The sequence below is a fragment of the Chenopodium album genome, chromosome 6 (assembly GCF_948465745.1).
Source record: "Chenopodium album chromosome 6, dcCheAlbu1.1, whole genome shotgun sequence".
NCBI lineage: Eukaryota > Viridiplantae > Streptophyta > Magnoliopsida > Caryophyllales > Amaranthaceae > Chenopodium > Chenopodium album.
This window is the reverse complement of record NC_137839.1, coordinates 75,702,488-75,846,189: the sequence shown is the minus strand read 5'-3', so window position 1 is coordinate 75,846,189 and position 143,702 is coordinate 75,702,488. Positions and strand designations below refer to the sequence as shown.

Sequence of the window (143,702 nt, the reverse complement as noted above, 5' to 3'; positions counted from 1 at the left end):
GACACGTTTCTCTTTATCACATTTGTGATTTGTTAATGTAAAAGTTCAATTAAAAACATTTGGGAAATTCTTAATGGTACTCATCAATTTTTTATTATTCTCCATGGTAAACATCAAAAAATCCAATTATCTTTGGTAATCATAAATTTTTAATATATATTAACTATAATATTAATGATGTATTTTGGTAAAAATCTTTAACTAGGGTTAGTTTTATTATTTTTTTAATAAATAAATTATTTAAAAAAAAAAACACCACCCATCCCCCACCCGCCCAGCCAGGTAGCCACCCCACGCGCCATCCCTTCACTGCTCCACGCACGCTCAAACAGCCCCCCGGCGCCGGTGCGCCCAAATCCCTCCACCACGACGCCGGCGCCGCACTGAACCCTCTCCCCTGTCGCGTAATCTTTCCCCCGATCGACCCAATTCCTTCCCCGAAACCCTCTTTTTCCCCGACACATCCCCTAAAACCTAAAACCCCCTCCCCTGTCGCATAATCTTTTCCCCGATTGACCCAATTCGAGGGTTGGAGATGGTTTTAGGAGTGTTTCGTGGGGATAGGAGGTTGCGCTGGTGGGCTTCAAGGGAAAGGAGACGCCGCATCAGGGGAGGGGGATCGCCGGATCGATGATGGGCATAGGTAGAGGCAGCGGGTTGGAGCGATTGGGGTAAGGATTTCGGTGAGAGAGGGAGGAGGTTTCGGGGATGGGTGGTGGTTTAGGGGGGGGACGACGGCTGGGAATGTCAGCACGCCGGCGAGGGTGGGGTCTTGTCTGGGCCCGAAGGATGTGGCAGTAGTGGTGGGCTGGTGGCAGAGAAAAGGGTGGTAGGGATGAAGGTTGGCTGTTGGTGGTGGCTGACTTCATTGAATTGTTAAAAAATTAAAATTAACCTAACCATAGTTAACTTTTAATGAAAAGTTATCATTAATGTTATAAATAACTGTATATAATAATTCATGATTACAAAAGATAATTTGTTTTTTTGCCGTTTACCATTGAGAATAAAAAAAAACCTCAAGAGTACCATTGAGAATTACCCAAAACATTTTTTAATTTTATTATATACAAAAAATTGATTTCACATTGAAACGAATCTAACAAGATCACAAATTACTATACATAATTCTATCTAGAAATCACAAGTGTTAATCAAAACAAAGTTTATAAATAGTGTCAAAATTCAAAATGCGTTATCTAATTTGGAACGAAAGAAGTATGGAAATCAAAATGATTATTGCATTCCCAGTTTTTGTACTCCCTTCATTTCAAAATAAAAGCTTAATTTTGACTTTTTGCACTATTCACATAAGCCAAATGTTAATGATCTATAAATTAGAATAATACATAGTCATCTGGGTACTTGTTAGAATCGTTTCAATGTATATTTTTCAAATATCGACTTTTTATAACATATACTTATTGATAACTAAAGACAGTATTAGTCAATCGTTTAAATCGACACACATGTCTAGTTTGATAAGAGATTTATTTTAAAACATTGGAAATGTATTATTGGGATATAATTGAAAGTTTGTGGTTTTGAAAACAAAATAAATCCCTCTTGGATTAGATTTTTGGGAGGGATGGTGGTTGGTTTTTTGGGTATATTGTGGGATTACTTGGATATGGGTTTGGGTTGCTTTGATCTAGTTTGGCGGTGGGTAAGCTAAGTTAGAGTTTATTTTCTCTAAAATACCATGACTAAGGCCTATGGTCTATTTACTTGATTTTCAGTTGACTAACTTATTTTTACTAAACTTAATTTTTAATAAATTTAATTGATTTTGCGAAACATAAAATATTTTTACTAAAATTATATTATTTTAAGAAATTATCTTTGGTAAGACTCGAGTTCTTATTTTTCTTTTTGGTGAATTGAAAAAAAAATTATTATCATTGGTAATATTATATTATTAACTATCAAAGATAATAATTATATAATTAAAACCCTTAATTTATTATTAATTTTTTAACAATAAAATTATTTTAATTTTTTATTAGAAGGACCACCTCCTCCCCCACCCACCCACCCACCCCTTCCCTTGCCCAGCTGTCCATTACCCCCTAGCCTAGTCACCCATGCTGCCATGCTGGTGAACCCCTCCCTCTTCCCCCACCCCACCACGTACGACACCCTCCCTCTCCCTTACCCTCTCTCTCCCTTACTCAAAATGACCCTTCCTCTATCCCCAATCCCAAATCAACCCACCATCCCCTTCCCCACCCCGAAACGCCCCCAATTCAAACTCTTTCCATGAAACCACCCTAAATTGGCTTAGGATTTTGTTTATTACGATTCTTAGTTTTGGGGTAGGGTTTTAGGGTTTGGGGTGCCTTTTCGGGGTGGGGGCATGTCGTTTTAGGGTCGGGCAAAGGAGGAGAGGTGGTGTTGCCGACAAGGAGTAATTGAGGGGATTTTATTTTATTATTTTTATAACCATGAATTTATTTTTCAAAGATTGGATATTTTGAATATCCTAGACTTTTAATTACATGGCAATTCAAATCCGGTTCAAAATTTTTCGAATATTCAATATAATATACTTGTACAAAAAAAAAAAGGTTATATTGGATTGATCAAATTTTCTAAATTTTTACTTGAATTGAATGGGCCATATGAGTTTAGTAACAAGATCATATTTTTCCCCATCCCTATTTAGACTAATCTCAAACCTAGATCTAAGACGAATTGATGAATAAATTACTATGGTGGACAATTTGTCAAGCTGATAAATTAAAGATACATATTCTTTTGAAATTTGAAACACGAAGCCAATATTTAAAAGAGTATACATATATATATTTACAAAAACTTAAAATATAAAAAAGAAACAAATTATATCTCATATATAATCTATAATTACCAAAATCAACAACTACATAGTTTGAAATGCGCGAAGATGTAATTATGACCAAGAAAAAACCTTACCAAATAAACTGGAGATCCAATGAGGCGCTAGCACAGTATGAATTGACAAGGGAATTGATGAATCTAATAAAGAGTTCATTCAACTGGGAATTAGAAACCACTTGGCCTTCAGCCGGGATAAGGGATCGGATCACCAACAAAATCGACGGGATCAAAATAATCAAGATCGATGCTATAAATCAAAGATCTTTTGTGAAAGACAGCACAGACAAACCAGAGTGAAATCCAATTATTGGGCAAAAACACCAAATTGATTTTGATGGAAAAGCAATGAAATGAAAGATTATTAAGGCTCAAATGTAAAATAGATAAAAAAAATTCATAATTTAAACCATCGAATTTTTCATCCTTCAAACCTAATTCTGTAAAAAGGCTTAGTTGCTGATTGAAATTTTTGGCTAACAAAAGGCTAGAGGAAGCTTGAGGTTAGTGGTAGAGAGAAATTGACACAACTTTAGATCAGTTAGGAGCATTTTAGAGAAAACTAGAGTTTGCGGCTGGTGATTTATTTTTTATTCTTAGGGTTATCCAATTTATAGTTGTAAGCTCCTCTAAAAAGGAAATTTTTTGCGGCGCTAGCCAATACCCTAATTAATTTGGCTCATACACCATTCGATTTGAAATTCACTTTTAACAATCTAACGGTTTAAATTAAAGCTAGCTAGTTTTAATTACTTAATGTTTAGCCATTTGAAATATTGATTTTATTGGTAGATCTTTCCAATTTTAAGATATAAAATGTGAGACAAAATAAAATATTAAATTATAAAAATGAATTGAATAATTATCATATATATGTGAAAATAATATGAATCTATAAGTATATAAGATATTATCAAGTAAATTTTAAATGGTATACGTAAAACAAGATTCAAATCAAGATTATAGTTTAATTAATTGTCTAATTCTAATTTTTGATGCATGCTATTTATCAAAGTAGCATGTTGTTTTCAATTTATATGCAGAAAATTAGTATTGGGGTTTTCTAAGCTATGTCCCTAAAATTCTTCGGTTTCTAAACTGTGCTCATGCTTTTTCAAACGTAATCTTTGTTCTTTTCACTTTATTCTTAATTTTTTTTGTTACAAATGAGAGTAGAACTAAAAATATATGACTAGACTAGAATGATTCAAATCAAACCAGATTGAATTATAAATGTATGTACTCGTAACAATTTAAAGCATAAAAAGCGACTAGGTCAAATTAGATAGGAAGATTTTATGCAAACTTGGATTTTCATATGGAACTTGGTATTGTTATTCAGTTGCCATCAAAGACCTAGTTTAGAGTAGATAGACTTGCAACCCGGACTCTAATGAGTCTAGCAACCAAATAAGGTGAAGAATTTAGTCCGCTAACAAGGGTCATGAGGTCACAGGAAAATTTATGTCAAAGTTCAAATTATTGTATCAACATGATATAACAGGTTACCTAAGACACATAATGGTGGCACACATGATTGATCCAAAAGTAAAATAAATAGAAAAAATAAAAAGAAAACCTACGACAACTACTCTTCCATGCTCCACCACTATCGGCACCCCCTCCCCAAGTCGTACCCTTCGTAATTAATTATCGCCCTCCTTAGCCTACCACCCCGAAACAGCCAGCCTATCCTCTACCACCTCTGACATGTGGCATCTCTCCAACCTTTGGCATCTTTCCAACCTTTGGCATCATATCCTTAACCCCCAAAAACGGGCACTCCTCCTTACCCTAACCCAGAAACCACGCCCTCCGATCCTTAGCCCACCACCCGAAAACTGCCACCTCCCCTAATCCACCACCAAAAATCCCTAACTCTTCCCTTCCCAACCTCGGAAACCCACCCCATTCCCTTCAACAATCTTGAAAACCTACCCTCGAAAAGAGGCGAGGGGTGGGGAAAAGAGGAAAGTGGTGGTTTTCATGGTCGTGTTTTTTGATGTTTCGTCGATGGGGGAACGGAGGGGGATGGTTTTAGGGATAAGGGGAAGGTATTAGGTGGTTTCAAGGTTAAGGTGTAGTGGGTCAGCCGACCGTTTTCGGAGAATGGGAGGGGTCAGTGGCAGTTTTCAGGAGTTAGGGGGCCCGCCGACAGGTTGCCAATGGGGTTTGGTCTAGGGTGTACGTTAGAGCTGGAGTAGGGGTGATGGATGGTGGTTGATTTTATTTTATTATTTTAGATCAACCACGTGTTGACATGTGTTTAGGTGACGTGTTATTATAAGTGTGACTGATTGGGAGATGGGAAGAAAAACCGTATCAAAGTTTAGATTATTACAAAAGAAAAAATAGTAGGGATTACTAAGAGTTAATCAAGGAAAGTTCGAATTATTAAAATAAATTTTCCCTACGTTTCATTATACTTTTGTAAAAATTATTAAATGTTGATATTTGAAAAGTTATAAAATGTTAAATTGTTAACTATACACACTATTTTTATAATTTGTAATATTTTTAACAATTTAACATTTATTATAATTGTTAATTATGCACACTATTTTATAAATTTTAAAAATATTGTGTTTAATAAATTGTTAAATATACACAATATTTTTAATTACACACATTTTTTTAATAATACTTTAATTAAACTGGGATTATTATTCCTCATAATATATGATTACATGCAAATGTATGGTGATCCAAAGGGGTTTTTTTCTTGCTAATTTATTTGACGATCAAAGTATCAATTATAAATCATCAAAATAAGCAAATAATATCCTTAGGTTGGTGCACCGTCCATAGGGGTGAACATGGTCTGGTTTGGTGCGGTTTGAGTCTAAACCAAACCAAACCGCAAAATACGGTTTGGTCAATTTTCCAAACCAAACCAAACCATATTAGTAATGAAACCAAACAAAACCAAACCGTAATAATGCGGTTTGGTGCGGTTTGGTTTGCGGTTTATGATGAGACGACATTTTTTTCCTAAAAATTGTCAAATATTAATAAACTTATAATAAAGTTCAAATAATTAGCCCAAAGGAATTGAATTATACTACAAATTTTTAATAAAAATAACAACCAACTAATTAAATGCTAAGTGCTAACACATAATAAAAATAATACATAACAAATTAGCAGTGGAAAAAACATAATACGTTTGTCCAAAAAAATAATTCATACTACATTATAGTTATATGACCTATTGAATTTTAAGTATTGATATTTGAGATTGAATATAGAGTATAGTAGTATACTGACCTTATAGTCTTCTAATGATTTTTCATATTTTTTTCGTTTTTTATTTTTTTTATAATATATAATAACTATTTTAATTTATTTAAAAATTATATAAATATTAAAATGCGGTTTACTGGTTTACGGTTTGGTTTGGTTTATGATTTTTGAAAAACCAAACCAAACCGCGAACCGTATTTCCCAAAAAATCGAAACCAAACCGTATTTTTCCAAACCGTAAACCAAACCAAACCGCTAAAATGCAGTTTCGTCTGATTTGGTTACGGTCTAGACCAAACTGTGTACAGCCCTAACCGTCCACCCGTATAAGAATCTTTCTATTCATTGGGTACAATACATAATTTCAAAATGCTTTTTATCATTGTATTTTTTAAATACTCATATTGTCTAAGATGTAGTTTTAATATACTCATTTATCTAATCCTCTCTTTCTTTATATTTTTTTTTTCCTTTTTGTTTTATAATATATATTTTATTATAATTGTATTTTGTCCATGTTATTTTATAATAAAAAAAGTTCTTTTTTTTTTTATTAAATATATTAAAATTACTGTGTAAGACCCGCGATCTAATCTAGTAAGACATAATTTGAAGACCGTAAAGCCATCCTTAAGTAACAAAGGGAGGTACATATATATTTCGTGTTTGCAACAACACGAGGATTGTCAAGTGCCAAGTCTATAACTAGTTTACAACCGAAACATGTGAATGTATGTAACTTGTGCACAAGAAGAGAGAAAAACGTGTAGTCTCTAATTGGCTATGTTAAAGAAGAAGGTCAGAAGCTAAACGTTTTCTCTGTTTTGCAAAAGAGCCAGTGATGGAAAAGAATCATATTGGATATAGAAACAAATCACATTGGATGATTCTAGGCTAACTTTTTCAATTTTCTATAAGCCAATTATATTTCCTCTATAATGTGAAAGAAATCACAGTGATTATAAGTTAATTAATGCATTTTTGAAATAATGTTAAGGATCCTAGTCATTCTATTACGTCACCACAATGAGGAAACTCATGCTATTATATGATTATGTAACGGTAGCTTCACAAGGATCATACATAATATGACTAGGCAAGAAAGTTTTCATTGAATATTGGTAGTAATTGCTTGGTTTAAAAGGCTATTTTCATTAAATGTTTTTCTTTAGTCATTAAAATTTGGCTTTTGCAATTGCTTGTCACACTTTTTGTAAGTTAGAATGTTATATAATACAGTGAATATCGAGCTATATCGATTGATAACTTAATATCTTCTTAAAGATTGTAACATTTGTCACACTTTCAGTAAGTTTTAAGTTAGTACAATGAATATTGAGTTGTATTGATTGGAAACGAATCATCTCTGTAAGGATTGTAACATTTGTCACATTTTTCTTAAGCTATAGGTTTATACAATAAATATCAAGTTGAACCAATTAATGATTTAAATTTAACATCTTTCTAAGGATTGTACTTCATTACATTTGTCACATTAGCTCTCAGTAAGCTATAAGTTAGTATAATGAAAAATATTTAAGTATATAAATTGATAAAGACACATCATTGGATTATATTATAACATTTGTCACACATTCAGTAATTTGTACTTAAGTTAGTACAATGAATATCGAGTTGTACTATTGATAACGTGACATCTTCTTAAGGATTGTAAGATTTGTAACATTTGTCACACACTCAATAAGATGTAAGTTAGTACGGTGAATATTAAGTTGTACCGATTAATAAGTGTAACATTTTTGAAGGATATATAGTAACATCCATACAGTGGTTGCTTATGATCAATATTGATAGCGAAGGCAAATTTTCTTCAATTTAATTTCCATGCGTGATTTATAAAGAAATGAACTTATAATAACATATCTTTAAAATTTTAAATCTCATTGATATATATTAAACCCTATGTGATAAGCTTAATGAATCAAAGACATCCATGAGTGGACTGGATTGGGAAGTAGATTTGCACACAAATTGATAAGGGCTTTTTGAACCGACAGTTTAACCTTAATTGGCTAATAAATCCAAACCTAAATGAATTAGTTTAGCAAGTATTACCTCAATTTTCAACACATTTCACAGCCACATACAATCATACATTATTTATTTAATTAATTAATTATTTACTTTATTTATTTTGACAGTTAAGGAAAACTAACTTCCTCTTGGTTATAAAAATCTTACTCTAGCTAATCTAATTGAGATTAGTGAACAAGACACCTTGATGAGAGTGAAGCTAATAGAAAGAAAAGGGAATTCCTAATTCCCCACCCCATATAGAGCTACTTAGAGGATTTGATCTAACATTTCATCCACATTATTAGGGTTACATTGATAATAATTTAAATGCAAGCATTTCCACTCAATCAATCCTAATTTGATTAATCGATCACTTACATACATAATAATCACATAATACTTGATACAAGACAAATGTAAAACCATTGTAGATATTCAAGCTTTGGTGACATCGACAATTTATATTTCATCACAAATTAAGGATAAGGAAAGTTGATCCATAATTTCTTTAGTTAATTAAAGCTTCAATGACAATATTTTTTGTTTATTACTAATTATGAATATTTACACTACACATTTGGAATATGATCGATCAATTTGCATTATTGCTTGGTATTTAATTTGGTCATAAACATAATAATTTGATTTAGCCACACATTAGACCAAAACAAGGCCAAATCCATTCTTGCACATGTAAAAATAGTTTAGGGTTGGTCCACTAATTACAAAGTTCTATCATTTGCCAGCTTCATCAATGTTCCACACTTAGCTTAATGACAAAATAAGACAGATAAATTGAATTAAAATACAAGAAAATTGAAGAATTATGTTTTTAAATGGTCCAAAAAAAATCTCTTTCAAATCTATTTTTTGCACATGGCTTGTGTTGAATATGACGTTATTGGAATATACTTGCTTGTTTTAATTTGTATTATTATTGTTTATATAATGAAACCTTAATTAATCTAGATTAAGCTCAACTAATTAATATGGTCCCTTAATCCATTTTCTTGTTTTAATTTGTATAATTGAATTATATAATGAACCTTAAATAATCTAGATTAAGCTCAACCAATTAATATGGACCCTATCCATATGCTATATTATGCGTGTGATTGCTATTATTAATTAGTACATAAACCTTTAATTTGTCTTAATTTGTCATTAGCTTGCAAGTTGCATTCCTACAATTAGCAAATTCTTCCTATATTTATTGGTAATTTACTTGTGATTAGGCAACCAATATTAATTGTAGCCGTCAAATTATGACCTAGTCATCAATTGTGGCCAAACATTGGATCTATCAACAAATCATGATGCAAAATGTTGTGTTTTTGTGTTGAAAAGACTATCGTTTGCTTGAACAAATTAAATTGTCATGCAAATTAAAAATTGACCCTACATGAGCTTGGCTTAGCAAGATAAATCATATGAATCTACTTGAAATCGATCAAAATCAACGCATATGAAATTTGGACAAAAGAGTTTAAATTTTCTATTTTTTTCACTTAAGTATTTTGGCTGATTGTTTGTCATGAAAATAGTATAGTGCACCCGGGTGCACCATGTGGAAAGAACATTAGACATATTTTAAAGAACATGGGCAAAAAAAAAAAAGAACATGCTAGTCTTTGAAAAAAAACATACATGTGTTTGACAAAAGAACATGTTTGTGTTTGACAAGAACATGACATTACAAAGAATATAAAGTCTTTACAAAAAGAACATGTTATTTTTCATGGTTATTTGGGTGGTTAAACGTGTTTGAAAAGAACATTATATTTGACAAAAAAGAACATGTTCGTGTTTGACAAAGATATAGGTGATCATTGGGCGGACCGGGCCAAGGTTAAAAAATCAGCTCACTTCTCGAGTCGGGCCAAGTTTTGGGCTGAAGTTTTTGTGCCCAAACCTGTCCAAAATGGTCCGGCCGTGCAGGCTTTTCGTGTTGAGTATAAAAAATCAACTAAAATGCATAATAACGCAATCCCAAACCCGCCCAAAAATTCAAATTTACGGGCCGGGTCCGACCGAATTTGGGGTGAAATTTTTTTGCCCAAAACCCGTCCAAAATCAAGTCGGCCGGTCTAACTTTGATCACCTCTAACCAAATAACATAAAGTCTTTACAAACAGAACATGATAATACAGCAAAGAACATGTTCTTTTTTCTAGTTACTCGGGTGATTTTTTTTTTTTTTTTTTTTTTTTTAAATGTACATACATTAAAGAACATATAGTTCAAACTCAAAGAACATATTAATCAAATTTAAAGAACAAATTATGCTCACGTTCTTTATAAATATCTATAATGTTCTTTTTTTCGCCCATGTTCTTTTAAATATACCTAATGTTCTTTCCGGGTGCACCATGCGCATGGTGCACCCGGGTGTTCCAACCATACATTATGTTTGTCATGGACACATGCATCCTTTCATTGTAAACAAATGAAATTCATACTATCAAATAGAATGAAAATATATGTTGCGAAAAATTTAGCAAATATCTATCCAAGTTGGTGACTATGGACTCTAAAATTTTTTAATAGTACTAAAAAATAGATGGAGTATTAGGGTTCCATTTATTTTAGTTTTTTTAAAGGACTCTAACTAGAACTCAACCGTTGCTGTTATGTTTATCCAGTATTTGGGAGTAGAGGGTCGGGGAGGGTAAAGGAATTCTTATGACCATATCTTTAAGAATTCTCACCTGGTATGATTTGAACCTCATACCTCTAGGATATGAATTTGAGATAAGAGTCTTACCAAATGAGCCAACATTCAGTCGGTACATAGGTAGGGAGTACCTCTAAGGCTCCAGTTGCGAAAAATGCTTATGATGCATTGATGATTTGATGCTACAAGTTATGCCCATGCCACATTTTGCCAATAAAAATCATCTAAACAATACAAATTTGCATTTGGAGCAAAAACTTATTGTTGATGTTCGGTGGATATAGTAGTAATTTGAGATGTTGAATTATGACTCAAACAAGCATGAAAGACGTGTTGGGCTGTGCCCAACTCTACATATTCAAGCCCAACCAAACTAGACGGCTGATCCAATAATTTGGAAGCTGATTATAATTGTACTGGCCTCATTTATGTCATACACCAATATGTTTTAATAATTGATTCGTGTGTTTGTAGACCACAACTTGTGCTTATTTGCCTCAAGCTCTACCGATTTCTGTCGGTTAGTCTTGGCTTAGCCAATAAGGCGAGATTAATCACCCTTTAAGGCCATTTAGAAACTGGTAAATTATGATTTACTGAGGAAATAAGAATGAATTTGTAAGAATAAAACAATTTTAACTTGGAGGGTAGTAATGGATGTTAGTAGACATTTATGAAGAAAAACATCTAGTAATAAGTTTGAAGATGAATATTGCATGTATACAAATGGACATTTGCATATTACTTTGTTAAATTATGCTTTAATATATCTTAGTTCTACTATTGATCTTGGCTATATGTCTATATCGCGATAGAATCATTAATTACTTCCACGTACTCTATAAGAACAATTTTAGTAGTTGATCGTTATGGTTACGAGATAGTTATAGATCATTCTTGACTATGGTCTGCTACTCTGCTGAATAGAACTAATGCAACTATAATGAGGAACAACTAAAGGGCTCAATCATATGTTAAGAAGAAGCAAATAATTCAAAGATAGTACTGCTAAATTGTTAACTAATTGTTTTATTAACAGCTAAATTACTGATTAAACAAATTTAATGCATCTTTCTTGCTCAGATTCGGCAAAAATATTGCATTCAGCAGATGATACTAGGGCATTGTGCACAAGAATTGCAAATTTAAGCCTTAAATTTAAATTTACTATAACAATTATGCATAATTTGAATCTGAAAGTTCACACAGACATAAACTAGGCAACAGAAAATTTGTTTATTACTACTATACTAAGCATCAAGCTCCTCATTTCATACATTCGACGATTAAGTATAGTTTTCATCAAAAGGGTTGTCTGTTACACCCCTTATTTCACATTATCACATATGCCTACTATGATGATTAGCATACGAAAATAACTAGCATAACGATCAAGATAAACAATACGGAGTAGTTAATCACTGAGATATGTGAATAATGCAAACGCGAACCCCAAATATCCCCCATATTTCATTCTGATCCAATAGAAATTGCACAATGTAACACTAACACACAACATTATTCACAAATCTCAGTGATTAACTTATCATCCCTCGTATTAGAACATTTGTTCGATTTTTACTAGTACTAACCGTAATAATACCTTGAATTATGCACCCAAGAAGAATTTCCTTCATGATATTGAACTTGTTCAGTAAGAGGTTGCTGAGGGAAATGCCTGTGATAGCTATAGACAGGATCACCATAACTTCCTTTCTCCGGCATGGTTCCGCCGTAAGGATTCGGATTCCCAAACAGATACTCAGCAGTTTCTTTCCAACAATAATCATAATCATTCATATTATCATTGCCATCTCTTTGATGATTATAAATCCTCTGATTTCTCTTCCACAAACAGGGGAAATAACCACCAAATACTCCTTCACATAGGTCTATTGCTTCCATACCATAACCCGGTGGAATCTGACGCCTTATTTGATCACCATACTCCTCTTTACTTCCCTCATCACCTACAACACCGCCCTCGATTTCTTCTTCTACCTCCTCCTCGAAACCCTCCTCGAAATCTAAGGCCTTTTCTTCTTGGATTGCCTCACTAACAATGCTTCCATCTTTTGGCTTTGCATCACTTTCAACATCTTGAGCTTCTTTTGCATGACTTGCATCAATTAAAGGTACAATTAGATCAATATTAGATGGTTCTTTACTCACTTCATCTAGCTTTTCTCCTCCTTTTCCTTTCTCTTCTTCGAAAACCGGGGTTTTTTCTTCTTGGATCACCTTGCTAGGAATGATCACATCACTCTGTTTCGGTTCTGCTTCATTGACACCTTCCTTAGCAACCAAAACATCTTGCTTTTCTCCTAATCCTTCTTCCTCCTCCTCATCTTCTTCATCAAATTCATCTTCATCTTCATCTTCATCGTCGAATTCTTCATCTTCATCCTCAAAATCCGAGGCATTTTCCTCTTGGATCACCTTATTATCAACAACCCCATTACTTTTCTTTGCCTCACCTTCACCCCCAACATCATTTTTAACCCCATTAACATAAGGAGAAGGAACAGCCCCATAAGAAAAATCACCCAAAGTTTGAGCATTATTCGAATCCGGTTTACTAGATGGATAACAAATTTCTTCTGAAGCAGGTAAAGGCTTCCCATACTTCTCATTAATATCATAACCTCCATGAAATGGTTTCGGGTTCCAATCTTTTTCGTCGAAACTTACAGCATCAGTACCTTCTTCAGCTTCAGCAGCAGTGTTATTATTATAGAAAACAGCATATTGAGTTGTAACATGATCATAATATTCACCACTTTCACTCAAACTTGCATCTTTAGTTAAAACAGATTCAGGCTGATTGTAATTAGAGTAATAATAACCTACTAAAGATGGAGTTAAAGCTTGCTGATATGCATTTCCATAATATTCAGAATCAGAATATTGATGATGAACATACCTTTGCTCTTGATTATTGTAATCAAGATTGTAATTATTGTAGTAATACTGATCATAATACTGATAATTACCAAGATTATCAGGATAATTTGAAGGGTAGTTGAAGTATGCCATTGATAGTTTTAGATGAAATCTTAGTGTTTAGATGAAAACTCTAGAAAAAGAAGTTTGTTTCCACCAAACTTAGACATGTATGTAACTTTTAGTAGTGTGGTTCACTAAGGTTACATCCCCTCAATTCTTATCTACTTGTCTTTTATGGACTATATAGAGTATTTTTGGCATTTCCTTTTGAAAAGTAGAGAAGTTTTTGTCTACCTTTAGGATTGAATTCGAGAAACTCCGAATTTTTACACTAAATGGTAAAGTTTACATCTCACAACCATAAAAACTCGAAAATTCACCGATTAGGCCTTGAGATCCTTGAATCTAGCCCCATAAAGTTTTCGAAGAGTTTCAAGAATATCCTTATGATGATACAGATTTAATATTTATGATATTATAATTGTAATTATTATAAAAAAGCCTCCCTTTTCAATGAGTTTCTAGTTTATTAAATAATAAAAGTGGAATCATTTGATAGGAATTAAAGGATTTTTCTGATAAAGTTTATTATTTATACTTGTATTAATTTTGGCATCATTTATTAGGGAAAGCAAATTTTATGGGCATTGAAAAAGATAATGCATCTATAATGATCATGGTTGAGAAGTCAATATCAATATAATGAGCTTTGGTCCTACACTCCTTGCAAAGAATATGGGGTGTTTTGGTTTCTTTTGCTTTCATATAACAAATTATGGTTTGCAAATTTGCAATTCATTCTAGAATCATCCGGACCTCATCTTTTTTTTTTTCATCCTAAAATAAAAGTCTAATTTTCACTTCCTTAGAGCTCTTATTCCTAAATAAAAATCTCATTTTTTTTTTCCATGTACTTATTTATTCACTTGTAATCAATTAAACCCCATTATTATTCACCTTTATTCACTATTAACCAATCAAAACCCATTATTTAATTTTGATTTTCCCTTGCAATCAACCAAACTCCACAATCTTATTATAATTCGCCTTCTTATAAAATCTCATGCAAAAGACAAATGATATTTTTATTTGAAATCAAGTAGTTTAAATTGTGATAATTCAAGTTATTCCTTTATTGTTAAGGTGTACTAATTAGATTTGTTATCAGTGTGAACTCACAATTTTCATTAGACCAAAAACAAGTTTTCAAATATTTTCTCCACCTTTTATTTATTTTATTAGACAAAACATGTTTTTCACACTTCTCAATCCATAATTATTGAGGTTTGTGCAGTATAAGTATTTTGAAAATTGAAAAAAAAAAAAAAAACTTGATTTTTTATAGTCAAATCTAAAAATGGCTTAATGTGTAGCTAATATTTTGAGTATGGGCTATAATTTAGCCCAACCCAATACTACCAAAGGTGGAATGAATTTTTACCCAGCCCAGTCTATGATCAGCTATACTACCTGCCTAGCATGAGACTAAAACAACAAGATCAGAGCTAAGTATACAGAGCGAGGACAGATATTGCATACATCCTCCCTCGTGTTTGTCAAAGGCTCAATGCCATAAGACTGCGTGGGAGACGGTAACTAAAGTGGTCATATGCCTGATGTACAACCACAAATGACTAATGATGAAAACATGCTTTAGTCTATAACAAAATGTACAGTCTATTTGACAGCAAACAAGTGCAAAGAGCTATCACAAAATTCTTGTAGCACCGTCAAAGAGACTCCTACATGTCATACTCTTACATCAATGGCTCTGATTCTATAAATGGACTACTTTGCAAGCTTTATGGCCTTACAATAAAAGGCTGTTCATGTTGCAATACACCCTCACCATATAAGCAGTGTAAAGCTATACTTGACCATGCACGCATGACTGCTCATCGACATTCAGCAAGATGCAACCAATCTCTCCATAAGCTATGTCATTTCACATTATAGCCAACCTAGATCAAAGATTATATTTGAACCATTAAACAACAGTTGTCAATCATACTAGAAGTAGTTCATAAACAGGAGGTAGGATTAAGACTATAATTGTCAATCAAACACATATTCAAGTGATTCTTTCCCACATGCATAAAAACTTCTTCAAAATTCATAGACAGATAGGATCATAGACAATTTCACTTCCTAACCTTATCAGGAGGCTGATTCAGAGGGTGCACTTTCTTGTTTTGATTTTCTAGGAGCAGTTCCAGGGGGACCATCTCGCCGTCTTTCATACCTTCTACTCTCATATTTAGAAGTATTGCGTTGTTTAGGTTGATATGTGGGATACTTGCAAGGAATAATCTCACCATTGATATACTTGTCCCCTGAGACAAACATTTCAAGGAAGTGAGAAAACTTGTCACTGTATAGACACAAACAAAAAATTCCTCATAAATCAGAATAGGGTGTGTACCTCCATAATCCTTGTTTTTAACATCTATGTAAGAATCAGGCAACACCCACAGAACTCCTGGCAATCCTGCAGATCATGAAGGGTTGAATACTTAGCTAATTAACAATAGCTTCAAAGTTTCTCATGCACTACAGGGGAACATAAAATTTTCAATATTGCAACATTTACCCTTGAATTTTTCAGATGTTTCTTCATCTACTGTACATTGGAAACCAGTGTAGGTTGTGGTACTAAAAGCATACATGTTCTTCTTTGCCTCTTCCATGCTGGAACGTCATAAAGGAAACAGTCAATCAACAGTCTTATCAGACTAGTAAAATCATATATGTATGTAAAGCAAAAACTTCAGAAATCTTATTTGTTGCATTTGAAAACCCCACTACCAAATTCGCAATAGGCAGGGCCCTAGTTAGACTTATTCTTGTATTTTGGCTTATTTGAAACCCCCCACTAGCAAGCCAATCCTTCTTAAATGTATTCAACATTTCGGCTAAAACGGTACAGGCAATTGTTTCATAATTCCTTTAACAATAAGAAAGCCTTATGCTCACAACATAAATTCACTACAAAAGACATCACCACTAGTCCACAGTTTGGCAACATAAAAGGGTAACACCTCTCAAGCTCTCATATAATTTTTCCATCCACCATTCGAAACAAAGAGAACAAGCAAACTACATTATACTCACCAGCAGCAACTTCTTCACCAAACTGAATTTAAAACCACATGATTACTTAACTATCAATTGTCTTCTCTACAAAGTCTTTGGTTAGTTAACCAAAGCTAACCTCCTCCCACTCTTCCATATTACACATCATTCCCCATCACAAGTCTCACAACCATAAAATGGCAACCAATTCATTCTTATAATGCATGATTATTACATACTACTCTTGTCTTATATTACTCGCCTCATTTTCCTTTTTTGGGTGTCCTAATTTACTTGCTTAATTTCCTTTATAGGAATTTTCTCCTCAACTTTTTCACTTGCATAAGTAATTTTTTCTCTTTATGAGTAGAAAGCAACTACAATTCAATTGAATTTCACTTAAATTGAACCTGACATCCAAAGGCACATAGTTTCTCCTCAAAATAAACATCTAGGCCCAAAATGAGCAGAACATTCATGGTCTAGCAACTCCAACTCTATTAAATTCCATAAGCATATCAACCAAATCCGAACTGAAAAAAGGCACATGATTTTTCCAAACAATCAACATAAAGGTCTAATTTCAGCTAAAAGAACAAAGCTTACACAAGATATTTACCATTATATCTTCTCAAAACCATTAGAACAATCATGGTCTAGCAACTCCATATTTATTGAATACCATAAACATTCAATCAAACCCAAAACCCAAAAAGTATAATAATTTCTGCTAATAACCTACACAAATGAGATATTGAACTTTTCCCAAACAACAATTATACTGTATTACCCACTACAACTTTCCCCAAACAACAATTAGATTACCAACTCAAATTTCAATTAAAACCCAGAAATTCAATCAAATTAAACAATAAATGAAAGAAACAAACCTCCCCAAAACAGTAGCAAGAGTATTGAGATAAGTATCAATCATTTGTTCCCTAGTAGGAGCAGGGTCTTTAGGAAACTCCATAACAATCAACCAATGGTTATAGTCACAGCCAGGTAACATTATCGTTTCCCTCTGCTCACCATTGTTGCTGTTGCTTCTCTTAGAAGAGTAATCCCCATCAACAGCAGCCCTAATTGCGAAGCTTCTGGAATGTGGGGTGGTTTGATTTGGGTTCCATGATTGTGGGCGAAGAGAGAGGAGAGAGATTGAGGGGTGATGAGGAGAAGTAATAGAGGGTTTAAGGGGTTGTGATGAAGGGATAATTGGAAGGGTTTTGGGGAGGAGAGAGAATGAGAGTGTTGCCATTGTTGAAGGTTGTAGGAAGTATGAAGTGATAAGGTGAAACTTGCAATGAAACTATCAAAGGGGGTTTTGTGGGATTTTTGTAAGTGTGGGGGTAAAGTTGTCCAAATGGGGAAGTTTTTAACCATAATTTTGTTTTCGGGTCTAAATAAGACATTGGATGGACAAGAGCATTACAAATTACAAATGCAGGAAGAAACGATATTACGAAGTATAAGAGTATAAGACTAAGGGCCTATTCATCTTAGCTTAATTTCAATTCAGTTGTTTCTCTCATAAAATATTCATTTTAATTTAGTTCAATTCAGTTCAATTTAGCTCGATCAGTAAATTAGAACAAACCCTAAGATCCTATGCTTTGTCTAGAGTTCAAACTCATTACGTTTATGGATTATTGTGTTATTTTTTTCTATGACATAAATTAGTTGTTTTTACTAAATGTTGTTTTTATATTTTTTTATTTTTAAAACTCGAATACGATAATAGTTTATTTGTTGTTTATGGAAGCTCACTTAGGAAAAATAAATGTTACAGAGTACTTAAATTTACATCTAAATAATGTTATATAAAATTATTAAATAACTCATTGTGTATAATGGTAATGAACATTTTGGGCTTGTGTTTGATAAATGGCTTTTCATTGGTTTTTTGATTGGCTTTTGGCTTTTTTATTTGGTCAAACATCTAAAATTTGTGTTTGGTAAATGGCTTTTCCAGCCAGCTGAAAAGCTGGCTTTTAAGCCAAAATGAAAAAGCTACTTGGAGTAGCTTTTGGCTTTTGACTTTTGGCTAAGTTACTAATAATATCCTATAGCCAATTTTACCAAGCATGTATTTAGACTAATAAAAAGTCAAACAGTCAACAAATAAGCCAATACAAACAGCTAGTCAAACCAGCCAATCAAACCAGCCGACAGCCAACAGTCAGCAGCGCCAAACAAGGCCTTTGTCATACACAAATTATTAGATGTGGCTGGCCACATCGCGTGGCCAACCATTATATGGATTACTTCGTTAGTTTATTAGGAGTTACTTAATCAGTTAAAGGAGTTGCTATGTCAGTGTTATAGGGTTACTTAATTCGATTTTAGGGTTATTCGATCATTATTGCAAGGATTTTTTTGATCAGTGCTATAAAGTTATTTTGTTCTTTTATAAGTGACCACACGATATGGTCACGCCTGACCCAACAACAACATTACCCGCCCCGTGACCTAAAGTCCCGACTCGTCTGGCTAAACTGGCTGAACCAAATTGCAAAACACTCAGAAATTAATTTTCCAGTTTTCTGGGTCGAATAACATTTTCACCCTTCTACACTAGAGAGTAGACTGAAGATACATTACCCGAAAAAGGGAGCTGGGAAAACATCAAATTACTCCTTCATCACCCATAATTATTTTCTACGGTATGTTTCTCTTCTAGTACTACCCAGTAAAATCTGTTATGCTTTAATTAGTTTGATCTTTGATGTGTGTAAAATTTATAGACTTTGTTCATGGATTATCTTCAATTGGGTTAATTTTTTGAAATTTGATTAAATTGTGCATATTTTTGGTGTGATTCTCCTTCAATTTGATATTGTAAAAATCTAAATTTGCTTAAATTCGAAACTTTGAATTGGGGTGGAATTCATTGACTTGGGTAATTTCATGCTGATTTGGGGACGAATTTCATGAATATTCAGTTTCTTTGAAGTTTATAGTTATTGAACTAATGCCAATAGACAGGCATTAAAGTTTATTTAAATTTACAAACATTTACATAGAATATTTGTATTTTTGAATTGAAGATTTTATAAATGATTAGTTGAATCCCAAGATGCAGTTATGTGCTATACTGTCGTTTTTCAAAGTTTCAATCTTTTCATAGTCCAATGATTTGAAGATTTTGAGCCACTACCTAGTACCTGGTTGATATTCCAATCCATAGATATGACAGATAATGTAAAAGAAATCATTTGTCAATGTTGTATGGAAGAGATGATCAGGATGAGAGTGACTATTTGAAAACAACTATATACATTCCGTTTCTAAATAATAGGCTACATTTGATTTGAGGACATCGTTTAGAGTCATAGCTAAAACGCCATTACGAGTACTATCTTTCGCCGTTTATCATCATTACGATGTTCTTTTGCCATTTATCATCATTACGATGTGAGTGTAGTCTTTATTACAATTCTTAGTCACAGTTATCAATGGTAGTGTACTAGTGTGTGAAAGTTCAAATTGTAACATACTAATTTATAGGTGGCCTGTAATTTGGGATAGACTAAAATAGAAACATTGTATATTACCTAGGAACAAAGGAAGTAACAATGTGCACTAAAGGTGTTGCTGATTTATTTTGGTGAAAGATCAGTATTTTGTTTGCAAACAAGCTTAGATGATAGATCCTACTCTTGAGAGTAATTTATAAAAGCTGAAAAGAGGCGAATAAAAGGTGCCGCAGTGCTCCTCTGAACTGTCTGAAGCCACTGTCAAAATTTTATGTTGAGATGTTATTAGTCATTGCCAACTTTTGAGTGCCAATTGTGTCAATTTTTTTAGGTTATTTTTTTGAAATATTGTTTTCAGGTTTTAATTACTCAAGCTCCACTTTTTCTGTAAGATGCTTGTTTTTCATATGTATGCTCTGGACTTCATCAACTTGAATTTCAAATCAAGATCCTTATGCGATGAGAGGGATGGAAGTTGCTAATTGAAGCACACTCAGTCCCTGCCTCTTTCAGGCTCTCAGCTAATGATTCTCCCTTCTGGTTCTGAAGATTATGCAGGTTAATGCCTTCTCAGCATAGCTCTTTGCTTAGTTTTCAAATAAAACATTTCTTCCTTTGTAGGTTTTTTAAATGTGCATCGTTTTGGTTGATTTAAATGCAATTTATAAAAAGTATATTTATAGAAATTTAGAACCTTCCTCAAGTAATAGTTATTATTGTCATGTTGTTTTCAGAGGCTGCACCTTGATGGGTTGCTGATATATCATTATGGTCGTGATGGTTTCTGTTTTCCGCCATAGGGTTCTTACTATCACTAATATCTTTCTTTCAATTGGCAAACCCACCAAGCGCCTATTCAGCCATCAGTTAGTGGTCGATGACCCGAATCGTAAAGTGGCAAGTTCTCTCTGTGATTCTCTCCGTGAAGGCTTGAATTGGGATTCCTTGAGCAGAAAATATGATTCAGCGAGTTTGGATGATCCTATTATTGAGAAAGTACTTCTTGAATTCAAGGAACCCATTGAGGCAAAACGAGCTCTGAACTTTTTTCATTGGGTTGCACATAACAACAAGATTGGCCATGGACTTAAGCATTACTGCATCACCATTCATATTTTAGCTCGTGCACGTTTAGTAAATGACGCCCGCAGTTTGTTAGAATCCATTTTGCTGAGATATGATGAGATTGAGGTGAATAGTTCTTTGAGATTTCATATAGTTGATATGCTACTGGATACTTACAAGATAACCAACTCATGCCCATTTGTGTTTGACTTGTTGGTGCAATCTTATAGCAAGTTAAGGATGTATAATGCTGCCTTTGATGTTTGTTGTTACTTGGACGAGTGCGGATTCTCTTTGAGTCTCGTCACCTTCAACACTTTGCTTCATGTCATACAAAAATCACCAGATGGCAGCAATCTGATATGGGAGGTTTATGGCCATATGATTCAGAAAAGAACAAACCCAAATGATGCAACATTAAGAATAATGATCAATGCTTTGTGTAAGGCAGGAGAGCTGCAGAAATATATGGACATAGTATTTAGAATTCATGGCAAAGGGTGCTCTCCTATGGTGGCTGTGAACACTAGTTTGGTTTTCAGGATGTTAGGGGAGGGGAGAATTGAGAAAGGACTTGTTTTACTGAAAAGGCTGTTACAGAATAAGCTGCTGCTTGATGATGTTTCTTACTCATTGGTTGTTTATGCTAGACTAAGAAGCGGAGAACTAGACTTGGCACGAGAAGTGTATGAACAAATGCTGAGTAGCGGTTTTCTTCCCAATTCATTTATTTATACTCTTTTTGTTGGAGGCTATTGTGAGGAGGGAATGGTTGAAGAGGCGCTGAAATTGATGGATGAAATGGTAAACTTGGGGCTAAAGCCATATGATGATACTTATAATTCTCTTATAATGGCTTGTGCTAATGTAGGGGCCTTAGGGGACAGTTATCGACTTTGTGAAGAAATGTCCGAAAAAGGTTTTCTCCCTAGTACTACAGCTTTTAATGAGATGGTAGGAAAGCTATGTCAATCAGGAAATATGAAGCAGGCCAATGATATACTAACTGTTTTGATGGAGAAAGGGTATTTGCCCGATGAAACAACATTCCTTCATCTGATTGATGGCTATGGAAGAGAGAGCAACTTTCAGGAGGTTCTGAAATTATACTATGAAATGGAATTTAGGTCATTGTCTCCTGGATTACCAGTCTTCACATCACTGATCAAGACTTTGTGTAAATGCAGAAAGCTGGAAAAAGCAGATAAGTATTTGACCATCATGAAAAAACAGTCGCTTAACCCAACCATATGCATATATGAATCACTGATATCTGCTCACCTTGAAAATGGCAATACAGAAAGGGCTCATCATCTTTACCACGAGATGATTCAGATTGAGGCTTAATCAACTATTGGCCTTCAGTTTGCTGAATTATTTTTCAGTTTTTCATGTCTTGCCCACTTGGAGGTTGCTAAAAACTTACAAACCCATCAACATCTTTTGTTTTCCTCTGCTTATTTATGCATTACTGGAAGCAAAAAATATTGACAGGAGAGGCTTTTTCCATGTGCAAATGTCAAATGATATGACTGAGACCTGAGTTTTCAGATGGGTCGGCTGGCCCTTAGTGCTTGTCAAGGACGTTAACAGATGGTATCTGTGTTTTTTCCCCTCATCTTTTCACGAGTCGAATTGTATGTCATATACTAGTATGAACAGTAAAGATTGCGGTTAGTGTTTGTGATCACAGAATTGCTCATTGGGCCCGGATAGTGAAGTTTATTAGAGCCTTAGAGGTATTCACTTGCATAATTTGAGATAATCTCAATATTTGTCATTGTCATAGCATTAACTATTTTCTTTTGCATGTTGCTAGTCAACATGATTGATTCATGCCTATTACGTCATTTGGCAAATCATAGTTTATGTTACAATACATTCGTGGCAATAATCTTTGGTGTAGGTGCTTTTTTATTGGATATGACGGTTTTACTTAGATGATCAAAGGAAAGGATATGATAGTGAAAGTGACACCAAACTGGCAATCACATCAGTTTGACACCGAGGAACTATATGTTGAGGTGATATCCTGGACTCCAGGTCTGGCATTTTGTTCTAACTGGTTTCAAACAACTGTACACATATACTAATATTTGAAAAGAATTGTTTTCATTTACAGATGTGCTTGGATGACACTCAATGTGAGCTTTGTACATGTTTGTCATTGTGCTTTCCTTCAACGTTGCTGTAATCGTGGTTTGAATAATGAAACTTGTTCTGCCCTTCTGCTCTTAAGTCTTAAGTGCCCTTCAGATTTTCTCTTTTCCTTTTCCCCCTCTTTTACACCAAATGATGATGCGTTTTAAACTTTTGTGCCTTTTGCTATGTGAAAAGGTAGAATTCGCAAAAATACATCTCTGTGAGTTTACATTTGTTTTCGGTCATTCCAAGCATTTTCTCCGTACCTTAAAACTTATGTTGCAAAGGATGGAAAAATTCATGATAATCAGTATCTATGATAGGTAATTGTTACCATCATTCCTTTGTTTTTGTCAGTGATATCCATTTCTATCTCCTTTTATATTTAGCTCGTGGACTTAATCTTAACTAACGTAGAGAAATGTGTTGTTTTGCATGTGTATTACACCATTCGAAGCATAACCTCATATTATATATCCTGAAATACTATGCTGTAGTGAAAGTCAAGGTTCATGATGAATAGTATCCAAGTTATGTTGTTTGCTTGCTTGTTCAGTTACCTAATATACTTTTGCAATCACACTTCACTAGCAATAATCCAATTCTAATTTTTGTTGTGCAGCAGGGGAGGTCGGAATTAAAATAATACCCTGTAAAGTATTGTTGCTGCGCCAACCCGGAGCAAAAGACATTATACTGGTCAGCATTAGTGGGCTTTCAGGTTCTAGGTAAAATTTTTAAATCTTGGTTTTCATCCTTATTTTCCATTTATCTGTGCCCTTGTTGTTTATATTTGACCTTAAGCATGATTTGCTTTTTGGCTATGCATCTGTGTTTTTGAGCTGAAACTATTTTTACCCTTTTATTGATTTAAACAATTTAATTAATAACTTTGTTAAGTCTCATAATTTTTATTTTCTATTCCACCGTCCAGCTTGACTTACGATCTAAATGATTACATGCATCAAATCTGAGGCACCGATTTTATCTCTGTTCTGCTTTTGCGCTTGCTTTCTCTTTAGATTATTTTGATGGAAATTTATCAACCACCATAGAATTCTTATTTAGTATATATCAGACAAGTAATCATTCTCTTTGAAGCTTTTTTTAAAACATTTCAGTAAATTTAGAATATACAGAGAATTTAGCTGTGGGACAAAATCTAATAATATGTTGTGTTTTTGTTGAATATCCTCTTAAAGTAATTAAGATCACATGTACATGTTCCAACAGTTGACCACTTCAATTCGAGTAGCCACCGAGTAGTAAACAATGTTGCATGCAACTACGAAATTAGATCCGGCTGTATAGTCCGAAGATGTAGACCGGGGAAAATAGTACACTTTTGAGTTAGTTTATATCAATAAGAAAAGAGAAGCATGTTTTCATTTTTTTTTTTTACAACTTTTTTATAAATACAATTTCATTTTACTGGCGTTTTTATTTCCTTGATTTATTTTTGCATTAGTTCTCAACTTCTCATCACTGACTTTATCATTGCAATTATCTTTCATATTTGGACTTGATGTATCATAAAATATGAGATCTACTCACATAATTTGAATGGATTGAGAGTGAGGAATAGTTGGTTAGAGCTTTCCTCCTGAATTTAGGAGTTCCGTCCTTGAACACCCTACCTAAGTCTTTACATACGCGGAGTATAATCTTTATAAGTCTGTTTCACAAGAGTTTAGATATTTCCATCGTAAGATGGAGATTTTGCTTGTAGATTTCTATAAGAAGCTGGTTCATAATCTTGATAAATGCAAATTAATTTCATGTCAGATAGAAAGAATTTTCGATTGATATTAACATTTCTTTGAGGTTTTCTCCTTCCATTATATTATGATAAATGTTTAGAACTAACCAACTTGCTTAATTCTCTTACTGTATAAGTTCATTATTGGATGCCAGATTAACCTTGTATTCTTCTTGCTCTCATCCGAATGTTACGCCTTGTTAGCAGGATTTAGAACTGATGTTAACTTTTATCGGTGTTGCAGTCAATAAAGAGTCAAGATGAAAGAGAAGTACTAGTTAAGGGGTTCAACTGCTGCCCTTACAATATTCATTTTGCTAGTGGCAACGTTAAACAAAACTTGCAAAGTACAATTCTTCAGCCATCATAATCGACTGAGTCCTTTGTGCATCATGTGGTCATGTTGTGTGTTTTTTTGCGAAGGGGACCATTTGAATAATTGAATATGATATACTCGTAGAAGTTTGCGAGGAGGTAATTGATCTTTCGCTAGTTAAGGTTTCTTATAGTATGAAGCTGTTTGACTTCTGCGTAAACAATACCGGAGTACTATGCCTTTTATCGAAATAAAAGAGTCACTATGGACATAAATGTAGACGGGATTCAATCTCATGTGTTTGGCTCCAACTTCTTGATACAACAAACTATCTAATGCTCTATCAAGAATGCCAACTACATCGAGTAAGGTGAAACTCCTATCAACTATACCAAATATTACTCGTATGGAGTCCGGTTCTTTATGTATATTCACATATTGTATTCTTTTAATGCTGGTAGTCATTGAGCGGTTAGAATGCCAGTTTACAGGTAATAATTTATAATTGACCAAATTGAATACGTTACACGGTTATAGTGCTCTACTTCTCTTGCAGCTAAGCCATTAATGTAATACTAAATTAAAGGTCAATTGTCAACTTTTCTCACTTAATGCAACCGTGTGGACGCATAAATTTGATCACCTCTAGGCATCCACCCTGCCATAGGCAATTGTACACTGGCAAAAACCCGAAAATTTTAGGGTCTTGAACACAACCTCTCAACCCAAAAACTAACATAAATCAAAAACTAACTTGAACTAAAACTCGACCCTATTTGAAACCGATCCATTTAGCATGTCTCAGCACGAGCCATATAGAAATATTGAGAAGTTGTTAAAATACTAGTTCTAATTCATCAAATTTTGTCTCCTAAATCCAAACAAGCTTAGATTGATTGTGATTTAATTATATAAAATGACTACATAGGATATAATAATATACGTACAAATACTACATAGGATACGAAATTCTCAAATTCCAATTGCTAATTTGCGTCACCAAATCTTACGTTACAAAGTAGCCAGTTAAACAAATTTTTCATCATAGGATTAGATTTTAAAATTAGTTTAGGGTGTTTTAGTTTGCCAACCTGGAAAATAAGACTAAAAGTTAGTCAATTGTAACGGCTTATTTAATTTTCATATCATATTCTAGATGTACCTGTTTAACAACACTTGGTTTTCATTCTTTATGTCCTGTTTTAGGTCTTACGCATGTTTTTGACCACAATTTTAATTTCTTGTCCTAAAATTAATTGGCTAGGGTCCAAGCCATCCTCAATTATCCAATTTTTGCTGGATTTTAGCTGTGATTTATTTATAATAATCTATCATAAATTAGTCAATATCGTTCAATAGTCCACCTATTTTAGTTTCAGGAAAAAGATGGTTACAAGTTTTAAACCGATGGTCATATGTGTTAGTGAACCATTACTCCATCTAAGACATATCAAGCTTTCATGTGTTATAGTTTATGTTAAAGCTCCGTAATCAAATTATGTTACCTGTTGTTTTAATTGGATATTATTTCAATTTTCAATATATAACACGTATGTAATTAAGGAGTCAAGTATTGATCTTTGGGTATGCAATATATAACACGTATGTAATTAAGTATTCAAGAATTGATCTTTGGGAATAATGTGACATGCTTAATATTGTTTAGGAATCTAATTGCTAGAATTACAAAAAAATGAAGAAATTAATATGAAATCAAGCACAAAAAGTTCATTTTTGTGAATTTTTTATTGACAAAGAATGGTATATCTATATATAGTATTATCTTCCAATTGTGTATTTTGTACATTGGCATTTGCAAATGTATGCTAAAAATCACTAATTAATCTGCTGTACAGCAAAATTAAAGAGACTAAACACCCTATTAATTAACTGCAAAAAGAATGTGGTATGAACTATATATATGATCATCTTAAAATGGCCTTTTAAGATCCTTAAAATCCATTGATTCAATGCACTCTAACTTATCTCTAAAAAGATTTAGGAGCTTCAATAATTTAGTAACCTTCTCCTTAACCCTCTCATTGATATTCCAACCAACTTGTAAAATCAGCAAAAGCTTTTGAAATGCACCAACTTGTAGAGCTTCAACAATAACACCTCCATCTTCCCTATCCTCATTCTCACACAACCTATAAAGGATGGAGACCGAGAACTCGGTCGCTAACTCGGAGATCCTTAGTATCTTCTTTACCACCACCGGAATAGCTAGTGCTTGAGTGTAGGCCGCCTCACGGCCTTTGTCACTTCGACAAAGGCCGTCGAGGACCCCGAGTGCCTTCTCACAAACGCTCTTCTCAGCATCTACTAGAGTGTCTAGGACTAATGAGACTAAACCCATGTCTATGAACCTTTCTATGATCACATTCTTGCTTGAAAAATCATGACTTGATATGATCATATGGTATATTACAACTAGTGAAGCTTTGGTAGAAGCTGGACAAATTGGCTCTTTGATTAGCTTGACCAACCCTTCCATAGCTCCTTCCATTGTAACCAATGACTCAATCACCTTCTCGTGATCTTTCGAGCTCGAAACGAGTTCTTTAAGGATCATAACCGCGTTTCTTATCCCGGATAAACCTCCGCGTCTTAAAAACCACACCAAACGCCCTAGGGAGTTTGGTGACTTTAGACTCACCAGAGCTTGTGAGTCTAAGGGGATTATAGATGTTAGAATACTCATAATTTCTTCCAAGAGTGAAATGACGGTTTCGCCCTCGCTATCGGCGAAAGCTTGGAATGCAAGGGACAAGGCCTTACTAGCCCCATTCCCTACAATGCACCTCTTATTCCTCTCACTCTCCTTCAAAGCCTTACTTACTTTCCCCACTAGATCTTTACACTCTTGTGGGGTCCGCGACATCGAGATCCTCTCCAAGATGGTCCCCACCTCATCCGAACTAATCGGAATTCGAGGTGTGGGGATCCGTTCTATCCCTTGGGATCGATTCTCAACACACCAGTCTTGAATCATCCTTCGAATAGTATGGTTTGGGATAGGCTCAAGTGTCCTTAAGACTTGATTAGTCATAGGACATGTTACATTACCTGCCTCAATCCATTTCTCTATATTTTCGCGGTCATACGATATTCCCGTCGATAAAGTCACCGGATCCTTCATCAAATCTAGAGATATCGGACACCGGAAATGATTCGGAACGATCAACTCCGTCGGCTTCCTCTTCCCCCCACCTTGATCACCCCCGGCCGCCCCTCGGCTCGCTCTCTTCCTTCTCCATGAAGAAATCATTTTTGTACTAGTAAATATGTTTTAAGAATATGATCAAATTAAAGTTATGTAAGTAAGTGTTTAATATTATTGGTATGTTTTTGGTGAATATAAGATGAGAAAATATGTTTTGAATGAATGAAGTTTGTTGCAAAGACAAAGTATATATATGGGGTAGGTTTAATATAAAGTTTATGTTATACAATTATACGCGGTACAAAAGGTCAAAAACCATATTATAAAAATAATAATAACGACCGAAGACCCAACAAAATAGGTTGTACAGTATAATAAAAACGTTGTAATAAGTTCAAACAAAGGAGGAGGGGAAGAAGAGAAGTATTGAAGTTTGACCGTTGAAAGTTTGAAAAGATAAGAAAGAGAGAAAAGGTCAAAGAAGCCGTTGATTTGGTTTAAAATTAAAAGTAGGGACATATATATATTTTGATTAATATTAAATAATTATGAATAGATTTTGTAGAATTAGAATAAATCAACGTCAATAGCTGCAGCGTAGGGGGGGTCGGTGCATGGAATGGATTTTTATGTCAAAAGTCTCGTCTAAACATCATACGGTTTGTATCACATTATCATATATATATCCTTCTTTTGTACCCGATTTAACCGTCTTAATTGAAAACCTTGACCTTAAAATTAAATTGATTAATGTTGACAAACTTGTATACAAAGTTATTAAAATTGGGATTCTACTTTGAATCGGAAGGGGCTATCAGAATCGAATCGTAGAATCGTAAGATTCTACTGTCATGAATAATCAAGACGTCAAATATAAATTAAATTAAATATATTGAAATTATGAGTTTGAAAACTAATTATTGATTGATAATAGTTATGTAACCATTAAGCAATCAATACTTGACAATTTATATTTATAAAAACCTATATAAACATGTTTTATTACTTGTAAGGATTTCGCTAGTTCAGAAAAAATATGTAAAATCGAACAGAATCATAAATCGAATCGTATGATATACATGAATCGTAAAATCGTAAGATTCTAAGAGTTAAATCGAGATTTTAATAACAATTCTTGTATATTCGTTCGTTGTTTACTCATTAACTATAGATACACGGATTAGTAAAATTTTGAGACAGTTAGGGTGTGTTCACTTCTGCTTAATTTCAGTTCAGTTCAGCTCATTATTGTCAAAATCGCGATCCAGATCGTGGATCGTGCGATCCTACGATCCCATTTTAGCTAAACGATTCGGATCGGATGCAGAATCACACAGCAAGCAGGATCATTGTAGGATCGGTTAGGAACACACAACATCGAGTAGGATCGATGGGATCGAACGATCCTGTTTTACACTTAAATTATTATTGGATTGTACAGGATAGATTAGAATCGAGTAAGATCGATCGGAATCGATCGGATCCTACTTTTTACTTATTAAAATGAACCTAAAGCAATTAAACTTTTCTCTAAGCTAAGAAAATTGCTATCCAACTACTAAAAGTATAAATTTTATAATTTTTATGGCTTATGGGCTGTAATCCAGTTATGTAGCAACCTTTTTATTACGCCTTTTATCAATTTTGTAGGATCTTACGATTCTACTATATGATTTTATCGATTCGATCCTACTCCTCTCACCGATCCAAAGTAGAATCCCGATCTTGACAACCTTGGTTCAGCTCCAATCAATTCAGTTCAATTCATCTCCTAATTCTCTTCTCTCATAAAATATTCATTTTAGCTCAATTCAGTTCAGATCCAATCAGTTTAGTTCAATAAATGTGAATAAGCACTTAATGATTGTACAAGTAAAATTTGAATTAAGTAGGTGTAAGTGAACAAAAATAAGATGATTAATATAGAAAATAGAGTTTGCAAAATATGGAATAAAGTAGGAATAAAAGAGTAAACAAAAAGTGTGTTAAACAAAAATATGGTAGGAAGATTGTTTCAAATTATGCCTAACATGCTTAGTTGTGAACCTCTAAAACTTGAGTTGAAAAATCATTATTGATGGTGGATAAATTTTTGTGGTTACAACTTTGACTAAATTGACTCGTGTTTGAATTGGTATGTAATACTTGTATAATACGAAGGACGTCATATATGAATTAGCTTAATTAGGTCCATTGGCCTTTATTGTATACGAGTATTAAATTAAGGACTTATCTTAGTTGTAAATGCCTTTTTTTTTTTTTTTTTTTTTTTTTTCTAACAAAGTTGCTAAATGAACTTGATAGTTCTTACATGATCTTTATATTTAGTTGTTGATTCATGTAAATTAAAATAAATATTCATGGTAGTCAAAGGCTGGGTAATTATTAAGGGCTTGTTCACATTTACTGAAATGAGTTGAGCTGAATTGAACTGAAGTGAACTGAACTGAACTGAACTGATTGGAGCTGAACTGAACTGATTGGAGTTGAAATGAATTGAACTGAGCTGAAATAAATATTTTATGAGAGAGAGAAATTAGGAGCTGAACTGAACTGAACTGAAATTAAGTAAATCTGAACAGGCCCTAAGTGAGCCAAATTCTGCACGGTGATAACATATTTTTATAATAATGAATCTACATAAAATTTTTGTTTCGTTCTTATTTTCAAATTATCTTTCTCACACTAAAAACTTATGTGTGGTAAAATGCATTAAGACTAGTATTAGTAGATTTAGTACGCAATTATACATCATCAAGAGTAATAGTCCAAAAGCTAATTATGGAAAATCTTTAAAATGTAGAATGCAAGCAAGCTAAAGTATGCAACGAGAAATCGCATCAAAAAAAAAAGTATGCAACGAGAAAGAGTGTATACATTTCATTTCTTTGATTTGAGTACATTATACGTAGTACTAAAAATATAATTCACTAGTAATAGAAAATTCAAATTAGACATCAAAACCAAATCATCATCGAATAAGAAAAAAGAATAAAGCACTACTAAATTAAATGCTATGTATGTGCATGGCAGGCGTAATAACTTATAAGTGGGGGTATTACGTGCAATTCTCGCCTCATTACTTTATATTTCATTTGATTTTTGTAATACCCATTCTATCACGCTAGAAATACATTTAACATAAATCAATACCTTTTCGTATTGTATTAGTTTTATAAAAATATAAAATATAAAATACAAAAAATGAAACACGTCACTTTGGGCTTGTTTGGCATCATTTTTTATTTTCTATTTTTTTTTTTAACAAAAAACAAAAAACAGGAAATACGAATAGAATATTTTCACTTTTCTATTATCAGTGTTCACAATTATCATAATTATTGATTCAAAAAAAAATATATATCATAATTACAATCAGTTTGCCTAATTTTTTATTCATTAAATGACGTATATATTATTATGAGACTGAAAATCAAAACACCTAAAAATAGAAAACCATAGCTATACCAAATAAACCCTAATTTAGAGTTTAGGGTCGTGCTTTTACAAACTTTATGTTATTTTATTAATTTATGTATTTGTTTTTTCTGCCATTGTTATTACGATTGTCACTTTCTCTTATGAAACAACTATGTAAAGGACCCTAAAATTGAGAATTTATAGGATTAATGAACAATTTGATTAATAATCACTACACAGTGTATCCTCATTTTTCTTTTCTTCATATACAGAGTATGAATCTTACCCTCTTAAATTACAAATATACTTTTAACAATGTCATTTGATGATACTCTCATTGAGGAAGAGGGTATAGTTTGAAAGAGATGATCCTAATCTTTGCCCAATTGTCGTACAATATTAGACAAAAACCACATGCCAAGCAAAGAATTTAATAAATGTCAAAAGGTTATTCAATAATATAGACTTGTGTGACATTCATGTTAATATTATCAAATCTATATGTAATGATATGACAATTTTATGCGTCTATCATCTTATCCTTTTTAAATTGTTTTATTATATACTACAAAATATATACTTTCTCCGTTCTTTTATTATTGCACCACTTTTTAAGAAGTTTCACAAATATTGCACCATTTTCTTATTAGGAAAAAAAATTATTTGTGTTCACACTACAAATACCCAACATACTCTTGTTTTTTCACACTTACTTTTTAGTTTATCAATATGTCACATGAGCAATTTTGTATTTTTACTTTTTTCTTTCTTACTTTTTTCCACTACCAAAATATTTACTGCCAACCTCTATAGTGCAATAATAAAAAAACGGAGGAAGTATGTTTTCACCGTTTTTTTAGTAGCAATATATCTTAAAATTGTCCACTTATAAGTTAAATTGAATAAGCATAAAGTAAACAAATAACTTTATTAAAAAAAAAAACAAAAAAGAAAAAAAAAAGGAAGGGTAGATATAAACGAACTATGTTATATAATCTTGATTAATCTATCTGTTTACATTGTCTAATTACTTTATTTCTCAAAGTTCGTTCCATAATAAGACTTTATTTCAAAGGAAGAACTCGTAAAAACTATGTGCAATGGGAAAGAACATTACAAGCCAAGTACACATTAAATCTTAAGATTGTACGTAAATTTCTAAAATAAAATGATGATGATGTTGACAAATAAAATTCTAAAGCTACAAAACTTGAGTTAGCACTCTTAGCAGTAGAAGAATATTATATTAGTCCGATAATATTTGTCGTTTCTTTCGGCGTGACGCGCATGGAACACGCAAGCAAGCAATCTTACACGAACACTTTGCTTTTGTTGCTCATCTCTTACTAATTCTTTGTATTTTTAAATTGTACTATATAATAAAGACAATTTATTCATTCAATTAATTATTTAAATTAACACGTTATCAGTCAATTTAATCAGATTAATTCAAATTACTATTCCGTGTGGAGAAGGGGGTTTAGAATTTGTTGATTTCATTCACACAATTTGCTTTGATTTTTTTTTTTTTATTTGGAAATGAAATTCAACCAATTCATATGGGAAGTACAAATGACATTTTGTCATGAACAAAAGCCTTGTATCTGTTCAACTTATTGTGAATTAATTAATATGCATGGAAATTTTCACTATAATTCTCATATTAAACACTCATGATAAGAAAGTACTAAAATATAAGGGCTTGTTCACTTCACCTAATTTTTGCTGAACTGAAATTAATTATAGTGAATTGAAATTATTTTTACTGAATTTAAATTATTTTAACTAAACTGAAATTAATTTTACGGAACTGAAATTATTTTTGCTGAACTGAAATTATTTTTACTGGTTCTCTATTATTTTTCTTCTTTGAAGTTACTACTTTTCACTGAAATGAAATGATTTTTGCTGAATTGAGCTTATTTTTACTGAACTGAGATTATTTTTGCTTAACTGAATTATTTTTATGAATAATTTTTTTAAAAGTGAAGTGAACAGGGCCTAAGTGGATGTGAGGTACTTGTATAAACAATAATAAGGTCTTTTTCAAATAAATAATATTCAAATTTAATTCGAGAATGATATGAAAAAAGAAAGTGTTTAAATTATTCTAAGATACAAGAAATAACATTTCATTTTAATAAAAAAAAAAAGGCTCTATGTTTAATTTGAATAACAATAGTAGTGCAATGCGCTCAACGTGCATACTTTGCTCTTCGCTTTTTAGTACTACCGGTTTTATGTGCACCTTAATTTTTGAAATCTTTATAGATAACTACTCTTAGATCTGTCAATTCGGATAAACGGGTCGGGTTTGGGTCAGTAAGAGTGGGTCGGGTCAATTCAAATTAATTCCATAACCTATGCGGGTCGAGTTCGGGTTGGGTCATGCTTGAGTCAGGTCACGTCGGGTCATACTTTTTATCGGGTTTGGGTCGGGTTAATAACAGATACGGTTACATTCCGGTCGGGTGAACAATAGGTCGGGTTTAATTCGGTTTTAACGGGTTAAAACGGGTTAGGGTAATTCTCGGGTTCGAGTCGGGTTCGATTCAAGTCAATAATTTGCGAGTTAGAATCAGGTTGGATCATTCTCGGGTTTGAGTCGGGTTCGGTTCAAGTCAATAATTTGCGAATTATAATCAGGTCGGGTCATTTTCAAGTCGGGTCATTCTTGGGTTCAAGTTGGGTTCGGTTCAAGTTAATAATTGCGAGTTATAATCAGGTTAGGTCATTTCATGTTCATTCTCAGATTCAAGTCAGGTTATGTTCAAGTCAATAATTTGCAAGTTACAATCAGGTCATTTCCAAGTCAGGTCATATTCAGGTTTAACTAACTATAAATAGATTATTATCATTTTTATCAAACTAATTATTTCCTTTGACTATAATATATAAGACAATATACTAGAGAACTATAGTATATAATTTAGGAAGATAATTATCTCCTTTGACCATACAACAAAAATATACTATATTTAACACTTAAATTTGAGGATGATGCTCCTTTCTTTTGCTGGCCTGGACCGACTTGGTATCCCAAGACAAAATGCTTTAAACAACAATAATAAGGTGGTCTAAATTGCATTTAAGGTGATTTGAAATCGGGTCAGGAACAATTTGGGTTGAATTTAGGTCGGGTCAATAATAAGTCGTGTTAATTTTGAGTAAAGTAAGTAACAGATCGGGTTGAATTTTTTGGTTGGGTAAGTAATATGTATGGTAGAATTCGGGTCGAGTCAATAACAAGTCGGGTTAAATTTGGGTCAGGTCAATAACAAGTCGGCCGGGTTGATTTCGGGTCGGGTTTGTAATAGGTTGAGTTAAATTCGGGTCGGGTAAGGAACAGGTCTTGTTGAATTCAGGGTCAGGTTAGTAACAAGTCAGGTTAAATTCGGGTTTTGACGGGTTAAAACGGGTTTAGGACAATTTCGGTTAAGTCGGGTTCGATGCAAGTTAATTAAATTGGCCGTTGTAAACCGGTAAATTAGTGCAAGTTGTAAACCGATAAATTGACCGTTTAAAAGCAAACTGAATGGTTCCACACACCCAATTGAACTCCCAAAGGGTATTAGGGATCATGGTAAACATTTCGGCAATTTTTATTTTCGGGCGAAAAAGTCAAAAAATTCTAAAATTGAAGGCTAATATCCATGCTTTTTGAGAAATTTTGGAGGTTTTGGGGCCTGGTGTCGAAAAGTATTGAAATTCTATGGGATACATCTTGGGGTCATATAATAATGACGTTTAAAACCATATATGATCATTATTTGTTGTCATAAATGTTCGTGGTTGGCTTGAATAAATAAAATTGGTGCAAATTGTAAACCGGTAAATTGGTCATTTAGAGGCAAGTTGGATGGTTCCACCGACCCAATTGGACTCCCGGAGGGTATTAGGGACCATGATAAATATTTCGGCATTTTTGGGCGGAAAAAAATTAAAAAATTTCAAAATTGAAGGCTAATAACCACTCTTTTTTAGAAATTTTGGAGGTTTCAGGGCTGGTGTAGAAAAGTATTAATATTTTAGGGGATAAATCTCGGGGGTCATATAATGTCGTATGGAACCATATATGATCATTATATGTTGTCATAAATGTTCGTAGTAGGTATGAGTTAATGAAATCCATGCAAGTTGTAAACCGGTTTTAAAATTGGCCGTTTAAAGGCAAATTGGATGGTTCCACAAACCCAATTGGACTCCTGGAGGGTATTAGGGACCATTGTAAACATTTCGGCAATTTTTATTTCCGGACGAAAAAAAGTCAAAAAATTCCAAAATTGAAGACTTATCCATGCTTTTTGAGAAATTTTGGAGGTTTCGAGGCATGGTGTCGAAAAGTCTTTTTTTTTTTTTTTTTTTTTTTAGGGAATACCATTGAGGGTCATATAATGCTATTTGGAACCATATATGATCATAATTTGTTGTCATAAATGTTCGTGGTAGGCTTGAGTTAATGAAATCGTTGCAAGTTATAAGCCGGTAAATTGGTCGTTTAAAGGCAAATTTGATGGTTCCACCCACCCAATGGGACTTTCGGACGTTATTAGGGACCATGAAATTTCGTCAATTTTTTTTTGGGCGGAAAAAAATAAAAAAAAATTCAAAATTGAAGGCTAATATCCACGCTTTTTTGAGAAATTTTGGAGAATTCGGGGCCAGGTGTCGAAAAGCCTTGTAATTCTAGGCGATACATCTTGGGGTCGTTTAATGTCGTTTGGAACCATATATGATCATTATTTGTTGTCATAAATGTTTGTGGTAGGCTTGAGTTAATGAAATCGGTGCAAGTTATAAACCGTTAAATAGGCCGTTTAAAATCAAATTGGATGGTTCCAGCCACCCAATTGGACTCCTAAAAGGTATTAGGGACTATGGTAAACATTTCGGCAATTATTACTTTCGGGCGGAAAAAGTCTAAAAATTCAAAAATTAAAGGCTAATATCCACGCTTTTTGAGAAATTTTAGAGGTTTCGGGGCCCGATATCGAAAAGCCTTGAGATTCTAGGAAATATATCTCGGGGTCATATAATGTCGTTTGGAACCATATGTTATCACTATTTGTTGTCATAAATGTTCGTGGTAGATAGGCTTGAGTTAATGAAATTGGTGCAACTTGTAAACCGGTAAATTAAGCGTTTAAAGGCAAAATGGATGGTTCCACCCACCCAATTGGACTACCGGAAGGTATTAGGGACCATGGTAAACATTTTCGGCAATTTTTTGTTTTCTGGTAAAAAAAGTCCAAAATTTTCCAAAATTAAAGGCTAATGTCCACGCTTTTTGAGAAATTTTGGAGGTTTCGGGTCTCGATGTCGCAATGTCTTGAGAATTTAGAGAATACATCTGGGGGGTCATATAATGCCGCTTGGAACCATATATGATCATTATATGTTGTCATATATGTGTCATGGTAGGCTTGAGTTAATGAAATGGTGCAAGTTGTAAACCGATAAATTCGTCATTTAAAGGCAAATTGGATGGTTTCACCTACCTAATTGGACTCCTGAATTGTATTAGGGACAATGGTAAACATTTCGATAATTTTTAATTACAGGCGAAAAAAAGTCAAAAAGTTCCAAAATTTAAGATATCCACGCTTTTTGAGAAATTTTGGAGGTTTCGAAACCCAATATCGAAAATCCCTGAGAATTTGGAGGATATATCTCGGGGTCATATAATGCCAGTTGAAATCATATATGATCATTATATGTAGTCACAAATGTTCGTGGTAAGCTTGAGTTAATGAAATCGGTTCAAGTTGTAAACCGGTAAATTGGTCGTTGAAAAGCAAATTGAATGGTTCCACCCAGCCAATTGGACTCCCGGAGGGTATTAGGGACCATGGTAAAAATTTCGGCAATTTTTAGTTACGAGCGAAAAAAAAGTCAAAAAATTCCAAAATTGAAGGCTAATATCCACTTTTTTTGAGAAAATTTTGGAAGTTTTGGGACCCGGTGTCGAAAAAACTTGAGAGTTTAGGGAATATATCTCAGGGGCCATATAATGTCGTTTGGAACCATTTATGATCATTATATGTTGTCATAAATGTTCATGGTAGGCTTGAGTTAATGAATCGGTGCAAGTTGTAAACTGGTAAATTGGTCGTTTAAAGGCAAATTGAATGGTTCCACCCATCCAATTGGACTCCCGGAGGGTATTAGGGACCATGGTAAGCATTTTGGCAATTAATATTTCCGAGCGAAAAAAGTCAAAAAATTCCAAAATTGAAGGCTAATATCTACGCATTTTGCGAAATTTTGAAGGTTTCGGGACTCGGTGTCGAAAAGTCTTTAAATTCCAGGGAATACATCTTGGTATCATATAATGCCGTTTTGGACCATATATGATTATTATATGTTGTCATAAATGTTCGTGGTAGGCTGGAGTTGATGAAATCGGCGCAAGTTGTAAATCGATAAATTTGTCATTTAAAGGCAAATTGGATGGTTCCACCCACCCAATGGGACCCCCGGAGGGTATTAGGGACCATGGTAAATATTTCGTCAATTTTTATTTCCGGCGAAAAAAGTAAAAAATTTCCAAAATTGAAGGCTAATATCCATGCATTTTAGATATTTCGAAGTTTTCAGGGTTCGATGTCGAAAACAAATGAGATTTTAGGGGATACATTCGGGTGAACAATAGGTCGGGTTTAATTCGGGTTTTCACGGGTTAAAACGGGTTAGGGTAGTTCTCGGGTTCGAATCGGGTTCGGTTCAAGTCAATAATTTACGGGTTAGAATCAAGTCGGGTCATTTTTGGGTTTGAGTCGGGTTCGGTTCAAGTCAATAATTTGCGGATTATAATCAGGTCAGGTCATTTTCAAGTCGGGTCATTCTCGGGTTCAAGTCGGGTTCGGTTCAAGTCAACAATTTGTGGGTTATAATCAGGTTGGGTCATTTTCAAGTCCGGTCATTCTCGGAGTCAAGACGGGTTATGTTTAAGTCTATGATTTGCAGGTTACAATCAGGTCGAGTCATTTCCAAGTCAGGTCATATTCGGGTTCAACTAACTATAAATAGATAATTGTCATTTTTATCAAACTAATTATTTCCTTTGAATATAATATATATGGCAATATACTAGGAAGTTATAGTTTATAATTTAGGAAGATAATTATCTCCTTTGACCATACAACAAATATATACTATATTTAACTCTAAAATTTTAGGATGATCTTGCTTTCTTTTGCTGGCCTGGACCGACTTAGTCTTCCTAGACAAAATGCTTTGATCAACAATAATAAGGTGGTCTATATTACATTTAAGGTGATTTGAAACCGGGTAAGGAACAATTTGGGTTGAATTTAGGTCGGGTCAATAACAAGTTGTATTGATTTCGAGTTAGGTTACTAACAGATCGGGTTGAACTTTTGGGTCAGGTTAGTAATAGGTCTGGTAAAATTCGGATCAGGTCAATAACAAGTCGGGTTGAATTTGGGTCAGGTCAATAACAAGTTGGGTTGATTTCAGATCGGGTTTGTAATAGGTTGTGTTAAATTCAGGTCGGGTTAGGAACAGGTCGGTCAGGTCAGGTTAGTAACAAGTCAGGTTAAATTCGGGTTTTGACGGGTTAAAATGAGTTTAGGTCAATTTCGATTCAAGTCGGGTTCGGTTCAGGTCAATAATTGGGTTACATTCGGGTCGGGTAATCTCCAAGTCATTTCATGTTCGGGTTTGGGTCTCACATACTCGGGTCAACTCGGATCTAGGGTTAATTTCAGGTCGGGTTTGGGTCACCATTTTTTCGGGTTTAGATGGGTCGGTTAATAATCGGGTTTGAGTCGATATTTCGGGACGGGTCAACTTTTGATAGCTCTAACTAGACCTTAAAGTTTGTATTTAACATTTATCAGAGGTTTTTCAGTGCGGCAGGCCACATGGTGCGGCAGGGGTTACTTGTAGGGTGTTACTTGTATTTTCGGGTTACTTGTATGAGTTACTTGTATTTTGGGGTTACTTGTATGTGTCACTTGTAAGGTGTTACTTGTATTATGAGGTTACTTGTATGAATTACTTGTATCGTGAGGTTACTTGTATCTCCTACAAGTAACACTCTAGACCAAAACCCTATACCAAACCACTAAACCAGTAACACCCTACAAGCAATTAGCCCATGACCAAAACCAGTAACACCCATATAAGTAACCCCAGAATACAAGTAACACCTACAAGTAACCCATGACAAAACCAGTAACACCCTACAAACAAGTAGCCCATGACCAAAACCAGTAAGACCCATACAAGTAACCCCAGAATGCAAGTAACACCTACAAGTAACTCCTGACAAAACCAGTAACACCCTATAAATAACTCCTGACAAAACCAGTAACACCTTACAAATAACACTGTCGCACCATGTCGCCAGCCACATACAAAAGTTTGTAAATATTTATAGCCTAGTGCAGCTGTGAATTGGGGATATGTAATCACGATATGATTGTAAAAATTATGAAATAAAGGCCATGTTTGGTAATTGGCTTTTTAATGGCTTTTTGGTTAGCTTTTGGCTTTTGGCTTTTTTAGATGGTCAAACAGCTAAAAAATGTGTTTGGTAATTGGCTTTTTAGTCAGCGAAAAAGTTGGCTTTTAAGCCAAAATGAAAAAGCTGCTTTGAGTAGCTTTTTTGTTGGCTTTTGGCTTGTTGGCCCACAAATTATCTAATAAACAGCCAACAACCAACAATTAATTTACCAAACACTTTTATAAACAGCCAGCTTAAACAGCTAATTTCAAAAGCCATTATAAACAGCCAAACATTCCAGCTGGTCAAACAAGCCAAGTGAACCACCCAACAGCCAACCGCCAACAGCCATTTGCCAAACAAGGCCAAAATCTCCAAATATTATAGTATATGTGAGATTTCTGTAATCACGTTATGATTGTTATAATTATGAAATAAAATCTCCAGATATTATAGTATATGTGAGATTTCTGTAATCACGTTATAATTGGTATAATTATGAAATAAAATCATCCAAATATTATAGTATATGTGAGATTTTTGTAATCATGATATAATAGTTAAAATTTTAATATAAAATCATCCAGATATTATAGACTTATAGTACATGTAAAAGAGAACCATGTAAAAGAAAACCGATCAAAAATTGCAAACTGAGAGTGAGGGATAGCTCAAGTGGTTAGAGCTCCCTTCCCGATTTAAAGAGATCTTGGGATCGATTCTCATTCCCCGCCCTTGTGGCTCTCTAAAAACCAAAAAAAGAAAAAATCAAAAATTGAAAACCAATCAAAAATTATAAGAGACAGCAAACATACTGTGAATATCATACACGTACATACATGATGTGGTGCTTCCATGTAAAAAGATATAATTTGTGGTTAACATTCTTTTTTAACTAAGGGTTTGTTTGGCCAAGCTTTTGAAAGACAACTTCTGTTTCCCAGAAGTAGTTTTCCAGAAACTATTCCTAGAGAAACAGTTGTAAGAAATAGATTTGTTTGGCCCATCACAAATCAGAAGTGATTCTTAGATTGAGAAACTATTTTACCCTGTTTGGCCCATATTAGTTTTTTTTTTTAAAAAAATTATTTGGGAGAATAAATTAGTATTAATTTCTTGTACATTGTTGTTAATAATAGGTTTTTTTTTGTTAATAATAGTTTTTTTTTGTTTTTTAATAGCAAATTGTTTATAATAGCTTGTAAGATTAAATTTAATTTAAAATATTGAACAATTCATAAGTCTAAATACTTAGATTTTTTTGTCAAAATATAAAAAATTCATATCCAAAATGTCTGCTATTATTATTCCTAATAAAAGATCCAATAATGTTACAATCCACGACTCATTAGAGAAGTTGCAATATTGTAGCGAATAGACTCCATACTAAAATCATCCATTGATCCATCATGTTCTTCAAGAGTAGTTACCGGGTTGCCTCCAATATCCTCATCCCCTTCAACTTCAGGTATGTAATAAGGATCTGCATCACATTTATCAAATTCCAAATCTTCAAGTGCGTGTCTTCTTATATAGTTATGCATAGCCATAGTAGCTGCAACAAGTTTCTTTTGAGTTTCCAACGAAAAGCTGGGCATAATTGATAATATCCTCCATCTTTTTTTCCAGACACCAAATGTTCTCTCTATAACGTTTCTCAATGACGAATGTGAATAATTAAAGACCTCGTAGAAACCATTTGGAGGTTGTGTTGAACGACGAAAATCAGGAACATGGTATCGTTCGCCTTTAAAAGGAGCCATAAATCCTTTCATATTCGGATAACCCGCGTCAACAACATAATATTTTCCTGTACATTGTACAATATTAGATAATGACAACATAGTATAATAATGGTAAAGAAGATAGTATAATATATAATTCATAAATATATACCTTCGGGTGGATAAGGGAAATATTTCTTGCGGTCTTCCATTGCATCTTTTAAGATTCGATTATCATGAACAGATCCCGGCCACCCAGCAACAAAATATGTAAATAACATGTCGAAGTCACAAATTCCTAAAACATTTTGAGTAGGGTTACCTTTGCGCCCAATGTAAGGGATTTTATCCTCCTCCGAAACAACACATGGAATATGAGTTCCGTCAATGGCACCAATACAATCCTTGAAATGTGGCCAATATTTATAATTATTTCGTATCTTAGTTGGAACCTCCTTGAAGTTTGGATCAGAAGATCTTACAATATCTTTAGAAAATCTTGTCATTGCTTCAAGAACTTCATTGAATTTTCTACTTATTGTTTCACAAGAATGTTTAAAGCGATTTTGCATATTACGATTAGATTGAAATTGTGCACATAAATATACGAATATTCCGAGTGCTTCTTCAGCAGGCATGGTCCTAGTTGACTTTAATCCATATTTATCCATTAATAATTTAGCAAGACTATAAAACACATGGGGTTCCATTCTTAATATCCTATAACTTTCACCCGATGTAGATAAAACCTCTTGCAACCATTGCCATCCAGAACATAACGAAATCCTAGTAGGCTGTTTAATTAAATATTTAAGATAGTATTTGGTAAGTATCGTTACCCCTGTGGCGGCATATAACATCATTTGTTTACCCCTCAGTTGTTCTTGAAGTAATAAATCTTCATCGTCTTCTTCTTCTTCGGAGGATTCATCAATTACATCATCATAAGCACTTCCATTTGAACTAACCTGATTAAAAAAAACAAGGAACCAATTAAAATTGTATACTTTAAAGTAAACCTTATATAACGAAGCAACAATAAAAAGCTAATATTATATGAGAAAGTATAATGATAATAATATATAACAAATACTAAGAAAATTAAAATAACTGACATAAATAAGAAAGTTGGTCTGTTACAACAAGGTAATTAAAAAAAGTAGCAATCAAAGCATAAATACAATGTTTCATAACAAATAAAAAAATAATTAACGTTGAGAAGCTTTTTTCTCCCTTTTCAATTCTTGCTCAAGCCAACAACTCCGTATATTTTCATCAGGAATACCAACAAACATCTCTCTATATTCTCGTTTGACAAATAAACGAGTTCCTAACATATAAAGTTCACTTCCTATTTCAACCCCTGGTGTTGTAGCTAGCAATGTTAGACACTCTCCAATGCTACAACCAGGAAGATCAGTTCTTTTTGAAGTTACAGTAGCACTAGATTGAGAGAAATTCTCCATCGCACCAACAATACGTTTTAGCTCATTTTGCATGAGCTTAGCTGTGCTAACTTTAGATTTATTTCCTTTTTGTGTTTTTTTTCCTTTTTCTTCCGATGTTGTATTGACTTTGGTCTTGTCAATGCTTTCACTTTCAAGCTGTTGAGATACTGTTTCATTGATACTACCATCCATAGTAATGTCAACTTGTTCCTCATCTTCTATCTCTTCGTTTCCTATGGTAGTCAAGTCTTCTATTTCAATATCATCTTGTGAATAAGGGTTCCATGAAGTTGTAGCAGAAACAATTATTTTAGCAAACATGATCTCTAACTCTGTTAAATTTTGGATTCCAGCTTCACGAAATTTAGCAACACTCGGATTGGCCTATACAAATAAATAAATGTAATTAGTTAAAACTAACTACTTGAAAAAAGGCAATGTACAAATCAGATTATTGTTATGCTCACCTGTTCTTGGAGTGCCCACCACTGATTGGATGCAACAATTGTATTTTTCTCATGATCCCATCCTAACCCTGTCTCCTTTTCTACGAGATTCTTCCATGTAGCGTACTCCGTTTTTAACTTATCCCACTTGTTTTTTAATTGCTTCTGGTCATACTTTTTACCAGACCTTTGTTGGAACTTTATAACCACATTATTCCAACCAATTTTGCTAAAATGAGTGTGTGGTCTATTCCCTGCATGGACCTCTTCAGCATAAACCTCACAAAAAATCTTAGTTGTTTCATCAGACCAAGTTGCTTTTGACCTCTTTACTTGTTCGTTAATCTAAAGACAAACAAAGCCATGAAACGTTGTGCATTACGCATAAGCTTCACCAACCATACACACAACATAATAATGTAATCTGCCTCCCAAGGTCACGCTTTATAAATTCTACCAGCATTATATTGACAAACCTTACAACATACAAGCCGAGTACTCTTTAAATCCAACATGCATTTCATTCCCTAATATATATATATATATATATATATATATATATATATATATATATATATATATATATATATATATATATATATATATATATATATATATATATATATATATATATATATATATATATATATATATATATATAGCCCATTCATAACATGTTCATTAATTTGTTGATGCATAATGTATAGCCAAACTTTATTACTCACCTTTAAGAAAGGTTAGGTAATGGTTCCCTGTCTATAAGTTCTTACAAAGAATATGATACTATGACATCATAACCTCAATACCTCAAAAATATATTTCAACCATTCCACTATCACCTTGTCCGGATATAAGCAAGTAAATTTGATACCAACACAAGCAATGAATATACTAAATAAACATCCAACTACGTACATATACTACACCATTGTCAACATAGATCAGAAATACCCATGACTATAGCCCTTAAATATAACTTTCAATTAGAACGAGATAAACGTCCAATTATATGGCCAAGTGGCCAACTGTCCAAAATTTGCACTGCACAGCTATCAGTGGCATATAATAAACCACATCCATATATGTAGAGGTATAACAGGTACTGCATAGCTTGTAATGGTTAAAAGAGAAAGAAATCGATAATTCATCTTAACAACTTATAATATCAAAGTCAAGACTCTCAAGGAGGCCTTATTTATTTATTTACTCTGATATAGCAACAAGGCACACAATATCGAGGTACTCAGCAATCCCTTTGTCAAAAAACAATAGTCAATTATAATACAATATTAGGAATTTAGGATGTTCTAAAAAAGTAGACACATTTCCTAACTTTACCAATTAATAAAGACCATAGTTCTAATATTGTCCCCAACTGTCAATCTGACACCCCCTTATGCCCCAGAACAAGCAGCCTAGCAAACAACTTCCTATCTCTAGCTTAATGACTTTGCATATTTCTGGGCTCTAATGCTGTACTAGACAACAACTATATCGAACCCACTACGATTACAAATAACTTCAATGTAACATATATGAAAGAAAAGCTTCCGAGTTCTAATTTTTCATTACTGCGTATGAGATTAACAAGCTCAGCCCTTACAGATGACATTGTTTTTAGTTTCGACTGCTATTCCGCCTAAACCACATTAAACTTATAACCATACTATATTTAACATTAATTTCATGGCATTGTCCTAACACAGGTATCATTTACCCAGTCTTTAAATTCTAAGAATACCCAGAAATTGAATTTGTGTAAACGGTTAGTATTTTGCTAAATTGAATCAAAAATGAAATTTTCAAGATCTATATTCTGGACCAATTCACTAACCTCATTGGCAGAACTTCTTGTTCGTGAAGTATTGGGATGATTTGGATGAGGAGAACCACTGAGATCTATAGCTTTCTCCTATTTCAAAATCAATGCAAAGAAATTAGGGTTCTACCCACAAAAGAGAAAATTTTAATAAGTAAAAAAACATTACCTTATTATTGCTTGGTTGTGTCCTCTTGGGTGGACGAAATGGTGGCGCCGGTGGTCTAGGAGGACCGGATTGCATGTCGTCGGACGCCGTCTTCGTTTGGCCTTGAGGGTTGAGCGTTTCGTGTTTTTGGAGAGAGAAAGAGCTGCTCAGTGTTTATGAGAGGTGAAGAGAGAGAGAAGGGGGGTTTCTTTTTTATAATGGGATATTAGAGGTCTTTTTGTAAAATGTTAAGGATATTTTTGTCCAAAAAAAAGTTTCATTAAATGGGAAATCAGCTCCCCGAGAAACTGATATAGAGAAGCTCAAAATTGGTGCTTCTTATTTTTCCCACTCTAGAAGTTATTTTGGGCTTCTTGAGAAAGTGTTTTTGTTTCTTAAAAAACCCTTGTTTGGCCCAGTTTCTATTTCTTAGATAAAGAAACACTTGTAGAAACTAGGCCAAACAGTTACTAATTAACATTCATCACCACAATTTTCCAAGACTGGTCTATTACATAAATTGGACATTCAAGATCAACTGATCCTTTGTACGGAATCTAAAGTCTAAAGGCATGTACCACCTTGAATCAAAGACATGCATTACTAAATAAGCATCATAATTTCTAGGCCACCTATTTTAAAATCCATTTTAGTCTCTGGCGTCCCTCTCATAAGTGTCTCATATTGAAGACAGGGGAGAGATGGTTCCATTTTTGAAGAAGAGGAATAGCTCCTACTATCATCAATTAGTTTTAGTATGCAACCTCGTTGGACCTTGTATCTGACTCGAATAATTCTCCTCCTCCTTATTTAGATTGCCCAATTTAATACGGTAAACCAGCCATGGAACCTTTTTAGGTACACTATTGTTTATGGATCAATAAATACTCCTTCATTAGGTGCGTGGATTAAATACCCTACCCTCCTTTTTTTTTTCCAAAAATAAATAAATTAAGTACAATTAATAAGACTGCTAATTATCCTTACTGCTCTCCTTATTCAGACCGGTAAATGGTAGAGTTGTTATAAACAGTTTAGTCCTATCCATTGCTAATTCAGTTTACTCAAAAGCCCATTACTACAAAAAAAAAAAAAAATCAATATAGCATCAACCAAAATTTGTTGCTATTCACCAAAAATCCGTTGCCAACTCTATTTAGCAACGGGTTGGAAACAAAAATTTGTTGTTGCTAAAAGGCTTGTTGCCATGGGATTTTGGATACAAGTTGCAAAGCAATTTGTTGCAATATTGCATCAATTTAAATATAGTTTCCATGATTGTTGCTGTTTTTGGTGCATTCGTTGCCAACTTTGGCAACAGATTACCATTGGTCGTTGCTAAAATTAGCAACAAATGATTAATGTTAGTTCCTAAAATAGCAACAAATTATTAATATTGGTTCCTAAAAATAGCAACAAATTATTAAAATTGGTTCATAAAAATAGCAACAAATCATAAATATTGGTTGCTATCAACACTACGAGACAAAAACCCAATCCCTATTAGCAATTCGGTTCAACCCGATCTTGGCCTTTACCAATCTGAAATCTCACTTAGGTTAGGTCAACTCGGCTCGACTTTGCATGTAAGGCTATTTGAATCCCCAGTCTCAAGAATCGCATTTGGTAGGAGTCGAACTTGTGACCTCAAAGTCACATGGTGAATCTCTTACCAACTATACCAAGTACTATTTGTTTACTTCTATGCATATAATTTATAATAAGTGAACGAAATATTAGAGACGAAATTGAAAATTTTGTCTCTAAATTAGGGACAAAATCAAAAATCTGTCTCTAAATTAGAGACGAAATTGAAATCCGTCTCTATTTGATGTCATTATAGCAAAAAATTATTTTATACATTATATCAAAAAGTGGCCTACATATAAATTAACAACAATATGTATCACAACTCGTTTCCAATGGCAACAAATAAAATAATACGTTATCAATTAGCAACAATAATTTAGAATACTTGTTTCTAATGGAAACAATTCAAAAATTCATTGCCTTTGTTTGTTTCTAAATAAATACAAATAAAATATTTGTTGTCATAGTTTGTTACTATTTGGCAACAAGAGAAAAATATGATGTCATCTAGTAACAACTAGAGAGACAATTTGTTTTAAAAAGCAACAAATCAAAAACATGTAGCCATTGTTTATTAAAAAACTAAAGCATAAAATGTCGCTTTTAATTAGGCAATGAAAAAATTTAGATTTGTTGCTATTTAGCAACGTACTAAAAATCTGTTGCCAAACTTAGTTGCTAAAAAGCTTTTATTTTTGTAGTGCATTGAACTACTTCTTCTTCATCTTCTTCGGCTGTGAAATCATTCTTAATGTTGAAATCAGCAACACACTGACAAGTTAAATCCAACAAACTCTTGATATCCATGTAATTTGCATCCTGCATTCACACACATATATAATTAATATAGTTGTACGTGATAAATCAATCATGAATATGTATTTAAAAAATAAAAAATAGGAACACATTCACTAAAATGTACATATATAGCAGTCTACACAGCTCCACTGCGCCCTCTTTGTTAAGCCTAACATCGTGTATAGCATACGGGCTTATGTTTAAGACTTTAATCCCTAATCTCTACTCTTAGATTGTACAACACAAAGAAAATCATTCACTCTATAGAGAAAACTTAATAACTTTGTGGGATATAATAGAGTACCTGATTTAGAGAAATTCGGGCACACTCAAATGAAGAAGCAATTTAAAGAAATGAAGTAATTTTCAGGTAATATACTGATTTGATGCATAATCGATACTAAGAGCATCAGATACAAGGTTTTTCCTTCTTTCTCTTCTTCATCCATTGCTCTCACCTCACTTTACTCAAACATTTGGTAGCAAAAACCCTTAAAATAAATATTGTGTGATGCATGGTATAGAAAAAACAAAAAACCTTGTATTTATTATGTATTTATAGCTAAGTAAACTTGTGAGGTGGATGTAATCACGATATTCTTAATTGTTACATTTGCGATATGGAATCATCATGATATTGTAGTATGTGTGAACCAAATCATAAATTTGTGTAAAAATTATTTCCTTCCACATAATTTCAAGATTTTGATTTGCTCACATATGTCCTAGTCATATCACATCTTGTGATGACTTCTCAACAAATTCTTAGTTTTTTTTTTTTTTTTTTTTTTTGTTTGTTTGTTTGTTTGTTTGTTTTTGAAACATCATATTCTTATATTTAGAGGTGGCAAATTTGTGTAAAAATTTGGGCTTGGATCGGGCTGGATCCATTATCCGAGTTGGATCTAATTAAGGTTAGGGTTATTTCGTTTGTGTAACTTTGATTTGTAGCTACGATAGATCTATAGGTCAACTTGGTAAAGGATTAAGAGTTTCATGGTCCTTTGCCTTTGGATTAGTCAGTTCGATTTTTTGTTGTGTATTATAAACTATTTCTACATAAGGCGGCAGGATGATGTATGTCTAAAACTTTTACAGGTATATATTTCCACTTTCATTATATTTAAAATGTAACTCAAAATGTAACTACCATGACTGTAATATAATTATCACTATCCTTGACCAATTTGAAAGATCATTTGATGTAGTTGAAATAACAGAATTTTTGGTTAGGCGAAAGCCTAACAGAGCAATGTCGCGTGGAGGAATACGAAAATAAAGAGAGAAACAAAGACAAAGAATATTACTACTATGGAATTTTGTTTACTCACTTTTAATTTAGTTGTTTTCTCCCTCCGTCCCTAAATTTTCCTACTTCTCTCTATTATGTGAGAAATAAATGTTATAAGTAGAAATGTGGTCTTCGCCAATATCAATTTTTCGGTTACAGATTTTTTGGGATTTAGCCCAAGATCTTGTAATCATTTAGAAATTTGAGTTTTCGATCATAAATTTAAAATAAAAACGAACTACCTCTTTTGAATCTAGCTTGTATGTCAAATTCTTTATTATGAGCTGCTGTATTACTTTTTATGTATATTCTCCATTATCTCTCGCTCTTTAAGTAGTTGCAACAAGTATGTTTGTCAACCCCGAAGTTTGGTCATTGGTGATACTTTAATACTCTTATCATGTTACATAATAATATACTTTCTCCGTATACCTCATTTTAAAGTGTATTATATAATGTGAACCCTACACTTCTTAAATACCGTAAAGAAGTGTGTGTTGCAACTATTAAAAAACGAAGATTAACCACAACACAATAGTCAATACGAATCTGCAATTTCGCAAGAAAAGAGGAAATGCATAGCAATTAGCAAGCAATTCAACTAAATAAACAACAACTTACTAGTATCAAAACTTGTAGGACAATTTAAGCATAACTATATCTGATCTGATCATATCAAAGGAAAGCAAATTACGTAGTATTTCTAATAATAGAGTAAGTAAAGATCAAATCTTTAGGGGGGGGGGGGGATTGATACATCAAAAGATAAGATCTTTAATTTGTAAATATATATGATCTCATATCAAAGAAAGTAGCTTATCAGGAATGTTTCCAGATTTAATATTTTTCTTCGGCATCAAATCAAGCCTGCATAAAAAATAAATTCAATTTCTTCATATTTCAACACAAGTAATTTGGAAAAATAAATAAATAGACAAGCTAGGAAGACAAAGAACTTTCACAAACCTTTGTTTAAAGTGCTTGGAAAGGAAACTCGACTAAAGACCAACAACGACTAGTGATATCTCATACACATTTAGATGAAAAGAAGAAAAAAAAAAGGTACATAATGGATAAAGCAAGTACACATGCATAGTGAAGAGAAGATAAATAAAATCAGCAATTGTGAAAAGAAACAAACACATCAAGATTTAGGATCTTACTTCTACCCTTCTTTCTCTGATAATACTTTCCACAAATTGCTTGCTGATCCATCTCAAGAATTTCAGACTTTCTCAGACGAATTTGGCAGGCCAGCAATGTTAACACTCCTTAGTTGCTCTCTCCCTTTACTACATATTGCAAAAACAAGATATTGAATGAAGCACCAAAAAAATTCAGAATCTTGAAAATTTAACAGGATTAAAAGATATGACTTGTACGAATATGTTATGCCGAGAAAGAAAAGGCAGCAAAGTTAGAAAAGTATGCATTAAAGAAATGGTATCACCTTACTATTTCCTCCGTTTCTTTTTAGTTGACACATTTCTTAATCACATTTAACAATGAACAAATTCAACCATTAATATCGTTGATTACCGATAAGCAAAAATTATGAAAAGTTGATATTTTGAATTTATATACTATGACGAATCTAACAAAATCCTACATGTTAATATTTTTCATTATGTATAGAGCACAAAACATGATAAAGGGGAGTGTATGAATAGTGCTAAAGTCAAAACGTGTCAACTAAAAAAAACGAAGGTAGTGAGTATTTCCCGGAGAATTCACAAAAACAAAAAGTAGGTGTTCAACACACACAATACTTTCATAATTTCACACTTCCTATGTCATTGAGGAAAAAAAAAAAAAAACCAGAATAGGTGATATATATGTTCTTGCCTTCTTGGTGTGCAGAGGGCACCATGAAAAATTTGTTAAAGCATAAAAAAATTCTTCCAAGAATTGCATAAAAGAGTTTGCAATGAAAACATAGAGTAAGAAATTTATGTGGATGAACTTATTGGTTATGTAACTTAGCTAAAGCATAAGAAAAGTTCCTGCTTAGACTACTTGCTTAATTAAAGGAATTTTACAAGGAACAATTAATAAGAAATGTTTTCATGATCAAATTTCTACACAAACGAGACTTGGGTGAATAAATTAAGCCTCAACTGAATGTTTCATTACTATTACCTTATTAATAAGGAGGAAAAAAACCATGCCCCTAAGGACTTGAAGACTATAGGACTGTCCATCTAACAAAACATGGTTTCAAAAGATCACCTACCTCAAGCTTGAAATTTTATTCGTTTTATTGAAATGAAACATCTTGATACTACTAATATTACATGCTAATAGGATAGAATTAAAGACATTTAATGGCACCTTGATAGAAAACTAACACATATATTGGAATAACCTACAACTAACATATATTCAACAGAAGAGAATATATGTGCCCACACCGGGCCTCATACACACACATTCAATAGAAACAGGACTCTAAACAACATACATGCAAGCAAAAGAAAAAGGAGAGTAATATCTATACCGCTTTTTCATGTGTGTCTTACGACTACCAAGTACAAGGCTTTCAACCAACATTGTTGCTCCTGGATGTGATGGCATACCAGGGATTTTCACATCTGCAGCACTTTGCCTTTCCACATCATACCAAATAAACTTTTGTAGGTCTTGTTCAAGGAGCACTTTAGAACTGTCCTTTGAGTAAGCAATAGGCCTCACATATTCAAAAGGTCCAATACTATCTGGCTGTGAAACTGTGAACAACTTAGACCAAGATTCCACTACACCATACTCTTTCAAGACCCACACTTCACTCCGAATGGAAGGATAATTGACTAGGAGACATAAGCACTGACCCAAGACTTCGACAGTCAAATGAACTTCACCAGCTGAAATCTTAGGAAGTAACACATCCTTACAAACTTCCGAACTTAGATCAAATGCAACAATCAATTTGGACCCATTTGAGTCAGGCTTCAAGGTTACCATCCAATGTAAACAGCCACTGACATAAACCCCCCATCCCCTTTTGTAAGAAAGGTAATATTCCCGAGGAAAGTCCTGAATCCTTCTCCAAGAGTTTGCCTTCAAACTAAAAACCTTGACTTCACTATCATAAAAGTCAGGATGCTCCGTAGAATACTGAATAACCCTAACCACCTTATAATCATCATTAACAAGGTCATAACCAAAGCCATATATCACGTACTCATATCCATAGGGGATTTTAAGTTTCGAAGCAGGCACTTCCCGGGACTTTCTGGTTACTGGATTATAGATAATTGTACCATTTTTACCATGTCTTTCCCCATTTGACAAACACAGTAGCCCATTGCAAGAACCCAAAACCTCAGTTCCAATATCTCCACATTTCAAAGGATGGTCTATCACAATAGCCTCATTGAGTCCAGGGAAGTGTGCCGAGTAAAGATAACCGGCTCTTATGATCAAGGCAAGATTAGTGGTATTTTCCAAGGAGTACTGCAGATGGAGCTTGATGAAATAAGGGTCGTCGATTAAATACTTCCATGATTTAGATACACAACGATAGCATAAAAGAGACTTGACTGGAAGTCTAGACAGTATATCCATGATCAATATCAATGGAAGATCCATAATTTTCAGTTAACTTCACCCACCAAAGCAAGAGCTTAACTGAAAAATAAGCAAATACAGCCTAAGATAATATAATGTTAAATTTCTAAACAATCAGATGGCAATTAAAACCCGAAAATGCAGAGCTTCACCCAGCAAAGCAAAAGCTTAACTGGAAGAATAAGCATTACATCAAATTGTAAAATTTCCAATCAATCTGATAACATCATACATAACCAAACATCTCAAAAACCCGAAAATGCGGAAATCCAAAAACTCGAAAACCCTAGTCAATATTGCATTGAGTAATAACATAGTAAATGCACCAAACATCTCTAAAACCCTAACACTCGAATTTCAATTCATCCCACCATTCATTCTTTGAAGGCAAACATTCAAAATTTAAACGAAAACAAAACAGTCAATAAGAATCCATAATTCTGCAAGAAAAGAGGAAATGCATAGCAATTATCTAGCAATTCAACTAAATAAACAATAACTTTAAGCACAATTATATCTGATCATATCAAAGTAAAACAAATTATTTCTGATACTGTAATAGATTAAGTAAAGATCAACTCTTTAAGGGGGGAAAATCTTGGTTAAATGGGTTGATACATCAAAAGATAAGATCTTTAATTAGTAAATAAATATGGTCTAATTACTCACCACATTTCTGCTAATTAGAGGAAACAATAAAACAAAATCAAGAATTAGGTTTTAAAAAAAAAATCAAGAATAATGGAAATAAATAATCAAAAGGGGAGAGATTATTAGATTAATACCAGATATAGTACGGAGTGGTTAATTGGTAACTTGATGAGTGAGGAAGACGGTGCAAATGTGGGCGATTCTAGCTAGGGTAAATGTGCAAATGTGACTTGACTGAGCCTTCATTTCTCATTTTAACTTCTCATGAATGGTTTGGAATGGTTGGGTTAAAGTTTGGTTTAATTTTGGTTCTATTTTTGTGAGTCAAGCTCGACTGCTCAAGTTTAATATTATACGGAGTATTACGTAGGGCTTGTTCTCATTTACTGAACTCAGCTGAACTGAATATTTTATAAGAGAAAGAAATTAGGAGCTGAACTGAACTGAACTGAATTTCAACGTATGAGAACAAGCCCGTAGTAGTTCAAATAATTTTATACTCACATAATTTTTAAATTGTAAATTTTAGAAAATTATACGGAGTACTCTTTACATATTTCCTAAATGCCTAAAATTATCAATTGAATGACGAATATAAGAGTTCCGAAGTATTCATCATCAAGTCGAGAGCTTGATTTGGGGTTATATGAAGAACTTACGAATCTGATCTTAGAATTGTAATATTTAAGTTCAAGAATGAGATTTGTGAACATCTAACCAATAAGAGCAATGTTAGAATTGAGTTCAATGCAAATGTTGGACAAAGTTTACAACTCGGTTTTAACTTTTAAGTCATTCTAGAGTTACGTTATACTATCATTTAATTAGTACAAAGTATTAGTCATTATAATTTTTATTTTGAAGTTGGTGGAGAACTCACCTTGTGACTTTGAGGTCACACCAAGACACCAACTACAAAATGTTTGAGAGTAGGGGAATCCCCTTACCTAGTTACCTCTCACCTCTATTCTCAAGCGATGACTTGCGGAGCTGGGCTGGCTAAATCATTTCATCTTAATTGTGCGATAATAGAACAAAACAAAAAAAAAAAAAAAAAAAAAAAAAAAAAAAAAGACTATTTTAAGAAAACTGTCCTTGTCTAAAGTAAATCATGATCCAATTAAACCCATATATAGTTAGTCATCCAAAAAGGATCTATAAAATTATCCAATCATAACATCATATGATTTGAGACAAGAGTATTTGAGATACTTTGTTTAGAATAAAACCCAATCTAACATGCAATTGACTCAGCTCATTTACAGTAATTACAAAACCAAAATTCAACTAATGAGGTAATTGAGTTGACCTAAATCAACCAAATTCATTATGGACTTGATACTAATAAACGAATTTCATATTTACACAGTGTTACGACTTATAATCAATTAGAAGATGTAGTCAATATGACATAAATCAAATTTTGATCCACTCTTAAGTCTTAACTCTTAACTCAACCTAAACCTAGAACGGCTCAATCTGAACTTGTCTACAATTCATCAGATACCATACAGAACTTCACCCGACTAACTCATCACAATATTTTTATTTTTATTTTTTTAATTTTTTTATTTTTTACATACATACAAACCAACTCATCCAATCCCAATACCCTTTTAACTTTTATAAGCTTCTTTTTATTTATGGAAAATGTTATACATAGCCCTTAGGGCTACATATAAGCATTAAATTTACACTTAAAAATCGTAAAAAGTTAAGAAATCATCAAAATATAAACACTAATAACACTGATTTACGCGTGTTTTTGTCATGAATTTCTAATTTTATACAATTTTTAAGAGTATATTTAATGCTTATATATAGCCCTTAGGGCTACATATAGACATTTGTGCCTTTCATTCAAACAAACAGGTGCAGCAATTTAGCAAGGCAGCAAGACACGATGCAAATTTGTTTTTTAAAATCAGAAAATTAATCAACCAAAGAACGAGAAATCACATGAGCATAAGACATAATAACCTAAATTACTCTTAAGAATCAATAAAAAGCAAGTGTTTAACTAGCCATCAAGCAAAACAAAAGATGACATAGCACATACACATCACAGATGAAAAGTTCAATGCAACCTAGTTTGGAAGTCTACTTATTTAACAAAGTTCTTGTTCAAAACCTAAAAAGTAAAAAGATTGGATTAGTTTTATTTTTCAGAGAACATATTGTTCATTCCTTCCAATTCTTCAGAAAACTTTTTGAATTGAGCAGCAATCCTGCAGAACAACAGAAAACAGAATCATGCACAAGGCGCGATTAACTGGACATCAAGGAATGTAATATCAAAGACATAACAGAAGCAAGATTGGATAACAGTAATTTGAGACGATGAAGAGCAAAGTAAAACTTATTTTCTTTAATAGAGGACCGAAATAAAACTCTAACCTTAGTATCCCCTTTTTTCAAAGCTTCAACTTGAATCCCTTGGATAAAAATCCATCCACATTTTTCCTGAAAAAAACCAACATAATCATATTTCAATGAAAAGGGGTACAGGAGGATTTACATTTGATTATAAGATGGACGCATAAATTCAGAGTTTCTAAAGCAGGGAGATGATTGAATTGTACCTCACTTTACCCTTGCCATTCTGAGATTTGCTCAGTGCTTGCTCATGCTTCTCATGGAAAATTCTAGGAGGGTTGCCAATCTGAACAAGACTTCCAGAGCACATCACTGTCTCAAAAGACTTTGGTAGACCTCGGACATTGAGGTATCTGACTTTCTTTTTCACCAAGTTGAACCAGAGAAGCTTTTCATTATCTTGTTCCAACAGAACTTCAGCCCCGTTGTTTGAATATCCCAACGGCTTCAGGTACTTAAAGTGTTTGATTATTTTTGGCTGTGAGATGGTGAAAAGTTTTGTCCATGACTCTGTTCCATATTCAGTAATTACCCAGATGTCTACACTTTGTCGAGGGTAATGACATAGCAAGCTAAGACACCCTTTTAATGATCCCAAACTCATGTGAAAATCTGTATCAACATAACTTGGCTGTGTCACCACCCTGCATTTCTCAGACCCAATATCAAAAGCTATAAGCAATTTTGAGCTGCTGAACAATTCAGGATTTTCATGTGCCACCCAGTGCAACGCGCCACTAGCAAGAACACCTGAGCATGGATGACAAATGATGTATGGAAACTGTTTAATCTTTCCCCAACACTTGGTTCTCAGGCTATAAGCTTGAATTTCAGAGTGAACACTACCACCACTCAAACTATTGTGCAGCTGCAAAATACAGACTACTTTGTAGTCATCGCTACTGGGATCATAGCCAAATCCATGAATCAACCAACACTGTGAGGTGCTAGAAGCATGGAACTGAAAGTTAGAAGAAGGTAAGCTCTCATATTTTCCAGTCCATGGATTCACTAAACCAATATCTCCATCCTTATATAAGCAGATCAATCCATTCGAAGAGCCAACAACATCAGTTGATTTCCCAACACTTGGGTGATTAATCTCAACAGCTTTATCAAACAGTTGATAATCTAAAGAAAGAAGCTTTTCCCCACTAAGAATGAGCAACGAGCTACTGTTGGAATTGCTAGACACTTCAAGCTGCATCTTAATAAACTCTGGGTCATTAATGATCTTGTACCATGTTTTGCTGACATATTGAGCCTGCAGAAGGGTCTTAACAGGGAGGTAGCAAAGGATATGAGAAACCAACTTCTTAGAAAAGGTTGCAAAGGAACAGCTGGATTGACCTAATTGTTTTGATTGCCTTGGAATCAGGTTGTTAGGATCAATAAGACTTGTAATAAAAACCTCTGAATCAAATGACTCCGGCAGGCCACTGATATTGACATGCCTGATTGTCTTTTTTTTTCATGTTATACCAAACAAGCTTTTTATAGTCAAGATCTAGTAGAACTTCAGTACAATTCTTTGAATACGCCAATGGCTTGATATACTCAAAGGACTTTATAGGTTTTGGCTGAGTAATGGAAATAAGCTTGCTCCAAGTATTCATCTCATAATCCTTCATCACCCATATATCAACACCACGTCTAGGGTATTGGCAGATGATGCAAAGAGAGCCTCCTAATACCCATAAAGTCCTTTTGAAATATATGTCATCATAATTAGGTTGTGGCACTACTCTGCATTCTTCTAAACCAAGATCAAAGGACAGAATACTTTCATAAACACTATCCGTATCCTGATTTTTATTTGCAACCCAATGTAATGCTCCATTTGCAAGGACCCCTGAACAAGGATAACATAGGCTCAAAGGGAAAGATTTGATACTTTTCCAGCATTTGGCTTTCAAACTGTAAACTTGGACTTCAGAGGCAGGACAAGTATCAGCTTCAGAATCAGAAATATAATCGTCAAAATAGTCATGAAACTCATGATGCCGATTATTGTATGAGTAAAACTCCAAGATCCTAACAACCTTGTAATCATCATTAATAGAATCATAGCCAAATCCGTGGATGAAAGTGGTGAAGACATTGGAACCCTTTGTAGACTGGTGCTTCGTAATGGGTATTTTGTGACACCTTCCAGTTAATGGATTCCAGATAGCAAGCTCTTCATCTTCATTATATAAACAGAGCAAACCATTACATGACCCTAAGACATCAGTCCATCCTTTAGCGCACACTACAGGATGATTTATCTGTACCGCTCTATTTAGCAGGTGAAAATTAATCAGATATAGCTTCTCCCTTCTAAGAATGAAGTACAAGTTGTCATTTCTTTTTCCAGAATCTTTAAGATGCATTTTAGCAAACTCGGGGTCATTAATAAGATTATTCCATTCCTTGCAAACATATGTAAGCAGCAAAAGAGTCTCCGCAGGAAGACGAGAGAATATATCAAGTAGCAAAGTTAATGGTAGTGATGATAACTGACTATTGGCCTGCCCCGATTGCTCATTTCTGCAACACATCAACATAGTAATAGACATAGGTCACAAATCAATTAAATAATTGATAAAACCAAAGCTTCAGCATCATTACTGAGGTATATATAGCTAAGAAAATAAACTGAAATAAGAAAAAGAAGAAAAAAAAAAAAAAGATGGTTGAATTTTTTTTTTTTTAACACAGGTCGATTAATCACTTTTATTTCTCCAATAAACTAGAAACAGGATTGTTCATTTGACATTAAAATGAACATGTGGTCAGGATGAGCTTCCAAAGAATAGCACTACCAAACAGAAAATAGTAGTTTTCCAAAACAAAAAACAAAACAAAACAAAAACTAAAAAAAAACGGAAAGAAGACACTTTTCTTTTGTCTACTGAATCTATAAATGCTTAAGGAATTTAATTAACTTCCCGTCAAACATCAAGAAAACAACTTGTATAGCAAGCATGGCCTCTAATATATCAACAATGGATATGTCTACACCAATTAGCTAAGAATGATAGAAAGTATGTCCCTTGACTCATATTTCCTGTTTATTATTATGTCCCTTAACTAATATTTCCTGTTTTTTTTTATTAATATCCTTAACCGATAATACACTACCATAGTGCAGCCTAATGTATCTGAAAACATTCATTCATGAAAAACAAAAACCTTTTATCAGCAATGTGTTGGCAAACTTTAAATGACGCCTAAAATAAAATAGAAAGCTGGATATAGCCCAGAGTAGACAGCTGTGAAGGGCTAACTTCAAGAAGATGAACACTTAATATGCAAAGCCACATATAATTCCCTACTTCCAACTATCCTACTATACCAACCTTTGTATCAGAGTCAACATAAATTTTATGGGTCTGCTGTAGATTAATCAATAATAACATAATAACTTTTCAATATAAACTCCTACGACCTAAGTTATTACACAAATAGAAAGAATTCGGAACAATTGAAATTGTGGAAATTCATCTAATCTCTTACTTAATATTGCTAAATTTGAAACCAATCTCAATGACAATTAGTTATCAACAATACACCATGACTAAGTCAGTTAGTCAGCTGACAATTAAACATAAATATAAAATTATAAACGTGCATTAAACATAAAAAGCAATTAATAAATCTCAAGCAACATATATTATTCAAACTAAACATAAAAGGCTACACAAAACATCAATGTGGCTACATATACCTCTTCAGAGGAACAAGGCTTTCCACTATCAATTGCGCCTCGATTGAATCTGGCATATCAATAACATTCACTCTCTTGGCTCTTTTAGTCTCAAATTGTACCAAAACAAGCTAGTCATGTCTTTATCAAGCAACACACTCGAACCATCCTTCGAGCAAGCTATAGGCCTCACATACTCAAACGAACCCAAAACACTCCCCTGCTGATCAATCGAAAACAACTTTGTCCAAGAACTCTGCACTCCATACTGCTCCATAATCCAAAAATCACTCCTAATAGAAAAATGATTGCACAACAAACCCAAGCACCCGCGGAAAACTTCCACATTAATATGACACTCTAACTCACCACACAATGCCTTAGGCTTCGGCACAAACCTAACCTTCTCCGAACCCAAATCGAACGCCACGATGAATTTAGAGCCATTCGATTCGGGGTTCTTGGTCACCACCCAATGTAAACACCCATTAACATAAACCCCCCAAACCCTTTTGTATGAAAGATAATATTCCTTAGGAAAATCCTTAATCCTTCTCCAAGAATTATCCTTTAAGCTATAAACCTTCATTTCACTATCAAAAAAATCTGGGTTTCCACAATAGAATTGAATAACCCTAACCAATTTATAATCATCATGAACATGATCATACCCTAATCCATATACTAAACGATCAACAAAAGGAAGGATATCATCGGGGAATTCGATAGGCGAAACGGGCAATTGCCGGTGTTCCTTTGTTGCCGGGTTGTATATAATTGTACCATCTAAACCATCTTCTTCACCATTCGACAAACAAAGCAATCCATTACAAGAACCCACAATTTCAGTACCATAATGATCACATTTCAATGGGTGGTTGATGACAATGGCTCGATTAAGCGCAGGAAATTTAACAGAATAGAGATAACAACGTCGGAATATGATTGAATGATTGGTGGTGTTTTTCTGGGAATTTTGGAGATGGATTTTGATGAAATATGGACTGTCGATTAGGGTTTTCCATGATTTTGATACGCAACGGAAGCGTAGAAGGGATTTGACTGGTAATCTTGAGAGAATTTTGGATATCAATGGCGTCGGAAAATCCGACATTTTTGCAATTTTGTGGATAAACCCTAAGCTCTGATTTTTTTTTCATTTAAAAAGTTGAACTCACTCTATGGAAGTTTGGTCAAATGATCCTTTTCCCGGTTTATATAATTAGGCCGTGACAAAATCAGAAATGATAGGTCCCAATTTTTTTTTTCTTTTTTTTTTTTTTTTTTTTTTAAATAAGAACATCTTTCAATATAGCTAGATGTTACAAATGGTATATTCTTCCTACCTTCTTTCATATCAATATTACAAATCGTATATTCTTCCTACCTTCTTTCAGTATGATTTACCGCCGTTTTCGACAAGGAGTCCATCGAATGATTAATCTTTTTTTTCGATCCCGCACAAATATTAACCCATAAAACAAATAATTGTACTATAATACACTTAAAAAAAAAAACTAAAACTAAAAAAATGGTCGAAAATAATAGATTTTAAGAAATTGGGGGTAGGATTTATACGCTGGCATAGACACCTAGAAATATGTTTTATACTATATCACCTTTCACATAGATTTCACAAAAAAAAAAAAAAAAAAAAAAAAAAAAAAAAAAAAACATAGATAAATTTCTATAGAATCAGACTTCTAAGGGATGGTCTATTGCAAGTTTGCAACAGCCTCATCAAGTGCAAGAAACTAAAGAACCCATATCATAAAATTAATTTATTGAGAGTGAGGGATAGCTCAAGTGGTTATAGCTTCTCTCCCGATTTCAAGAGATTTTGGGATTGATTCTCACCTCTGCCCTTGTGGCTCTCTAAACACCAAAAAAATTTAATAAATAAAATTAATTTATTAACACACTCATTAACTATGATATTTATTTTTTTCCTTAAAAAAAAAAAAAAATGATATCCTCCAGCAACTTTCTCATGATGTGTTACATGAATATTACATATGTTGGAGTAAGCTAAGTTATGTGCATAATAGTGCAATTACCAATTATTTCTCATGATGTGTTACCTGAATATTACATATGTTGGTGGTTACACTTACACAAATGGAAATAATGTAGTGCTAGCTATATTTCAATGCTTTGGAGCGTCTTCAAGTTGAAATGTGTGCAAATCTAACTTTTATCTCGAAGAATATAGTATACTGATAATAATACGTAATGGTTTTTACATCAAAAGAAGTCATTTAATTAAATGACCAAATTAAAAGGCCTAATTTGACCCCAAAGCTTCAAGTATGTATTGTAGCATAAGTAGTCATTACTTAGGTTATAATGTGATATGCCATAGTGCAACAAACACAATTTACTTAGGTTTAGGCAGAGTCATAATCGCCTCGAATACGGGTTTTGAAGTGTTGCCAATGGAGCCACTTATGTATCCCCCTTGTTCGCAGGCCTTATTCACCAATCTCCCATTACTCAGCTTGTTGTCAAGAGCTTGCCATATTCCTACCCTCTCTGCCTGATCATAGTGCCCTGCTTCGCGTATTTCAGTATACACCTATAATAAAATCTTCAACGTTACAAGAGGATTTTATTTCCATCGTAAAATCACTACCCAAATTAGTCATCAATTGGTGTAAACTATACATAATCCGTTATGCAAGCCAAAAAGCAAGAAAAATAAGGCTAAAGATTTTAAGATTATGCTCTGAGTACCCGTACTTATATTTATAAATTAGCTTGTATTTCGTACGTTTTAGCTGAGCATGTGAATTGTTATTCTTTAATATTACACTTAGGCCTTTTTCACTCCACCTTATAAAAATAATACTTGTATTATTTTAGTAAAAATAATTTCAGTCTAGTAAAAATAATTTCAGGTTAGTAAACTTAAAGAAAAATATAATAGAAAATCAAAAAATAATTTAAGTTGAGCAAAAATAATTTAAGGTGTAGTAAACAGGCCTTAGACAAATTATGTCAATAATATGAAGTAAATACTACTACTTCCGGTCCAAATTACTCGCAACTTTAAAATATTTTATATCTCACAAATAATACCCAAAGTTGCGAGTAATTTGGACCGGAGGTAATATATATGATTGTAAAAAATATATACCTGATTGGTGGGGCCTGAAAAAGTGTTAGAAAATCCCATGAACCAGTGTTTCTCCTTGCCTTGATTGTTGTAGGCAGAGTATACAATGCCGGCTCTTGAACTCTTTTCCTGGTTATAGTATTGACCGTGCAAGAACGCACCCCATTGCCCGTCGCAATGATCACCGGGTACGCAGACTCGCAAACACGTCCCTTCCAGTCACGAGCAACCACGAATATAATAGTGTCACCAGTCGCATTGTAAATTAGGGCCTGTTCATATTTACTTATTTTCAGTTCAGTTCAGTTCAGCTCCAATCAGTTCAGTTCAGTTCATTTCAGTTCAGCTCCAATCAGTTCAGTTCAGTTCAGTTCAACTCTTAATTTCCCTCTCTCATAAAATATTCATTTCAGCTTAGTTCAGTTCAGTTCAGTTCCAATCAGTTCAGTTAAGTTCAGTTCAGCTCCAATCAGTTCAGTTCAGTTCAGCTCAATTCAGTAAATATGAACAGGCCCTTAAACACATTGTGCTCACAACATCGTCCCCAAATCGACACTGTAGCTTCTCCACGTAGTTTCGAGCATCCACGGCCTTGCTCTCGGCGTTCGCCTTCTCTAGTGCAACCTTGGCTCGGTCTTGCTGTGTGATCGAGTTCTTGCCTTGATATTCAGGCATCGCTCTTAGGGTTGCCACGGTAACTGGAGTTCCAAACACGTTTGAACCCATCTTGGTTAATTTTCTACCTACAAGATGTGTTGCATGTTACAACAATATATTGAGTACATACATAAATAATAATCCTTTTTTAATGGCTCAATAGCTATAAACGTAAATTGTATATGATATTATTCTATCAATATTAGATATTATTAAAAATACTAGTATTAAGAGATAGTATAAAACAAAAAGATATTATTTTGATATTATAGTGATAAAATTCTAGAGACTATCTTGTGACAGATATACGAAGTATGTGATAGTTTAAGGATATTAAGATATTTAGGAATATTAGGACTTGACATTCTTATTCTCTATAACATAAACATTTGAAAATAGCGTAAAGAAAAATGTAATTTTTACACGTGACCAGCTAAATCGATCATTACGTAATCAACCAACTAGAATTCTATATTAGTCAAAGACTCAAAGTGTAACGCTTAAAAGAAATATTGGGAAGGGAAGACTATAGTTTTCTCATCGGATTGAGTGGTATATGACACTTACAAAACTATATTGGGGAGGAAAGGTATATGACAAATGTTTTCTCATCAGATCTAGTGGGATGTGCTTTTATTAGAAAGGAACACATGGAAATTAAAAAATACTTAATACTTATAAGAGTGTCATATTGCTATGTGTAACTTTTCATTATGTTATTTGGACACGTCAAATTTCAAACTTAGCTTGGCACATAATCAAATTGTAATATTGTTTAGCCTTCTTGAAAAATTCTTTGTTAGTCTAAATTATTCCATGTATTAATGTTTAGTTATATTGAAAGACTCTTCATCATATGTATACCCACATTATTATATAAATTTTTCTTAATCTTTAGTAATTGCACAATAATAGTATAATTTGTTCAAAAATAATCATGACTCCATTTTTTTGTGCATCGATTTATAGGTTGTAGCTGAGAGTAATATTTAGTAGTATATATTGAGAAGAAATAAAATTACATATATTTGATTTATCATTTATCTTATATACGGAGTATATATACTAATGCAAAAATTATTCTTATAGTCAAACTAGTTCACACAAACAACTAACTACTAAAGTTCTCATTTTTAAACAAAAATAAATAAAAGTTAGCTTCTCTCCCGATTCTAGGAGATCTTAAGATCAATTCTCACCTCTGCCCTTGTGCCTCTCTAAACAAAAAAAAAATGACCTTCTTTAATATTAAATTTGATCAACCCGACCCAAATTCAGTCAAACCAAAATCACACTGAATCAAACTTAATCTAACAGATAAAATTATCCAAATCAGAATCAACTCAGCCCAAAGTCATCCAAACCAAAATTAACTAGATCAAACTCGTTTTTAAACCCAATACAAAATATCCGGAACCGAATATAACCCGATTTCAAGTTGACCCGACCTTGACTTAAGAGATCTTGATCCAAAATTGGCTTGACCTAAACTCAAGTATGTTAAATGGGTAATCTAGCCTTGACCCAAACAGACCTAATCTAAACTCAAATATCGTGTAGGTCAATCCAAACAGACCCAACCCGTCGTGGTTAATCCAAACTTCATCTGATTACCTAAATTAACAACCTTATATAGTTATATTTAAATTTATTTACATGCAAATTGCACTACTACATTTTGGGGCCTATTGTAACAAATTTTTTCTTTTTTTTTTTTTCATGGAAGCAAATTTCTAAATTCTAACTACTTAATTAACAGAAAATAAACTTTTAATTTTATTGATACTGAATAGAAAACAATTTTGCAGTACATAATTGGGAGTTCAACGGTTGAAGTGTTGAACAAACATAAATAAATAAAATCCCAAGCAGTTTAACCGAGAGCTTACAAAGAAATTGGGCACAAAGCTTATCACATCACACACTCAACTCTTGCAAATCCAGAGTCAAATTAGTAGGCCTTGAATGCTCAATCAAGGATTCAGGCAGTGTTAAAATGGCTTCGAATACGGGTTTTGCAGTATTACCAATGGAGCTACTAATGAATCCTCCTTGCTCATTGGCCTTGTGCACCAATTTCCCATCACTCAAAAAGTTGTTGACAGCATACCAAACTCCACTGTTCTTCAAATCATAGTGCCCTGCCTCTCGAATTTCTACATACACCTGCAATGGAAAACAATCAAAGATATCAATGGTCTTCTTTACTGTATAGTCCATACTCCCTCCGTCCCATAATTACTAACACGTTTAAATTTTTTTCAGTATTCATACGAAAGTTTCAAATAATGTGTAACGGAGGTAGTATATGTTCACTATTTTGTTTGGAAGGAGCTCATATATTTAAAGCGGTCAAAAGACCTTATAATTTTATTTTGTTGTTTAAGGGGACCTTGAGATCGGAATCCGGTAATAACTGACTTTTTTATCTGACGTTGACCTCTCATATTGTTTTTTTTTTTTTTAAGGTAAGGGAAATTCCCTTACAAGTTGGGGGGAAATAAGGGATCCAACTTGCTTGGGGTGAGAATCGAACCCCTCTCACAGGGATGGAAGGAGGGCCTCTAACCACTTGGTCAACCTTAATTCTCACATTGACCTCTCATATGACCTTAAGAAATGACCCTTTTTTTTTTTCATATAGTTTTAATATTTTACAAAAAAAATTGGCAATAGATGTACAATATAGTGATATGGAATGGAGGATACATACCTTGTTATAGGAACCCAAGGTACTATCAAAACCCAGGAACCAATGTCGTTCTTCCCCTTGATTGTTGAGAGCAGAGTAAACAATTCCAGCTCTAGATTCTCTATCATCGTTACCATAGTATTGTCCATGGAGGAATGCACCCCATTGTCCATTCGCAATGATCACTGGGTATGCAGATTCGCAAAGACGTCCATGCCAGTCAAGAGTGACAACGTAAGTCATAGTATCACCAGTTGCATTGTACATCAGACACATTGTGCTCACGTAATCGGCCCGAAATCGAGACTGCAGCTTCTCCACGAAGTTACGAGCAGCCTCGGCCTTGCCTTCCGCGTTCACCCTCTCGAGTGCAACCTTTGCCAAGTCTTTCTGGCCGATTGAGTTAATGCTTTTGTATTCAGGCATCTCCCTCAACATTGCCATTGTCACTGCACTTCCAAATACGGCAGACCCCATTTTATTCGTTACTTTTTGAACCTGCATGTATTATTACATGTGAAAGTTAAATTTGCATAAATATTGTTGCAAATTAGAGGGTTTGGTAAAAAAATTAATACTCGTATTAATGAATGTTGGGAAAAAAAATAAATGGGACTATCATTTTGGGACTAAAATTTAGTCAAAAAAGAAAATCAATAAGAGATTGATGGAGTAAAAGTTAGATATTAATAATGTACTCACCGAAACGAATCAAATTAGATCCTACATGACTATATTTGTTCTTACAGATTGAGAAAATTTTTAGAAGATTCTTATTTTTTAAAAGTCAAAAATTCAACACAGGAATATCATTGTAAAACGGAAAGAGTAACTAATTGAGATAACAGTACACCCAATACTTTGAGAGATGATAAAAATTAAAAAGTGAAAAGTACTTTGAGACAATATATACATGTAGGAAGGGCCACAAAGGATAAATAATGTAGACGATAATCTTACTAAATATCTAAGGGAGGCGTATCTAAGGTGGGATTCTTACCTGAAGAGTGACTAGCTAAGAAAATATGAGAAAGAAAGAATGATTTGATTAAGCTAATTGAGAACGAGCTTATATGATGAGTGCATTGAGGGTGTGGCTTTCAGTCCCTATTTATAGATGAATTTGGAACTCAACCTCTCTTTCTTGTGAACATTATATTAATGTCAAATTGTCAACTGACTTTCCTTAAATGGAAAGTTGTTAAGAAAGTAGACAGAAATGGAAACTTAAATATTCTAATAGCGTGATTAATCATCCAAGTTAGGTGGTTACTAACTACTAAACTACGAAAGAAGTTGCAAATAAGCTACTCACCTTTCACAAGTTGCCAAAAGAGTACTCAACTATGGCAGAGTACCAGTCGGAGGGAATATTCCGATTTGTTTACTTGTAATAACCGGTTTTGCTTGGAAAAAAAAAAACAAAAAACAAAAGATACTTTCGAATATCATAGCAATGATGGCATTGCCCTTGGTTAAAGAACGCCTCTTACAAGATTGCCAAAAAAACTGTGAAAATCCATCAAAAGAATCTCTACTACTGAATTTGCAGCTTCTCCCATTATTTGATAAGCACTATTATTTTGGAAATTACAAGAAGATAATGGACAAGGCACCAAGCTGATATGGTGCATCCGTGCATACTTGTTGAAACCCATTGTAACCCACTTATGAGTATCCCACATTGGAGAAAGAGGAGAAGTGGTTCCACTTTATTAGGTAAAGGAGTTACTCTTACTATTGTCAATTGGTTTTAGTATGGAAGCTCCAAAGCCTTGTTTGTGGACCAAACTCTCCTCCTCCTTATTCGAGTTGTCCAGGCGCTCTCTATTACCGGCTACAACAAAGTTAAAAAGGTAGTGTACAAAGTTACTAGTGTTGTATTTCACCCCAAGTTAGGTTCTTTCCCTATCTCTATTACGCCTTCCGTCCTTTATTGATAGTCCATTATGGCCAATTTTAAGTTCCAAAATGATAGTCTCAATTGCTTTTTTCAAATATCATTAATATCTTCTTCTTTTTTTTTACCAAAATACCCTCCAATTTACAACAGTATTTGTGCAAATTTAACTTTCCCTCAATCCGCTAATCTTGGTTCTCACACCTCTGATACAAATGATGTTACTCTAAAGCAAATTTAGTTGGTAAATCTCAAACTTAATGGTAACTTCAAAGTTATAAGATGAATTCTCCACCAATCATACTTGGTTAAAGATACATATATATGTTACTGAATATTTCATATAAGAACGGAGGAAGTGTTAACGTCAACAAATATAATACAAAGCATATATATAACAAATTCTAATTTTATTTTTTTTTTTTTTTTTTTTTTTTGAGGAAACAAATTTCTAAATTTTAACTGGACTTAATTAACAGAAAATAAACTTTTAATTTTATTCATACTGAATATAAAACAAATTTGCAGTACATTGCTGAGAGTTCAACGGTTGAACAAAACATATATAAAAACCAACAACACAAAATAAATTTAAAGGGGCCTTATTTCATCCCAAGCTAGCCTTTAGGATGTGTACACAGAAATTGGGCCAAATCCAGAGTCAAATTAGTAGGCCTAGAATGCTCAATCAAGGATTCAGGCAGGTCAAAACGGCTTCGAATATGGGTTTTGCAGTATTACCAATGGAGCCACTAATGAATCCTCCTTCTTCGTAGGCCTTGTGCACCAATTTCCCATCACCCAAAAGGTTGTTGAGAGCATACCAAGCTCCAGTGTTCTCCAAATCATAGTGCCCTGCCTCCCGAATTTCTACGTACACCTGCAATGGCAAACAATCAAAGAAATCAATGGTATAATAATTACATACACTGGCAAATTTTGGACCAAAATGTATACTTTCTTACAGTATAGTCCATACTCCTTCCGTCCCAGAATAACTGATACGTTGAATTTTTTTTCACTATTCACATGTTAATTTCGAAAATTTGTGTGGAAGGGAATATATGCGTTCACTATTTTGTCTGGACCTTATATATTTTAAGTGGTGTAAAAAAACCTTAAAAGTTTATTTTGTTGTTTGGGGGACTTTGAGATCAGAATCCGACAATAATTGACTTTTTTCTCTAACCTCTCATATGACTTTAAAAAATGACCCCCTTTTCTATTTTTTCCATGATTTCCCTTAAATTTCCTTATTTTGATTTGTGCCATTTGGGGATTACAAGAGAGAAGGAGGAATTGGAGGGAAATCGTGGAAAAAAAGAAAAGGGTCGTTTTTATGGTCATGTGAGAGGGCAACGTCGAAAAAAAAAATCAATTATTGTCGTATTCCGACCTCAAGGTCTCCCCAAACAACAAAATAAACTTATAAGGTCTTTTTAGATCACTTTAAAGTTTAAACATATAAGATCCTTCCAAACAAAATAATGAACATATATATCTCTATCAAACAAACTTTTCCGTTAACTTTGACTAATGTATAGTTTTCATATTTTACAAAAAAATTGGCAATAGATGTACAATATAGTGATATAAAATGGAGGATATATACCTTGTTATAGGCACCTTGGGTTGTACTATCAAAACCCAGGAACCAATGTCGTTCTTCCCCTTGATTGTTAAGAGCAGAGTAAACAATTCCAGCTCTAGATTCTCTATCATCGTTACCATAGTATTGTCCATGGAGGAATGCACCCCATTGTCCATTCGCGATGATCACTGGGTAAGCAGATTCGCAAAGACGTCCATGCCAGTCATGAGTGACAACGTAAGTCATATTATCACCGGTTGCGTTGTACACCAGACACATTGTGCTCACATAATCGGCCCCAAATCGAGACTGCAACTTCTCCACAAAGTTACGAGCATTCGCAGCCTTGCCTTCCGCGTTCACCTTCTCGAGTGCAACCTTTGCCAAGTCTTTCTGGCCGATTGAGTTACTGCCTTTGTATTCAGGCATCTCCCTCAACATTGCCATTGTCACTGGACTTCCAAATACGGCAGACCCCATTATATTCGTTACTTTTCAAACCTGCAGGTATTATTATAGTAATAAGTTAGGTCCCGTGCCAGGTAATTTTCAATAACTGAATTTAAAACATGACAAAATCAAGAAATGACTAAAATTTCTTTGTTGATTTAATATTCACATTTCATTATAACGTATTATATAATCATTTTGTAATAAACCTATGTAGTACATAATATGTCTTTTCAAAAAAATAGTCCATATGTCACAAAAATATGTTAAGAATATTATTTTTATTTTTTCTTGCTTAACTTAATAGTTCCTTCGGTTCTATTTAGTTGATGCGTTTGATTTAGGCACATATATATATTAAGGAGAGGAGAGAGTCAGAGAGAATAAAAAAGCAAGTGGGATAGCTTGTAAATGCAAGGTAAACTGAGGTAGTAGTTGTCAATATGTTGGTTTCGGAAAACTTTCTACGTATGACATGTTCTCATTAACTGAACACAGCTGAAATGAACTGACTGAGCTGAACTAAGCTGAACTGAACTGAACTGAATTGAACTGAAATGGATATTTTATAAGAGAAGGAAATTAGGAGCTGAACTGAATTGAACTGAATTGAATTGAACTGAACTGAACTGAACTAAACTGAGCTGAGCTGAACTGAACTGAGCTGAGCTGAGCTAAACTGAACTGAACTGAACTGAATTGAGCTGAACTCAACTGAACTGAACTGAATTAAGCTGAATTCAACTGAATTGAATTTCAACGTATGAGAATAGGCCCGTAGTATTATATTTTATATGTAATTATTACTTATATGTAGAAAGATTTCTTCGTTATATATAATAATTTAATTTTTTTTTAAAAAAAATCAGGAGATGACATGTGTAATTGCTAGTGTGTCTTTTAGTATATAGTTATTGATTGATTGATTGACGATGTAGATCATAATCAGAGGGGTTAAACTTACTCTATATAATTACTTTACTAATCAATGTAGGAACTCATTTTTATGTTTCTTATTAAGGATATGAATGCAATACTTTCCTCTTTTATATATATATATATATATATATATATATATATATATATATATATATATATATATATAATATAATGTATACTCTATATATACTTTTCAAATGATTAATTTGTACTTTTCATTCTTATAAATTAGATTCACCTCAAATTATAACTATAGCCGCCAAAAGATGACCCGACCCGAAACCAATTATTAACCGGTCCATCTGAACCCGAAAAAATGGTGACCCAAACCCGACTTGAAACCAACCCTAGACCCGAGTTGACCCAAGTATGTGAGACCCAAATTCGAACATGAACTGACCTAGAGATGACCCGACCCGGATGTAACCCGTAAATTATTGACCTAAACCGAATCCAACTTAAACCGAAATTGACCCAAACCCGTCTTAACCCGTCAAAACCCAAATTTAACCCGACTTGTTACTAAACCGACTCGTTCCTAACCCTACCCGAATTTAACCCGACCTGTTACAAACCCGACCCAAAATCAACCAGACTTTTTATTGACCCGACCCAAATTCAACCCGACTTGTTATTGACCCGACCCGAATTTTACCCGACTTATAACTAATACGACCCAAAAAATCTAACCTGATCTGTTACGAACCCGACTCGAAATTAACACGACTTATTATTGACCCGACCTAAATTCATCCTAAATTGTTCCTGACCCGATTTCAAATCACTTTAAATGTAATTTAGACTACCTTATTATTGTTGATCAAAACATTTTGTCTAGGGAGACCAAGTCGGTCCAACCAGCAAAAAAAAGGAGCATCATCCCCCAAATTTAAGAGTTAAATATAGTACATATTTGTTGTATGGTCAAAGAAGATAATTATATACCTAAATTATAGACTATAGTTCCCTATTATGTGCCATATATATTATATACTACCTCCGGTCCAAATTACTCGCAACTTTGGGGTATTATTTGTGAGATATAAAATATTCCAAAGTTGCAAGTAATTTGGACCAGAGGTAGTACAAAGGAAATAATTAGCTTGATAAAAATGATAGTTACCTATTTATAATTAGTTGAACCCGAATATGACCCGACTTAGAAATGAATCGACCTGATTGTAACCCGCAAATTATTGATTTGAACATAACCCGACTTGAACCCGAGAATGACCCGACTTGGAAGTGACCCAACCTGATTATAACCCGCAAATTATTGACTTGAACCGAACCTGACTTGAACCCGAGAATGACACGACTTGAAAATGACCCGACCTGATTATAACCCGCAAATTATTGACTTGAACTGAACCCGACTCAAACCCGAGAATGACCCGACCTGATTCCAACTCGCAAATTATTGACTTGAACCGAATCCGACTCTAACTCGAGAATTATCCTAACCTTTTTTACCCGACCTATTGTTTACTCGATCCAAATGTAACCCGACCTGTTATTAACCCGACCTGTTATTAACCCGACCTAAACTCGACCCAAACCCGATAAGATGTATAACCCGACGTGACCCGACTCAAGCATGACCCAACCCGAACCCGACCCGCATAGGTTACGGCATTAACCCAAATTGACCTAACCCACTCTTATTCGACCCAAACCCAACTCGTTTAACCGAATTAACAACTCTAATTATAACCATTTGAATAATAACAATCCTGAAGGAGTAAACTAGTTTTAGGAGTAAAAATAAAAAAAATAAAAACCTCGTATAATTAACATGTTCCGTTACTGAATAACTAATTGAAATAGCAGCACAACCAAATGACCAATACTTTGAGAGATGATAAAAACTAAAGGGTTTTTCTAAGCTATACCCCCTAAGTTTTTCGCCACGCATTTTCAAAGTTATAAGTTGTGCCCTCCGGCTCACGATATTTTATCAATAATACTATATATACCCTTTGAAAGTCATATCCGTTAACGAAAGTTAAGTTATTTTATCAACAATGGTGTCGTGGCGTTATTAATTTAACACGTGTCCCGTTCTAATTGGTTTCATACTTTTAAAAAAAATTAAAATCAGAAAATAAAATAATAATAAAAAAAGGTTATTGTTAACGTCAAAAGGTATTGTTAATAAAAATTAGTGAGGTTGAGGGTATAGCTTAGACGTTTGAAAAGACATGGACATAGCTTAGAAACCGAAAAAGTTTGGGGGCAATAACTTAGAAAAACCCAAAACTAAAAAGTGAAAAGTACTTTGAGACAATATATGCATATAGGAAGGCTCACAAAGGATAAATAATGTAGACGATAATCTTACTAAATATTTAAGGTAGGATTCTTACCTGAAGAGTGACTAGCTAAGAGAAATTGATGAAGAAAATATGAGAAAGAAAGAATGATTTGATTAAGCTAATTGAGAAAGAGCTTATATGACAGAGTGCATTGAGGGTGTGGCTTTCGGTTCTATTTATAGATGAATTTGGATCTGACCCTCTCTTTCTTTTGAACATTATTGTAATGTCAAATTGTCAACTGACCATTCTTAAAAATAACAAAAATTGTGACCTCGACATTTGTTCAGAAAGCAAGTAAAGAAATTTTGTCACAAAAAAATGGAGATTAAAATATTCTAATAGCGTGAGTCATCATCCAAGCTATGTTCTTTTCCTTTCTAATTAATTTTTTATTTATATAAATATATCACTGGTAGCTTTAATAATAATAATAATTTTAGTTCAGTAAAAATAATTTCAGTTTAGTTAAAATCAGTAATTTTAAAGAAGAAATATAATAGAGAATCAGTAAATATAATTTCACTTTTGTAAAAGTAATTTAAGTTCAGCAAAATAATTTCAATTAAGTAAAATTAATTTCAATTTAGCAAAAATAAGTTGAAGTGAATGAAATCTAAAAGTTTTTTTTTTTATATATATAAATCTCCAATAATTGATCATATAATATTACTCCTTAAACTTATTTTTTTTTAGTCAATGTTGTAATATTTTTTTAAAAATTAACACTTAGCGGCCATTCAGGTATATACATCCCAAAAAATCATTATTGTAATAAAATAGAGTGGGTGGTTTATTTAATTAATCCATTTAACTTGATGCCATCAGCTGAAATCGTCATTAAATAGTTATTGTATGACGTTTACTTAACAAAGCACTAAATTAGTCACCGACTTGTTTGCAAACGAACAAATCTAGCCATTTTATATTCTGTCAAGGACTCAAGGTGAAAGGTTCACAACTTCACATTAATGCTTTTCATGACAAACAACTAACGCATTCACATTTGGATTTTTTTTTTTTTTTTTAATTTTTTTTTTACGAGGTCAACTTAATTACTTAGGCCCCATGAGGCCATGAACTAGGCTAAAAACAATACCAATACATACGTTGTCACTTGTCAAGGGGCACTATCAAAGCCTATGTTACTCGGACTATTTCATTTACCTCACATGTCGTATGTCGACATGACACATGTCGTATGTCGACATGACACATGTCGGACACCGACACCGACACTTGGACACTTCATTAACTAAAAACACAACTTTTTTCAAGAAAATGGGCGAGTCCGATGCTTGGACACCCGTGTCTAATTTGACACTTCATCCGAGTCCAAGTAACATAGACCAAAGCTACCAGTCCATTAGAGTTGCACATAAAAGCATAAGGTATTAGAATTACTAATGCTCCACAATGCACACATTCATATATATTAGATAAGTAGTAAATTTAGCCACATCCAAGAGTTTAACTATATCGAAAGGGGAAACTCGAACAGATGCTCCACAATGCACACAGTCATATATATTCAGGGGCGGATCTATTAAGGTGCACAGTGAGTCACGTGACTCACCAGCACAAAAAAAAAAAAAAAAAAAAAAAAAAAAAAACTAAGAGACCGCATATTACAGATAGGCGGTCTTTGTTGCTTCTACTTGAGATTATCCGTCTGTCAGTTTTTAAAATATCAAAGAGACCGCCTATTCAAATATCAGATAAGTGGTCTCTTTGTTGCTGCTATTGCCACCACGTCATTAGAGACCTGTTATCTAGATAACAGGTCTTTTTTTGTCAGAATTAGAATTATTTATTTCAATAAAGAGACCTGTTATATTTAATAACAGGTCTCTTAAGTTATCTAACTTTTTTTAATAATTCTTGTTTTTAAGTAAAAGATCATAAAGTTAGTTTATAATGTAATAGTTTTATAGTATGTATTTTTATATCCTATTTTTGGATTGCAATCATTTTGGTGAAATATAATTTTTTTATATAATTTTTGGATTGAAACAAGTGATCAATTATTGATGGTGACTCATAAGTTCGAAAATCTTAGATCCGCCACTGTATATATTAGAAGCATACATAAGATTGAAACAGAAAAGTAACTAACAACCAACTCAACAGCAGTCACTCAGCATCATCATTTAACCAAAGGGTTAGAAAAGCAATTGCTAGGTGTTTTTGGACAGCAGGCCTAGGTTCAAAATCTTCAAGAAGCTATTTCGTGTTCATGCAAACAGCAACCCTGCAAAAACACAGAAAAAATAGGAGAGCTTATAGGAAATAATGAACATGCTATTTGGCAACTTTAGTCCCCTATAAATCATCACTACACATGTATTAGCTTCGCGAAGTCAAGTGAGAGCAATTAGGTGTGTAATTAATGTCAATCAATCAAGCAAATAAACTTCTAATCTTATTGCCTCTGTCTTTCAGTCATTTAGGAAATCAGTCATTTTTATGCTTATCTAAGAGTATCATATCACCTGTCTCTTCGGAGACATCTGATAAAATTGGAAGAGTATCATATCACCTACTTCCTCCGTTCTTTATTACTTGACCCGCTTTGACTTTTACACTATTCACCACCCCTCCTTTGACCATCTTTTGTGAATAATATGTAAGGAAAAATATATTCATGTATGATCTTTTTGGATTCGTCTCAATAAGTACTATCATAATATATAACTTTTATAATTTTTACTTATGGAGAATTTAAATTATTAATCGTTAAAGTTTTGCATTGACAAGCGTGATAAAAGAAACAGGTGAAGTAAAAAAAAAACAGAGGAAGTATATAACAAAGAATAGTATTTTCCCTTTATCAAGAAACAAAAATTAAAAAGTTACTACACTTTCTTGGAGTTTAAACAATAATACAAGACATTGAATGATTTGTGTCCTAATATGGCAATACACATGAAAAGGTTGATGCTAATTATATTGAAGGCTGATGTCCTAATATGCGCACTGGAAAATGTCCCGTTAAAGGTTTTGGGGGCTATTTTGGCCTTTAAAGACCCAAATTGAACTCAGATTTCACAAAAAAAAAATAATGTAAATGCCTCGTTATAAGTATTAAAACGTGAACACGAAAATCAAGACATTACTTAATAAGCGAACGAGGCATTTAAGTTTTTTTTGCCAAATCTGAGTTCAATTTGGACTCTTAAGGGACAAAATAGCCCCGAAAATCTTTAATGGAACATTTTCCCAACGAGCAAATCGATAAAAAAAATATTAATAAATTAAGAGTGGGCCCCACTAATGGAATTTTTAACAGTGGGTAAACGGCAAGGTTACTGTATGGAAACAAAATGTATATTAGGGTTAAAGTGTGGAAAGTGATATATGTTGGGACACAACGTAGAAAAGTGAAATTAACAGGTTACTATATAGAAAAACCCTACTTTTTTACATTAAAAGAAACCATCAATTCAATTGAAGGACCAAAAAGCCTTTAGCAGGGTTTGATTGTGGTAATACTTCCAATAGATGTCTGATTATTTTATACAGGGTTGTAATTGAATGACCAAAGCTTTAAGGATGCATTGTAAGCGAATCAATCAGCTGAGAGTTTACAAGAGCATTGGCCCAAAACTAGTTTCATACATGATAATATACTGAATTCTGTAGTCTGTCATAGTGAAGCCTATACAAACACAATTTACGTTACTTAGCTTCAGGCAGAGTCATAATCGCTTCGAATATGGGTTTTGAAGTGTTGCCAATGGAGCCACTTAAGTACCCCCCTTCTTCATTGGCCTGGTTCACCAATTTCCCATTACTCAGCTTGTCGCCAAGAGCTTGCCATATTCCTACACTCTCTACCTGCTCATAGTGCCCTGCTTCGCGAATTTCAGTATACACCTATAACAACATCTTCAACATTACAAGAGGATTTCCATTGTACAATCACTAGCCAAATACTATCTCCGTTAACAACAGGTGCTTTCTATTATATGCAACATATGTTTTTTTTCCTCTTTTGGTAAGTTTTTTTGTTAGAAATGACCAAACTGCCCTCACTTAACCAACTTACTCCTTTAATTATTTCACTAATCATACTCTATTATAACCCAACTTAATTCATCTAATCTTCAAAGGAAAAAAAAAACAAATCTGGCAAAAAGACCAAATTTCTCAACATTCATCTAGTTCATCAAATTTCTCACTCCTCATTCATCATCAAAATCTCACTCCCCTTATCATTAAAATTTTTCTCTCCTCCTTCATTGCAAATAACTGTTAACGGAGGTAGTAAGTTAATTGGTCTATACATAATCCGTTATGCAAGCCAAAAAGCAAGGGGAAAAAAAGGATGATTACTTATTAGTAGTTTAGCAAGAAAAATAAGGCCAAAGAGACTTAAGATTATATTCCGTGTCCCCACACTTGTATACTAACTCCGTTAACTTTTAGTTGTAACTTTGGAATATTTTATATCTCACAAATAATTATGTATATAAGCTTAAGTATACATATATACCTGGTTGGTGGGGCCCGAATCGGAGTTAAAAAATCCCATGAACCAGTGTTGTTCTTTGCCTTGATTGTTGAGAGCAGAGTAAACAATGCCAGCTCTAGACATCTTTTCCTGGTTATAGTATTGACCGTGCAAGAACGCACCCCACTGCCCGTTCGCAATCATCACCGGGTACGCAGACTCGCAAACACGTCCCTTCCAGTCACGAGCAATCACGTATGTCATTGTGTCACCAGTCGCATTGTAAATCAAACACATTGTGCTCACAACATCATCCCCAAATCGACCCTGGAGCTTCTCCACGGAGTTTCGAGCATCCACGGCCTTGCCCTCGGCGTTCACCTTCTCTAGTGCAACTTTAGCTCGGTCTTGCTGGGTGATCGAGTTCTTGCCTTGATATTCAGGCATTGCTCTCAGGGTTGCCGAGGTAATTGGTGTTCCAAACACGTTTGAGCCCATTTTCGTTAATTTTCAACCTGCAAAGATGTGTTACTCTATCTTTGATTTAATAAGTTATAAGTGTTACACTCTGTCCAAACACACATGTCAATACACGACTTTGACCATCAATTTATCTATTTATATGTTAGTAAATTATAAAAAAATAAAAATAAAAAGGGAGTTTCCTTACCTCCCCTCTACTCTCAAGTGTTGACCAGTAGAGCTGGACTGACTAAACCTGTAAGAGACTGTTAGAATATCGAAAAATATATCTAGTTCAGTACGGTCTTAATGTCTTTCATCTTATTTTTTTATTTAAAAAAAAATGTAGACAGTAGCTATTGTAGTGAAATTAACAAAAACTAGACAGTAGACATTATTCCAAAAAGTAAGCCAATTCATTCCATAGTCACGTTGAGTTTTAATTCATTTTATCCAAAACTATATATTATAATGAACAAGTCAACAAATCATCAATTTCACTATTGTAATTATAAATTTTTAATGTAATTTTAAAGAAAAAAAAATCAGGAAAGCAATATTATCAATTCTGAAAAAATCAGAAACTCTAACTCTCTAATTTGATAAATTGAATAACAAACCATCAACTTCAAGCAACATTCCCACTAAATTGATACATTAAATAACATAAACAGGTAATTTAAGCACAAAATCAACCCAACAACTCATGGAGAATAAGAAATTAGAAAGTTGAAAATCAATATTCAAGTATGAAATTGAATTACCTGACAACCTGAAATTGATGATTTGAGACCTGGAGTACAGTGGCCGGTAGGTGCGGCAGCTGAGTGGCTAACAGAAACAGGGAAAGAGGAGCGTTATTTTATACTACATGGGGTCTTTACAGATTTGATATGTGTTTTTGTTTATTTTTAGTTCCTTCTACCATATTAAATTTTTTCTTTAAAAGGTAAGTTGGGCCCACACAGCCTTTCCGGAATCTGTGGATGGGAGTACCCGAGGTGTGATTAGATCCCGAGTCTATGGGCATGTTCACATTTACTGAATTGAACTGATTGAAGCTGAACTGGAATGAATATTTTATGAGAGAGGGAAATTGAGAGCTGAACTATACTGATTAGAGCTGAACTGAACTGAAATGAATATTTTATGAGAGGGAAATTAAGAGCTGAACTGAATAATTGAAGTTGAACTGATTGGAGTTGAACCAAACTGAACTAAAATTAAGTAAATGTGAACAGGTTCTAAGCCACGGAAACGAGAAGTGGCTCCACTGCGCTATCATTTTCATGTACAGTTTATTCTATACTTGTATTTATTACAAAACTAACTTGTTTCCAATTTGGAACTTGCATATATAAGACTATAACTCTTTGGATCTAAGAGGATTAAATTGTGAATGTTTTAATCTTGTGAGATATTTCCTCTTTATTTTACGTGCTAGTTATGCTTTCCTTCTTTTTTGTCTTATTCTTTTACCCTTTTTTGTTCTTTTGAAGGAACTCTCTAGGAGAGTTGGAACATAGTTACCATACACCGTTCTCTTTGACTACATCCGTTAAATATTAGCTGTAACTTTAGGTATTAATTATAAAATATAAAATATTTTAAAATTACAACTAATATTTAACATATGTAATACCGTAATATCTTCTTTTCTTATTCCTCCTAATACCGTAATATTTAACAACTAATATTTATTGTTAATAAGTACTCAATTAAACTTATGAATGAATAATAACAATTACGGAGTATAACAATTTAAGATCATGAAGATGAACAAAATTTGGGTACCATACCACGGGCACAAACGATCATGCATCAAAGACAATAATCATAAAGCTGAATCATGAACAAAATTTTAACTCACTAAATAACACGATTTAGTTAATGCTACCATACCACGAGGCACCCCAAGGGACTCAACGCATACCGCGACAACACAACCACGTTCAACACTAAATTTGCAAAGTGTATCATTCTTTATAATCAAATCACCCGTTTTCAACTCATACCAAAAGTGTTCAATTCCATCACACCGTACTCTTTCATCACATATACCTCGAAATTTTTACAATAACGACTGAAGCATAAGTCTAAACCTAGAACCTCTAAGTTGAAATCCTTACCCTTTTGCATCTCATCTGGTAAGGGCATCCAACGAACTTTTTTCTTGTTAAGGTTAAATGCAATTGTTGTGAGTGTTTCTGATTTGTGTTCCGGAATTAATAGCCAATGCAAGGCACCATTTAAGTACTTACCACATCGATTTTGAAACCTACTAGTGTACTTAAATCTTGATTTAATGCTCTTCCAAGATCCACTTCTAATACTATATAACTTAACATCTGTATTTTCACTTAAACACAAATCATCAAGGGAATTTGTATAGGTTAAAGACCCACAAACGATGACAGCTAATATCTTATTACACTATCATATCCGAACCCAACACAATACTGCTTATTACTTTCTATTGGAGGATATATTTTGGGAATTATTAGGATATATTTAGTTTCCATAATTTATGCCTAGTATATATTTTATGCCTAGCATAATATCTTTTTGGATCTTTTGATTATTTCCTAATTCTATCGGGTTAGGGAAACGATGTATTATTTATTGGCTATGGCCATCATCATTGTAATTCAAGCTTTGAGGTTCTACACAATTTAACATGGTATCAGTCGCTCAGGTTAATTAAAACCAAAAAACCATGGTCGGTGATAATACTTTATTACCACCGCCATCAAATTCTACCATTTCCACCGTGATTGGGGGTTGCGGAGTTGGTACTTCGGACACTCTTATCAATGGTGGATTTTCTAAGATATTTTCGGCAGAACAATGGAATGCCTTAGCAAGTTTACTTGGTAATTAAAAAAGTAATGATGATTGGTTGAATAATGGTTCGTTTGACAATAGAATGTGGATTATAGACACAGGGGCTTCTAGACATGTCACTTGTGATGATGTGTGGTTATTTGACATTCATGATGTCTCGTTTTGTCCGGTTGGTCTTCCGAATGGCAAATCAGTTATGGCCACAAAAGAGGGTTCGGTCCATTTGTCTACCAAAATAATTCTTAAAAATGTGTTGTTTGTTCCGGAATTGAGTTGTAACTTAATTTCAATATCGCAATTGATTAATGATATGCATTGCATTGTTCAATTTAACTCTTCTATGTGTGCTATACAAGATCAGTCGGGGGGCTTGATTGGAACGAGTATTAGGCGAGATTGGAGTTATGGCATAAATGGATGGGACATCCGTCAGAAAAAGTGGTGAAGCTTCTCCCTCCAGTACGTCATTGTAAGGGTGATTTGAATAAAGCATGTGAGGTGTGCTTTCGTGCTAAACATGCCAGAGACAAATTTCCTGTAAGTGAGAATAAGACTTCTAAAATTTTTGAAAAGGTTCATTGTGATTTATGGGGTCCATATAGACACCCTTCTTCTTGTGGTGCCTGTTATTTTTTGACAATTGTGGATGATTTTTCCCGTGCGGTTTGGGTTTATTTACTCATTGATAAAACCGAGGTGTTTCGTATGTTTATGTCGTTTGTCGCCATGGTTGATAGACAATTTTCTCAGACAATTAAAATAGTTCAAAGTGATAATGGGACAGAATTTGATTGTTTGCGTGATTTTTTTAATGCCATTGGCATTTTGTTTCAAACATCTTGTGTTGGAACTCCACAATAAAATGGGCGGGTTGAGAGAAAACACAAACATATCTTGAATGTGGTAAGAGCTTTGAGATTTCAAGCCAATTTACCAATTTATTTTTGGGGGGAGAGTGTTCTCGCGGCCGTTCATTTAATTAATCGAACTCCCTCCCCTTTGCTACACAATAAAACCCCTTATGAAATTCTTTTTACTACTTGTCCCTCATATGATTCCATTCGTACTTTTGGGTGTCTAGCTACGTTTTGCACACAATCAAAAAACAAAGGGGGATAAGTTCGCAAGTAGGAGTCGTAAGTGTATTTTCTTGGGGTATCCTTTTGCGAAGAAAGGGTGGAATCTCTTTGATCTTGATTCGAAAGATTTTTTTGTCTCTCGTGATGTAAAATTTTTTGAAGATGTGTTTCCTTTTCTCGACCCGGCTTCTTCAAATATAGTACCAGAAAATATTGTGCCTTTGCATGATATTGTCGACTATGATTTTGCGGAGTATATTGATGAGAATGATGACCCTCAACATGTTAGGAGCATGGTTGAGGGTGAGAACAGTAATGAAGAAGAAAGGGGGGGAGTGGGTGATGCGTTACACCCCACAGTTCAGCCAGCAGGGCAGCAACAACCCACTCAAGAGCAGCAACTCCACGACCTGGCAGTTGGCACCGCAGGCACCTCGCAGCAAATGGCTGCTGGCCGCAGGGGGGGTGCGGACCCCACTGCTATGTCATCAGTCACCGAAAACATATAACAAGCATCTTCACCCGTCATCGAATGTGACCAACCAATTTCTCAACCAAAACCTGTTGATTCAAATGCTATAGAATTGGGTCGTGGAATGAGGGAGAAAATACCCTCAGTCAAGTTACGAGATTATGTGACACATACTATTCTTGCTCAAAGTCCATCTCAAGCATCGCCTAATACATCGTCTCCAAAGCATCCCTCAGGTACTCCTTATCCTGTAGCACACTATATAAATTGTGACATGTTTTCTGTGAATTATCGCAAGTTTCTTGCAGCTGTTGTTCTGGGAAAGGATCCAAAATCCTTTAAAGCAGCGATGAAATCCGAAGAGTGGCGACGGTCTATGAAAGAAGAAATAAGGGCTTTGGAAGATAATGGGACTTGGACATTGGAGCATCTTCCTCCCGGTAAGAAAGCTCTAGGTTGTCAATGGGTGTACAAGACGAAATTTTTGTCTAATGGTGATGTTGAGCGTCTTAAGTCTCGATTGGTTGTTTTTGGTAATCATCAACGAGAAGGCATTGATTATGGTGAGACCTTTGCCCCGGTTGCAAAAACGACTACTGTCCGTGATTTTCTTGCTATAGCCGTTTCAAAAAACTGGGAGATTCAGCAGATGGTTGTTCATAATGCTTTCCTACATGGTGATCTAGAAGAGGAGGTGTACATGAAATTACCTCCAGGTTTTGAGAACTCGGATTCAGGTTTGGTGTGTCGTTTGAGAAAGTCTTTGTATGGGTTGAAACAAGCTCCGAGATGTTGGTTTGCAAAACTCACTACAGCTTTGAAAGGGTGCAGTTTTATTCAATCTTACTCTGATTATTCTCTTTTCACATACACTAAAGGCAATGTTCAGATTAATGTCTTAGTTTATGTTGATGATCTTATTATTTCTGGGAATGATTCCGCTGCATTAACTGTGTTCAAAGCTTATCTTGGTGATTGTTTCAAGATGAAGGACCTTGGTCCTTTGAAATATTTTTTGGGCATTGAAGTTGCTCGTAGTAAATCAGGTTTGTTTTTGTGTCAACGAAAATACACCTTGGATATTGTTTCTGAAGCAGGGTTATTGGGTGCGAAACCAAGTGGTTTTCCGATTGAGCAGAACCACAAGCTTAGTCTTGCTAGTGGTAAGTTACTTGAGGATCCTGAGTCTTATCGTAGACTAAAGGGGCGGTTGATTTATCTCTCGGTGATTAGACCGGATTTGGCATATTTTGTTCATATTCTTTCTCAGTTTATGCATGAACCTCGGATTGAGCATTGGGAAGCAGCTCTAAGGGTGGTTCGTTATTTAAAGGGTACTACGGGACAGGGTATTCTGTTGAGTGCAGATAGTGACCTGACTTTGCAGGGTTGGTGTGATTCAGATTGGGCGGCGTGTCCTCTTACTCGTCGTTCGTTGACTGGGTGGCTAGTTTTTCTTGGTAAATCTCCTATTTCGTGGAAAACCAAGAAGCAACCCACAATATCTTTCTCTTCTTCTGAGGCTGAGTATCGGTGCATGGCTTCAACCACACATGAGTTGAAATGGTTGAAGGCATTGCTTTTGAGTTTGGGTGTCCAACATCCTAAGGCGATCAAGTTGTTTTGTGATAATCAATCTGCTTTACATATAGCTCGAAATCCAGTTTTTCATGAGCGTACGAAACACATTGAGATTGATTGTCACATTGTTCGTGATGCTATTACAGAGGGCTTAATTGCCCCTTCCTATGTTTCCACTAAGGAGCAACTTGCAGATATTTTCACTAAGGCGCTTGGGAAATCTCAGTTTGATCATCTTCTTTCCAAGTTGGGCATTTACAATCCCCATGCTCCAACTTGAGGGGGGGTGTTGGAGGATATATTTTGGGAATTATTAGGATATATTTAGTTTCCATAATTTATGCCTAGTATATATTTTATGCCTAGCATAATATCTTTTTGGGATCTTTTGATTATTTCCTAATTCTATCGGGTTAGGGAAACGATGTATTATTTATTGGCTATGGCCATCATCATTGTAATTCAAGCTTTGAGGTTCTACACAATTTAACACTTTCATTTTCCAACCTTCCAAGGAGAGATCGCGTCGACGGGTTATATACAGTGATGACACCAGAATTAAAATCTTGGACACAAATCATCCCATGGCAACTGCCAACAGTGTACATTGTGCTCTTACTATTGCTCGATTTATCGGTTTCGAGTTTGATGAGATCGAAGCTTGGCTCAGTAACTCCAAGAGTATATAAGTTACAAGTTTGCATTGGCCCCATTAGAATGACAAGAGAATTGGATTGAAATTGGAGGGAATGTTTGAGGTAGTAATTGACAAAGAATGGACTGGAAAGGAGTGACAGCCATGATTTCGAGACAACTTTGAATCGTAGAAGGGATTTAACAGGAAGACGGACTAGTATCTCCACTATCAGATCACATCCGTGGGAATCATTGTGTGATTTCTTTTGGCTTGCAACTTTTGGATATGGTTTGGGTAATAGGGTTTATATTGAGATATCAATGTATATTATAACTTTTAAAACATTAGTATAAACGATTTATTTATTTATTGAGCTTTCTGATAGAGTATAAAACATATTTCTGGCCTTAACCATCAGCTTAAGCTAGTATGATATGAATATGTAATATTCATAATTTTTTTTTTGAAAAGATATATTATCTTATAAATTCATATATATTTTTATTCCTTATGGTGTGTCCTTAGTATTTTTTTTTTTAAAAAAATAAAGTTTTTAAAAATTGATAAAAAAAAAATATACGCAAACTATATATTTTTCAACTTAACATAGTTGGTGAATGAAAAATTATCATATTTGGAAGAAAAAAAATGCGAAAACCATATAATATGTATTAAAAAAAGATATATATATATATATATATATATATATATATATATATATATATATATATATATATATATATATATATATATATATATATTAAGTAGCTTGATTTGAGATAAAATAAAATAAAAAATTAAATTGATACTCCGTGACAAAGGTTAAAAAAACCGATTTAACCTAGTTAATTCCATAGCAATACCAAACCCAAGTATCTAACCCTCATAATTAGTTAAAACCATTAAATTCTTTTGTGTTTAAATCAAATTCGTAACAAACAATCAAAATCTCTACCTTTTCTTCATACCATTATTCAAACAAATTTAATTTCAATGGGAAATAAATTTGCTGATAGGCTTGGAAATCTTCCGGAACATCTAATTCATCATATCTATTCGTTTTTCGAACAAGGCGAGATGAGTAAGATGATGATCACGTCAAAGAACCTAAACAAACTTTGCTTTTCTACTAATGTTTTAACGTTCGGGGCGTATCTTCATCATCCTTCTTCCTCAGCTCTCGATTTTCGTGAATTCGTCGAAAATTTGTTCACAAGTACCCATCAAGATACACCTTACACAATATTGAAATTAACTTGGCAAAGAGGTAAACAAGGAAGGGCCTTAAATTGTTACAAAGCGTTACCAAATTTATTTTTACCAAATATTCAAACTTTGGTGTTACGTTATATCGAGGTCGAATTACTCGACACTCATAAGCTAGGAGAGTGGATAAATTCGAGTTGTCCTAGTCTTATGAAGCTTGTGCTACACTTTGAACATTGCGCGTATAGTAATAATCAAGCAATAATCCTAGACAATCCGAGTCTCCAAGAAATCGAGATCATTGGGGCAGAAAACTCGAAATATGATGGAGTTTTTCGTTTAAAGATTACTTGTGCATCTCTTGAACGTCTGACCTTCAAGAATTTCCAATTCGAGGATGCTACTTGTGAGATCACTATCGTGTGTGAACAACTTCAAACACTAATTATCGATCGAGCCAAGTTCTTGTGCTGCTCTGCAATGATAGAAGAGCATTATTTCAGGATACATGCGCCTAAACTAAGGTATTTTTATTGGAAAGGAAGTCCAATGATGCAATTTTGTGGCTCAAAACGGAGCTTTAGATTATTAGAAAAGGCGGTGTTGGATGTATGGGGCACGCACAGTTTGAATTACCACAAGTTTCTCAACAAACTACTAATTAGTATGCAACATGCCATTCAATTGAAGGTGATCTTGAAGGACATTATTTGTCACCCGCGATACATTATGCATTGATAATAAAATTGCTCGTGCATCGTTGCAGTCCTTTTATGTTTTTAAGCTGATCATCCCTTTTTTTTATATGTAGTCTCATAGATAAGGTAGAATTGGTTATCTATTTCTTTAATAAAGGTGGGATATAATTAGAATTTTAGACTTATTGTACATTTTTATAGCTGTTTCGTCATATATACTTGTGTAATTCTCTGTTCTAAGCTTTTAATTATGACTTAACATTATTACAAAGTATGCAAAAGTGTTTTAAAAGTACATCGTCTATATGTTGCTGCAGCCTGCAGGATCAATGTATTCCATTGCCAACACTAATTAACATCAGTTAGTTTGGTTGTTATTCATGGTGCGCGAATGAGCTGTAGTCCTGTCTAGCAGCTATTTCGAATGTACTTCAGGAATCATCATTGATAGTTAAAAATTCTGAGTTATGATGGATTGCAGGGCATCTATAATATTGCCTTAAGTTTTTTCCTGTGTTTCGGGTACCCAAAAAAAAAATAAAAATAAAAATAAAAATTAGTAAAGCAATGTTGCTAGTTACATTATAGCTTATAAGCTGGATATTATATATAGGCAGAATAAGGTCGATAACAGGCTAAGACACAGCATTTTTCGTTCAATCAGAGAATTAAATATATATTACTTTTGAGGGTGTGGAGGAGAACCTCCTGACCTGCTATTATAGGATCTTAATTTGATCCAATATTAACTTTTGTATGACACAAATTGGACTCTGAACCTTATACTTAACTTGTAATGATATCTGGCTCGACTCTTTTGAGCATGCTACACAAAGTAATATTCTGTTGGCTATAATTAACTATTCCTGTTAACCTTGAATATCTGGTGTAATCCATCTACTTGATGTAATTTGAGTAGTCTAAGTAACCTTGTTCGTTACATAGGTAGAAACATTGTTACTTAGTACTTAGTATGATTTACGTTTGATGGACTTGAAGAATTAGTTTGACTTGGAGTAGTAGGCTACTTGGTGTGAAATGTTTATTGCAATCAAATGAAATATATAGTGATGAATAACTAGTATTAGAAGTTAGGGGGTTAATAACAGCAATCCACATAATCTGTTTTGCAAGTTTTTCAATGTTAAATCCATTTAGTAGAAGTTGTACATGGACTACCTTATCCTTCAGGAAGTTTCCCTTATGTCCTTGAGCATTTTTGTCAATGAACGGCCAGAGGCCTCAAAGCTATGACGACTAATTATTTTCTCTGCAGTTTTAGGTAACAGACTTATTTTACGCCCTAAATGCCTAAATGAGACAGGATGAACGTACATACACCTTTAAACCTTCTGGTTGCTGCACGTATAATGTTTGTGCAATTCTGATAATATGTGGTAGCTATATGTAAGGAAGCTTTTTTTTTTTTTTCGGAATTCTTCAAGGCCAAATCTATTGACATCAAGCTAGCTAGCCAGCCATTCTCAAATTTGATCAAGAGAGTAGGATGAACTTGCATACTTGAAAAAAATTTAAACCAAAGTAAAACAAAAATTTGCTGTAATCTTAAACAAAGTATAATGCTTCAATCAAAAAACATAACAATGTAAAGCTATTGCTAGATTATAAATCTAGACCAGCTAACTGAATAAAAAAGAAGAGACCTGAAATCTCCTAACAAGTTGTTAGGAAGTTCACCCAACTACTCTCATATATAGTACAATCTCAGGCTCTAAAACTTCAGAAAATTTGGATCTATTAAACTCTCAAAGCATGACTCGGCTTTTATCTTGGCCGAGTACTCAAGAACCTCACTGACACGTTCTTTGGTGACTAAATCATACCAAACATATCTCAACACTTCCATATCGACAGGATGCAGCTCAAGCAAGACTTTGCGGCCTCCTTCCTTGAAACAAACTGCAGTCGCGTGGAATATAACATCATCAAATTGAACCTTGAACAATCGAACCCAAGAATCCTCCCAACCGCCATACTTTTCCATACGCCAAATGTCTATCTCTAGCATATTTGCAGGATATGCTCCCGACATTGTAACATACTTGGTGAATACCACATGTAAACATCCTTTTAAAGGTACTAGCTTTGGTAATCCATAAAGCTCAGGAATCGGCGTTTCATACTGCTTGTTATCCGTGAGATCGAGGCTAAAGATACCTTTGATCCTACCCTGGCTGCCATAAAACCAATGCAAAGCATTGTCGGTAGCAACACCTTTTGCTTGTATGCACTTATTCCTTTGCGGTTCCCTTAACGGAAATGTGCAAGAATAGTCCCCAATCCTCTTCCAAGCTTCGGATTTTAAACTATAAACATGTATTTCGCGGTCCACAATAAGTACAAACTTGTAATCCATGGTCTTAATATCACATGTAAAACCAAATCCTCTGCTATTTATATGAGCTTTAAGATTTTGGACTTGATTTGGCACGGGTAAAACACGAACACTCTTCCAAACACGAGTGGCCGGGTTTAACACAATAAGTTTGGTTTCCGAACCATGATGAATCTTATCAAACCCGAAACAAAGCAGTCCGTTACATGAACCAAGGATGTTGAAATTTTGATCAAGGGTAACTTTGTAGGGTTTAGGTGTCCCATGGGACGGGAGCAGCGCGTCAGCCTCGAACGTTTCGATGATTCTGGTGGTGGCATTGAAGAGTACCAGATTTAACCGGTTTTGTAAAACGGATTTTTGGAGATGAAGACGGAAAAAATATTGGGATTTGATGATATTCGACCATGATTTAGAAACATACTTGCAATTTTTGAGAGTGTTCAAAGGTAGATGTGACAAAATCTCGGTTTCAAAGATTGCATTTATCTCATCATACCTCAATTTCTTCATCAATATGTTTTTATCTTCATCCATGTTCGAATTGATCGAATTCTGCTATAAAATTAGATTGTGAAAAATCTCTTGATTAATACGTATTATATAGAGCTACAATATCAACACTGCAAAGATAAATATAGCTACTCTATGAAAAACAATTTTTTTTTTGGTGTTCCACCTGGTTCATCCCTAAGGCTAATCCGGATTTAGGGATTAGTTCTAGGTGGTTAGGACTCTAGGAAAAACAAGTGAATATGATAAGATGTTTTAGATTTAATTTATTAGTTACTAGTTTGGTACCCCGTGCGATGCCCGGATTGTTCGTTAAACTATAACCTAACAATTTTTTTGATTAAAATTATAATTCAATTTGAATATTGGTATTTTATCGAAAATAAAACTCTAAACTAACAATTTTATCCTAAAATTCTATTTAAATAGAATTCTAAACTAACTTTTTTATCTTATGAAGTCTATTTAAACTTATCCAACGTGGCGTGACACTTGGCGAAAAGATGGAATGCCAAGTGTCGCTGCCTTGTAACCTGGCTAAAAGTTTAGCTTTATATATTAGTTATTATTATATGATATGATAATTGAATAATATATGGACAATTATTATCTTTTTATAATGTCTATCAAATATAATGAATAATACGGGTTTGACCCTCTTTTGCACCAAAAAAATAATGTCTATCAAATATATATAATTGCAAAATATAAAAAAGATATTTAAACATAAAAAATTACAAGTTGTAGAAATTAAAGCCTTGTTTTGTGAAAGACCAAAAATAAAATAAAATAAAATAAATAACCATAAGGTGACCGTGGATAATGCGGATCTTGGCCGAAAATATTAGAGGGATCGGGATTTAAATATTTTACTTCTTGCTCCAAACTAATCACTATATCCCAATATTTTATGAGTAAATATAGATTGTCTAAGTTTATTAAATAATTAATTACAATAATTGATGGGGGACTGGCCTCAAATGGCCCCGGTGGAAAGTCCCCCTCTCACCGTGGCCATTCACATATAACTATTCGTAGTATAAATGTACTAATTGACTGTCGGTGTATTGGTGATTGAGACTATACTTGGTAGGGAGGAAACATCCGTTTTCGATCCCCCACAACAATAATTGAGAGGGGACTAAAACCTAACCACCCATAACTGATCTATACCCGAATCCGGATTAGCATAAAGGATAAACCGGGTGGAACTCCAAAAAAACTAGTAGTATAAATGTAGCTTTCCAATTATAAAAATGGGACAAGTATTTAAAAATTGTCAGAAATAAAAGTGGAGCAAATATTTAAAAACGAAGGCTCCATATTACGTACTTCCTCCATTTCTATTTAGTTGACACGTTTGATTTAGACACATATATTAAGGAGAGGAGAGAGAGTGAGAGAGAATGAAAAAGCAAGTGGAATACCTTATAAATGCAAGGGACTCCCTCCTTTATTTATATATATATAGTAACTTTAAACCCCAATCAATTTAATTTATTATTTCTCTCTTATGGTTCCACTACTCTTTCTCATATACTTTCACTTCCATGGAGTAGTGATAGACCACTACCAGGTATGGGCTCGCTTGGCCCATACCAGGGCAAAAATGTAATTTCACGTAAAATTTACTCATGTTGTAAAAATGCAGTTTCTCTCCTCTTAATAACAGTATATAAATTACGAATAACAGTATAAAAACCAATAATAACAGTATACAAACCAATAATACCAATAATAACAGTATACAAACCATAATAACATTATAGAAATTAATAATAACTGAGCGCCGACAAAAAAACTACCGGCGTCAATTTTGACCGAACTCAGCTTTTTGGGTGGTTTCCGGTGATTTTTAATTGAGGTAGTTGCATGTTTTTGGATTTTGACCAAGGTAGTAGCTGGTGGGGTGGGCTTCTTGTTGTCGGAGGTGAAGGTGCGGTGGGCAGAAGTTTGGCTGGCAATGGGAGCTATCCATGGAGGTGGGGAAAAGGGTTTAAGGAAGGAAGAAGATGAAGAGGAAAGGGAAAAAAAAAGGAAAAAGAAAAAAAAATTGTGGTATTGGGTAGTATTAACATACCATGGTAGTGGGTAATACTTACTCCACTTCCATGTCCCCAAATTACTTTTACCATAATCATTTATTCACTCACTCACAATATTATATTACTCTTCTAAAACTCCGTGCAATCTCAAGTGGTGCAAATAAAAAAAAAAACAAACGGAGTAAAAATTTTACCTAAAAAAACGTGTTAACTTAAAAAAAAAGGAAAAACATCTTTTTTTTTTTTTTTTTTTTTTTTTATACTTACTTAGTAAAGGAGGTAATATTATATTCCGTGACGGACTCACCTTAGGTCACGGTGACCTTGAAAAACAAAAAAATAAAATAAAAACACACTCCTCTTTTCTTTTACGCTGCACCCCTTTGCTCTCTCTCCCACATTTTAAGCGTACTATAAATTCTGCATTGAAGCAGCTTCTGAGCTTTCTTTCCTCCATTGATACATCTTCTAAGGTAAGGTTTTATCTTTAAATCATTGAATATTTCGTATCAATTTTCGTAATATAGGGTTTACTTTCAATTTAAGTATAGTCAATTTAAGTATAGTCAATTTAGGGTTCATCTAAGGTGGACTATTGAACTTTTAGTTATATAATTACTCAAGTTATAAAACATTATAACTATTGATTTTGTACCTTGAATTTTTATATGTTCAATTTACTTTGATATTAGAGAATTTTATGCGATTAATTCGAGCCTAATTTTGATAATTGAATCAAATATGGTACTATTGCGTTGCAGGCCTTTGTTTGGTTCACTGATTTAATTAATTTGTTTGGTTCACTTAATTTTCAATTCAAAAATAATTCCCGTTTAACGGCTGAGTGTTTGAATTGATTCGATTACTAGAGGATAAATTATGACTGGAAAATGGGAATGATTTTGTTTTTGATTCATGGATTGGTTTACTGGGATTGGGTTCTTGTAATTGGAAGTCACCTGTTGGTGGGAAAAGCTCTAAAATACCGTGAGGCGTAAGCTCATGTTTCTACCAGTGAATATGAACTAAATACCATTAGATGTGTATTTATCTTTTTGGCAGAAATGAAAAGCTATTAAGTAATAGTAAATGTCCAGTTTTTATAAGGCGTTAACCTCTTTGCGTAAAATGTTGCCAAAATTTGTAATGTTGAGCTTAGAGTGAGCTTGAAGCTATTCAATCTTGATGAAGCACAAGCATTTTGATATTGGGGCAAGTTCATACTTCATAGTTGAAACTTGAAAGTAGAAAAACTCAAATGTTGGCAAGATAATGAAAACCATTCGAAGAAATTCAAAAGTGGCTCCTTGCATAAAATGTTTTAGAATTACACTGCACTAGAGCTTGAAGCTAGCTAGATGTTATTCAATATTGATGACACATTAGCTCTTCAATTTTGGGGTAAGTTCGTAGTTTGGAGTAGAATAAATCAAACAGCTGCAAGATAACGGAAACCATGAGATGGAAGTCAAAAGTGGCCGGAGTAACTAAAATTTCAGATTCTTCATTAGTGCAGAGTATAGATTTTTCTGCTAGTTCGTTCACCTCTGGCTGAATAAGAATGTTTATTCATGTTATTGTCCTTTTAGACCCCTCTCCCGCCCAGGAAAAGGTAGCATAATCATCTTACATGCAACCTTCTAAAAGTCATGTGGTGTGTCATTCTTTATGAACTTTTTCTTACCATTAGAGAACTAATGGGATGCTCCACTAATTTCCTCTTGGAGTCCTGGATACATTATTCTGTTAACATGAGTCCTTAATTTCTTTACTTTCTTTTCAATTATCAAATATCAATTTCACAATTCACTGCTATTCGCTTTACTTAATTTTCAGTATACTCAATTAGGGTTCTTCTTAGGTCAATTATTGCAATATTCTTTATAATTGATCAAGTTATGAAAGACTATTACGAGTGCTAGAATCTTGCAATTCATGTTCTTTTAGCAAGAAAAATTTAACATTATTTTTCATGCTTACTTTGATGGATTGAATTGAATTTGCAAAATTTTGTTTTTTTTTTTATTTATTATTTTTTTTTTTTAAAAAAAAAAATTTAAAAAATAAAAAAAATAAAAAAAAATAAAATTATGAGGCATCTAACAGCTAGAAAATTTGAATTAGTTTGAAGATTGCAAGGATTCGATATGATGCTGTTCTGTTAGCATAATTTAAGATTTTGAGCTACTAGACTAGGAAAGGTCCTTAACTCTTAAGGGTTTTTTTGACAAATTATTATTTGTATAGGAAACTGATACATAGCATAATTGTCAATTCATTGAGAAGGAAGGTATGGAGATAAAATTAGGGGACCACCCTTTTGACGTAGACTTTCATCCGTCGGATTCTCTTGTTGCAACTGGATTAATCAATGGTTACCTCCTATTGTAAGTAATTTTCCCTAGGCTCCATTTCTTTGCTGGTGTTTGTGATCAGTGTTTTGTCCACTCACTTGGTGGTTCCATTTTGTGTAGGTATCGTTATGCTGCTGAAGCAGAACCACAACGGTAGAATTTCGGGAATTTCTTGAGTGTGATATGTTGTTTTGAGTGTTGTAATTCTAGCCTAGTATGAAAAAAAGAAGAGGTGGGGGGGGGGGGGGGGGGGGTTATCCTTGTTATTTTTTTTCCTTAAGAAAAGGTAAATGTTGTAGTATGATATTGATTGCTACTCTTGCAGTTTGCTGAATGTTCGTGCCCACAAGAAGTCTTGTAGAACTACCCGGTTTATCAATGAGGGACGCGGTAATTAAATCCTTCGCCCCTCACCCCTTCCCCCCCCCCCCCCCCCTCTTCCTCCCCGCATCACAATGAATGGCCTTTAAATTGGTTGTATTGATGGTGCAGCAATTGTGACGGGATCCGCAGATTGCTCAATTCTTGCCACTGATGTTGAAACTGGAGCAAAGATTGCTCACCTTAAAAATGCTCACACGTGAGTCATCTACTTAAAGTTATTGGACTTTTTTGCATGTTTTTATATCCCAAACTAAAGCACTACTTTCCAAATTCCAAAATTTAAAATGGTACTGATTTTGATGTGTACTCTTAAGATAAAGGATATTGCTACGGTTCTTATTTTTGAAATCAAACATAATGCAGAGATGCAGTCAATAGTATAATCAATTTGACTGAAGCAACCATTGCCTCGGGGGATGATTCAGGATGTGTCAAGGTTCAAATTCACTTTCCCTTATTATCTTATATAGTATGTTGTATCCTCATATGACAGGATATTTTTGTTTCATGATGCATGTTCGATTGAAGTTGATAAATTAACCCAAAGTTAAAGAATCGTTGACTTGTTGTTGTGACTAGAAGCCCAGTACACATAAGATGTTGAAGCAAATGTTCATCTGCTTTACAGCAGCAATCAATTGTTCTTTTTTTATTTATAGTCATCATGAGTCTTGGTGCACATCTTTTAGGCTTTGTTTGGCTCATTATTAGTAAAGGAAAAGAAGAGAAAGGAAGGGAAAGGAAGGGAAGGGAAGGGAAGAGTAGGAATAGGAAGAGAAGGGAAATGAAGGTGATTTTATTTTCCAATATTTACAATGGTCTTCCGAATGAGCTGTAGGGTTCTAATTGGTCGAAATCTAAGAAATCTAATATATCCTGCTAATCCATCATTCTTTAGTGATATTTAAAAGACCAAGTTTATATGTTTAAATTGGTAAGTTAATCTCTTGATCTAAAAGACTGCTTAGGGGACAAATGTTATTATCAAAGGAAAATAGTTTTTTGCTTTGTGTTACACTCACTTAGTACATATTGGACACTCTGTCATGCTATTCCAACCCAGGACCTGTCTGTGTGTGTCTTAAGACTCATAAGTGTCGTTTCTGTTGGAAAGTGCTTCCGGAGGAACCAAAATGTGCTAACTGATCCAGCACACTTTTTTGTTGCTTCCTAGATATACATATTTATTATCCCTACCAATTTATCGACAAGTACGTTGCTTTATTGATGTTTTCTTTGGCTTCATCCTTATCACATTTCTTTTCATCATTTTTCTGTACATAGTTATGGGATACCAGGCAACAATCTTGCTGTCACACTTTTCAAGTTCATGAGGAATACATATCAGATATGACTTTTGCATCAGATTCGATGAGACTTTTGGCTACAAGGTAGTAAACTTCTCCATCTACTTTGACATAGTTGGGAAGTGTGACATTTTGTTGTTTGATGTTCTGCTACTTGTATCATTATGCACGTTTTTCCATGCATTGCTTTGACCCTAAAAATCTTTAGTTCTATATTTGTATAAATTATAATAATTGATACTACAATAAAGGGGTTCCCTAGCCCCTGCATCTAGGGTTATACGTAGCTTGCGGGTTGGGTCGGAGTATAATTGATGTTTATAGGAATTAGCTACTCTAGCTGCTCAATTTAATCAATACTATGATATGAAACTTATGAGCATATCTTGCATTAGAAAATACTTGGCTAGAAAATTGGTGTGTTGGGGATGTAAAGGCTGAAAGGAACAGTAACCAAGTGAATAGATCTTTTGCTCATAGGTGTAAAATTGTGTTGTATATCTTTATGTTGTGTATCTCTATTTTCTGACATGGTTTCTTTTGGTTTTCTAGCGGAGATGGTACTCTGTCTGTATGCAGTATCCGGAGTAATAAGGTACTTGTGTCTTGTTCAAGTGCTGATGCTCAGTTTATACTTCTAACGTGCTGTTTGATTTTGCATGAGTTTGATTCTTGTGCTCTATGTTTGTTGATGAATGGAAGGTCCAAGCACAGTCCGAATTTTGCGAGGATGAACCACTGTCTGTAGTCATAATGAAGGTATTTGTTATGTTCCTTTATTTTTATTGATTTATGTATGCTTGATCGTGTTCATGCTTCTGTAGTATTGTGGAGGTTGCATCTAGTAACTTGTCTTAAGATTACATATGATCTGAAATTGTAGAAGAGTTTCTATTGACAAACCATTATCAACATGCTAACAACTCCAAGTACGGTGGTCTCAAACCTTGACATAAGCTTTATGTGTCTTACACTCTAGCTGGCTAGGGGAAAGACAGTGGAAGGTAAAAGAATAACTAAAGAAGAAGTGGGGATTGAGAAATCATGGTGGTAATTACAAGCAGCAGATATTGTGTTTTACTTAAGTGGGTTCAAACACCTTCATAAGACCTCTAAGCACTTAATTGTAAGCCATTTCAAGGCATATACACATGTAGTTCTTCCACCTGTGTGCATGACCTACATGTAAAGCGAGTCTTCATAGGGCAATTGTCACTGCTTAGGAACCCGAACCTGGGCAATCTATCCATGACCAGGATGAAGCTTGGGTGAAATGGGGATGTGCATGATTTATTACCTGATTTTCTATGTTTCTACTCTAAATTGTGAGCCTATTTTCTCAGAATGGCAGGAAAGTTATATGTGGGACACAAAGTGGGACTTTGTTGCTATATTCATGGGGATTCTTCAAAGATTGCAGGTATGCTTTCTCATGCTTGATGGTTCAGGTTTTATTGTAGATGTTATAAACTATTTTAAGACTATTAACATATAGGTTCATATTTATGGTACCTTCAAAAAAATAGACATGGATATGGATTCCCTCTCGTAGTGTCTCCTCTTCATGCTTTCCCATCTAAGCTCTAAGATAAAGGATGCTTTTTCAATCATGGTTTATTTCCTTATCTTAAACTTGTGTACGTGTGTGTACAGTGATCGATTTGTTGATCTGAGCCCTAACTCAGTAGATGCTCTCTTGAAGGTGAATAAGCATTGCAAATTTACCTTTCATTTCTGTTCTTCTACTTTGGCCTGTTTCACGCTAATTTTTTGTCCTTTTACCTGATGTTAGTATGATGAAGACAGACTCATTACTGGATCATCTAATGGGCTCATCAGGTATATGATAGGTTTTTTGTTTGGACTCACCTCTGCGAAAGTTATGGCATGGCATGACATGAAGATTTTTTCTTCTGCATTATACTGCAATAACTTTTCATTTTTACGTATTGACTTTGATTTATTACAGTTTGGTAGGCATATTGCCCAACAGAATCATTCAACCCATTGCTGAGCACTCAGAGTATCCAGTTGAGCGTCTAGGTATGCTACCTCTGTGATCATCAAGAAGCTAGATACCTCTTATAGTTACTTAAGTTAGAGCATATATATTTAAATATAATTGAACCAAAAAAAATTATCTGATATAATACCTTTTCATGAAAAAAAATTGTCATGTACTCATGTATATTCATAATTAATAGTTGCATTCTCCCATCAGCCCATAAGGATCTGCATTGGGTGCCACTAAGAATGCCCTTCTTGAAGTGGGGGTATTTTTGACATCTATACATCTTGTAGAAATGTAACATTTCTTTTTGGATATCCCAAACTAGTATATGTGATTATTGATTCTAGACAGAAAGAATAAAGGGGCGTTTGGTTTGCAAAGTAGTTTGGGATTGGAATCAAGAATAAAACCAGGGTGATACATGGTTAGAACTTGATTCTTAATACCATGTGTTTGGTTTTGTTTGGAGATTAACATATTTTGTTTTATTTCCTGAAGGTATGGTATGAGCTATACCCGCCTTTCCTTGGTTTTAACCCCATACCTTGTGGATTTGAAGTATGGTTTAGAAATTGCAATTTCCATAAACAAACACTAGGTATGGATTTCACCCATTCTAAAACCATACCTCAAACCAATATTATGCTAAACAAACACCGCCTAATTGATTACAAGGACTGAGTATGGTTTGCACATTAGTTTCAGATCTCTTGAAATTTGTTGTATCCAATTCTGTATAACTCTAATATGACTAACTTATGATTTGTTTTTGATTTTGTAGCTTTTTCACATGATAAGAAGCTTCTTGGAAGTATATCTCATGATAACACATTAAAGGTTTGAACTCTTCCCTTGTCAACATCTTGTGTCACCTGCATGCATGTGGTAGCTATGCGTTTTATTCTTCCTTTATATGGTATAAGTTGTTGGTCTTAAGTTATTGGTCTCAGGAGATGGAACTTGTGCATCACCATTGAAATGTCAGATTTTTAAAAAAGACAAAACAAAATGAGATTTGTTTAAACTTTTCCCCTTTACCCTCCCAAATAAAACAATATGAATTTTGCTCTCCTTGTGCATGACCTGCATGTCTGACAAATATCTTGTTAAAGCTTTGTTTCAAATTTAAATATTTATTTTATCATACTTAGAAGGTAAGAATCATAACACAGTTGATTTACAGTTTCTACCTTTAGTTTTTGTGTTTTCTGTCAAGTCATTTAGTTTTACATTGTAGCTGTGGGATATGGATGAGTTACTACAAGGTCCTAGCACGGTGACAAGAAATGATACAGCTGCAGACAGTAATAGTGATAGTGATAGTGATAGTGATGGCATGGATGTTGATTCTGATCTTGCAAATGCTTCCAGAGGTAAAGTATACTCGAACATATAACAAACTTTTTTTTTTCTGCACTTTTTTGTTAAATTTGTTGAAACTGCATAGCTGTATTATTTCATCTTGAGTATTACATGTATGGGATTACATCCTTAAACAAACTAGATTATAGTTTTTTTGCTCTTGGTACCACGTATCTGGGAATTGGTATATTGAGATCTGATATATTGATAGCTATGAACATAAGACACCCAAAGGCAGCTGCATGGTCGGGCAGTGTTTGATTTGCTGAAACGCGCATAACTTTAAAAACACACAAATAAATTCTACCTTGGTTTTCAGCCAGGCTGACGTGAACCTGCACTTGCCAACACAGATTGAGAAGTAATACATAAATACCTAAACTTTATTGTTTTATTGATTATTTGAACTTTGATAAAAGCTTCTAGCTGAAAATAACACGTACTACATGTTCATACGTCAATTTCTCTTTTTCTTTTTTAATATTGATTGTTTGATGTGTATTTATTGTAATCCACTGACTTGATTAACAAAATTGCTTTGTTTCTTGTGTAAACATTAAGTCAATATATCCATGTCTGTTCAATTTTACTGGTTATCGTTCTCCCACGTCCACATATGCAACATAGATTGGTGATTGTTGAAAGTGCATCCTTTCGCTTCCGTTTTCTTTCAGGTACTAAGAGGAAGAACACTGGTACTGGCAACGGGAAAGCTTCAAGCAGTTCTTTTGGAAGTTTTTTCGAAGGTTTGTAACATTTTGCAGAATATCTGCAATGTGGACATATCAATCAGTGAATGTGTTGATGCCCCGCACTTGTCCTTAGATGTTGCTTTTGATGTGCGCGTCATGCTTCATATGGCAATTTTGTTAAGATTCTAAACTTTTTATTATAATTATTTTTCTTAAAATACTGTAGACTTTAATGGTTATAATTTTTTATCCGTCCAACTTTTTATGTAGTAAATCTGCTATTTTTGTAGTATTTTGGTCTTAAGTTCCCATTTAGGTTAATGTTATTTTCCTTTTCTTCACATCTGATAAAATCGAACTAGCTACATTTTCTCAAGTTCATTTCTCCAAATTAATAGATAGATATAATCATACGGTAAGCCTCTTACATTTAGCCAAGGAATTGTAAAGTTGCATTTCATATTGTGCTGACACTACCAAATAACTATTCATATAATTTACTTATATTATACTTCCGTTTAGTGTTGCATCTAAATTTTTGCTCTATTTGTTGTTTGTGTTTTTTTTTTTTTTTTTTTTTTTTTATATATATATAGCAATAGATGCTAAATATTAGAATTATTAATGTACAAAGTTCAGAATTAACAAGTGTAATAGTCAAGATGTTAAAAGACAAGAAAGATGGAAAATTTTCTCTCAAAAAAATGGAAAAGGTTCTCTTGAGAACTCGTGTCATGAATTTGAGCTACTTAAGAGCCTAAGACCATGATCTGCAACTAGACTATATTTACATGGTTTTTGAAATTTTATGATCTAGTTATATGACATTTGATATTTCATCAATAAAATAATATTAAGCAAATTAGCTAAAAGCCAATGATTACATAATTTAGATCTGCTAGAATATGCTGCAACTTTTGTTATCCAAAGTATTGGCTGGCATTGATACCCCAGATATTGATCACTGAAGAAACTCACCCACTACTTAAATTGGCTTTAACTTGTATATGAAAAATAACCAGTTTTCAAAGCTTGCATATAAAATTTGCATCATAAACTTAATACATAAACCAAGCTTTAACTTATGCAACCTAATTACACATGAGGTGCTCGTCGTCTTAAAGTTTGCAGTTTTCCCCATGTCCATACTTGTCTTGGATCATGCTGCTTCTCCAAGTTCGTTTACTTGGAAGTTGGAAGACTTCGTTAAAGTGTTTACTACATCCTAAAAGCTTTTTACAATTTTTCAAAAATACGGCATTGTTAAATTTTGAAGTTGTCCTTGGTTGACAGTATCGACACTAATAACTTGCACACATTCACAAGCTTTATAACTCCGAATTTTTAATTTAAAGCTAATCAATTTTTTAAAATACCATGACTTCAACATAATAGCAGAAAATCTACCAAAATTATATTGATACTTACACAATTCTAGTCTATGGTGCCCTGAAACTAATCACCTAAGCATAAAGCCATAAATTATACCCTTCCCCATTTATCTTAAGAATAATCAGTACCATGCAACATAATATTTGGCTAGATATGTTACAGAGCAACAAAATGTGCAAATAAGTTCTATGAACTCTTTGTGCCAAGTTTGACTTGCCATTCAAAAAGCATTCTTAGAACCCGAAACAAAAGTCGAGCAAAGTAGAGAAAGACTAAGAAAAATGGTGCTTGATGTTCTTGTAGTTGTAAGCTGCGACAAGTCCTTGTTGCCTACTCACTACATCTACACACAAGTAAATCCACGAATCTGTTCAAAAGCCATGGATCTTGCTTGAATATCTTTGTACATCTTTCTTCCTGTGGGTACAAAGAGAATAGTGTGAGCATATTACTGAGATACGGAACTTTCATCATATTAAAATAATCACCGTAGGAGGGATTAAAGCTACCTTCAAAGCAAATGAATCTCCTTTACAGCTCTCCTTCCCCTTTACTCTTTGATTGCATCAACTCAAACTTGCACCTGTCAACAGCAAACATTGGAAAAAAAGCATAAGATAATGTTAAACCCAACATAGTCCCGTTTTACAAAGATCTCACAAAAAAAAAAAAAAAAAAAAAAAAAAAACAGAGAGATGCAATATGTAATTAAATAAAATAAAGAATGATTTTTACACCTCCCATTCAAGAGCAGATTTGTTACTTTCACTGTTATCACAGAAACAATACATACACCCTTCACCAATGTTAATTTCCAAAAAAATCAACTTTTACTGATTTCATCTACCCAACATATTTTGCAAGACATGTCAATATTTAAAAGGGATCAGATGCAAGCACAAGATGTGTTTCAGTTCCTAACTTTATACTAACAAACCTCACAAATATCATACATGACGATTATTAGCCATCAAATAAAAAATAAATTAAAATAAAATTTAAAATAAAATTAAAAAAAAAAAAAAAAAAAAAAAAAAAAACAAGAGAGAGAGTATCATTCTAGTCCTAAGATCAGAAAATACTAAGATAATGTTTTGTGAGTTGAAGTTGAACTTCTTCAATTCAAATCCAGGAATTGAAATGCTAAATTAAATTGCAAATCAAGTGTTCGGAAAACAATAACAATTTTTATTCGACCATAGTACTTTGTAGCATTTCACTCACAAATGAAATCAGCTAGGATTGCAGAGGATAATTGAATAACATAAGTAATAGTTTACAAACTAATTATACTGTCAGGGACTAAGAAACTGGAAAATTCTCTCCAAAACAAAATAAGTAGGAATTTTAGGCAGTAATTTACACCTTTTTAACATAAAATAATATCTTTGTTTCTACGGTTCTTAATTTGCATACAAAATTAAGCCAATTGAAGAGAGAATGTTGATGTGGTGGGTGGACTGTATCACAATGTCTGACTGCAAGCTACCACTGGTGGGTTAGATATGGAAATTTCTACCAACGACATACTCAAATCTGTATTTAATTCTTTTAAATACAAGAAAACTCCAAAAGATGAGTAGGGACACAGGCTTAGTCTTCACAAGGAAAGCTCGGATACAGGCTGTGTATCTGACACCCAATGAAAAGGAAGAATGCAACAAAATTAAATGCCCTTTAAGAACAAGAACTGGGACAAGACTAGCCTATTTGAATACTACAATTTACTTTCATCAGTTAAACATCATATAGAATTTGGGACTGTGTTAAACTCAAATTTGTTAAACCTTGAAACTATGATGCCATAATTTAATTGGAGCCAATTACTGCTACGTTACTACCAAACAAAACAAAGCAAGAATTACAATCACTAGAGAGAAAGGAATGTTTTTACTAAAATTAAATCCACTTCCTAATGAAACCAACAGCTCAAAAGTCAAATTACCCCCTTTAAACATTATTCTAGGCTTTTTCATTAGTCCTCCTTTGATGAAACATTAATTGTATGCTTAGGTGATAGCTGTTCACAAGACAAAGTAGCCAGTACCAACAATCCTAATTCCTAAATTAACATGAAATTGAACTTTGGAAGGAGTAGAAAAATTACAAGCAGCAAGGAGATGAAAACTTACAGTTGGGGTGGCAAGAAATAAGGTAGCTTATAGTTTTAGCTTTGATCACCAGAACTTGGCCTACGCCCACCACCACGGCTACCTCGGGCACCTCGACTTCGTGTCGTTGGCACTCGCCCTCTCCTCGCAGCAGGAGGAGTGGAATCTGGTGCAGGGGAACGTCCAAGCCTAGCTGCAGCTCGCTCCTTAGCTCTTTCAGATATCATTATAGTTGTTGAGCTTGCTCTCATATGTGAAGGCTGAGTTGCTTCCTGACTAGCCATCACATTGGGACTATCTTCTCTGGAAATAGAAGATTCTACAGAACTCGGATTACCTTCAGCAACACTTAAACTAGGTTCACTGGTAAGTTCAGCATCCCCAGCAATTTGATCGTTGCCTTCAGTAGATTTATTTGAATCGTCAGCAACATCTTCAGCTAGTTCCCCTTCTTCAGTCTGATCATTAGCATTTGAAATCTCAGGAGAATTTGTTTCATTGACTTCTGCATTGACAGCAGCTACAGGATCATCATCATTTGGAGCTGGAGATGGGATTGAAGCTGCAGTTAAATGATCAGGCTGAACTTCAGATGCATCTTGAATTTCCACAGTAGCTGTGTCATCTCCACCATCAAGGTCAGAACCTTCAGGGAGCATTTCTCCTTCTTCTCTGTCAGCAACATCAGCCATCTGCTGATTAAAATCCTGGTCAGCCTGCAAATTTGATGAATCATCTAACATTAGATCAGCCTCACTTGGCTTCTCAGCATGCTCTTCATCAACGATTTCACAATCATTCTGTGCATCTGCTAACTTTTCCTCATCTGTATGATTAGATTCTCCAGGCTCCTTTCCAAGTCCTTGAAATTGTTCAAAATCATCCTTACCAAAATCAGAAGCTTCCTCAATAGAATCTTGAGGCAAGAAAGCAGCTGCATCAAGTAATTCTTCAACTGTTGGAACAACTTCAACATTATCAAGAGCAGCAGAGGTTGCTTGAACATCCTCTTGAACAGGTTCTAAGCCCTTGGACTTTTTAAGAGCAGGCGCAGGCAAATCAGAACTAGAATCTCCAGGCAAAGATGATTGCTCTTCCAGCTCAGAAGGAGATGGAGAAGCAGGGCGTTTCCGAACAAGAGGTTCACTGGACAAAGAGACAGAGGGCTGCGCTACCAAGCTAGGCTTCCCCACATTCTTGCCATCCAACTCTGACATTTCAACATCACGCTGGGCATCTTCAGATTTAAGAAGTCGAGGTCTAACCAACTTCCTCCCAGTTTTACGTGTTTCAACCATGGTTTTCATAACTCTCTTCTCTCTTTCTTCAGTTACTTTTGTGGGTGGGCAAGTTGCAGAAACCATGGATGAAATCGTACTCGAACCTTCAGCAGGGACTGCCTGAGAGCTACCAGCTACAGATGGAACTGGATCTGTGGCTGAAGAGTTACTAACAACAGCCTGGTTCCGTATGTCATTGAGGACTGAATTGGCTTCCCTTTCAAAGTTTTCAACAGCCAACACATATGCAGAGGCCATATCATCCAAGGTAGTTCCAGATAAAAGCTGTACCACTGAAGTACCCTCGGGAAGGCTGTCCTTCGCATTTTTGAGCTTTTCAAGCTCATCTGAAATCTTCTTCAGTGCCTCCTGATGCTTGCCCCATTCATTTTCGAACTTCTCTTTTTCCTGTTTAACAATACCAGCTTTTGTAGTAATAACTTTCTCATAGTTCATACGCCTACCTTTTTCTTTCTTGGTATCTTCTCTCAGTCTACCCACAGTATTTTCCAAGATCTGTATCCTGGCATCCTTTTCTCTCGCTGCTGGGTCAGCAGGGGTGTCTCCTGTGGATTTCTTCTCCTGACGAAGATCCTCCAACTGTTTGGAGATAGCTTGCTTCTCTTTGCTAGCTTCATCCTTCTCCTTGTTCAGCATTTCCTTTTCTTTTGCCCATGATTCTCTTTCTTTTAAAAGTGCTTCCCTCTCAGTCAAAAGTGATTCCTTCTCTCTGGAAAGTGCTTCCTTCTCTTTGGAAAGTGTTTCCTTCTCTTTGGAAAGTGCCTCCTTCTCTTTGGAAAGTGCTTCCTTCTCCCTCAAAAGCATATCAATCCTTCGTTTATAAGGAAGAAAAGCCTTCTTCTTATGATCCGCATCTAATTTCAAATTAGCCTCTGCTAGAGAAAGGCGGTTCTCCTTTTCAGTTAGGTCCAGTTTGATTCGTGAAAGGTCTTGCTCTAATTTTGTTATTATTTCTTCTTTCTGAGATACAAGTTTTCTCGTTTCTTCTATCATAGCATCCTTTTCCCTCAGACTGGCCTGCAATTGCTCGACCTCACTTCTCAGTCGATTATAGTCCTCTAAATCAAAGCTTTTAGATTTTTCAAGCATATCAGAAATCCTGCTTTCCAAAAGCTCTTTCTCTTTCTTCTGCAATTCATTGTCTTTCTTGAGGGCTTCAGCTTCTAGTTCTTTCTCTCTAAGAAGGTTTTGTATATTATCAGCCTCAGCTTTAGTATTTTGCGCAACTTCCCGCAACTTCTGGCACTCCTCAAAGTTATACCTGTTCTCCTCTCGAAGTTGCATGTTGCTCTCCCGCAGCAAATTCATTTCGCTCACCTGAAGTTTCAAGGCCTTGAACTCATCCTCTGAGAACATCAAATTTCTTGAACTTGACCGCTCAGCACTACGTGACGCTTCTGCTGCCTCAGCTGCCTTTAGAGCTCTTTCAAGTTGAGACTGCAGACGCATTTTCTCCTATTTCCAAAGATATCATAGTATGTTTAGCAAAATAAATGACTTTCCATCAAAGACACATAAAAGGCTAGAAAAAATGAAATCGATGAATAAACACGAAAAATCAAACATTTAGGGATAGCTGGCAAACCTGTTTTAACAATGAAATCTCAGTTTCTGCTATCTCCTTTGAACGCCGGAGATAGCTAACTACACTGTGCAAGCCATCATCACTTAATGAATCGGCACCAACACCTGCAGAAGTTACTCCACCGGCGTCTTTCCCAGCTAATTTCATGTGCATTGCCTCAAGTTGACAGTGCAGGACTTTATTTTGATCATTAAGCTCATCATATTTCTTTGCAACTTCACTCCTTGACTTCTCCATCTCTGACTTCTCCAAATCCCACTTTGACTTGAGCTCGTCATTCTCAGATTTGTAAGCAGCAACAGTTTTTCGAAGTTCGGATGCTTCCTCCTGAAGTGAAGCCAAAGCTTGTGAGGTCTTTGTCAGCTCCTGTATAGTTTCAGATTGTAACATAACCTGTCTTTCATAATTAGCTTGAGCTGCAAGTGCTCGTTGATGCTCCCTCTCCAGATCATTTTTCAAACCAGTAACATGGACTTCCAGAGCCTCAAGCTGAGAAACTTTATTTAAAGTTTCTTCCTTCAAGCAGTTAATTTCTGCAAAAGCAGATGCAAGAGCTTCATCTTTCTGAGCAGCTACAGAGGCCACTTCTTCAGACTTCAAACTAGATTCATTTTCAAGTTCATGAACCCGATCTCTGAGTGACTGAATTTCTGCTTCAAGAGTCTTCTTCATTTGTTCAGTCTCAATTCTGAAGTTATCATGAGCACCTTCCATCTGTTTCAACGCAGCATCATTCACTTCTGCAATGCTCTTATACTGAAGCATGTGGTCTTTGCTGGCTTGAACTTCTGCTTTTAACCGTTCAATTTCTTCCCTGAACCCTACATCCCCTAAGCTCTCAGTTGCTGCAGATGACGAAGGTTTCAACCCACCGTCTTGCTCAGCAACCTTATATTCAGAGGATTTCAAATTTCTTTCAAGATCAGCACATCGTGCCTCAGCCACAGCAGCCCTGGCCTCAGCAGCTGTAACAGCTTGCAATGCTGCGGCTAATTCTTTACCCAAATTTTCAATTTGTCTCCTGCCATCTTTAATAGTGTGATCATGATCCAGTGAAAGAGTCTGGACTTTGATTTTTTCCTCCTGAAGCTCCTTCTTGGCCTCAGCCCATTCTCTTTCAATCTTTTTTATGTATTCTTCCTGCTTCCGCCTCTCTTCAACTCTGGCTTCCTCATGAGCTTGCTCTGTACTTTGTATGGTATCCAAAGTAGCTTGGAGTCTATACACCCTCTTAGACAAATCTTGAACTTCATCCTGAGCTCTTTTTTCAGAGTTCAAAAGCAGTTCCTTTTCATGCTTTAGAACAGAAAGTTCCATGTTCAATTTCCGCGAGAGCTCCTCAGCTGTGTTCACATATTCAGCAGCTTCACGCAGCTTCTTTTGGTAGTCAACTATGAGCTGAGAGAACTCGACATTCCGTGATAAAACTCCATTCATTTCCTGCCTTTGATTATCAAATTCTTTCATGAACCTCTCAAGTTTCTCTTGGGCAAAATTTTCTCCTAAGGCAAACTTATCTCTCTCAGAACGCAAGGTTATGATTTCAGCTTTCCGATTAGCTAATTCATCTTCAAGGCATCGCAGACGTTCACTGGCCTGCTCTTGAACCTTCTTTGTGGCTTCCTGGGAGCCTTCTAGAAGCAGCATGAAGTCCTTCCTGCCATCTGAAGGAGGTGGTTCAATAGATACAGGTTGGGAAGAAGAGCGGAGTCTATACTCTTCCTCATACAATCTCCTGTACATAGCCACAGACGAGTGAAGTGAGTCAATCATTTGTCTTTGCTCTTCAGCTCTTTCCAGAACTGCAGCAACTTTAGAAGCTGCTTCCTCCTTGTGCTTCTGAAGCTCCTCCTCATATTGTTCCTTTAGCTGCATTTCTTTATTCTCAATATCATCAGATAGACTTCGTACTAAGCTGCGAAGCTTGGCATTTTGTTCAACCAAGCCCTTAATATCCTTAATAGAGAGCAAGTGCTCAGAAATAACCTTCTGAGTGCCAGATTCATCGTCAATGTCAGACAAAGGACAGGCAATATCATCATTCAGGTACTCATGGCTATCAAGTCCACAACGCAGTTGAACATCACGGCATTCTTTTAAAAGGATGGTAACCTGAGTCTGAAGATCCCTAATCTCCTTCTGTGCATATTTATACTCACGCTCATGCTTTTTTACTTCTGCCTTCAATTCACGGATAACTTTATCCAAATTGGATTGCTCTGAAAGAGATTGTTGCAGCTTCTGATTCATCACAGCATAAGCTTCAGCCATCCTATCATGTTCTGCTCGTTCATCCAAGATGACAGAAGCCTTCTCCTCTATTTCAAGAAGAACCCGCTCCAAAATAGCTTGAGTTTGCTTTCTGCCTAACTGCTCATGTCGCAATGCATCTGCAGCTTCCTGATATTTAGTGTACATCTTAGCTAAACTCCAACCTTCCCGGAGTAGGGACGCTGCTAGAGCTGTTCCTGAGACACCTTTTAACCAAACATTATAATCAGTACACAAGAGACTCAGCAGCAATATGGAACATACCATGACAAAAAGAAATGATAATTATTCACCAAGAAATACACAATGTGCACATTCAAGTAAATTGGAGACCTGGTAGCAAAATTGAGCATACCTTGACAAACAGAAATGATCATTCTTCACCCAATAAATACACAATGAACAATAATTAAGTAAACTGCAAATGCACATTAAGAATACAATAAATTAAATTTGATATAACTTTCCTTTGAAATACTAGTTTCAGTGCCCACACTGTAATTCATTCAAACTTGCTCCATGCTAACAGAATATTAAAAGAAGTTTGGAGACATTAACCAAATAACCCAAATGGATGCAAATGAACTAACAAACCACACCCACTAATACTCATCGCATTAACTTGACGGTGCGTTGGTAACCGGTCATAAACAATGGTAATGACAATGAATTTGTATGTAAATTTGGAAAGTAAATCAATGTTCATTCCCATGATCATTCAAGATGAGTCCCATATTGTTTATTTTTTGTGATGGAATCACCTATCAAGGTCTATACACGAAGAAGGAAAGTCCACCAAGGTCAAGAAGGAGCAGCAGCAGGGAACACTCCTCTACCTCAAGATAATTCTAATTGAGTAGAGGACAAATCTAATTAAGAATGAAGGAAGGAAAGAAAGCAAAGCTAGTTTCTTTGTGCTTGTTTATGTTTTTCTAGTTTAGTCTAGTATCACATGTTAGGCTCTAAGGTCACTTTGACCATTCTAGTATATGTAGTATGTTTTGTATTATGGGAGGGCATCCAGAAATTTGAGAGTAAACACATGAGAGAGTGGTGGCCTAAAGCTACTTAGAGAGTCATAACCTCAAGTTATGTTTATCCCTTGTAATTCGAATTCTGTCAATTGAAAATCATCAAGCTTTCTGCCTTCTTATTACTTGTGAGTGTCATTTACAATCAATCGGGCTTAGTCCATAACATTTTTCTTCCTAAATCCCATTCCCACCTAATAACACCTTCAAGTGGTAACGGATGGTAATGGAAAAACATACAGAAAACATATGCTTGGGGATGAGATTGGGTTCCAATGGATAATAACAGGTTTTTTCCATATTATATTACACTTAAAATTCATTCCCATTACCGCAATTTATTTCCGGCTATCTAAGAGGCCATAATTGGAATATATATATATATATATATATAATGCCTCTTCTATACTCCTCACTTTTAAGTTTTAACAAAAAATAAAAAAGATAGTTGATGGTTGAATGATGCAACACTAGTACACTACGCTATGCATGTTGAGGCATATTTATGGTTAAGACAAGAGAGAGAGTCTGCAATGACAGATTCTCACAAGAGTCAAAATGAAACGTCGATGATAAGGTGAAGAATTGATTGAGGTGGCTAGGGCATAACTATGCCAACATCAGGAGATGGGAATCATGGGATGTCAGCCCAAATAATAGTGTTGGGAGAATGGAAATATTAGTAGAAACCAAGGATGACCAAGATGGAAGGGCCAAGGGGAGCAAATGACATGAAATTATTGGTGTCCAAGATCACATCTCAGTAGACAGAAATGGAAGAGTCACATGAGGGACAAATGAAGATGCCATCAGGTCTATGTGAGCGACTCATGGTGATGATCTTTTGCAATTAAGACCAGTCATTCTTGTAGTATTCATGAAAACCAATAAGCCCCGTCGTGCTTGACTAACTTTGACTAATTCCAACTAAGTCATGTACAAAATAGTTCAGTATGTTAAATAAGTTTAGGCTATGTCTGAAACAATACCTGAAAAGAGACTTGAAACAAATAAGCTAAGTGAAAGTGATAAGATAGTTAATTACATCAGTTTTTATCGTAGCTTAAACTTTCTAAAGATATTTTTCGAATTTAAGAACATTTCAGCACCTATTTTTCCCTTTTTTTTTTTTTGAGATGGTACTCAAGGTAACATCTCAATTTAAGGGCGTGTTCGGCAAAATATAGCGGCAAAATATAGGGTGTAGGTAGTTGTTAGCTGTCAACGCTGTTAGCTGTGAAGATAAATAATTTAGATATAAGTGTTCGGTAAAGTAGCGGTTGACTAGTTGTTACATATAAAAATTAATATTTTATTTTTAAAACTATAGATTAAATTTTCAACAGCTATCTCTAATTTCAAAAGCTAATCATTATAACTTTTCATAAAAGCTACCTCCACCACTAAAAGTTACCCTAACCACTACCTTTGTCAAACACTCACATTTTTTGTTAAGTAGTGGTTTGAATTGGTCAAACCACTAAAAGCTACTCAAAAGCTAATGCCGAACATGCCCTAAGTCCATTTTATCACCTTAATATTTACTTAAGGTGCTTGCCAAAAAAATTCTAATCATTTAAGATGCCTTAAGTTTTCATCACCTTATCATTTAAGGTGCCGAAAAATGTTGCCAAACATAGCCAAGATCAAACAAGATGAATATTGATGAAGTTCATATGCAAACAAAAAAGAGTCACATATAATGACTTAAGACCAATTCAGCTGCTGATGGTACCAAATGGAAAAATTCATCTCAATATAGAATAAACAACATGATTGAGTGATACCTGCTGGGACATGAGGTACAATTGCTAGATTATCTCCAGTAAAATCATTTGTGTTGGAAGGATATGTCAACCGTTCGGTGGTAAAGCTACTCAAAGGGAGAATATCCAGCTCGTTCTCTCTTCTACTTGATTCAAGTTCGGCTTCACATTTTTCAAGTTTCTCCTTCAACTCTGCAGACACCTTTTCCACCTCCTTCCTAGCAGCAGTTTCCTTCTCAAGCTTGTCTTTGTAATCACTTTCAACTTGACTTAAATGTGTTTCCAAAGCCTTTATCACACCCTCCAACTCTCCAGCCTTTTTGGACCACTCCTCAGAACTTTCCTTGTACAGATCAGCAAGTTTGGAAACTGTTGAAATTTCTGCTGCATATTGTTGCTCGGAAGCAGAAGCATCATCTCGGGCTGAACATAATTCTCGATGCAAATTTTCTACCTTTGATTCAAGCTCTCTGACCATCTCCTTATGCCTACTCAAAGAACTAGAGCATTCGTTGTACTGCTTTTCCATATCAGCTAATTTCATCGAATAATCTGCCTCCATGTCTGCACATTTCCTACGCTGCTCCAGCAAACTATCAACTTTTGCTGTCAATTCCTCATTAAGCCAAGTGTTGTGCTTTTCAATAAGCTCCTTCTCTCGCGATAGTTTGTCACAGTTAGCCTTACAGCGCATCAACTCTGCCTCAAGCTCACTCAACTTAGCTTCCCTCTGGGAAGAACGTTCTGTCAAGCTTGTAATCTTGTCATGATAACTCTTGATAGTAGCCTTTTTCTCACTGATCTCTTCATCCCTCACTCCTACTAATTCCACTACTTGCCTCTTTGAATTTTGCAGCTCCTTCACCTCTATTGATAGCCTTTCAATCTCTCCATCTTTTTCGATCTAAGACAAGAAACAATCAAGCGAAATCAGAAATGTCCTAAATCAGCAGCAATGGCAACAGCACAATTTTTGCATTGCCATTTAACCAACTCTCCCATTACTTCATTTCAAATTACACTTAGCGAAATACAAAAAGTATATACTTACATATACCCATGTCAAAGGAGGAAATTGGAAATTGAGTTCTATGCAATCACATGATCAAGAAGAGCATAAACAATATACATAGTAGAACAAGTATAAACCATACGAAGTACTTGCAAAATTTAAGAAAATCGACTCACTTCCTACATCATCGATATACCGAGTTATCTAGTATGCTATCGAATCAAAATGAATCGCCTTCGAATTTCAGCTGCCTCTACTAACTAACCCTTATTTATGTCTACATTTTCACTAAACATGCTTGCTATTTTCCACGATTATCAATACTAAAATTACTAAAAAGAAATCCAACTTCAATTTCTCTCAGCTGTAACCATAATCCAAACCCTAATTAGCGAAAAAATCAACACAAAATCGCATAATAATAGCAATAAATTCAGAAACAACATTAAATCCAAATATCACAACATAAATTACAACTAATTACAACAACAAGAACAAAAAAAAAGGTGTGTTTAACTTACGAATTTAAGATGAAGCTGATGTTTATCAGACTGAACTTGAGCAAGCTCCGAAACTCGTTGCAGCAAATTAGAATCAAGCTCCGAATAGCGAGTTTCGAGTGCAGAGAACTCGGACGACAGTGAAAGGTATTTGTGCTCAAGGAGCGAGCAAGTCTGCTCGGCAGTAATGGAGGCGGCATCGGCTTCGGCTTTGACGGTCTCGAGGTTGGCGTAGAGGTCGCGAATGTAGGAATCCGCCTTCTCCGCCACCGCAGAAGCGTCGCCGGAGGCTTTGAATCGCTCGAATTCGTCGTCGGAGAGGAATGACGGCATGATTGATGCTTGCAAAATCGGAAATTATTGGAAATTAGGGTTTTAGAATGATGGAATTTGGGGGTGAGATTTGGTTGAGAGTTTTCTGGGATCGAACATTTGGGAGGAGGAAAGAATGGAGGAGGAGAGAGAGAGCGGGAGAAGAAGTGTAAGGGTTTTGCGAAGAAGAGATTTTTGAAAGATGAATTTTGTATTGGAATATCAAGTTCTTTGATTTAGGTGTTGCTAGTTTGCTACACTTGCTAATGGTCATTTGGTCAAGCGGGTTTATCGATTACTACATCAAGTATGTTCATATTAATTGACCTCAATTCTTACGGTTTTTTTTCTCCGATATTTGCGGGGTGAGAGTGAGGGGGAAGGGTAAAGGATTCTCACTCTCAAAGTGTCACTAGTCCTCAACCTCAAGATTAGAAGGTGACAATCTTATCACTAGACCAAGGTTAGCTTGGTATTTGGTTATGCCTGTTAGGACTATATAGTGTATATGATGTCTTCAAAAAAAATATAGCATATATGATAACATTATTTTTCTTTTGAAATTGTTGTTTAATGTTAACGTGATTCATATTTGATATTTAACATGGGTACTAATTGAGTGAGTTGATCGAGGGTCAAAAGTGCTCGACTCATAAACTTTAAAATCGTGCTTGATTATGTCTTGACTCATTCTTGTAAAAGTTTCAAGTCAAGTAGAATAGCTCACAAGTTCGCGAAAGCTTTGGTCATTTTAGAGTTTTAGGCCTTAATTTTTGTAATACCAACTGACTTTGGCGATTAATTTTATGAATACTTGACAGGCTTAAGTCGTATAACCTAATCAAAAGTAATTCATAAATCCTCTAACTAATGCAGATAGGGAAGTAGGGTCGAATCCACAGGGAAATTGTTCTTTCTATTCCTGATTAATTAAAGCAATCTAAATTATTAAGTAACAAATTATTATTATCGAAGGGAAACTAAACTATGAAGATTAAGGGTAAAGAAAAATCAATGAATAAAGGTCCTAGGGCATAGGTTCACCAATAAATAATATTCTAGGGTAAAACATGAAAATCGATCATCAATGCATCAATAAACCAGATCATAAAGGGCTTTCGCTACGTATTACAATCACATAATTAATCTACCGATATTAAATATCATCTCTCGAATCTCGACTTAATCATTTATAAATTAACATGCCTATTGAAACTAAGCCTAAACATCAATTCTCATCTCTCGAATCTCGAATTAATATTGCTAAACTCATACATAAAAAATCTGCGCAAATCTAGTTGCATAGCATTAAATCAATCAATAGGAAATTAATCAAGCATTGATAATCAACAACAATAAAATACCCCTTCATATTATTTATGGATCCCCACAAACCATAGAAAGAGAACTACTCACACACAATTAAATCTAAACTAAACATAGCAATTAAAGAAAACATGATGAATAAAAGAAACAGAATTGTTGAAATTAATAAAGAAGAAATCGTTACCGAAATTAACGTAAATAATGAGTTGAATCAAGAACAAAGTATAGAGTTATAGAGAGAGAAAATAAAACTAAGTGGAGAGAGAAAGTCTAAGAGAAAAGAATAATCGTAGCAAAACGACTTAAAATGTATTTATACTAAGCTCATAAAATCCTAATTAGATACTAAGTAAAAATTGCTGTAAACAAGCTCTCCAAAACACGCGCCCGATCGGCCCGCCTTTTTTCCATCAGGTGCATCACTCGCGCCCGGCCGGGCACGAGATCGGGCGAAGATTTCTGCAATATATTCCACCCCGCTCGGCCGGGCGCGCCTTCGGGCGGAGTCCCTTTGCACCGGGCGATGACCTTGGGCTATCTTGGACTTCTCGATCGGTCTCCGATTCTTCGGCCCAATCCGGATTTCCTCTTCGGGTCTTGAACACTTGGTCCAAATGCCCCGGTATCACATATGTCGAGCCTTTGATCACCGGTTTGATGACTCTAACCGGCCTTGGGCTATGAAAGATGGTCGTGCCCCTCCAATGATCATAGTCGCTCTAATAAATTCCGGAAAAATGCTCCAAAAGTACAATTCCCTATAAAACTCAACCAAAACTACGAAAATTCTAGAAAACACAAATTAGTAATAAAAGTAGCTCTAAAGAGCCAAAAACACTACCAAATATGACCAAGGGACAGGGGTAAAATACTATATAAAATGGACATATCAATACTTATAAAATATATGAAATAATTAAATAAATGAAATGAATAGAATATAAAAGAGCGAAGATAATACAAAACTAGAAATTCCAAATCCTAGTTGAGTTTTAAAGTGCTCATCCGTCCAACTATAGGCTTGATATTTGTGGTGTAAAAATTTGTCAGTGAAAACTAGTGTAACACCTCTGATTTTTGAACTAATAATAAATAAGTTTTAACTACAACATAAAATTACATTGTAAAAGTGCACGTCCGTATTTTTGATTTTTTTTCATAGATTCTAAATACCCTTAAGCTATAATTTATACATGGGAGACAAAAAATACACAGAGTATTGTGAAACCCTAAACACAAAGTCATTTCCAAAGAGATCTAAAGAGTTCTTGAAGTAATTCCAACCTTCCAATCGGGGTATGGAATTGGAAGGTAGATGTGTTACCCTTGGGAAGCAATCGTCACTCAGAGCCTCATACCAGTGGCGGTGAAATACGCTTCTAGGGCAGCAATAAAACGCATCACATCTATTTTTATATGAGATCTACAATTGAGTATTCTATTTTTGCCCTAATTCCTTAATTATTTTCATGGTTACAACATCATTTTTCCAACAGTATGTTGTCCCTTTGAGTTTTAATAATATTAATATAAATGTGTAGTTTTATAATATCATATATAAATCGTAAGATTACTTTCAATTATAAATTTTTAATGAGGGAGGGAGACCTCTTGGTGTAATGACCTAGGGGAGGTCGTCTCACATCCCTCAAGATACGAGGTTCGATCCTCATCAGCAACAAATCTCACCCATACCCCCTCTATGGCATTGCCAGCTAGGTTTCAATCTTGTGACTCGAGCCTTTGATCGGGGCCTGGGCCTGGTTGACCTTACAATGTTAAAAATAATAATAATAAATAAATAAATCTAGTTTTTAAACTTGGATGATACCCCGAGTTATCATATAATTCCATGTTTGAAATCCTTATTATGACATGCAATATGATCATAGCTTAGTTGCTAACACTTTAATTTTTAAACATAAGGTTGTGGGTGATTCATACCTTGTATAATCCATATTTTTAATCACGTGAATGAAAAGACTCGGTTAATTGAGGAGAGTCCCACGTGTCTTATGCTTATTTAGGAACGCCTTTTAATATATACTATAGATAGATAGATTAAGATTAAAGATATTGATAACAAAAAAGATAAGTCTTAACTACAACATAAAATTATAATATATCCCTACCTTATAAAAAGTAGAAAGTTGTTTTTATAAATAGTGCACGGACTTTTATACCCTTCAAAATGTTATTTTACCTTTGTACCCCTATTTACCCTTCAAAATATATTTTACCTTTGTACCCTTATTTGTAATTTTGTACCCCACAGTCCAATTTCAAATTGTTCTTACCCGTCTATATTTCCTTACACATTTGAGCTTTCTCTCCTCCTCTACATGGCTCCATCTCTTTAAAGCTTTTAACTTCTTCTCTCCACACTATCATTGCCATTTCCAAGTACTAAATTCCACATCTTTGTTCACCACCTTCCCAAAATTCCCAAATCAAATTGTGGCCAAAAAAAAAAATGACAATACCAATATATAGCAGTTGTTTAATATTGTTAGCCTCTGTGGTGGATTAGGAATTGGTCGTTTCGGTTTCATCATTGATGATTCTTTCTCTATTTCGTATTGTACCACCACAATTAAGTAATACTAATATCAACACTGCGAAAATAAACAAACAACAATTCTAACATGTGTTCCTTTTCTGCATTATCATTGAAAAACCTAAGAATTATATTCTACAGTGACTCTACATAGTATTTCAATTAACAGAATCACCATATACAAATAGTAAAATAAAGATTTTTTTCAATATACGAGATATTTCACACATAACATTCAACTCAGCACGATTACAAACAAACAATGTCTGAGCAATAGAAATACTACTACCTCCGGTTCAATGTACTCGCAACAAAGGGGTATTATTTGTGAGACATAAAATATTCTTTTGTTGCGAGTAAATTGAACCAAAGGTAGTATATTCTTTTGCCGGTCTTTTATTCCTCCATGTGAAGTGCAAACACAAGACAAGTAAAATTAAGTTGCAAAGGCTAGCCATTCCGCGTTGGCTGCCCTAGTAAAATTAAAAGCGGTAACATTTTTCTTTTTTTGGTGTGGCTAGCCACATTATACGGTAAGTTGACACACACCAAAGCACCGGCCGAGTATCCTTGACCGAACAAATAGCTCTGACCACACAACCATAACTAAGTTACACAGGCGACATCGTGTGGTCACTAAGATTTGAAAATGTGTTCCGTATTAAATCATTAGGGTCTATTCTGATTGATTGAATTGAGCTGAACTCAACTGAAAATAATCTTAAAAGAACACACCCTTACTTCGTAAACCATAATTTCCATTATATAAAAAAAAATAATAAGTAAAATTATAATAGATCTGATGTCATCCCAATAGCGGTTGTTCACATTTAATATTCGGCATTGTGATTCTAATCTACTAGCCCAACAACCATCCCAACTAAGAAATCCACTACTCAATAAAAATCAAGCACAAATCAAAGCCAATCAAATCCCCTCTGATTTTTCCAGCAAAGTTCAAGGTCAACAATCTTTAGTATTCTGCAAATCAAACTTCTTAGGTATGTTTTGATTTGATATCATTCAAGATTCAATTGATTTGATATCAGTTCTGATTTTGTAGTTTAATTTCAAGGGCTATTTATATGAATCTCTTCTTGTTGTTTGGGACACTCAAAATCACTCAAATGCAAGAAATTCATGAGAGAGAGATGAAATTAGGTGTTGGTGGCTTCACAAAGTCTTACCCAGTTGACTAATATCATTTTTGCGTGCAGTGATCCCAATAATTCTCTCTTTGTCTTTAATTTTGTTTGGAATTCCTTCAATTTTTTTTTTCTTCAAAGTTTGATGATTAATTTTTATCAAATTTTAAGGAATGATTATTTTTTGAAAATTGGGTTTTAATCGGGTTTTATGGTAGTATTAATTGGGTTTTTGTTGGTGGGTTTATCGTTTAATGTAGATGGTACACTTGAGGCGGTTTTTTCTGGCTTATTTGTAGAATTGTAGCTACCCATTTGTCTGATTTGCTTGATTGGAGCTATCTAAATGAGAAAAAAAAAAAGTATTGGGTGTGAGCTACGTACACGCGTTTGTATAATAGAAATTGTGGAATTTTTTGGGTTTAAGTGTCTCGAATGTGTTAATGGGTAGCAATTAATTATAGCCTTTTGTGAATAAGAATCTGATAAGAAATGAAAATCGAGTAAGGAAATGCAATGGATTGAAATTTGTTATAAAAAGGTGTTATTTTTAGGTTGGGGTTTAAGTAGACCTGAATGAAATTAGTTGAGATTTGTTATATCCTGTCATGATAAAGAATTATAAGATTTAATACATAAGGATTTTAAACCATTGCATTCAATTACGCGTAAATCTGTTAGATTGTTAGGTTTTTGTTTCAAGGAGACAAAGAGAGTGAATTGATCACTGACGCAAAGATGATGTGAGTCGTGGGTAAGTGTTGTGAGCCATGTATATTCAGCACTAAGCTCTAAGGAATTGTGAGAAAAGCCCTTCCATGTTACATGTTAGTATAACTTGGTTGGCCAATACAAGGTACATAGCTTTCCAGCTTTTATAATGAAGGTCTTCCTTTGCATCATTCATTAAATGAATAGGCACGGTGCATCTTTTATGGTAATTGTAATTTTGGTTCGATCTATCAGTTCTGGAAAGATTTAATAATCCATTTAATATAATAATGTGCTGACATGTGCCTTTCACCCCATCATAGCTTTCCTTGTACTGAATAAGGTATTAAGGTTACATTATGTATGTTTGCTTAATTCATGTGCACACTTAGTTTTTTATTTGTCGCTTAGACTGATTGCTAGATTTTCAAGTGAAAGTGGACTTGTGGAAAGTAGGCTCCTTTTTTAAATTAGGCTTAAATCCTTCAGCAACTAAAGCATTTTTGAGCTGCAGAAATCCCTATGAAGAAAAATCGTCACTGAAGGATGGCAAGATACTGTATAAGATCCGATGTCTATGAATGATTATGAATTTTATATTCTGGCTCTGGTTTATTTACTTGCATTGAATGCAATTACTTTCATTATTGTATGCCATTGTAAATATTTTTCCTTTTTTTTTTTATATTTGGTTTTTAAATTAGCCATTTTCATAGCTAAGATACTAGGAAAATGATCAATTGTAACAATTCTTCAATTGAGTTCCTGATAAATCATGGACTTGTTGCTAATATATCATGGTTCCATTACATTCTTACTAAACAATTCTATACACAATCTTGTTGTTCATCCTGCTCATATCTGCTATGGATTTTTTAGAATATCTATATATCGGCAAGGGAAAGCCTTACTTAGTGGCGGCTTTCAACATACGAACAGCATAAGATTTACAGCACTGTGTAGCTTGTTTGATGATTTCCTTGTGTAGTAAATCTAAGTATTATGCTGAAATTATTATTTTTACTTTGTGCAGCTTGTTTGATGATTTCCTTGTGTAGTAAATCTAAGTATTATGCTGAAATTATTATTTTTACTTTGTGCAGCTTGTTAATCTACTGTATAGTCTGTACTTAATGTTAAATAATAGTGTAAAAGGCTTGCTGACAATTGATGGCAAACAAAGAGAGACACCCCCCAAATAAGGGCTGGGCGCCTGGGCTCTTGACTGTATATTTGCCTTTTTGTAGAGATCTCGGTGAAAGAATTTGAGCAAAGTCACCTTCTATCTGACTATTTGTTTACAACTTCAACTGTTATGTGGAGTAGCTGGGGAGCTATGAATGTTGTTTTGTGTTCTAAGTTGTTTATGGTTGTCTGATGGGCTATAATTTGAATGTTATTTGGATCATCTTCTCTGTATCATTGTCAAGTGGGTTCGGTCAAAACTTGATTGCTTAGTATTGCTACATTTTGAGGGCAATGAATTAAATTTTGTGTTGACATCATTCTTCTTACTGTTGATTTTGTTCGTTATTACCGGTGTGTGTATACTCTTCCTATTTTAAAAATGATGTATTAACTATCTTGTGAGTTAAATTTTGCATTGATTTGGACAATTGGTTTTGTTCTAACAATTGATTGTATAATTTACGGAATACTATTTTTGCTTAACATAAATGTTCTGTTTAGATTGTATGGAGGATTCTGGAATAAAAACAACTGTACTAAAGTCTCTACATGATGTCAGACTTGTTTGAATGGATGTTAGACGTAAAGAAATCAGAGCTTTGTATTCTGTGGCATTGATTTATCCTCTGGTAGTCTGGTATGGCTGCATTTATATTTAAAAATGTTGTATTAGTCCGTGGATGTATCTTTTTTATTATTTAGTTCATTTATGTCATTTTGTTCCATATTAGAGTGTATACGATTCTCCTATTTTCTTGCATTACAGTATGTTGATAATAATGTTTCATCGAAAAGTGCATGTTATTAAATATTAAATCCAGAAGGATAATGTGGCTATTCAGGTGACTAAATTTTCCGAGGAGTATTAATTTATTGGCATCATGCATAGCTGAAGTTGTGCTGGTGCTTGATATATTTTCAATCAGAAATGTGGGGGCTATTTGTTTGTTGTACATGTTCATTGTCAACTTGTAGCCCAGGTTAGTCACTCTAGCTTAAAGTTTAGTGGCATTAAGGAGATTTATTTTATTGGTAATGAGTTCTAGGCCTGATAGGCGGTCTCCCTTTAATTTGAGCACATTATTATGTTAATGGATGGGTATAGGCTCAGAGTTCATCTTTTTGGAGCAACAGATGGTAAATTCTTCTTAGATATGTTCTGAATTATGTGGCCATCCTTATTGAACAGCTTAAAGTGAGGAATATACCTAGCTGCTAGCTTCAATGAGGGCCTATTCTTAAATCGTAATGTTTCTCGGTTAAGGTTTTATTTCTTGCTATGCTGACAGAGTAGCTAAATGATGGAAATTTAAAACACATTCAACCCACAATGTCACTGAATTATTAATATTGAGGTCTCTCATGATGGCTTGAGGGTTAAAAGTTCTGCCTTCTTTTGTCCGATATTATGTTTATTCAAACCTATACACATTTGACTTTTAGAGGTTTCAGCTTACCTAGGATATTTAATGACTATCATTTGTGGACTTGATGGCGTACCCTACCTCCAACAACAACAACAACAACAACAACAACAACAACCACAACAACAACAACCACCACAACTACAATAAGGAAGCCTTAGTCCCAAATGATTTTGGGTTGGCTAACATGCATTCTCAGAGCATAGCAAGACAATTGATTTGGTGTACTCTGGCTCCATGACTTGATGGTAAGTCCTGTATTTTTCTGGTAACATTCTAAATTATGAGCACCTTGGTTATGAAGGTATAGCTTCTGTTACCCCAAGTCCTTAACTAGGGTATGACAAGTGTCTATATATGATTTTAGCCCAAACTAAAGTGTTCAAATGTCCATACCCTTGCCGGAGTCCCAAAATAAAGTGTTCAAATGTCCATACCCTTGCCGGAGTGTTGAAAATCTAACAAAGATACTTGAGTTGAAATGAAGAGTCCAAGTAACATTTCTTTTTTAAATGGTAAAGAGGACCCTGTCCAACCCTCACGGTTTTTTTGGTCTAGTATTTGCAGGCTTGGGAGTAGAGGGGAGGGTAAGGGAATCCCTACCCCAAGTACCCTCCTTAGTAGGATTTGAACAGCAGAATTTGAGTTAGTGAGCCAACACTTTGTTGGTAGAGTCCAAGTAACATAGGGTATAAGTATAGCTGCCATAAAGTTTCAAATTATTAACTTTTGTATAAATTTGTTCATTGTTGCATAGGTTACATTCCATCTCATTTAAATGTTTCCCTGCAACTCTAGTGGTTTCTAATGTGTATCATGATCATTATTATACTTTATTTTATTGTCCATGTGGAAGAAGTCATCCTTGAATCTGTTTAAAGTAGTTTAGAGTGTCTCTACTTCATAGTTACTACTTTAGAGTAGCCTACTACAAAATTTGTTAGCTTTCTATCCAAGGAAGAGGTTATCTTTTAGGTGATTCTCCTATTTGCATTCACTTCTTTGTTTTCATGATTATGATTTATCTAAATGTACATGCTGACAAGTGATATCTTCACTCAAAGTGCATGCTAGTATGTTTTAACTTACTCAATTAATCACTCAATAATAAGATAGTTTGAATTGCCTATTTGGGCGACTAATTTTATGCAATTCTATTTATCATGACTGCCTGCAGATGATGTTTATCATGTGTAGGAGTTGATATGTTTTCTATTCTTTCATTTTAATGCGTGGGGGAAAGCAGATGTTCAAGTGCATTTCAACGTCATGGCATGTCCAAGCTATTCAATTCTGAGCACATTATTATGTCATGGAATGGGATTTAGGTTCAATGCTCATCTTGACATGGTACAAATACACTTGGATGAGAAATGATCTTGCAAATTTTAATTCAATTAACACTGTCTCTTCCTCACTTCACATATGAACGTTTCCTCAAATGTCCAGGTAATATTTATACCTTTTCTCTCTCTGTTTTTTTCCTATCTCGCAAATACATGAAAAAAAAATCTATGAAGAGACTGAGAAGTGAAGATAGAGGGAGATATGGTATCTAATTGATGTTATTACTTCCTGATCTCATTTATTTTTGGCTACCGAAAACAATTCTAGTACTTGTTTATTTCATGTTCGTTGTCGTAAAAAAAGAAGGAAATAAATTTTCTTGTCTACAAATCTTGATATCAAGTATTGAAGTCTTTGATATTCACTATTGCTTGTTCAAATATCAATTTGTTGAAGAAAAGGTAATGACATTGGTTAGTTCTAAAGTAGTAAAGTTGCTTGGATTAGGTTCTATAATTTTTTTACCTTAATGCGGAAATAGCTTACTGATGGATATTTGGATACTTTGAGCCCAATTGCTACCAGTACCAGTTTTGAATGCTTTGAGAGTTGAAAATTATAGTTCTGTCCTTATTCTACTTTCTTGTTCATTTCTTTACATCTTCTTGTTAAATGAGGGTTTCAGCTTTAACTAGGCAATATAATCTTCTGGTTGCTTATGGACTTGATGGTGTAACAGTGCCCATAAAAGAAATATATTGAAGGCATAGCGTTCAAGTTATTATCCCCATATCTTCACCTCATTGTGCAGGATTTTTATTTTTTTATTTTTTATTTTTTTTATAAATACATTATTTATTACTTAATCTAGTAGTATAAGTGGCTATCAGTTATCTAGCTCGATGACAAAATTTTCTTTATATTTGTTTAGCATGAAACCATGACTGTTATAGAAGCTCTTTATCATTGCAGAAGTGGTGATGGGGTGGATCTCTGTTAAATTGAGCCCATGATGGAGTTTAGGTTCAGTGTTCATCTATTTGGTGCAACAAATGGGGAGTACAGTACTACAGTATTGCTCAGATATCTTTTATAATGTGGCCACCTTAAGGTGAGAAAGGATATCTTCTGAAGAGTCAACTATTTGGCATGGTACTACTGCTACACTTGATTCAGAAAGGAGTTCGTGAATTGAAATCGCTGGACTCAACCACGTGTTGCCCTGTATAACAACACTAGGTTATCTTACATTTAATTTCTCTTGTTTATTATTTTTTTAGAAGATATTAGATAACAAATCTACCTTCATTATGACCCTATAGAGAAGACTGAACAGAAAAAATGGAAGGAAAAAAGGGAATTAAGTTATCTCATTTACTTACAGGCTTACAGCTGCTGTTATCTGATGGCGGTTTCATGTTTGTTGTCATATCACTAGACCAGGAGTCAAAGTATTATCATCTACAAGTATATTATTTGTCATAAAGTTACTATCACATTCTGTAGAAGTCTTATACCCACCCTTTTGAAGTCTTTTACCTTTTGTTCTTGTTTATAAGTTCAATTATTTGGATAAAAGAAAGGGGTAATGGCAATTGCTAAATGTTGCTTGTGATAAGTTTTATATCCTGCCATAGTGTTGAGTTGCTAACTGATGGGTTCGGCAGTTACGTCACCATATGATCAGCATTGAGATCTTTCTTTAGAGTTGAATTTACAGTTTTGTCTTTTGTCTGCAGATGCTGTTTATCATGCATAGGAAGAGTTGAGATGTTTGCTATGTTGTCAGTAAAAAATGTGGGGGCAAGCTGATGTTCATTTGTACTTCAACCGTTCAACATCATGCCATGTAATCCAAGCTCTTCAATCTGAGTACATCATTATGTCTCTGCATGGCGCTTAAGGTTCAGTGTTCATCTTTACTTGGTACAGATACATTTGGTACTATCTCTTCCTCACTGTGAACATATCTTGAAAGCAAGTGATCTTAAATTGTTTCCTGCACTTTTCTTTTATTTATTCTTGCTTAGATAACAGCCGTACTTTTTATGTTTTGTTATTTTATTTTATTGTTCTCCATCTTGTGAACACCTATGATGAAAGTGTGAGAAAGGAAGATAGAGGATAGTAGGGTATCCTTTTTAAAATTTATTTTTAAGAGAGGATAATAAGGTATCTTATCTCCCGATCTCATTTATTTTTAGCTACTGTGTCCAATTCTAGTTTAGTAGTTTTGTGTCCATCGTTGTAAAAAACGAGAAGCCTAAATTTTCTTGTTTGACATATTTGTCAATTAAAGTCTTGGAATTGCATTTTCAATGTATCAATTTTTTTTTTAAGAAAAGGAAATGACATTTGTGAGCTCAAACGTTGGCTTGATTAGGTTTAGCTTGTTGCCTTAATGTGGAAGTAGTTTACTGATGGGTATTGGTTATAGCTTGAGCCTGAAATGCTTACTAGGATTGAGGTCTCACTATCTAGGGTCACCATCTAGAATTAATTACTCGTGTATGCCTTATGAGTTATGATAAAAACATGACATAGCTTCACCTGATGAAGCGCAGGTTCTAGTTTAGACTTTAGAGTGTTTTAAGTCTTCCTTATCCATTTTGATGTCATAGCACCGGCACATAGTAAACTCATGTCTTCAAATACGGAAATCTCTAATTTCATGATCTAGGATAATGTTTGGAATAATTACACGTGTACGTGTGTATGCCTTTAATAAGAACATTACAAAGTTTCCCATCATGAAGCTTCAGGTTCTAGTTGAGACTTGAGAGTGTGTTTTGTGTTGAGTTCTTAATTCCTTATTCTTCGAGTCTTCCTTAGACGTCTGGATGTCGTAGCACCAGCACGCACATAGTGAACTCATGTCATCGAATACTGAAATCCCTAATTTTCTTTCTGAGACCTATAAATTGCTGACCAAACACTACTTAGTTTCTTCTGTTAATCAAAATACATGTGCCCATCAAAATCACAATCAAGTAATAAGGCCTTTTTAGGGTAGCATACTTAAGCTTAAGAATGCTTTTTGCGTAATTACTTTCTGAAGACGAGTTGCTCTCAGTTTTCTTAGTGTGAATAAAGTTTCAAATTCATTGAATCATACTTTTAAGGTAGGTAATATCATTGTTCACAGCTCAAAGTTTTAAAGCAAATATGTAATAAATGGTAACAAATCAATTCTCTCATTTACACTTGTTACTTTATTAGTACATTTTTATTACTGTATTATCAAAGGGTAAAATATATTGTTTTTCTCCATCTTGATTTTTTTTTTTTTTTTTTTTTTTTTTGTAAATCCATCTCAAAGTGACGTGGGTTATTCTATGCTTGTTAAAAAAACATCCATCTCAAAATGAGCTGGTGATTCTATCCTTGTAATAAAAAATCCATCTCAAAAGATGGGGTGATCCTATCCTTTTGAGCTGTATTCTAAACCCTAGTCCATCAACCTAGTCAAAGTTTTCTATATAAATGGTTTACTTGCTCTCATTTTTTATCTCACAACTCTTTCTCAAATTCTATTTGTTACCCTCCTCTCTCTTTATTTTTCTTGGTAATTAATCTACAGAGTAGTAGGTTTTCATGGAGATCCACAAGGATCAGATAGTTTTTATGCTGCCTGCCATGAAATGTCCAAGGAAGAAGAAAAGGAGGAGTTTTATGCTCTTATCATATATCATATTGCATCTGCAATTCACCAAAGCGGCCTATGTTGAAGAGAAGGATTGGATTTGTTGATGCCATCAGCATCATGCCATTAGTACCAGATGTTGTAATCGTTATAACAACACAAACTGGGAATATGATGCCTAGGCTTGTTTTCTTATTCTCATTGATTTTACACTGCATGAAGATTTCAACTTGAGTGTTTGAAATTTTGGGATGCAGTTGGTGCAGGCTCAGGTCATTGGCGGTGGGATGATATGGAGGTCATTGGCGGTGGGATGATATGGCTGGGCTTTGGACTGACCAATTCGGAAGGCTTGGGGGATCTGTCCTCATGTTTTGGGTGGCATCGAGCTCCCTTCGCTATCTATACAATTCTTGGTAGCAGGCCTGATCTTTTTAACTTGGCCATGTCAGGCATTTGTTGAAGAAATCATCGTCTTGAATGCCCTACGATTTTACCTTGTATCTCAAGTAGTCGAGGATGTGTTGGTTTAATATCACTCTTAAATGGATTGCAAATGAAATTTGTATCAAATATTGTCAATTTAAGTTATCTATGAAAGGTTGTGAGGTTAAATCTGTATTCTCTTTTGATGGAGTATCTCAAAGAGCAGTGGTGTAACAATGTTCCATTCAAAAGTTGGCTGAATGGAAATTTAAAGTTGTAACTTGTATATTGTTTTTTTTTTTAATGTAGAGAGAGCAACATAGACAATGATGTAGATGAGATTTGATCTCAAGTTTTGAATAACACCTCTTGTCAATTCGTCATCATGGCCGTGCCTCCTTATGAATAAAGTTTGAAGATTTGTAGTATCACAATTTCTAATGAACCGTCATGTTTACTTTTTAACTTTTTTTTAATTATAATAATATCATAAATTCTACCTTAATAAGCTTAACCTTTTTAGTTGAAATTAATAAAATAGTGTGTCAATTATGTCAAAGTCTTATCAACCATATATATACTTGTATTAAAAAATTAAAAAAAAAAAAAGACAAAACAAGTCGTCTCACATCATTAACAACACAAACAACTCCCAATAGTATTATGTGAATACAAAGTTACCATTTGATATGTTTGGATGGAGAGTAATGTATTACAATGCTGGTTAAAGTCAAATTTAAAAATGAGAATAATGTATTACAAGCCTAGTAAAAGTCAAACTAAAAATGAGAATAATGTATAAGTAAAGTTAAAAAGGAAGAGATACTGATGGTGTGATTATAAGGAAGTTTATGTAATATTGGTGCAGTGAAACTGATGGTGTGATTCACAAACTATTGGGTCAGTCAAGCTTGACCAAATAGTTTGTGCGGTGGAGGAGATGACGAGGACGATAAAGACAACGATGACGATGATGACAACAATGGTGGATCTCCTTCTCTCCCTGTAGGCGACGGGGACGATGACGACATAAATGGCGAAGGAGAAAAAGCGAGGTTATTCATGGCGAAAGAGAGAGAAAGTTTAATTCTCGGATTTTTCGAAAAATGCCCAAAAAATCGAATTGGGGCTTTCTTAAGTGATGTATAATTGTTAAAATTGTTTGTCCCATATGATTGTATGTTGAATTGTGAGCATTTTGATGACAAATGCATGTATTTTGGTTGAGAAATGAACAAGTTATGTTATACCTATTACCTTTAGTATGAGCTCTTCAATGGACGTTCAGCCATTGTTATACATATCATCAAACAAATTATACATATCCTGTATGATATCCTCTGTTGATTGGATGATATCCTCGATTGACTATATGATATTATGGTTGGATGATATCCTCTGTTGGCGGTGTGATATCATTTATGATTGTGTCTATGATATCCTTTATTGACTACGAAGTATATGATATCATTTATCATCCAGCCATGATATCATATATCCAATAGAGGATATCATCCAGTCAATAGAGAATATCATCTAGCCAGTAGAAATATCATCCAACCAATAAAGGATATCACATAGCCAATAAAGGATATCTTATAGCCAATAGAGAATATCACCCAGCCAATAGAGAATATCATCTAGCCAGTAGAAATATCATCAAACTAATAAAGGATATCACATACTCCGCAACTAATAAAGGATATCATATAGACAGTAGAGTATATCATCCAACCAATAAAGGATATAAAAAATCCGCATTTCATCAGTACAGACCGACTAAACATTTCGTCAGTCTGGACTTAACCCTTATATTCTTGAGCTTAAATAGGTAATAGTTACCGTGGATTCATGAGGGTGACATTCCTCCATGTATCATTTTAACTCATGTTACAATTCACAAATACCTAGCTCATTTCATTAAACACCTTATTAGCTTATCTTCCTCAAAGACTAGGGCTGAGCAAAACTACCCGAAAAACCGAAAACCCGAAAAATCGATCCGTAACCGTTCCAAAAATTAGGTTTCCCGATTCGATAACCATAATGGTTTGGGTACCCGTTCCGATAATTTGTTATCGAGTATGGTTATTGGGTATCATTTTAAAATTAACGTTTACCGATCCGATTCGATAAGCATTTTTTTTGCTTTTTTTCCCTACTTAAATCCATTGTTTTAAAATCTAAACTCTTACTTTTACTTTTTATTTTTTGGAAACCAACTCTTACTTTTACTTTATAATTACCTTATAATATCAATAATTAGTAATATTATTAATAATTTGGTCAAAATCATATGATATTATTGTAAATTAGTGGTAAATTATATCATTATAACTACATAATTAAGTTTAATTATTATTATTGGATATCTTATTGGATACCCGATAAGCGATCCGAAAATCAGGGTACCCAAACTTATCGATTCGAGTTATGAATATTACTTTTAAAAATTTTGGTTATCGGGTACCCGAACCGTTAGTACTAACGGCACATGTACCCATAAATTTCAGATTTTTTTATTTGGGTGGATGGGGATTAATATTTTAAGAGGGTAGTATATTCCCCTAAAAATGGGGGTAGTAATTTATTTCCCCTGACAACTACTCCTCTCTCTTCCACATCTCTCCTCTTTCTCTTCCATGTCCTACCACCACTCCACCAGCCCATCCTCAACCATCCGCCGGCACCCACTGCCAAGGCTTATCACCGTCGTTTCTTTTCGCCATCATCTTCACTGTACTCCATTTTTGTTTGAGCAAGGTAAGCTAAATTTAATTCATTTGAGCTCGAAATTGACCAATAATTTCAGATCGACAACCTTCACACTCAAATTTTACCATAAAAGAGTTGAATTATACCTTCATTAAGTATTTTTGATGAATTATTTCTTTGTTTCGCCTCTCCTTTTTTAGATCTGTTGTATTATTTTTGATAAGTAGGGCATTAATAGTAGTTTGCAAAAGGAATTGGGTTTATAAGGTGGTTGATGTGGTGGTCCGTCCAATGTTAAATTGTAATGAGGATATTAATACTTTTGTTAGTTACGTAGTATTAATATTGATTGGCATTATACTTAGATTATTGCATATGTTCAGTTGATGGCTTATTCAATTTTATGAAAAAATTGTCATTTTAGGTATATGTCTCAAGTTGACCACTGATGTGAAATTGATATGAGCTGTGGGTTTTCGACATTGCTTTCGTTTTCTCGGTTGATGCCTGTCAGTATGACTCAGTTTGGTTGGCCAAGATGAGGTATGTTGTATGCTTAGTATTGCTATTGCCTTTCTCATGGTCTGTTCAATTTCAGTTCAGTTCAGCTCCAATCAGTTCAGTTTAGTTTAGCTCCTAATTTCCTTTTCTCATAAAATATTTATTTTAGCTTTATTTAGTTCAGTTCAGGTTAGTTCATTAAATGTGAACAGGCCCTTAGCCTATTCATTTCAATGCATCTTAAAAGGGGTTTGATATTTTGCGAAAATATGTTGGTTATGCTTGTTCTTCCTTTATCATTTGGAGAAATTTTGTTTAATGGCACACATTTATAATAATGTATGTTTCCTATGCTTGCAATGTAAATCATTAGTGACTTTGTTTATTCAAGATACAAGATTGACATTGAATACAAAATATTGTGAAAAAAAATGATCTTTCCATATAAGCTCAAGAATACAAGGGTTAAGTGTATGTTCTAGATTATGATGCCTTGCACGTTGGATTTCTTTGGTGCTAAGCAAACCTCACATCTTGAATTATTAATGATAGTATGGCTTTGTATTGAAAATGGCATATGTGATTTGAAGTTGCCATATTTTTTTATAAAGCTTCTTACTTTAGGACATATTGGATTATTGTGCCCTTCATTGTGCTTTGAGCACTAAAACATCTTTTGGTTAATCTATCTTGCTGTGTGTAGTTGGTAAGGGACAAGGAGAGAAATATAGAAGACTTGTTTGATACATATATTCTGATACGGAGTATAAGGACATGACACATGAGTACATGACATTTGCTAATAGTGAGCAAAGAAGTGTTTTGTTCTTTTATATCAAATTAGCTGTCAAGGCCGTGCCGTCGTGGCTGGTATGTAGTTGTGATGCTGATGCCATTAGTAACTAAAGAAAACCAAAACCTAGAAGAGAGCAGATTTATAGTATAGGGTTCAGTATAAATTTGTTAGGGATTTTTTCCAACTGCAGTTACAAATCTTGGAGAATCATATCAACCATAATTTGATATGCAATTTTCAGTTTAAGTTTATTTAAAATAAGTGCTTTTAGGAATTCAAGACCCTAATGTTGTTCATAATAATCAATTTTGACTTGAATGTTCAAGTGTGATTCAAACATCCATATTTGTTAATTGTTATACATCCAACACACCCTTACTCAGAGTTAAAATTTGTGCTGATTGGGTTCTGTTCTTACAGATGCGTATACTTCAGTTAATAATACATATCTTTTGACAAAATAATCTGTTTTATTATTCTTGCTAAACAAAAAATTTCTGCTTAGATTATTTGGGTAATTCTCATATAATTGATGTAATAATTACTGCACTTGAAAGTTGAAACTTAATGCAGAGGCAGATCAGTTTAAATTGGTCATAAGTGTTGCCAATGAAGAAATCAATTGTAGGATGATTTATCACTTAGATTCATTGGCTGAAGGTAGATCGTCTCTCTCTCTCTCTCTCTATAGTTGACCACGTCAGTTTTTCCACATAAACTCTCTTATTTGCATGTACTTTGTGGTTTTTTTTTTCTATTGTATTGTACTTAAACAAGCATGTTAACAAGTGTCATATCTTCACCTCGCTGTGCATGTTAGCATGTTATCATATTATTGGAATCACTCAATCTAGTTGTTTAAGTGGTTATCTAGCTAGGAGACCAAATTCTCTGTAAATCTTATTAACATGAAATCATATTTGGTTATAGTTGTTGTTCAACATTGCATAGCTATAAGTTGTGGCGGCGCACATTATGATGTTACTAGATGGGACTTCAGGGTCGGAGTTCATGTATTTTGTGCAACAAATGGTAAGTATCTTGACATAAAATTGCTCATTGTATGTTACAGTTTATTAAAAGGGGTTAGTGAATTGAAATCACTTAGCTTAGCCATAACCGCTTTTGTCACTATCTTTTTCTCACTTCACTTATTAATGTATGTCAAACTAGATGACCTTAACTCCTTAAGCTATCTTCTACAGTTCTACTCATATCTTTATTCATTCTTGCTTTTCAATCATAAGTAGTATAATAAAAGAATAAAAGACGAAGCTGGGAGAATGAAAAATGAGGTAATAAGATATTTCATTTATTCACAGCTTTCGTATCATGTTGGCTGTCATTGCAAGAACAGGAGTCAATATTTTATCATCTAATTTTTTTATCGGGAAGTTGCTTTCATATTCTATTGAAGTGTCTCCTACTCCCTTTGTCCCATAATATAGTTCATGTTTTCCTATTTTGGAGTTCCAAAATGTTGTTCTTGTTTCTATTTTTGGATATTACGTAAAGACCATTATACCCTCACTTTTTTTTTTTAACTTTATTCATTGTACTTCCTAATTTACCCTTGAATTTTGCACATGCCTTGTACTTTTTCCCGCTTTCTCTCTCTTACTTTTGTTTATGATTGTACTCTTCACTTTTATTAATGTACTTCATCCAGTTTCTCCTCCTATTTCTTAAATACCGTGAAAAAACACAAACATGAACTATATTACGGGACGGAGGGAGTATCTCTTTTGCTCTTGTTGACAAGTTCAATTTATTGGATAAAGGAAATGGAAATGACAATTGCTAAATCTTGGGATAAGTTTTAATTTTAACTAATGGGCTTGGTCACCGTGTAGTCAGTATTGAGCTCTTTTATAAAAGTTTATCACAGTTTTGTCCTTCGACTTCCTATACATTATTTATCTTTTTGAGGTTTCAGCTATTGCTAAGCAATTAATGACTTGTTCGCTCACGGACTGGGTTGAAGGTTCCATGGAAGATTTTTAGGCAGATGAGCACTCAATATACAAAAATTATGATCACTTCTGTTATCAAGGTCAAGGTACTTTTTTTATTTTTTTATTTTTTTATTTATTCAAGAACTATATCTTATACTTCAGTTTATGGCCAAACATAAAGTTTCGCGTACATTGTTTGGGGATTTTTCTGTGAGTGAATGTAAATTTATTGCCAGTGATGAAATCAATGCTAGCATAATCTTTCGCATTGATCATGTCTTTGATTACTTCTGCGGATTGGCTGAAGGTAGATGATTGTTCTTTCTCTGTTTTATTTTTGGGAGATCATTTATCCATATGAGGCTTTTGTTTCTCCTGTTTGCAGGCACTTTGTTGTTTTAATGATTATATAATACCTAAACATGCATGCTGACAAGCGACATATCTTCATGTCAGAGACTCAGAGTGTGACAAAATTTTCTATTCATCTGTTTAGTGTGAAACCATGACGAATATATATGTTGTTTTACACACAGCAGAAGTTGTGATGGTGCATCTCCATTGGATCTGAGTACATGATTATGTTACTAGATGGAGCTTTAGGTTTAGTGTTCTTCTATGTGGTGCAACAAAGGATCTATTTCGAAGAGGCTACTACTCCGTGAAGCTATGTATCTTGATACTGTACTACCACACTTAATTCATAAAGGTTTTTTATTTTGAAATCACTTGACTTAACCACACATGGCACTATCTTTTTCTCGCTTCATTTGTTAACGTATTTTAAACTAGGTGGTTTTAAGTTTTCTTCTAGTCATATTTACATCGGCATTCTCTTTTGTTTTTTTGTTGCTATAAAGAAATTGGATAACGATTCTACATTTTTCCTTCATATAATTTTATCATCTTTTTCCACCCCATAAGGTGTTTGTAAGATGAAAAAAATGGAAAAATAGAAGTAAATAAGTTATTTCATTCATTTACAACAGCTGTAGTTTCTCATATTCTCATGGCAGTTTCATGTTTGTTGCCATCACAAGAATCAGAGTCAAAGTTTTATTGTTTATTTTATTTGTCTTAAAGTTGCTATCATTCTTTAAGTCTTTTACCTATTGTTTTTCTTGTTGACGTGTTTAAAATTTTTGGATTAAAGAAAATGGAAGTGACGATTGGAAAAGTTTTATTTTTCATTTTAATGTTGAAGTAGGTAGCTGATGAGTTTTATCACCATATGATCAATATTGAGATCTTTCTTAAGAGTTGAAATCTAATTCAATTTCTTAATCTTCTCCTTTTTCTTTCTTTTTTTTTTTTTTTTAAAGTGACTTTAAGCAATCTGGCTTTAGCTAAGCAATCTAGTTCTATTGATTAGATCGCTCATGGAGTTGATAGTTGATCGTATGTTCAATGGAAGATTCATATGGTAGATGAGCACTGAATATATGTACAAATATTTTGGTCGCTATGGTTATCAAGGTATGAAAATCTTTTTCTTTTTTTTTTTTTTTAAGTTATGAATTATTAACTTTAGAGTGCATTTGTTTAAAAATGTTAAAATATTTATTTAGGTGATGTGAAACCTATGCAATCTTAATTGTCTCTAATGTGAATTATTGCTCTTATTTTTTATTTTTTATATTTTTATATACTTTGTATGTCATTTATGTGGAAGCAGTCACCCGAAAATTTGTTGTTATTAGGTTTTGGACTCCATTTGTAGACCCTAGACAATGTATGAGTTTCTGCATCTCATTATCTGGCTTAGTTTGTACTTGCCTCTACATATTAGCCTATGACTAACACTGCTAAGTTCTGGTTTAAGGGGTGTAGCTGGTTTAGAGGTCTCAATACCTACCATTCAAGAGTTCCTTGGACAATCATATCACATCACATTACATGTATGTAGTGGACTCAAAGCTCAAATACTGATTATTCTTTTAAATTCCTTAGGTTGCTGACTAGGCGCTTTTAATTGTGAAAAGAAACGTGATAATTACCTTTTGAAGATGAACTATGTACCTCTTTTGATTGTCTTGAATCAGCTATTATTGTAGGGAGATATCATTGATCACACCTATAAGGTAAGCTATATATGAACAAATGGAAAGATATCAATGCTTTAATTTTTATTTATTTAGGCATTTATAATACAATCAATGGGATGCTTAGAATAATTTTATGATTTTTACCTATCAAATGTGATACCAATCCATCTCAGAATGATGTGGAGACTCTATCTTTAAGCTCTAGTTGATTATCCCTTTTCCAAGAGCCCTATATAAATGATACACTAGGTCTCATTATTATCCATCTCTTTATGTTTGCTTCTTTTAAAATTCTCCTCACTCCTATGTTTTTTTTTCATTGTTCTATAAAGTAGCAAGTTAGGATGGAATCCCAAAAGTATTTGTCTTTGTTACCATGAAATGTCCTAGGAAGGAGAAGAAAAAGAAGAGATCTAAGTGGTGATACGTATCATATTGCATTTGCAATTCACCAAAATAGCCTACAAATTCATTGCCATTGAAAACCTAAGGAATCTTGTCCCAAATATATGGTTCACCTTGAACCATCCTTAAAATGGGTAAGATTATATTTACCTGGTGTAAACTCTTCAAGTGAATTTGTTCACCCAACCTAACAAAGTAAATCAACTCCACTCTCGTATCTAGTGGTACTTCGTAAGGATGGGTTTTTATTTTTTATTTGTCGCCTTATGGCATGCCTATCTTATGTTATGCCTATCTTGTAAGGTGCTATTCTCGTCAAATTTGTTTGTGCCATATTATCCAAAAGTTTAATTTCTACCATTTGTTAAAGATGTACCACAAGATGGAAATAAGGGTCACAGTTCTAGTCAACATGATGGGTTTAAGTCCAATTTAGTTTTATAATTGAGTTGTGCTAAAAGCCTCTCAGAAATTTTGTAAAACTTTATATAATTAAATTATAAAATAAGATTCATTGGCCCATCTGGTTAAGTTTGGGCTGTTAATGTTTGGTTCAGATCAAGTTTGAGTTTTTCTAAGTAATTTCACTATTTCAGATTGGGTTATCGGATTGTTAAGGGATTGCAAGCTATGAATGGAATTGATCTCTTTCCTTGGTTTTCTTGTCATGTTTGCAAATTGAAATTCTACTTTGGCCATACGATTGGAATCGATATCTTTCCTTGGTATTGTCATGTTTGCAAATTGAAATTCTACTTTGGCCATGGCACTCATTTGTTAAAGATTGTAGCTTATTTACTAGCACGAGAGGATGTGTTGGTTCATTGGTATACGAAGTCATAAATATTATTTGGTTCTTATTCTTTTGAAGTTGCTTTTAGAGTGAAGATTAGGTTTTGAAGTTTTACAATATTGACCTTTATGACTATACAAATAAATTATGTACTCTCTCGTTATTTGTTACATTTCAAGGTATATATATGATGCTCAGATTAGAAAACATGGATGCAAATTTCGTTATTACATTATTGATTTTTTTTTTCTTTTCTTATTGAAATATTTATAATAGTTGAATAACGAAAATTGTTTTGATTGTTTGAAAACCGGTATTAAAGTCTGGATCAAAATTTTAAAAGGGTTAAACATAAGCTTAAAATATAATGTACTCCGTAGGATTTTTCTGGACTGAATAATTGAGACTTGAGAGAAGAGGAAGAGAGAGATAGAAAAAGTGAGAGAGTTCAGGAAGAGTAAATATGTGAAAGATGATTTTGAAGAGATATTTTTTTAGATAACTATTTGAGCTGAGGTAGCAGCAAGTCTCAAGTTGGGTTGGATTCGGGCATGTTGTTTATTTATCAAAGCAACGTCTAAGTGGTTAATCCCTTGATGGGCCAACTTATATTATGTTAGGAATTAGGACTATCTATGCTTTTGAAAGTTGACAATATAACTAAACATGAACCATTTGGGTTTAATTGTTAAAGGTTAAAAGAACCACATTGATTCACATGTATGTAATATGCAATTATGCATTCACTAATGAAATTATATATTCCAAGGTCAGGATTTTCATTTTCAAAGCTATTCTAAACATCCATCGAATCGTTTCATCTTTCAGAAACTTGATTAGGTACTTGGTTTGGGCCGTTCAAGTTGTTAATGGGTGTTTTGATCTACTATAAGTATTATAGAGCCACTTCATTGGTTAGTGTTTTTTTTCAAGTGCAGCACCTTCATAATAGGCCTTATGTGCAATGATCCTAACAATGAAAAATCATGAAAACTTGTGCTTGCTTGATTCCTTAATTCATGCATGCACGTAGTTTGTTTGTGTTGTGATTGATGAATCATTAACAGTTAGGATTGATTTTCTTGGCACTTATGGATTTCATATTGAACTTACTATGTATAATTATCTACATGGATGGGTATTCCAATTTGGAAAGGATTTCCTTGTGTTGAATGAGGTTACGTCATGTTTGATTGTTTGCTTAGTTAATGAGTGCACTTAGTCATTATTAGCTGTGATAATATTCGGATCGATGTCGGTATGACTAGATTTTAGGTTGTTTGCTAGATTTCCTTAATTGAACATATTATTGCTTTACATGGATGGACTATCAGTCGGCGCATAGTGAGTTGGATAATTCTAGCTTCTGTTTTGAGGCATTTCTAGTTTTCCTAAGTTGCCATGTTGGACTTTGGAAGGCTTAAGGAGAGGTAAATTCTCCAGTATGTGTCTGTCTTGTTATTTTGTGGCTGTGTGACTAAAAACATAGAAGTGATTAAATCATTCAACGTAACTCTCATCGTGCATCTTTATAGGATAGAGATGTTTTCCTGCTTTCTTGAAAGCATTTCTAAATTTTGCAATATTGTAGGACACTTTTTGCATGAACATCATTCTCTGTGGCTTAAATTCCTTTCTTAGTGCCTCATTTATGATATAGGAAGTAGTTATTGGATAAATTAACTGATGGACTGTGGACCAGTAAACTGTAAACTAAGATGATGACTCTTGGGAATTATTTAGGCAAGAGTCTTTTTGAGGATGACTACTTAGGAATTATTTAGGCAAGAGTCTTTATGAGGATGACTACTTAAGAATTATTTCTTCCAAGATTTAACCTCAATCTATAATTAATTTTTTTGTGAAGAGGTGATTTTACTCTTTGTTCTGTTTTTTGTATGTGTATTGATGAGCACAGCGTTAGAACTTTGTTATTAGTGTTAGAGGCTTAGAGCTGTTATAAGAAGTTTCTTATGAATGATGAAAGTTATGTTTGCTTGAATTGGCTGCTCAAGTCTAGATTCTCTAGATCACCCTTCTCCACTGAGATTTTCTAAAATGAGAAGCTAATTGGTTTAAGAGATAAATAAAATGGAAAATTGGAACCATGTTGCAAGTGCTGTGCTGCAGAAGTTCTCTTCATGAAAGTTGGTTTTTGAGATGAAGGCAAGGTATCAGAAATGTTGCCACTATCTCTATTGAAGGTTATGAACCATAGTCTTGGCTGTAAGACGTATACTTGCTTTGAATTGAATGCTTATCATTCTCATATGCCATTGCAATCATTATTTCTTTTTTCTTTTTCTTTTTTTTTTAAAACATTTCTTTTTTCTTTTTTTATATATCTTTCTGGTAGTAAGATTCAATATAAAGGGTTTACAAAAGTTGCCATATAGGATTAATTCTTCAACGAAGTTTATGAATAGTAATGGAAGTGTTGCTCAAATTTATAATGGCTTGGAAATTTTCTAAACTCATACTCTGTATGATCTTGTTGATACATTTGCTTGGGATTTTACAGAATAAGTCTTTTTAAAGTCAAAGATGTGCAAACTATATGAAAGTGGCTAGTGTTTCTCAAGTTCCAACTGGCAACGGTATTGTAATTGCAGCACTAAGCAGTTTGTTTAATTATATCCTTGAAGTAATTCTAAATATTATGCTGGATTCTACTCCAAAGCACTGAATTATAAATTTACTGTGCAGCCTATAGATGTTAGCGTTGTGGTGAAAGTCACCTGACCACTCTTGGTTGTTGTGCCTACTGCAGACTGCCCATTAATGGTATCAAACAATAAATCGGTGAGATCTGTGCTCTCCATACACTCATGTTATATATATTTCTTAAATACAATTATATTACTTCCGAGAAATGATCTTAGTGATGTACTGATGTGTTTAAGATATTTTCTTGCATATTCAGGTTGTCTCAAAGTGTATATCATCTTCTGCATGTTTGTGGTGTATCTGTGTGTGCAGATGTTTGCAGTTTCTCTATGTATGATCATTTATGGCATGTGGCGTGATTGTTAAGGTTCATTTACAACACATTAGATTGTCAATAGAAGGAACGAAAGAACCAAACTTGTCTATCCTATCAAAAAAATCTTGCAGTCAGATATGCTTCTGAAATCTTCTACCTTCACCATTGCGTTCAAAAATTCGATTTCTAGGAGAAATGAAAATGACAATTGCTAGCTCAAATGTTCCTCGGGGGGTTTATTTTTCTGCCTTATTGTTGAAGTAGCTAACTGATGGATATTTAGAATAACACTACTCTTATCAGTGATGAGGTCTCATTAGGGTTAAAAATTTTATTTGTTTGGTTATCCCCTTCATTGTGGTTCTTTCACAGCTCTTGCTTCATGATTTTTTATTTTTTATTTTTTTATACAAATTTAGCGATGTATTCTGATTGCCTATGGTTTTGCTGCTGTAGTATCACTGACTCCATGGAAAACTATCCGGTGAATGCACTGCAAGTTAAAGTCTTCATCTGTTTTTCTGTGAATATTCATTAACTACTAGCACCTGGGCTATCAAGGTATATCTAATTACAAAGTTACGAAAATTTGAGATTAAACGCATTTGTTAATATAATATTTCATCTCATTTTAGCTATTTGTCATTTAGCCACACAACTATATTGTTTTTTTTTTTTTTCCCCAAATTACTGTACTGATTTACTCTCAGGAAATAGTAATGCATGAATTTGTTTAAAATAGTGTGTGCAATTCATAATTTTTAAAAAGCCTGCAACAAAACGTCTGAAAATTTTTCTAAGGCAGACTTTAATAAGGTTAAATTTCTTCAACATGTGGAGTAATTATGTACACATATAGTTGCCTATAATTTGAACTTGACGCTGCTGTATTTTTGAACCTTTAGGCTCCATTAGACATCATTGCAACATCATATAGTGAGCTCAAGTCCTGAAACACAGAGAAGCCTATTTCAAGTCTTATAATATTGTCTGAACAGTAACTACAATGTTATGATATAGCGAGCCAACAATATAATAGTTCATTCTGTTCAACCGCATATATAGGCCCTGTTTGACAATTCTTTTATCTGTTAGCTGCTTTGAGTTAGCTGTTTGCATTAACAATTTTGACTAATTGATTGTAATTAGCAGATTAGCTACATGTGTCAAAGTGTTTGGTAACCAGCTGTTAATTTTTGACTGTAAAACTAAAAGCTCTTTCAAAAAGCTCCTTATATCAGCTATTTGAAAAAGAAATTTTTGGACCCAAAAAGCTATTTCAAACTGCTTCTAACCAAACACCCCAAAGAGCTTTTTGAAATGGTCAAACAACACTTTTTGCACCAAAAAGCTCCTAACCAAACACCCCCATAATCTCCATTATAATCCTATGTAAAATTACTGAATAAACAAAATCCCCTAGTACATTTTAATGCTAGAGAACATGTGGCAATTATCTTCAGAAGATGAATATCTCTTTTGATTTTCAAGATATGAATTAAAAGATGAATATCTCTTTTGATTTTGAAGATATAAATTAAGGATCAATTTCATTGAATCAAGCATTTTTGGTAGGTAATATCATTGTTTCACATTGGCATTATCTGTAACCCTATCATTCACACCTCAAATGCTTAAAGCAAATTTGTCATAGATGGTAACATATCAATGGTTTGACCAACCTTTTTATTAATATTATTGTATATGTTATTTGTATTATTTTAATTTCTTAATAAGGCACCTAAAAATTATTTCTCTTCAAATTGAAGTATAATTAAAAATGCCACCTCAAGCTGAAGTGGCAATGCTATCTTTTAGTATTGCATTTTGACATCCTAATCCTCCAAACCCTAGTTTTAACACCCCTATATAAATGACGTACTTGGTCTCATAACTCTCATTCTCATCACACAATTCTTGGTTATTATTTATCATTAATAACCTCTCTCAATTTCTCCATTTTTCTCTACAAAGTAGCAAGTTAGCATGGAGATCCAAAAGGATCAAATAGCTTTGACACTTGCTACCATGAAATTTCCAAGGAAGAAGAAAAAGAGGAAATCTATGCACCAACATATATTATATTGCGTCTGCAATTCACCAAAATATTAATTTATTGAGCTGGAGGTATACCATCCAAATTCTCAAGTATCTTCAATATAAATTTATTACTTTTTGTGTATTTTGACGTGTGTTCATGCTTTTTTTACTTGATACGGAGTAATATATATGAATGCCTGCATTTATTGTTCGTCAAAAAAAAAAAAAAATTGCATGTATTTATTGTGTCTTTGTTTGGCGTTTGGTTATCTTCTTATAGAAGAGTTTTTCTTGTGATTTTCAGCCATAACTATTTAACCTAGAATAAGATCGATATAATTTATCTGCAATTCTGTAATTTGTGTGTGTGTGTGATTTGCAGTATGCCCATGTAATGGGATGCCCACAAAAGCTATGACTTGCACTGATGAGATGGAGAACTACTATTTGATGTGCGGGGACCTGATCACAGCCGCAGGAAGGGTAAGCATCTCCTAGGCCAGCAGGAAAGCAGTCAGTGAAGCAGATTCTGTGGCCAGGTGAGCCAAGTTGGTTCCACCTCAAACTGATTCTGTGGCCAAGTGAGCCTTGTTGGCTCTACCTCAAACTGATTTTGTGGCCAGGTAGGTCAGCCATGTTGGTTCCACCTCAAACTGATTCCGTGGCCAGGTGAGCCAAGTTGGTTCCACCTTAAACTGATTCTGTGGCCTAGTGAGCCATGTTGGCTCCACCTCAAACTAATTCTGTGACCAGGTCAGCCATGTTGGTTCCTTCTTAAACTGATTCTATGGCCTAGTGAGCCAAGTTGGCTCCACCTCAAACTGATTCTGTGGCCAGGTCAGCCATGTTGGTTCCACCTTAAACTGATTCTGTGGCCAGGTTGGTCAGCCATATTGGTTCCACCTCAAACTGATTCTGTATCCCGGTGAGCCCACCTTAAACTGATTTTGTGGCCAGGTCAGTCATGTAGGTTCCACCTCAAACTACTTGCTCATTAAGAAGTCGGGTCTCTATCCTGGAGCATTTTATAATTATGGTACATCCACGTGGCTAATGTGGGTGGTGGGCTGGTGGCATAATTGGCATATAATCACATAAGTTACCACTGCTGCTTAAAAAGCTCTCTTTACAGTGGAGGCGGCTCCGTTTATTTTTGTGGAAGACATTTTCCGTACATGTCTCCATTTTCATAGGATAATAAACGGTGGAAACGATTCCGTTTGTAATTTTCCTAAAAAAATATTCTCCTACAGATCTCCCATAGCGTCAGCTTCTGAACAGCAGCAAAACTGATGCTATGGCGCTTCTGTGTTACCTGCAATTCAACATATCATTGTGTGAAAATATGTTGAGGCGAGATCATATACTTGTAAATTTGTAGTGGGCGTGATATTTACCCTTTTGATTTGAATGTGTACACAGCAGATTGTCCTCGGCGCATTTGCTTCTGAAGAGCTAGCCTGAGAAAGCAAATTTGTTGCATAGATAGATACAATTAATAGACCAATTGTCTCAATAATTCACTGTTATAATATATTCTTCAGCATTTTTTTTTTATTTTGTTGTTTATAGCCAAAAGAATCACCATCCACAACAGATTGGCAATTGCACTTCTGATTTGCATTCTAAAATGTACATACACACCTCGATCAGATTATGCAAGGAAAGACCTCGATTCGAAAATTTTGAGCAGACTCCTCACTTCAATTTGACCATCTGCTCATCCAAGATACTGTTTCATTGCATTTTGTCTACATGAGTTAGAGATGAGCAATGGGCCATGTGGACTAATACTCTTTAAGGCCTAAAGGCCCAATTCAGGTTTCAAAAGACGTTCGTACCCCTAATTTGGTCCAACTTGTGCAAAATTTCTCAGCCCAAAATTATTAGGGCCTAGGCCATGAGAATTGGTGGGTTGGACTGAATTCCAACCCAATAAATGGGCCTTAATAAGGTCTGGATATGGGAATTAGGTGAAGGACGAAATCAAAAGTGTGAGCAAACTCAGCTTTTTTACAGGGTTCTACACTTATACTCACTCTTCAATCTCACAAGTAACAATATGTGATACTCCCTCCGTCCCTTAACTACGTGTCTATTTCTCTTTATTATGTGAGTAATAAATATTAGAAATATGCACATAATTAAGGGACGAAGGGAATACTATTATATTTTTCC

General features: G+C 34.3%; 13 protein-coding genes, 3 long non-coding RNA genes and 2 pseudogenes across 36 annotated transcripts; 4 read left to right on the top strand and 14 right to left on the bottom strand.

Moving 5' to 3' along the window:
- Nucleotides 1-12,027: 12,027 nt before the first annotated feature.
- LOC145635329 (uncharacterized) lies at nt 12,028-13,953 on the bottom strand. Its single transcript, XM_081686608.1, has one exon. It carries the CDS (start codon nt 13,844-13,846, stop codon nt 12,398-12,400), a length of 1,449 nt encoding a protein of 482 aa, XP_081542734.1. The 5' UTR covers nt 13,847-13,953; the 3' UTR covers nt 12,028-12,397.
- Nucleotides 13,954-15,394: 1,441 nt separating this feature from the next.
- Nucleotides 15,395-18,129, bottom strand: LOC145636358 (DAG protein, chloroplastic-like). Its single transcript, XM_081687897.1, has 5 exons — nt 17,719-18,129; nt 16,347-16,444; nt 16,179-16,244; nt 15,910-16,089; nt 15,395-15,717 (listed from the first exon to the last, which is right to left on the bottom strand). Exons 1-4 carry the CDS (start codon nt 18,084-18,086, stop codon nt 15,914-15,916), a joined length of 708 nt encoding a protein of 235 aa, XP_081544023.1. The 5' UTR covers nt 18,087-18,129; the 3' UTR covers nt 15,395-15,717; nt 15,910-15,913.
- Nucleotides 18,130-20,735: 2,606 nt separating this feature from the next.
- LOC145636357 (uncharacterized) lies at nt 20,736-26,101 on the top strand. 4 transcript variants are annotated; one of them, XM_081687894.1, is made up of 6 exons: nt 20,736-20,862; nt 21,039-23,108; nt 23,276-23,393; nt 23,492-23,513; nt 24,134-24,239; nt 25,515-26,101. In XM_081687894.1, the coding sequence occupies exon 2, from the start codon at nt 21,073-21,075 to the stop codon at nt 22,714-22,716; it is 1,644 nt and encodes a 547-aa protein (XP_081544020.1). In that variant the 5' UTR covers nt 20,736-20,862; nt 21,039-21,072; the 3' UTR covers nt 22,717-23,108; nt 23,276-23,393; nt 23,492-23,513; nt 24,134-24,239; nt 25,515-26,101. The 4 variants fall into 4 exon arrangements, with proteins under 4 accessions (XP_081544020.1, XP_081544019.1, XP_081544018.1 ...); XM_081687893.1 differs by having other exon boundaries at nt 23,492-23,834; nt 24,137-24,239; XM_081687892.1 differs by having other exon boundaries at nt 23,492-23,834.
- Nucleotides 26,102-27,315: 1,214 nt separating this feature from the next.
- On the bottom strand, nt 27,316-28,973 carry LOC145635328 (U-box domain-containing protein 20 pseudogene; annotated as a pseudogene).
- A 15,585-nt stretch (nt 28,974-44,558) lies between these two features.
- On the bottom strand, nt 44,559-46,703 carry LOC145635327 (uncharacterized). Its single transcript, XR_014113834.1, has 3 exons — nt 46,249-46,703; nt 46,095-46,172; nt 44,559-44,605 (listed from the first exon to the last, which is right to left on the bottom strand). It is a non-coding gene; the product is annotated as an uncharacterized LOC145635327 (long non-coding RNA).
- A 3,848-nt stretch (nt 46,704-50,551) lies between these two features.
- On the bottom strand, nt 50,552-54,496 carry LOC145635326 (F-box protein CPR1-like). The gene is made up of 4 exons (XM_081686606.1): nt 54,259-54,496; nt 52,404-53,533; nt 51,070-51,198; nt 50,552-50,773 (listed from the first exon to the last, which is right to left on the bottom strand). Exons 2-3 carry the CDS (start codon nt 53,492-53,494, stop codon nt 51,132-51,134), a joined length of 1,158 nt encoding a protein of 385 aa, XP_081542732.1. The 5' UTR covers nt 53,495-53,533; nt 54,259-54,496; the 3' UTR covers nt 50,552-50,773; nt 51,070-51,131.
- A 1,670-nt stretch (nt 54,497-56,166) lies between these two features.
- LOC145635324 (F-box protein CPR1-like) lies at nt 56,167-57,916 on the bottom strand. The gene is made up of 3 exons (XM_081686605.1): nt 56,707-57,916; nt 56,522-56,587; nt 56,167-56,352 (listed from the first exon to the last, which is right to left on the bottom strand). The coding sequence occupies exons 1-2, from the start codon at nt 57,705-57,707 to the stop codon at nt 56,539-56,541; spliced, it is 1,050 nt and encodes a 349-aa protein (XP_081542731.1). The 5' UTR covers nt 57,708-57,916; the 3' UTR covers nt 56,167-56,352; nt 56,522-56,538.
- LOC145635323 (F-box protein CPR1-like) lies at nt 57,916-60,406 on the bottom strand. The gene is made up of 2 exons (XM_081686604.1): nt 60,210-60,406; nt 57,916-59,029 (listed from the first exon to the last, which is right to left on the bottom strand). Exons 1-2 carry the CDS (start codon nt 60,263-60,265, stop codon nt 57,919-57,921), a joined length of 1,167 nt encoding a protein of 388 aa, XP_081542730.1. The 5' UTR covers nt 60,266-60,406; the 3' UTR covers nt 57,916-57,918.
- LOC145637273 (F-box protein CPR1-like) lies at nt 60,277-61,302 on the bottom strand. The gene has a single exon (XM_081688742.1). The coding sequence runs from the start codon at nt 61,300-61,302 to the stop codon at nt 60,277-60,279; it is 1,026 nt and encodes a 341-aa protein (XP_081544868.1).
- Nucleotides 61,303-62,565: 1,263 nt separating this feature from the next.
- On the bottom strand, nt 62,566-64,029 carry LOC145635322 (23 kDa jasmonate-induced protein-like; annotated as a pseudogene).
- A 1,683-nt stretch (nt 64,030-65,712) lies between these two features.
- On the bottom strand, nt 65,713-67,838 carry LOC145635321 (23 kDa jasmonate-induced protein-like). Of its 2 annotated transcripts, none has more exons than XM_081686603.1 (3): nt 67,613-67,838; nt 66,674-67,150; nt 65,713-66,126 (listed from the first exon to the last, which is right to left on the bottom strand). In XM_081686603.1, the coding sequence occupies exons 2-3, from the start codon at nt 67,127-67,129 to the stop codon at nt 65,878-65,880; spliced, it is 705 nt and encodes a 234-aa protein (XP_081542729.1). In that variant the 5' UTR covers nt 67,130-67,150; nt 67,613-67,838; the 3' UTR covers nt 65,713-65,877. The 2 variants fall into 2 exon arrangements, with proteins under 2 accessions (XP_081542729.1, XP_081542728.1); XM_081686602.1 differs by having other exon boundaries at nt 67,653-67,838.
- Nucleotides 67,839-69,024: 1,186 nt separating this feature from the next.
- Nucleotides 69,025-74,068, bottom strand: LOC145635320 (23 kDa jasmonate-induced protein-like). Its single transcript, XM_081686601.1, has 3 exons — nt 73,899-74,068; nt 70,165-70,644; nt 69,025-69,432 (listed from the first exon to the last, which is right to left on the bottom strand). The coding sequence occupies exons 2-3, from the start codon at nt 70,621-70,623 to the stop codon at nt 69,241-69,243; spliced, it is 651 nt and encodes a 216-aa protein (XP_081542727.1). The 5' UTR covers nt 70,624-70,644; nt 73,899-74,068; the 3' UTR covers nt 69,025-69,240.
- Nucleotides 74,069-77,300: 3,232 nt separating this feature from the next.
- On the bottom strand, nt 77,301-79,660 carry LOC145635319 (23 kDa jasmonate-induced protein-like). 4 transcript variants are annotated; one of them, XM_081686599.1, is made up of 4 exons: nt 79,527-79,660; nt 78,971-79,028; nt 78,343-78,815; nt 77,301-77,723 (listed from the first exon to the last, which is right to left on the bottom strand). In XM_081686599.1, the coding sequence occupies exons 3-4, from the start codon at nt 78,796-78,798 to the stop codon at nt 77,526-77,528; spliced, it is 654 nt and encodes a 217-aa protein (XP_081542725.1). In that variant the 5' UTR covers nt 78,799-78,815; nt 78,971-79,028; nt 79,527-79,660; the 3' UTR covers nt 77,301-77,525. The 4 variants fall into 4 exon arrangements, with proteins under 4 accessions (XP_081542725.1, XP_081542723.1, XP_081542722.1 ...); XM_081686597.1 differs by having other exon boundaries at nt 78,971-79,018; XM_081686596.1 differs by lacking the exon at nt 78,971-79,028.
- Nucleotides 79,661-89,011: 9,351 nt separating this feature from the next.
- On the bottom strand, nt 89,012-90,172 carry LOC145637272 (F-box protein CPR1-like). The gene has a single exon (XM_081688740.1). The coding sequence runs from the start codon at nt 90,170-90,172 to the stop codon at nt 89,012-89,014; it is 1,161 nt and encodes a 386-aa protein (XP_081544866.1).
- A 2,343-nt stretch (nt 90,173-92,515) lies between these two features.
- LOC145636355 (WD repeat-containing protein 55-like) lies at nt 92,516-100,644 on the top strand. The gene is made up of 16 exons (XM_081687891.1): nt 92,516-92,666; nt 94,441-94,580; nt 94,668-94,700; nt 94,873-94,937; nt 95,040-95,127; nt 95,295-95,367; nt 96,216-96,322; nt 96,791-96,833; nt 96,941-96,997; nt 97,582-97,658; nt 97,892-97,940; nt 98,031-98,077; nt 98,208-98,281; nt 99,031-99,086; nt 99,487-99,622; nt 100,286-100,644. Exons 2-16 carry the CDS (start codon nt 94,486-94,488, stop codon nt 100,363-100,365), a joined length of 1,080 nt encoding a protein of 359 aa, XP_081544017.1. The 5' UTR covers nt 92,516-92,666; nt 94,441-94,485; the 3' UTR covers nt 100,366-100,644.
- Nucleotides 100,645-101,773: 1,129 nt separating this feature from the next.
- On the bottom strand, nt 101,774-113,807 carry LOC145636354 (nuclear-pore anchor-like). The gene is made up of 6 exons (XM_081687890.1): nt 113,294-113,807; nt 111,782-112,664; nt 106,693-109,169; nt 103,828-106,562; nt 102,205-102,278; nt 101,774-102,112 (listed from the first exon to the last, which is right to left on the bottom strand). The coding sequence occupies exons 1-4, from the start codon at nt 113,603-113,605 to the stop codon at nt 103,863-103,865; spliced, it is 6,372 nt and encodes a 2,123-aa protein (XP_081544016.1). The 5' UTR covers nt 113,606-113,807; the 3' UTR covers nt 101,774-102,112; nt 102,205-102,278; nt 103,828-103,862.
- A 7,518-nt stretch (nt 113,808-121,325) lies between these two features.
- Nucleotides 121,326-125,558, top strand: LOC145636353 (uncharacterized). Of its 3 annotated transcripts, none has more exons than XR_014114124.1 (4): nt 121,326-122,183; nt 123,182-123,384; nt 124,195-124,461; nt 124,962-125,558. It is a non-coding gene; the product is annotated as an uncharacterized LOC145636353 (long non-coding RNA). The 3 variants fall into 3 exon arrangements; XR_014114123.1 differs by having other exon boundaries at nt 123,113-123,384; XR_014114125.1 differs by having other exon boundaries at nt 123,113-123,384; nt 124,154-124,461.
- A 4,320-nt stretch (nt 125,559-129,878) lies between these two features.
- On the top strand, nt 129,879-143,070 carry LOC145636352 (uncharacterized). 12 transcript variants are annotated; one of them, XR_014114121.1, is made up of 12 exons: nt 129,879-130,054; nt 130,431-130,549; nt 132,234-132,335; nt 133,240-133,362; nt 133,798-133,967; nt 134,631-134,734; nt 135,209-135,339; nt 139,023-139,098; nt 139,208-139,303; nt 139,941-140,045; nt 141,462-141,611; nt 141,907-143,070. It is a non-coding gene; the product is annotated as an uncharacterized LOC145636352 (long non-coding RNA). The 12 variants fall into 12 exon arrangements; XR_014114122.1 differs by lacking the exon at nt 135,209-135,339 and having other exon boundaries at nt 133,288-133,356; XR_014114117.1 differs by lacking the exon at nt 135,209-135,339 and having other exon boundaries at nt 133,288-133,362.
- Nucleotides 143,071-143,702: the final 632 nt, after the last annotated feature.

Bases quoted from the DNA above. Each gene is read 5' to 3' on its own strand.
- LOC145636357 (XM_081687894.1), top strand. From the start codon at position 21,073: ATGGTCGTGATGGTTTCTGTTTTCCGCCATAGGGTTCTTACTATCACT.
- LOC145635329 (XM_081686608.1), bottom strand. From the start codon at position 13,846: ATGGCATACTTCAACTACCCTTCAAATTATCCTGATAATCTTGGTAAT.
- LOC145636355 (XM_081687891.1), top strand. From the start codon at position 94,486: ATGGAGATAAAATTAGGGGACCACCCTTTTGACGTAGACTTTCATCCG. The intron at 94,701-94,872 runs GTAGAATTTCGG...CTACTCTTGCAG, and splicing joins GCTGAAGCAGAACCACAACG to TTTGCTGAATGTTCGTGCCC. The intron at 97,941-98,030 runs GTGAATAAGCAT...ACCTGATGTTAG, and splicing joins CAGTAGATGCTCTCTTGAAG to TATGATGAAGACAGACTCAT.
- LOC145637272 (XM_081688740.1), bottom strand. From the start codon at position 90,172: ATGGATGAAGATAAAAACATATTGATGAAGAAATTGAGGTATGATGAG.
- LOC145635326 (XM_081686606.1), bottom strand. From the start codon at position 53,494: ATGGATCTTCCATTGATATTGATCATGGATATACTGTCTAGACTTCCA. The intron at 51,199-52,403 runs GTATAGATATTA...TGCAATATGTAG, and splicing joins AAGACACACATGAAAAAGCG to TAAAGGGAGAGAGCAACTAA.
- LOC145636358 (XM_081687897.1), bottom strand. From the start codon at position 18,086: ATGGCAACACTCTCATTCTCTCTCCTCCCCAAAACCCTTCCAATTATC. The intron at 16,445-17,718 runs GTTTGTTTCTTT...ATGACGTTCCAG, and splicing joins CTTGCTACTGTTTTGGGGAG to CATGGAAGAGGCAAAGAAGA. The intron at 16,090-16,178 runs GTACACACCCTA...TGTTTGTCTCAG, and splicing joins TAAAAACAAGGATTATGGAG to GGGACAAGTATATCAATGGT.
- LOC145635320 (XM_081686601.1), bottom strand. From the start codon at position 70,623: ATGGGGTCTGCCGTATTTGGAAGTCCAGTGACAATGGCAATGTTGAGG. The intron at 69,433-70,164 runs GTATATATCCTC...TTGCCATTGCAG, and splicing joins CCCAAGGTGCCTATAACAAG to GTGTACGTAGAAATTCGGGA.
- LOC145635319 (XM_081686599.1), bottom strand. From the start codon at position 78,798: ATGGGCTCAAACGTGTTTGGAACACCAATTACCTCGGCAACCCTGAGA. The intron at 77,724-78,342 runs GTATATATGTAT...ATGTTGTTATAG, and splicing joins ATTCGGGCCCCACCAACCAG to GTGTATACTGAAATTCGCGA.
- LOC145635321 (XM_081686603.1), bottom strand. From the start codon at position 67,129: ATGGGGTCTGCCGTATTTGGAAGTGCAGTGACAATGGCAATGTTGAGG. The intron at 66,127-66,673 runs GTATGTATCCTC...TTTCCATTGCAG, and splicing joins CCTTGGGTTCCTATAACAAG to GTGTATGTAGAAATTCGAGA.
- LOC145635323 (XM_081686604.1), bottom strand. From the start codon at position 60,265: ATGCCAGATTCAATCGAGGCGCAATTGATAGTGGAAAGCCTTGTTCCT. The intron at 59,030-60,209 runs GTATATGTAGCC...GATGTGTTGCAG, and splicing joins AGCCTTGTTCCTCTGAAGAG to AAATGAGCAATCGGGGCAGG.
- LOC145637273 (XM_081688742.1), bottom strand. From the start codon at position 61,302: ATGTCGGATTTTCCGACGCCATTGATATCCAAAATTCTCTCAAGATTA.
- LOC145636354 (XM_081687890.1), bottom strand. From the start codon at position 113,605: ATGCCGTCATTCCTCTCCGACGACGAATTCGAGCGATTCAAAGCCTCC. The intron at 109,170-111,781 runs GTATCACTCAAT...TTTGGTTAAAAG, and splicing joins TGTACCTCATGTCCCAGCAG to GTGTCTCAGGAACAGCTCTA. The intron at 106,563-106,692 runs GTTTGCCAGCTA...CTTTGGAAATAG, and splicing joins AGATTTCATTGTTAAAACAG to GAGAAAATGCGTCTGCAGTC.
- LOC145635324 (XM_081686605.1), bottom strand. From the start codon at position 57,707: ATGCAGCTTGAAGTGTCTAGCAATTCCAACAGTAGCTCGTTGCTCATT. The intron at 56,588-56,706 runs GTACAATTCAAT...GGTTTTTTTCAG, and splicing joins AATGGCAAGGGTAAAGTGAG to GAAAAATGTGGATGGATTTT.